A 140,738-nucleotide genomic window follows, 5' to 3' on the forward strand; every position below is an offset into this window, starting at 1 on the left:
CCACCTCCAGGGCCACCCAGGAGCCCAGCTAGGGTCACCTGGTTAGAACAAAAGATGCTCCTAGGGCTCTTACCTCTCGGGAAATGACAAGGGTTTTATTTAGGAGCCCTGTGTCAAACACAGGATCAGAGACTACATGTTAAGAGAAGCGATCCTCCCAGCACCCCCGTTTACAAGGGATTTAGGAGCCCCGTGTCAGGAACCGGAGCCAGAGACCTGTATGATAGAGAGAGAGAGACAGACAAGATATAGAGATACAGATGTAGAAGTACAGAAATCAGTATCTTATTAGGTCACAAGGAGCCTGGAGCATCTCAAAGTGCCAGAAAGTAGGGACACGGTAAAAATAAAATGAAAGCGAAACAAAGCCACTCTGTACCTCAAAGGGACCCGGAAGCTGAGTGAGATCCCTTCGGAAGACCAACGCTAGAACAGTGTGAGCGACCAAATCGAGCGAAACTGGGATGTGACCCAAACGATAGAATAAAACCTCCTCGAGTCCCTCGTGAGGAAAGACAGGATGGCCCGGTGAAGGGACAAGTGCGCGAGAGTGGACAAGCCTCCCGCAGGCGAGGCCCAAGCTACCAAAGTAGATACCGCTCCCCCAGAGAGGAGGAGCGCAGCCCGGCTCCCCAGAGGGCGGGGCTGGGCACAGTGACCTCCCCCAACAGCACCCCGCGAAACAGACAAATGAGAGGGTCCCTTTCCACTGGGGACCCCGACAGCCTCTACCTCAGCCGCATGCGGGGGTCCGCATCCACAGTGACGACCCGTACTCCTCGTCCGGAGACACTCTCCAGAGGATGGGGTGAGCATCTCTCTCCTCTGTGCTCTTCCTCTCAGAAAGCTGTAGCCGGCCCCCCGCCGGAGAAATCTATCCGACAGACCCCAGTTGATGGACGTCCCACAGTGCGTGTGACCAGGACCTCTCCTAAAGCTCACGGTCCTTCCCGACAGCAAAGTCTGGGAACTCCCAAAGCCAGGAGTCGTCCTCGGAAGACAGGACACCTCAGTGGGGGATGGGGCATCGTGGGAGGACAAGATCCCACTCGCGCGCGGATGGAGAAGGACCCACCGAAGGCTGCTCTGGGTTCGGGCCCGGCCGCTGCTCGGCCGCGCCCCTTCCCAGTCCTGTCCCCTTCCCTCCCAGCCGACGGGGCGGTCCAACGGTGTCCAGCGGGCTCACTCCCCTGGGCAGGCTACACATCAGACACGCAGCGGGCCGGCAGTTCAAAACCCCCTCCCACCGGGTCTACGGACTGTCACGGCCTGCCCAACGGTGAGTGTCCGGGGGACCCTCTGCACACATCCTCTGTCCGGAGCTCGGGAAATGCAGCATTGCCGTTCCCACTGTCTCCTGGCTGTCCCTTGGTCTCACACCCTGCCTCCCGCCACTTGCCCTTGCCCTGTGCTCAGCCCTAGCTCGGGCCCGGTACAGGCAGAGAGGCCCCAGGCTTGCTCGTGAAGGCGCCAGGACCGGGGACAGCGGTATTTGTCCGAGAGGACGGTCGGTCGGTGGGAGCCAGCCTGAAGGCCAGACCCCTGGCGAGGCGGCGGGGATTCAGGAAGGCATGGCTGGGCCCGGGCAACGGGGGCTTCTGAGAGGAGCAGGACCGTGCTTGAGACACCTCACACCAGCCCCTCCTGGGAACGGGTCAGGCCACCTAGAGACCGTCACGTCGTCTGGCCAACGGGTAAGGGGGCCGGCCCCTGCCCTGCCCAGCCCTGGCCACAGTTGCCGGGGAACCGGGTGACGAGTGTTACCGTCGACACGATTGAGAGAGCCTGGCACCCCTGAAATGTCTTCCAGAAGGATGCTCGTGGTGGTGCTGGGCGAGTCCGAAGTGGGACAGCAAAGCAGTCCAGGACAGTCTGGATCAAACACCATCCCACGACCTCCAAGTCCGTTCCCTCCGAGGACGGCACGCAGTATCCCTGCTTCCATCCTGGAGTGCCCCACGGGCTCCAGTCCTGGAACTTGGGCCGACAGCACCCAGTTCAAGAGGTCAAACAGGCTCCAGCTCACCACAGCCTCCTCTGGGTTCCCCTGACCCTCCCCTGCTCAGCCCAGGGCAGTCCAGACGGGATGACGAGGGGGTGCTCCTCCTCCCACCTCTCCTGGGGCGGCCAAACCTCTGTACAGCCTGCCGCCTGGGAACCCAAACCCCCTCCTCCAGGGCTGCTTTCTAAATCCTCATTTGAGACTGCGTTGAGTGGGGGAGCGTGCCGGTGGCCACGCCGTCACCTGCAAGTCTCTCCTCTGCCCCAACGGCCCGACTGCAGACACCAGGGTCCCAGCAGGCTCTGGGGATGGCTGACAGGGACACACGCCCACTCTGGCTCAGCCTCAGGAAGCAAAGCCTCAGCGTCACCTGCGCACGGCCACCTGCTTCATGAAGCAGTTGGGGTTACACAGGACATCTCCGAAAATAACACAGCGTTGTACACGGTCTCACGCAGTCACCGGGCGACGACTGTCACTCGCGGGCCCCGGGCACACGCGCCACCAGGGTGTAGAGTCCGCTCTAGTGGAGGCGCGGGCACGCTGAGCGGGATCCACGGCTGGGGCCTCCCAGGAAGGATGAGTGTGAGAAGACTGGGGGGTGAGGGCTTGGCAGCGGGGAGACAGGAGGACGAGACCGCAGACACTGCAGACCGAGGCCAGGGTCAGGACAGGCTGGGCAGTGCACGAGGCATGGGGGCTGCGGGCCAGGCCCCAGGAGGAGGACCCCCACCCCAGTTCCCACAAGGCCCACATGCAGCTGGCTGCCCGGCTCCCAAAAGAGACTCACGACTGCCCCGCGGGCACTGACGGGGTAGCTCAGGGACCTGGCGGTGCAGGGGGCAGGAAGCGTCCCTACAGCCCGTTTCCCGAGCAGGGACTCCTGTGGGGAAGGCCGCCCGCGCTGCGCGGAGCAGTAAGGCCCACACGTCGGGCATGACACACACGCATAAGCGTCCGTGGGTCTGACACCAGAGTCTGGGTGAGGACGCGGTGCGCTCTCTGTCCTGTGCTGCCATGGCAAAGAACAAATCCTGGGTCCCTGGGGCGCCTTCGATAGGAATGCCTGTGACAAACAGGATTCTGCCACGGGAGCCTTCCTAAGTGCGAGAGGACAGGCCACGCCATTCCCCTCTTAGCCTGGGGACAGGAGGAGCACAAGGGGGGGCCCCGGCACCGGACATCGCTCTGATTCACTCTTGCGGACTACGTTTTCAGCCCAAAGCCGCTTTGCTACTTCGCTGAGGCAAAACCCCCTCATTTCTGGGAGGGGTTCCTGAGAAAGTCCAATTTGCCTTGAAAGTCTCCGCCTTTGGATGTGCCCAAAGACCAAGGGACAGGGGCTTCAAGTGCGGGATCGCACCTAATGTTCCCGAGTTGGCACACGCACGGACGTGGCTATGGTTGTTCACGACATCTCAGCGGGGCTGATCGCCTTCCTCACTCCGGAGCCCCTTTCGGCACTTCCCAGGGTCATAACCTCCAAGATCTCAATGGGCTGACAATGTTCGCTGTCCTCGGATGCACAGTCCGAAACCTCTCTAACCCGTGCTTCTCTGCTCCTGTTCCCTTTAGAAGAGGCCGGAACACAGGCACGCTGGCGTCTGAGGGTCTGCGCTGCTTGGGACAGCTGTCCGGTGCTATTGTGACCCCCCCCCCCACGCTCACCCTCTACAAATCTTTCGTTGCCCTGACAGATCACAGACGCGGGGTTCGAGTGGAACGTCAGAGAAGCGAAGCACACCGAGCTCCCTGCCTGTGCACCTCCGGGAGGACAGATCGTGCCCAAATGGGTGAGGGTGGCGCAGGGGGTCCAGACCCGCTGCGAGCAAGGAACCCAAAGGTCCCCAGGACCAGAAAGAGACCACCTCGATGCCTCTTTTCAGCTTCTCTCCCATGCAGACCTCTGAGCTTCAAGCATTCCTTCCCACGAACACCAGCCACTCTTCAGGACTGGCCGAGGACCACTCCGGGGAGTCCCGATCATTTCTCCTGGCCGAGGAGCCAGCTAAGGCTCCGCCGGTCCGGGGGGAGCAGGGCTGTCCGGGACGTGCGCATTCCCCGCTGTCGTCCACAGAACGTTCGTGGAGAAGGTGGGAATAAAGCCCCTGAACCTTCACTGTGTTCAAATACCCTGTGACGGGGCCCGGCACGCTGTACCTTCAGGCCACAGACACTCGGCCTTCTCCATGGCCCAAGGCAAACTGCTCCCGGCGTTTATCCATTTAAGACATCTGTCCCGCCCCAAAAGCACCCGATGCCCAAAGACGGCCACTGTCACCACCCAGCTTCCCCGTGACCGGCAGCACAGAAGCGATCATGGGGCCCCTCTAGTCACAGCCCTGCCGCCCGGGCTGGGTCAGGGGCATTTCCAGGGCCGTCCTCGCCTCGGGAGCAACACCCCCTCACGGCTTCTGCTTCATCCGCAGCTCTCAGGGCACGCCTGCCCACCTTCGTGCCGCGACTGGGACTGCTACACACAGTCCCCTATGGCTGGACGTGTCCTGCTCCTAGCGTCCTCCGCATTCAGCCGCAGGGCCTTCCAGACGGTAGAACTCAGCCCACGTCGAGGAATCGAGGAGCCAGTGAGCCGAGCTCCCTGTGTGCTGAGCGAACGCTTCTCCTCCGTTCTTGAAGAACCAAGCCAGGGCAGGAGCCCCGTGTGTGTGCCTCTGCCACGGACACCATGACAGCCAGCGGGGCATCAGAGGCAAGAACCCACACGCTTATCGTCCCCGTTCCTGACCCCCTTCCCCTTCCTATTCCGTTCTTTCGCCTTCCCAACCCACCCCGAGGCCAAGCCCTGTGATTCTGGCCCAGAGCCCAAAACAGGAGGCAAGGTGTCTAGGCTGGTTTCTAGGACACGGCAAAAATCCTTTTTGCTGAAAGATATTTTATGTGTTTATTTATTCGAGAAACAGCACACAGAGAGGGAGAGGGAGAAACAGGCCGACTGAGCGGGGAGCCCGATGTGGGGTTATATCACAAGATCCTGAGATCCTGACCTGAGCTGAAGGCAGATGCGTAACCAACGGAGTCCCCCAGACGGCCCCGGGACATGACAAAACTCGTAACTCTTGAACTGGGTCAGGACAAACGCTGTGTTGGGGGATGTCACGCACACACTCAGCCACTGAAGCCAATGAAACCTCCTACGCCAAGGAACCCACTGGAGAGCTCACCAGGGACACCGAGCTCTGAACTTGGGAGGCATCGCAGGGAACCGCCCTCCACATCCCCAAAGGAGGCTCTTTGCCCTGCATTTTCCCCCAAACCTCCCTGGCCCTGCACTGCCTCGAAATCCCAGGGCTCTCTCTTCACACACACACACACACACACACACACCACAACAGGGAAGAACCAAGAAACAGCCTCACTTCGTGCCCGGAACCCGCAGGACAAACTGCCGACCCCGCCAGGGCCCGGACCGCACCACAGCCGCTCCTGGGGCTCAGGACCCCTCTTCCTCACGGCTCACAGCCTCTTCAGAGGGGGCCAGGGAGGGAACCGGCAGCCCGGGATAGACCCGCAGCAAATACTCCAGCACCTGCAACCTGCTGGTTTCCGCGTGGGCCCTGGGACCCCACAGGAACTCGTAGCGGGCAGGGTCACTGCCGGGCACCTGCCGGTACTCCAGGTACCCTTCCTGCACCCAGACGTTGGTCAGGAGCTCCCGGGGCTCCCCGAAGATGATGTGCTCCTCGCCGGCATACACCCCCATGACCCCCAGCGCTTCCCACACCACCTCCTCGGGGGCACGGTCGCCCTCCAGGAGGATCACCGCCAGGAGCACTACCAGGAGGCCGGTCTTGGGCGGGCCCTGCTCACCGCTCAGCATCGCATCGCAGGTGAGGCCCAGGACGGTGACCAGGACGTAGCAGTGCTCGCTGGGGTCCACTTCCTTCACCTCCACGCCGAACACCAGCCGCATGCACTCGGACGCCTGGCCCAGGATCCCGGGGAAGGCGGCCTGCTCATCCTCGCCGACGATCGCCAGCATCTCCGCCTGGCTGGCCGGCTCCTTGGTGAGATACTTGAGGAGCAGGAACCCCACCAGGTCAGCTGTCTTCTCCTGGAGTACGTCAGAGACCCGGGGCTCGGCTTCGTCGGACTCCTCCCCGGTGCTGGACCCCTCCTCATCTGAGCTGCTGGAGCCCTGGTCGGGCGGGCTCCAGGCAGTGGCTGCCATGGCCGCGGGCAAGGGGCAGGCCATCTGAGGGCTCTGGGGAGGACTCGGGGTCCCCGCAGCAGACCCCTCCTCCTGGGGGCCCAGAGACAGGGCCGAGCAAGAGAGGGAAGGGACGGTGGACTGGGAGGAGGCAGAGGCGGAGGAGGGAGGTAGGGTCTCCTCCCCTCCAGCCCCGCACTGCTGAGCCTCCCCCAGGCCCTGTCCCGGTCCTGGACCGGGGTCTTCCTCCAGCTTCCACAGCTCACTCCTCTGACCCAGGGGCATGGCGATGGTGTCGGGCTGAACCTGAAGACACATGTGGGTGGCTCCTCAGGGTGCAGCCCAGCCAGCAGAGGCCCGGATGTCCCAGAGCTGACAGTGGGCTGCGTCGCCCAGGGGTGCCCAGGGGTGCCCTCTGCGTTGGGACCCTGGCGCCAGGCTCACAGCAAGTACCTCACCTTTACCACTGGCACTCACCTGCACCGTGATCTCAGGGACTCCTGCCTCACACCGAGGGCTCAACAGCTGCTTCTCGATACCCCTAGGGGAGAAAAGGAGGAGGCACCTCAGGGGACACCCTTAGAGCACAGCCCCGGGGCCCAGGGCACACAGGACGGCTGGGTTGGACTCCTGAGTCTGCCACCCGTCCAGGCTGGGCCGTCCCCTCCTTGGCCTCTCAGGGGACTTCTTCCCCCTGCCAGGACCTAAGCCCCACGCCCCTTGGCCCAGAGGCCAAAGGGTCCCAGCAAGACCACGCGGCCCTGAGCCTCCACGGTAGGAAAGCGAGGGGGTCACATCTGGACCGGCCTGCATTAGGTCTACAGGGCTCGTCACGGGTCTCCAGGGATGGCCACATGTGGGGGTGCCATCTATGTGGGATGGGTCTGCTTCTTGGTCTATACCTTGACCCCAGGAAGGCCTGGGAAAACTCCCGGTGTTGACTGGAGGCCACCTTCCTAGTGTCAAGGCCTCATCTCATGGAGAAGCCGGAAGGAAAAGCGAGGAGAACTCAGTCTGCCCACCGAGGCCCCGTCTCCCCACTGTCTCCCCGGATCCTGCTGTGGAGACATCTCCTCGTTTCTCACTTCCACCCCTGCCTCCTCCACTGACCTGAGTACAGACCCTCAGGCACAGACCCTCCCCTCCCAGAGCCCAGGGAATTGGGGACGAAGAGGGGCTCAGACTGACAGACCCAGCCCGGGTTCTCAGGGCGGTCAGGTAGAGCTGGCCAGATTTCTTGGCCATCCCCTCCGCGTCCCAAGGGGGTCCTCGTTCCTGTCTCGGGGGTCCCCACATTGATTCTTGCTGTACCAGGGCCTCCTGTGTGTCTCCCAGGTGGGCTTCCTCAGATGACCCGACTCCGACCTCTCCCAGCATGGCCCGCGCCTCCCTGAGAGCTCCCAGAGGACGGTGAGGAGCCACCACGTCCATGTCCGAGGGTCCGTCCCCCACCGTCCGCTTCCAGCAAGATCCCAAAGGGCTGGCAGTGGGGACCGAACCCTCTGTCCTGGGATGGGGATGCCCTCGGGCTCCCGGGAGGCTAATCCTCCTTCTGGCCAGGGCCTGGTCTTCCACGCAGCCCCCAACCTGAGATAGAGGCCATGTGCCCCTCGGCCCGAGACCTCACTCCCCGAGGTCTCTCCACCTTCCAGCCCATGAGACAAGTGAGCATGCCTGCCACCTTGGGCTACTGCTGACCAGTCCTCCCTGGGCTGCCAACCGGGCAAGGCTGGACTCCGGGGCACTGGCTTCTTTGTTGAGAAGGGGGGACCGGGTACGGCCAGTCCTGCCCCAGGGTCCTCATCCTCTCTCCCAGAAGGACCTGAGACCCTCCTCCCCATCCCATGCTCCTCTCTCTCTCTCTTTCTCTCTCCCACACACACACCCACACACACAAACACACCCACAAGCCCTCCACACCCCAGGCCGTGTTCCTTCTCACCACATCCCACAGTCTCTCACACCCAGATGTGGACATCAGGACAGGCATGGGCTCCTCCTACACTGGGGCCTCCTCTCCGAATTGAACATGCTGGGGACCAGGATCCTCAGTCCTCCCTCTGGTCCTCACCTTCCACCACAGCAGGCCCACGGTCCGCCCGGGAGGTCTTGAAGCCCGATGCTTCCACCCAGACCCGCGTCTCTGGGAGACTTGGCGGGAATGCAGGGCTCGCCCGATGTGATCATCTGTCCCTGGGGCCTCCTGGGACCAAATGTGGTCTCTGTCCCCAATCCTGCAGTCCTCCTTGCGGTCCTCGCCTTTCCCCCCAGCCACACACGGTCCATCTCCCCCCTTACGCGTTCTTGAGGCGGTGCTCCATCCTTGTGACCACCGGTCCTCAGAGGCCCTGAGTCTGAAGTGGCCACCCACGGCGTGGGATCGCCCGCCCCAGGAGCCTCCTGTGGCTGAACCAAGCCGCGGTCCAGCGGGCTCCCTGGGGACTCCCTCGGGTCTTCTCGCCTCGAGCCCTAGCGGGTTCCGGGCCTCTCCTGTCTGCTGTCCCGGGGCCGGGGCTCCCACACCAAGGCTATCACTCCCCTGAGCCCACTGGCTCAAGCCTGTGACCACGATGTGCAGCGGCAAAGCCCAAGACTTCCCAGGGCTGACCGCGGGGGCTGAGATGGGGCGTCCAGGTGTCTCGGGCCTTCTTCCCCTTTCCAACGGGGCTCCCTGGTGCCTATGCCTTTGTGTGCTCTACTGCCCGTGGATCGCCTCCTGGACCCCAGCGCATCCAGCATCCGGGAGACCCAGCTGGGCAAGTGAGGTACACAAACACGCACATACCAACACAAATGAGGAGTCCGTGTCCGACACTAAGACGTCTAGGGGCTGCCTCTGGTTTGGGGTCCAGGGTCCCTCAGACCTCCCTCTGCATCCTCGCCGTGAAACCCAGCACGGCCTGGGCTGCCCCCTGCCCCTCTGAGCATCAGCGCCTTCTGCCAAGGTCCCCAGTGTCTGTGAGACCCGGATGCGGACGTCCGGACTCCCCACGTGCTCCCATCCCCCTTCCGGAAATTCCCTGTCTCTGGGCTCGGGTCCAGGGTCCCTCAGTCCTCCCTCTGCATCCTCCCCGTGAAGCCCAGCAGCACCTGCCCCCACGTGTTTGCCCACGCGAGGGAGGCCCTCTTCCTTCGGCAGAGGTCCCCGGTCACTAGAGAAAGCCTGAGGCGCGAGTCCCACCCTAGGGGATAGGAGACCCCATCCCGCCCAGATGCCTTTCTAAACTGACCCTGGGAACCCAATGCTGTGAGGTCCCCCTGTCCTGCCTCAGGGTTCATACCTTGAATCACATTCGCACCTGAGCCCTCCCTCTGACGACCTGAGATCGGCTCCTTACACCAGGCGCTTTATCCCCAAGAGACCCGGATGCGGAAGTCCGGACTCGCAACGTGCTCCCATCCCCCACCACGGACCTTCCCTGCCTGACTCTGGGCTAGGGTCCTGGATCCCTCAGTCCTCCCTCTGCACCCTCACCACGAAGCCCAGTATGACCTGGGCCCGCCCCTCTGCCCGCCTGAGGGAGGCCCCGCTCCTTCCACCAAGGCTCCCAGTCTCTCCGGGGGCCCCGAAGCCCCAGTCAGGCCACCAGATCTCTTGTCCCATCCCCCCCGGGCGGACTTCACGGAATGGCCTAGGGAGCCGACGTGGGAGAGGTCCCCTCTGGCCTCCCTCGGGGTTCATACCTTGAATCACATTCGCGCCTGAGCCCTCCCGCTGACGACATGATATCAAATCCTTACACCAGGCCCTTCGTTACTCAGAGACCCGGATGCGGAAGTCTGGAATCGCCACGTGCTCCCATCCCCCTCCACGGACCTTCCCTGCCTGACTCTGGGTTGGGGCCAGCGTCCCTCAGTCCTCCCTCCGCATGCTCACCGTGAAGCCCAGCAGGACCTGTGCCCGCCCCTCTGCCCACCCGAGGGAGGCCCTTTTCCTTCTGCCAAGGTCCCCGGTCACTAGAGAAAGCCTGAGGCGCGAGTTCCACCCTAGGGCATAGGAGACCCCATCCTGCCAGATGCCTTTCTAAACTGACCCTGGGGCCCAAATGCTCTGATGTCCCCCTGTCCTGCCTCAGGGTTCATACCGTGGCTCGCAATCGCCCCTGAGATCTCCCCTTTGAAGACCTGAGATCGGCTCCTTACACCAGGCGCTTTATCCCCGAGAGACCCGGATGCGGAAGTCCGGACTCGCCACCTGCTCCCATCCCCCACCACGGACCTTCCCTGCCTGTCTGGGCTGGGGTCCAGGCTCCCTGGGTCATCCCTCTGCATCCTCAGCACGAAGCCCAGCAGGGCCTGTGCCCGCCCCACTACCCACTGAGGGAGGCCCCGCTCCTTCTGCCAAGCCCCCCAGTGTCTCTGAGACCCGGATGCACCAGTCCCACCCCAGGGGCTACGAGTCCCCATCCCGCTCAGGTGCCTTTCCAGACTGACACTAGGGCCTGAATGCTGTGAGATCCCCTCTGTCCTGCCTCACGGTTCATACCTTGAATCCCATTCGCGCCTGAGCCCTCCCCTCTGACGCCCTGAGGTCGGCTCCTTACACCAGGCGCTTTATCCCCGAGAGACCCGGATGCGGAAGTCCAGACTCACCACGTGCTCCCATCCCCCACCACGAACCTGCCCTGACTGACTCTGGGCTGGGGTCCAGGGTCCCTCAATCCTCTTACATCCTCACCATGAAACAAAGCACGACCTGCGCCCGCCCCTCTACCCCACTGAGGGAGGCCCCGCTCCTTCTGCCAAGGCCCCCAGTGTCTCCGAGACCCGGACGCGCCAGTCCCCACACACTGGCCATGTGTCCCCATCCCGCCCGGGGCCTGTCCGGACTGGTCCTGGGGCCGACCTCAGTTTCGACCCCTCTGTCCTGGGCTCCCAAGTCCCTCGGTCCTGCCCCCGCTCGGGCACGACCCCATCCCCCCTGACCCCCCAGGGCCTCCCTGGGCCGCGGCCTTCCTGACCCGGCATCCTCGCCCTCCGACCAAGGTCCTCAGCCCCCTCGGACCCCCGAGGCACCTTTCAGCCGACGCCCCCTGTGGCCACCCTCCCCAGGGGCCCCAGGGTCGGTCCGCGGCGGGGCCCGAGGGGCTGCACCCGCTCGGGGCAGGCTGGGCCCCACCGATCTCCCTCAGGTGCCCACACTCGCTCCAGGGAGGGCCTGGGCCCGTCCCTCTGGGGACCCGTGTCCCCTGCCCTGGCCCCGGCGGGAAGGGCTCAGCCGGACGGCGCTGCCCCGGCCCGGGGTCTCTCGGGGCTGCCGCCATGGCCCCCTGGATCCCGGGGGCCCCCCCACGACCCCCACTCGGGGCACCCTCAGGGCAGGGTCTACCTGCACGCCTGGCTGCCGGGCCTGGGCTCCTTCCCTCAGCCAAGCTGAATCCGGCTTCCCGCACACAGGGCCTCGCCTCTCTCAGGCCTCGGAGGCGGAAGTCGGCGCTCGTCACATCCGGACCCCAGAGGAAGGGGTCCCCTAGGGCTGACAGCACCTCCGCGGCGATGGGTCCCGGGTGCGATTCGTGGGGGAGGGGAGGGTTCGTGGGCTGGGAGTGGGTGGCGGGGTCCTGGGTGTTTCCTAACCACCTCCCTTGGACTCTAGCGGGCAGGGTTGGGGGCCCCGTCCCAGCCCCCCGCTGATCCTGTGCTCGTGCACCTCCCTTTCTAGACTCCCCCGGCCTCCCCCCACCGTTCCCTGATATGGAGGCAGAGTGTGGAGTCTGGGCACTGTCACCACCCCGCTTCCCGAGGACCAGAAGCACTGAAGTAATCACGGAGCCCCTCTGCTTACCCTCCTGGGCCTGGCCGGGGGCGTTTCCAGGGCAGTGCTCCTCCCAGGACCCGCACCCCTTCTTCCTTCTTCCTTCTTCTGCTTCTTCTGCACCTCTCAGGGCACCCACTACCCACCTTCCCAACAGGACTGGGGCTGCTAGACACAGTCTTCAGTGGCTGGGACAGGTCCTGCTTCTCTTAGTGTCCTCTCGGCTCACCCACAGGGCCTTCCAGAGAGCAGAGCTCAGCGTGTGTCTGGGTATCAAGGAAGCAGTGAGCAGGGCTTTGTCGGTGCAGAGAGGAAGTTTCCCCTCCTTTATGGAAGAATCAAGCCAAGGTGGGGGCACCCGTGTGTGTGCCTCTGGCATTTGCACAATGATGGCCAGTGAAGCATCGGAAACAAGAGCCCACACACTTTTCTTTCTCCAGTTCCAGACCCCTGTCCCTGCCTGCTCTCTTCTTTAACCTTTCCAACCCACCTTGAGGCCAGTGCCCTGTGATTTCGGTCCAGAGCCCAAACAAGGAGGCAAGGTGCCCAGCTTGTATAGTGTTTGTCTTATACAGGTATATACATGGAGATTGGGTTGGGTGTGCGTGTGTGTGGGTGTGTGTGCACAGGTATGAGGAGATTATCCTTTTTTGTATTCTCGTGCTTTAACTAGCTCACTTGTACATATACTCTCCCACTGTTGCCCTTCAGCAACAGTCACTTCTCTTGTGACAGACCAAATGCTGGGGGTGATGTGGAGCAGCAGAAATTCTCATCCTTACTTACTGGTATGAAAATTGTTCGACCAGGTTTAAGACACTGATGTTGTTTCTTACACATATAGACGTATTCTGTGGTATCATCCAGCAGCCATATGAGTATTTCCCCAAAGAAGTTGGAAACTATGTCCACACAAGAACCTACGCATCAATGTTTATAACTGCCTTTCTCACAATTTCCTAAATACAGATGCAACAAAGATGTCTTTTAGTAGGTTGATGGATACACTCCTGGACATCCAGATGATGGAATATTAGGGACCACGCAAAAGAAATGAGTTATCAAGCCGTGAAAAGATACGGAGAAAACTGAGATGCCTATTGCCAAGTGAAATGGTCGATGTGGAAAGGCTCCATTTTGTATGTTTCCAACTCAATGACATTCTACAAAGGGACATTTATGGAGACAGGAAAGCGATCGCTGGTTGCCTGGGGCTGTGTGGGGAGGAATGAATCGGCAGAGTCGTGAATGTGCTCTGTATGGTACTGTCCTGATGGGTACATGTCATCCCACTTCAGTGCAAACCCACGGAAAACGAAAACCAGATGTGAACATTAGTGGTACTTTGGCTATGGGGATACTTTGGTACTTTGGATGGTGGGCTTTGGATGACTATGATGAGTCATGGACCTTCCTCAGGGATGACCACTCTTTCACTCTGGTGGGGGATGTTGATATTATGGGAGTCTCTGTAGGTGTGCGGCAGTGGATCAGTGGGAAATCTGTGTACTTTCCTCTCTGTCTCTGTGCACCTAAATGTGTTCTACAAAATGTAAACCCCTTTATTTTTTTAAAAATTTTTAAAAAGATCTTATTTATTTATTTGATAGAGAGAGGGAGAGAGACCACAAGTAGGCAGAGAGGCAGGCAGAGAGAGGAGAGAAGCGGGCTCCCTGCTCAGCAGAGAGCCCGAGGCGGGGCTGGATCCCAGGACCCTGAGATCATGACCTACGCTGAAGGCAGAGGCTTAACCCACTGGGCCACACAGGCGCCCCACAAAATGTAAGTCCTTTAAAAGACATACAATGTGAACAGCAATACCTGAACAAGAGAATCGGAGAAAGCTTTAAGGTGACCCTTCGGAGTGCTGTCGGGCCGGGGACGTGGGGAGTAGCAGGGATGTCAGGAGGGAAGATAGACTGCATGGATGCCAATGAAAGCATGGGTAGTGGGAACGATTTTCAACTTCTGCCCCTGCTTCCTTCACCAATCTGATGCAGGACCGCAGAGGATAAGTGCCAGTAGCTCTGGGCAAGTATCAGGACAGCAGAGAAAACGGCATTGACAGAGGCAGATGCGTCTGGATTCTGGGCTTCAGCTTAGGAGGTGAGGACAGCCTTTTCAAAAAAGTGCTGGAGGAGGATATCAAGACTAGACCAGAAACAGATGTGAGTATCAAAACAAATGACATATAGGATGAGAAGATAGTCTTTCATAAAAGACATATACACACAGTCTACACGAATATACATACATACCTATAAAAATGCATCTATAGCAAGAATATAGGTGCATACATGTCCGTCGATGTCCAGACATATGTGATATATACATGCATGTAGACCTAAACACATACAACGTACACCCAGCCTATATACACATATGTAGTACACACACCGGGTAGAGGCGGACAGTGTATTTCTTAGGATGAACGAACACAACAAAGGAAAACTCACTGCAGCGGAACCCGAAACAGTGGATAACCCTAAAATCCCTGGAACCGAACCCCAAACCTCTGCAGCTGCTCAGCCTCGTCAGTAGATTCAATGTTTTTATAAAATCTTCAGACTGTTCCAGAAGTCTGGCGGCTGGCGAAGGGGCCCCTTGGAAGGAGCGCTTCTCCTCCGACCCTGCCCCCCGGTCACGGGCACTGCGGGTCCACAGCAGGCATCTGTCCCGTGACTGCGTGTGTCCCACAGGGTAGAGGAGGGCCTCCTGGGTGAGGGCCGAGGGGTGCCATGTCCCAGCGCACTGTGTCCCTGCCCGCAGCCCTGAGACACCCCGGGCCCGGTGAGCAGGTGCGGCACGAGCCCCGCAAACCATCCGGCTGGGGCTCAGGTCTGCGGTCAGCGGCGGCCCAGTGTTGCCACAGGGCAGGCGAGGCGCCCAGGGAGGACCGAGGGACCCTCCGCCCCGCTCCCCTGCTCCCGCCTTGCCCACCCGGGACCCATCGCCGCGGAGGTGCTGTCAGCCCTAGGGGACCCCTTCCTCTGGGGTCCGGATGTGACGAGCGCCGACTTCCGCCTCCGAGGCCTGAGAGAGGCGAGGCCCTGTGTGCGGGAAGCCGGATTCAGCTTGGCTGAGGGAAGGAGCCCAGGCCCGGCAGCCAGGCGTGCAGGTAGACCCTGCCCTGAGGGTGCCCCGAGTGGGGGTCGTGGGGGGACCCCCGGGATCCAGGGGGCCATGGCGGCAGCCCCGAGAGACCCCGGGCCGGGGCAGCGCCGTCCGGCTGAGCCCTTCCCGCCGGGGCCAGGGCAGGGGACACGGGTCCCCAGAGGGACGGGCCCAGGCCCTCCCTGGAGCGAGTGTGGGCACCTGAGGGAGATCGGTGGGGCCCAGCCTGCCCCGAGCGGGTGCAGCCCCTCGGGCCCCGCCGCGGACCGACCCTGGGGCCCCTGGGGAGGGTGGCCACAGGGGGCGTCGGCTGAAAGGTGCCTCGGGGGTCCGAGGGGGCTGAGGACCTTGGTCGGAGGGCGAGGATGCCGGGTCAGGAAGGCCGCGGCCCAGGGAGGCCCTGGGGGGTCAGGGGGGATGGGGTCGTGCCCGAGCGGGGGCAGGACCGAGGGACTTGGGAGCCCAGGACAGAGGGGTCGAAACTGAGGTCGGCCCCAGGACCAGTCCGGACAGGCCCCGGGCGGGATGGGGACACATGGCCAGTGTGTGGGGACTGGCGCGTCCGGGTCTCGGAGACACTGGGGGCCTTGGCAGAAGGAGCGGGGCCTCCCTCAGTGGGGTAGAGGGGCAGGCGCAGGTCCTGCTTTGTTTCCTGGTGAGGATGTAGGAGGATTGAGGGACCCTGGACCCCAGCCCAGAGTCAGTCAGGGCAGGTCCGTGGTGGGGGATGGGAGCACGTGGCGAGTCCGGACTTCCGCATCCGGGTCTCTCGGGGATAAAGCGCCTGGTGTAAGGAGCCGACCTCAGGGCGTCGGCGGGAGGGCTCAGGCGCGAATGTGATTCAAGGTATGAACCGTGAGGGAGGCCAGAGGGGACCTCTCCGACGTGGGCTCCCAAAGCCATTCCGGGAAGTCCCCCGGCCGGGATGGGGACAAGTGGTCCCGTGGCCTGACTGGAACCTCCAGTCCTCCGGGGAGTCTGAGAGCCTTGGTGGAAGGAGCAGGGCCCCCCTTGGGCGGGCAGAGGGGCTGGCGCCGGTAGTGCCGGGCTTCATGGTGAGGATTCAGAGGGAGGACTGAGGGAGCCTGGACCCCAGCCCAGAGTCAGTCAGGGAAGGTCCTTGGAGGGGGATGGGAGCACGTGGCGAGTCCGGACTTCCGCATCCGGGTCTCTCAGGGATAAAGCGCCTGGTGTAAGGAGCCGACCTCAGGGCGTCGGCGGGAGGGCTCAGGCGCGAATGTGATTCAAGGTATGAACCATGAGGCAGGACAGAGGGGATCTCACAGCATTCAGGCCCTAGTGTCAGTCTGGAAAGGCACATGAGCGGGATGGGGACTCGTAGCCCCTGGGGTGGAACTGGTGCATCCGGGTCTCAGAGACACTGGGGGCCTTGGCAGAAGGATCGGGGCCTCCCTCAGTGGGGTAGAGGGGCGGGCGCAGGTCCTGCTTTGTTTCCTGGTGAGGGTGCAGAGGGAGGACTGAGGGACCCTGGACCCCAGCTCAGAGTCAGTCAGGGAAGGTCCGTGGTGGGGGATGGGAGCCCGTGGCTAGTCTGGACTTCCACATCCGGGTCTCTCAGGGATAAAGCGCCTGGTGTAAGGAGCCGACCTCAGGTCTTCAAAGGGGAGATCTCAGGGGCGATTGCGAGCCACGGTATGAACCCTGAGGCAGGACAGGGGGGACCTCAGAGCATTTGGGCCCCAGGGTCAGTTTAGAAAGGCATCTGGCAGGATGCCGTCTCCTATGCCCTAGGGTGGGACTCGCGCCTCAGGCTTTCTCTAGTGACCGGGGACCTTGGCAGAAGGAAAAGGGCCTCCCTCGGGTGGGCAGAGGGGAGGGCACAGGTCCTGCTGGGCTTCACGGTGAGGATGCAGAGGGAGGACTGAGGGACGCTGGCGCCAACCCAGAGTCAGGCAGGGAAGGTCCGTGGTGGGGGATGGGAGCACGTGGCAAGTCCGGACTTCCGCATCCGGGTCTCTCGGGGATAAAGCGCCTGGTGTAAGGAGCCGACCTCAGGGCGTCAGAGGGGAGGGCTCAGGCGGGAATGGGATTCAAGGTATGAACCCCGAGGGAGGACAGAAGGGACCACTCCCACGTCGGCTTCCAAGGCCATTCCGGGAAGTCCCCCCGGGAGGGATGGGACAAGCGGTCCGATGGCCTGACTGGGGCTTCGTGGCCTCCGGAGATACTCGGAGCCTTGGTGGAAGGAGCGGGGCCTCCCTCAGGCGGGCAGAGGGGCAGGCCCAGGTCATACTGGGCTTCGTGGTGAGGGTGCAGAGGGAGGACTGAGGGACCCAGGACCCCCGCTCAGAGTCAGGCAGGGAAGGTCCATGGTGGGGGATGGGAGCACGTGGCGATTCCAGACTTCCGCATCCGGGTCTCTTGGGGATAAAGCGCCTGGTGTAAGGAGCCGATCTCAGGTCGTCAGAGGGGACGGCTCAGATGCGATTGGGATTCAAGGTATGAACCGTGAGGCAGGACAGGGCGGACCTCACAGAATTTGGTCCGCAGGGTCAGTTCAGAAAGGCATCTGGCAGGATAAGGACTCCTATGCCCTAGTCTGGGATAGGTGCATCCGGGTTTCTCTAGTGACTGGGGACCTTGGCAGAAGGAACAGGGCCTCGCTCGGCGGGCAGGGGGGCTGGCGCCGGTAGTGCGGGGCTTCACGGTGAGGGTGCAGAGGGAGGACTGAGGGAGCCTGGACCCCAGCCCAGAGTCAGTCAGGGCAGGTCCGTGGTGGGGGATGGGAGCACATGGCGAGTCCGGACTTCCGCATCCGGGTCTCTCGGGGATAAAGCGCCTGGTGTAAGGAGCCGACAGCACGAGGCCTCAGGCGCGAATGGGATTCAAGGTATGAACCCTGAAGTCGGTTCCCAAGGCTAGGCCGGGAGTCCCCTGGGTAGAGATGGGGACACGTGTTCGTGTGACCGCACTGGCACATGCGGGTCTGCAGAGACACTGGGAGCCTTGGTGGAAGGAGCGGAGCCTCCTTCACTTGGGCAGAGGGGAGGGCACAGGCCCTGCTGGGCTTCATGGTGAGGGTGCAGAAGGAGGACTGGGGGATCCAGGACCCCAGCCCAGAGTCAGGCAGGGAAGGTCCGTGGTGGGGGATGGGAGCACGTGGCGAGTCCGGACTTCCGCATCCGGGTCTCTCGGGGATAAAGCGCCTGGTGTAAGGAGCCGAAGGGGAGTCGTCAAAGGGGAGATCTCAGGTCTTCAAAGGGGAGATCTCAGGGGCGATTGCGAGCCACGGTATGAACCCTGAGGCAGGACAGGGGGACCTCAGAGCATTTGGGCCCCAGGGTCAGTTTAGAAAGGCATCTGGCAGGATGGAGTCTCCTATGCCCTAGGGTGGGACTCGCGCCTCAGGCTTTCTCTAGTGACTGGGGACCTTGGCAGTAGGAAAAGGGCCTCCTTCGGGTGGGCAGAGGGGAGGGCACAGGTCCTGCTGGGCTTCATGGTGAGCATGCAGAGGGAGGACTGAGGGACGCTGGCCCCAACCCAGAGTCAGGCAGGGAAGGTCCGTGGAGGGGGATGGGAGCACGTGGCGATTCCAGACTTCCGCATCCGGGTCTCTTGGGGATAAAGCGCCTGGTGTAAGGAGCCGATCTCAGGTCGTCAGAGGGAGGGCTCAGATGCGAATGGGATTCAAGGTATGAACCGTGAGGCAGGACAGGGCGGACCTCACAGAATTTGGTCCGCAGGGTCAGTTTAGAAAGGCATCTGGCAGGATAAGGACTCCTATGCCCTAGTCTGGGATAGGTGCATCCGGGTTTCTCTAGTGACTGGGGACCTTGGCAGAAGGAACAGGGCCTCGCTCGGCGGGCAGGGGGGCTGGCGCCGGTAGTGCGGGGCTTCACGGTGAGGGTGCAGAGGGAGGACTGAGGGAGCCTGGACCCCAGCCCAGAGTCAGTCAGGGCAGGTCCGTGGTGGGGGATGGGAGCACATGGCGAGTCCGGACTTCCGCATCCGGGTCTCTCGGGGATAAAGCGCCTGGTGTAAGGAGCCGACAGCACGAGGCCTCAGGCACGAATGGGATTCAAGGTATGAACCCTGAAGTCGGTTCCCAAGGCCAGGCCGGGAGTCCCCTGGGTAGAGATGGGGACACGTGTTCGTGTGACCGCACTGGCACATCCTGGTCTGCAGAGACACTGGGAGCCTTGGTGGAAGGAGCGGGGCCTCCTTCACTTGGGCAGAGGGGAGGGCACAGGCCCTGCTGGGCTTCATGGTGAGGGTGCAGAAGGAGGACTGGGGGATCCAGGACCCCAGCCCAGAGTCAGGCAGGGAAGGTCCGTGGAGGGGGATGGGAGCACATGGAGAGTCCAGACTTCCGCATTCGGGTCTCTGAGTGACGAAGGGCCTGGTGTAAGGAGTCGATCTCCGGTCGTCAGCGGGAGGGCTCAGGCGTGAATGTGATTCAAGGTATGAACTCTGAGGGAGGCCAGAGGGGACCTCTCCGACGTGGGCTCCCAAGGCCATTCCTGGAAGTCCCCCGGGGGGGATGGGACAAGTGGTCTGGTGGCCTGACTGGGGCCTCGGGGCCTCCGGAGAGACTCGGAGCCTTGGTGGAAGGAGCAGGGCCTCCCTCAGGCGGGCAGAGGGGCGGGCCCAGGTCATACTGGGCTTTGTGGTGAGGGTGCAGAGGGAGGACTGAGGGACCCAGGACCCCAGCTCAGAGTCAGGCAGGGAAGGTCCGTGGTGGGGGATGGGAGCACGTGGCGAGTCCGGACATCAGCATCCGGGTCTCTCGGGGATAAAGCGCCTGGTGTAAGGAGCCGACCTCAGGACCTCAGAGGGAGGGCTCAGCCATGAATGGGATTCAAGGTATGAACCGTGAAGCAGGACAGAGGGGATCTCACAGCATTCAGGCCCTAGTGTCAGTCTGGAAAGGCACCTGAGCGGGATGGGGACTAGTAGCCCCTGGGAAGGGACTGGTGCAACCGAGTCTCAGAGACACTGGGGGCCTTGGCAGAAGGAGCGGGGCCTCCCTCAGTGGGGTAGAGGCGCGGGTACAGGCCCTGCTGGGCTTCGTGGTGAGGATGCAGGAGGAGGACTGGGGGATCCAGGACCCCAGCCCAGAGTCAGGCAGGGAAGGTCCGTGGTGGGGGATGGGAGCACGTGGCGAGTCCGGACTTCCGCATCCGGGTCTCTCGGGGATTAAGCGCCTGGTGTAAGGAGCCGATCTCAGGTCGTCAAAGGGGAGATCTCAGGGACGATTGCGAGCCACGGTATGAACCCTGAGGCAGGACAGGGGGACCTCAGAGCGTTTGGGCCCCAGGGTCAGTTTAGAAAGGCATCTGGCAGGATGGGGTCTCCTATGCCCTAGGGTGTAACTCGCGCCTCAGGCTTTCTCTAGTGACTGGGGACCTTGGCAGAAGGAAAAGGGCCTCCCTCGGGTGGGCAGAGGGGAGGGCACAGGTCCTGCTGGGCTTCACGGTGAGCATGCAGAGGGAGGACTGAGGGACGCTGGCCCCAACACAGAGTCAGGCAGGGAAGGTCCGTGGTGGGGGATGGGAGCACGTGGCGAGTCTGGACTTCCGCATCCGGGTCTCTCGGGGATAAAGGCCCGGGTATAAGGAGCCCTACTCAGGGCGTCAGAGGGAGGGCTCAGGCGCGAATGTGATTCAAGGTATGAACTCTGAGGGAGGCCAGAGGGGACCTCTCCGACGTGGGCTCCCAAAGCCATTCCGGTAAGTCCCCCGGGCGGGATGGGGACAAGTGTTCCGGTGGCCTGAGTGGAGCCTCCAGTCCTCCGTTGAGTCTGAGAGCCTTGGTGGAAGGAGCGGGGCCTCCCTCAGGCGGGCAGAGGGGCGGGCGCCGGTAGTGCTGGGCTTTTTGGTGAGGGCGCAGAGGGAGGACTGAGGGACCCTGGACCCCAGCCCAGAGTCAGTCATGTGAGGTCCGTGGTGGGGGATGGGAGCACGTGGCGACTCCGGACTTCCGCATCCGGGTCTCTCGGGGATAAAGCGCCTCGTGTAAGGAGCCGACCTCAGGGCGTCAGAGGGAGGGCTCAGGTGCGAATGTGTTTCAAGGTATGAACCCTGAGGCAGGACAGGGCGGACCTCACAGCATTCGGGCCCCAGGGTCAGTTTAGAAAGGCATCTGGGCGGGATGGGGCCTCGTATCCCCTAGGGTGGGACTCGCCTGTCCGGGTTTCTCTAGTGACCGGGGACCTTGGCAGAAGGAAAAGGGCCTCCCTCGGGTGGGCAGAGGGGCGGGCACAGGTCATACTGGGCTTCATGCTGGGCTTCACGTTGGACTCTGGACCCCAGCCCAGAGTCAGTCCGGGAAGATCCGTGAAGGGGGATGGGAAGACATGGCGAATCGGGAATTCTGCCTCCGGGTCTCTGAGAGACTGAGGGCCTGATGGACGGAGCAGGGCCACCCTCAGGTGGGCAGAGGGCTTGGTCCCGGCGAGTCTGGGAGGAAAGAGCAGGCATGAAACATGAGGCATGACAGAGGAGACTCTGGCAGAAGCCCCCACTCTGATGTCAGTCTAGGGAGGCCCCCCTGGGCGGGGCGGGGACTCAAGCCCAGTGGGGTCGGATTCCCCCATCCTGGTCACTGGAAAGATTGGGGGCCTTGGTGGAAGGAGAAGGGCCTCGGTCAGGTGGGCAGAGAGGGCCCAGGCAGTAACCCGAGTCACGGTATGAACTCTGAGGAGGACAGAGGACGCCTCACAGGGGTTGGGCCATAGTGTCAGTCCAGGAGGATCCCTGGAGGGCATGGGACTGCATAGCGAGACCAGACTTCAGATTCCGGGTCTCAGAGGGTCAGGAGGCCTAGTGTAAGGAGCAGGGATTCAGTTCAGCAGGGGGAGGGCCCGGGTTCTGTCAGGATTCAAGGTGAGCACTCTAGAGAGGACCGAGGGTCCCCAGACCCAGTAGGGAATCAGTCCTGGGAGGCCCCTAAGCAGGAGGAGGTAAGTGGCATGTCCAGAATTCCACATCCGGGTCTCAGAGAGGCTTGGGGTTGGGGTGAGAGGCACAGCCTGGGGTCAGCAGCAGGGAAGGCTCAGACCCTGCTGGAGTCACGGTGAGGACCCTCAGGGAGAAGTGAGGGGACCCTGGACCCCAGAACAGAGTCATTGAGGGAGGCCCTTGAGCCAGCTGTCTGCCCGAGTCGCACCCCCACATTTGGCCGTGGATCTCAGGGGTGTGCGGGGAGGTCAGAGAGGAAAGGACTGCGGACAGCGGAGGGCATGGCCCCAGGTCCTGCTGGAGTCCAGAAGGGAGGCAGGCTGAGAGTTGAGGTCCTTAGAGCCTAAAACAGAAGGTGATTTTGTTGCCCTTGGGCCTTCTTAGATGTCCCCCAAAGTGGGGGGAATAGCTAAAGTGTTTCCTGACTTTTAAAGTGTTTCACCCAGGGTCTGGGGGACGGGAGAGCCGTGGTCTGAGGAGTGTGGCCCAGATCAGCAGGGTGGGGAGCCCCAAGACCCCGAGGGAGGACTGAGCAGAACCCTACCCAGACATAGGGGTTCCAAATGAATGGGTGCCCGGAGGGTCAGTCCTGCGAGGCCAGGCGGGGTGTCGAGAAAAATGAGGATCCTGGTTTCCCCTCTGGGTCTCAGTGGGATGGGGAACTGGGCCTGCAAGGTGCCTCCTGAGGTTAGGAGAAGGGATACTTCCACATCCTGCTGAAAGGAAACATGAGCACTTTCAGGACAGAGAGGAGACTCCCGCCCCAGGACAGAGGGGCCAGCCCCCAATCTCAGCTCTATATGAATGGGGTGCGGTACAGGGGGTGGGCGTGGAGTGCTGCCTCCTCACTCTCCTCTGGGAGCTCAAAGGGAGGCGAGGGCCATGCTGGGAGAGGTCGGAGTCGGGTCATCTGAGGAAGCCCACCTGGGAGACACACAGGAGGCCCTGGTCCTGGCAAGAGTCAATGTGGGGGCCCCGAGGCAGGAGTGAGGGCTCCCAATCCACCCCTTGGGACGCGGAGGGGATGGCCCAGAAATCTGGCCAGCTCTACCTGACCGCCCTGAGAACCCGGGCTGGGTCTGTCGGGCCGAGCCCCTCTTTGTCCCCAGATCCCTGGGCTCTGGGAGGGGAGGGTCTGTGCCTGAGGGTCTGTACTCAGGTCAGTGGAGGAGGCAGGGGTGGAGGTGAGAAACGAGGAGCTGCCTCAACAGCACGAACCCCAGGGCCCAGGCCTGCCCTCACACTTCTGTCAGCCATGGGGAGACGGGGAGACAGTGGGGAGACGGGGCCTCGGTGGGCAGACTGAGTTCTCCTCGCTTTTCCTTTTGGCTTCTCCATGAGATGAGGCCTTGACACCAGGAGGGTGGCCTCCAGTCAACACCGGGAGTTTTCCCAGGCCTTCCTGGGGTCAAGGTATTGACCAAGAAGCAGACCCATCCCACATAGATGGCACCCCCACATGTGGCCATCCCTGGAGACCCGTGACGAGCCCTGTAGACCTAATGCAGGCCGGTCCAGATGTGACCCCCTCGCTTTCCTACCGTGGAGGCTCAGGGCCGCGTGGTCTTGCTGGGACCCTTTGGCCTCTGGGCCAAGGGGCGTGGGGCTTAGGTCCTGGCAGGGGGAAGAAGTCCCCTGAGAGGCCAAGGAGGGGACGGCCCAGCCTGGACGGGTGGCAGACTCAGGAGTCCAACCCAGCCGTCCTGTGTGCCCTGGGCCCCAGGGCTGTGCTCTAAGGGTGTCCCCTGAGGTGCCTCCTCCTTTTCTCCTCCAGGGGCTTCTAGAACGGGGCGTGGAGGTCTGGGTCTGAGGCGGGATTCCGTGAGGTCACAGCGCAGGTGAGTGCCAGTGGTCAAGGTGTGGTACTTGCTCCGAACCTGGAGCCAGGGCCTTGCCCATCCCACACCTGAGGGGACCCTGGATACCCACAGCCCTTTGTCAGCTCTGGGATGTCCGGCCTCTGCTGGCTGGGCTGAGCCCCATGAGCCGACCACATGTGTCTGCAGGTCCCGAGGGCTGGGCTCTGCTCTGCAGGGCGTGTCCTCTGGGTGAGAAGAGAAGGAGGCAGCCCTAGTGGAATCAGTAGGTGCTCCTTGAGGACGCTGAGGGGGTTCCCCGCCCAGGCCGAGTGCGCCCTACTGTCCCGACCTGTGCGGCCTCAGAGAGCACAGGCAGGAGAGGCTGCACGTGGAGCACCCCTCGTCCTGCTCGGGGCCGAGAGATTCTGTTCAGGGTGCTGACTTTGGGGCCACAGAGGGAGCCCTACCTGGTCAGCAGAGAAGGGGGTTCAAAGAATGGCCAGGACTCAAAAGGAGCCTTTGGGAGGCCGGAGGGTATGAAGGTTACCCCACATGAAAAGAGAAGGGGCCTTAGAGAGTGCAGCTTCCCTGTTCTCAGCAGGGCCCTCTGCCAGGGAGCACGTAGCAGGGACCGCTGGATGTGGCACGGCCCCACCTGTGTCCCACGGTTGGGCCTGGGGGATGTCAGGGACGTGAGGCCCTTGGTCTGTGGGAAACTTCAGGGCAGCGGAGGGAGGATCCCAGGAACACCCAGGCAGTAATGTGAGGACCCCGAAGGAGGACGGCCCTTACCCCCACCCCCATTTCAGGGAAGAAAGGACAGCACAGAGTCCAGCTCGGCCTTGCTGTCGGTCCTGGAAGGAGCAGTGAGCGGTGGCGCTGAGCGGCATGCTCACGTGTCCCATGGGCAGGAAGGTGGGGAGTCCTCCGGGAGGTGAGGTCCTGGGCTGAGAGGCACAAGGCCGCTAACTCAGGATGGGGCTGGGAGGAAGGGCAGGTCCCGGCAGGAGGAAAGAGTAACCTCCTCGGAGATTGAGGGAATCCCCACCGCGGGACAGGGCACCGGGCCCCCCTTTAGCCCCGGGCAGTGGCCTGTGGGTGGTATACGTGCATTTTGGAACCAGCGGTTGCACGGAGGGGGCTCCCTGTGACAGCGAACCTCGTACACCCACAAAGAGTCCAGGAATTCAGCACAGCTGCGACACTGTCCATCTGGAGACAGCTTCAGAGTCCACAGAGCAGGAGCTCAGGCCTACAAGAGTGTCCCACCCTTCAGGGGTCACTGGGCAAACCCCGGGTTGCTCTGGGCGCTTGGGACCAAGGGGCTCTAAGGCACAGGCTCCGGGAGCCCGTCCTCCACTTCCCTACATGGGCTGGAGCAGCTCCAGGCGCTCAGGCACACAAGCCCCTCACTGGACCCGTGGCTGACCGTACAAGGCCGTAGCTCAGGAACACCAGACCCGAGAGCCGCGGAGGTCGCAGGCGGTGGGCAGGGGTGCGTGCACAGTGTCCATCCCTCTGGGTGCGCCTCTCCCCCTGCGTCTCCATGTCCCCATCTGAAATCTCTCTAGCCTGTTCCTCTGGGGTTTCATGGAGGCTCCCACACTCAGTCTCCAGCCCCCTTAGCCGTCGCCCACGGTCAGGGGTTCCGGGGACCGAAAGCTGCCACCCTCCAGTCACCTGGCGGGTTCTCCTGGCAACCAGGCCCCCGCCTCGGTGCTGCCCAGAGTCACCTGGTGGACCTAACAAAAGTCACCTTCCTCACTCCCGACACTTAGGAATTATGAGGGTTTGAGAGTAGAGAGCCAGGAAGTGCGGACAAAGAGCAAATCTTCGTCTGCTTGTATATCCCAATGTCCAAGGTGCCTTTTCCGGCTCTCTGGGGCTCTCACGGAGGTGAGGACCATGCTCTGAGAGGACACCATCTGGTCATCTGGGGAAGCCCAACTGGGTGTCAGGAGTCCCAGGTGAGGACCCTGAGGCAAGAGAGAGTGGACCCCGATTGCCAGAACAAGGAGGGAACCCCAGAGAACCCTGGGCTGCCCCTACTGTCAGCTCTGGGAACTCTGGGCATGGCTGGTCCGGCCGAGCCCCTTCTTACTCTCGGATCCCTGCTCTCAGGGAGTCACGGGCCTTGGTCTGATGGTCTGGACTCAGGTCAGCTGAGGCAGGATCCCGGGCCCTGGCAGGAGTCAAGGACCCAGCAGCCTCCCCTTCCCAGGGAGCTAGGAGGCCCCGGGTGGGTGCGGTCAGATGTGGACACGCTCACTTGCTTCTGTTTGGTCTCGGGGCTCTGTGGTCTTGTTCTGAGACTGGGGCTTCAGGCCAGCAGAGGGCTGGGCCCAGGCCCTGCCAGCGCAAAGGTAAGTCCCCTGAGGGAGCAGGGACCGCCACCCTCTGGAAGTGGGGACCTCGCAGCATCAGACCCGCTCTCCTGTCTGCCCTGGGGGCCCTGGGCGCCCTGTGCTGTAGTCTCAGTCTGCACCCTGAGGGGCCTCCCCCTTCCCCCCAACAGGGGACTCGGGAGCTGGGAGGTGAAGCCCTGGGTCTGAGGAGCAGAGGGGAGAGAGAGAGAGAGAGAGGAAGGAGAGGAGACCGTGGACTTCCCTCCTTCCGTTTAGAAGGGGACGGGCTGCCCAGGAGGAGAGACCTGTGCGAGGCCCGAGAGGGCCAGTACGGGGAAGACCCGGAGTCCCCTTTGTCAAGGCTGCTGAGGGCACCTTCCTGAGCTGAGGCCCTTCACACCTCCCCTCTCTCCCAGGCCCTTGGGTCGCTTCGCCCACTCCTGCCCACACCGGGGGCTGCTGCCAGACACAAGTCATCATGCCTGTGGGCGGGAGGAATGAGCTCCGGAAATTGGAGGAGGCTCCTCAGGACCCCAGAGAGGCCCAGCGCCTGGTGGATGCGGAGCTGTATGAGGCTTCGGGGTTCGAGGAGGCCCTGTCTCTCTCCTCCTCCCCCTCCTCCACCTCCTCCTCCCCCTCCTCCTCCTCCAGTTTCTCCTCCTTCTTCTCCTCTTGTTCCTCCCACTTATCGGTCTCTTCCTCTTCCTCTTCCTCCTCTTACTTTGTCCTGTTCCCTAATACCCCGGAGGAGGAGTCCGCTGCTGGAGGCTCGAGTCCTCCCCAGAGCCCTCAGAGGGCCTTCGCCGCCCCCAGTGCCATGGCGGCCTCTCCCTGGAGCCTGTCTGAAGATAGCTCCAGCTCCGCGATGGAGGAGGGGTCTGGCACTGGGGGGGAGCCGGGGGTGGCCGAGCCCGTGCTCCACGCTGCACTCCACGTGAGGGCGGTCAGCCTGGTGGGGTTCCTGCTCCAAAAGTTTCGCACCAAGCAGCCGACCAGCCAGGCGGAGATGCTGGCGATCGTCGGCGAGGATGAGCAGGCCGCCTTCCCCGGGATCCTGGGCCAGGCGTCCGAGTGCATGCGGCTGGTGTTCGGCGTGGAGGTGAAGGAAGTGGACCCCAGCGAGCACTCCTACGTCCTGGTCACCGTCCTGGGCCTCACCTGCGATGCGATGCTGAGCGGTGAGCAGGGCCTGCCCAAGACCGGCCTCCTGGTGGTGCTCCTGGGGGTGATCCTCCTGGAGGGCGACCGTGCCCCCGAGGAGGTGGTGTGGGAAGCGCTGGGGGTCATGGGGGTGTATGCCGGCGAGGAGCACATCATCTTCGGGGAGCCCCGGGAGCTCCTGACCAACGTCTGGGTGCAGGAAGGGTACCTGGAGTACCAGCAGGTGCCCGGCTGTGACCCTGCCCGCTACGAGTTCCTGTGGGGTCCCAGGGCCCACATGGAAACCAGCAGGATGCAGGTGCTGGAGTATTTGCTGCGGGTCTATCCCGGGCTGCCGGTTCCCTCCCTGGCCCCCTCTGAAGAGGCTATGAGCCACGAGGAAGAGGGGTCCTGAGCCCCAGGAGCGGCTGTGGTGCGGTCCGGGCCCTGGCGGGGTCGGCAGTTTGTCCTGCAGGGTGCCGGGCACGAAGTGAGGCTGTTTCTTGGTTCTTCCCTGTTTCTGTGTTTGTGTGTGTGTGTGTGTGTGTGTGTGTGTGTGTGTGTGTGCGCGTGTGTGCCTGCGGGTGTAGAGAGATCCCTGGCATTCTAAGTGCAGGGTCAGAGAGGGTTGGGGGGAATATGCAGGGCAAAGAGCCTCCTTTGGGGGGTGCGGGGCGGGGCGGTTCCCTGTGATGCCTCCCAAGTTCAGAGCTTGGTGTCCCTGGCGAAGCTCTCCAGTAGGGTTCCTTGCTGTAGGAGGGTTCATCTGATTCAGCGGCTGAGTGTGTGAGTGACATCCCCCCACAGCGTTTGTCCTTACCCAGTTCAAGAGTTATGAATTTGTCAGTTTTGTCATTTCCTGGAAACCGGCGGACCCGCTGTCTCCTTGTTTGGGCTCCTGTTCAAAATCACAACACGTTTGGAGGGATGGAATGAAAAGTCGAAAGAAAGGAGGAGCGAATTGATGGGGCCAGGAAATAGAGAAATAAAAGGAAAGTTTGTTTTTGCTTCTGATGCCTTTCTGTCTATCATTGTGTAAATGCCAGAGGCACACACGCGCGGGCTCCTGCCCTGGCTTGCTTCTTCCAGAATGGAGGAGAAATGTTCTCTCTGCACAGAAGGAGCCCTGCTGGCTGGCTCCTTGATTGCCAGACATGCACTGAGCTCTGCTTTCTGGAAGGCCCTGTGGTTGAGCAGGGAGGACACTAGGAGAAGCAGGACACTTCGCAGCCACAGAAGTCTGTGTCGAGCAGCCCCAGTCCTAGTGGGAAGCTGGGGAGGGCTGCCCCGAGAGCTGCAGAAGAAGTGGAGAAAGGAAGGCGGGGTGCAGCTCTCGCCGTGAGCACCGCAGGAGAAATGCCATGAGCCCAGGTGGCTGGGGCGTCTGGTCCCCAGGATTACTTCTGGTCCCAGGTGATCGCCAGTTAGCTGTGCTGTGACCGTGCTCCTGCATGGAGAAGGGGTGCCTTCGGTGTGGGGGCAAGTCTGGAATGGAGGATTGCTCTGAGAATACACACTGGATCCTGGAGAAGCCCGAGCACTCTCTTGTGACAGGAAGGAAGAGTGTTTGCTGCCTTCCACCTGCATCAGAAATTTTGAGCACAAGAAAGAGTTTTGTGGCCTTTCCGACGTTGGATCTGTGGAGAAATCAGAACCCTTGTACACTCTTATGGGAATGGAACCTGGTAACAGCTGCTGTGGGAAAGCATGGGGCAGGGCCACAAAAAAGCAGAGATGGAAATTTCTGTATGGGCCAGCAATCCCAATTCTGAGTGTGCAGTCAAGGACTTGAAGGCTGGGACTCAAAAGTCCTTTGTGGGCCCATGGTCACAGTAGCGGGATTCAGAGAGTGTGGAACGGAGGTGTGATACCGTGATTCATGAGGAAGATATAGGGTTGGTCACTCAATGACCACAGTACATGTCTCGTTTCTAGTTGGTCTTGGTCCTGAGCCCTGACTCTGAGTTCCTCAAACCCTCATAATTCCAAAGTGTGCGGAGTGAAGAAGGTGACTTTTGTTAGGTCCAGAGGTAACTCTGGGCAACACCTACGTGGGGGCCTGGTTGCCAGGAGAACGGGCCAGGTGACTGGAGGGTGGCAGCTTTCGGTCCCCGGACCCCCTGACCGCGGGGGAGGGCTGAGGGGGCTGGAGACTGAGTGAGGAGGGAGCGTCCATGAAACCCCAGAGGGACAGGCTCGAGAGATTCCAGGTGGGACATGAGACATGGGACATGGGACATAAGACATGAAGATGCAGGGGGAGAGGCGCACCCAGAGGGATGGACACTGTGCGCGCACCCCTGCCCACCACCTGTGGCCTCTGCAGCTCTCGGGTCGGGTGTTCCTGGGCGATGGCCTTGTACGGTCAGCCGGGGGTCCAGTGAGGGGCTTGTGTGCCTGAGCGCCTGGAGCTGCTCCAGCCCGTGTGGGGAAGCGGAGGACGGGCTCCGGGAGCCTGTGCCTTAGAGCCCCTTGGTCCCAAGCGCCCAGAGCAACCCAGGGCTTGGGACTGGTAGCAGTGGGGCTGGACCCCCTGGTGGGCAGGAGCCTTGACCCTGTGGGATGTGTTGTGGTCTCCGGGTGGAGAATGGTAGAAGTGAGGTGACTTGTGGTTGTGCTGCTGGAGGTTCCCCTCTCCCGCTTGCCTCCTCCCACGCAGCCCCTCCCCCCCACCCTGGCCCTGTCACGCTGCTGTCTGTCTGCTCCCAGGCTCCGAGGTGGGTTTGAACTGTGCGCCCTGTGGCAGCTCTGGGGGCAGCACAGGAGCATCTCTCGGGAGGGGACAAGGCTTCCAGGAGCACTTCTGGAACCCCAGGATCACAGAGCCCTACCGCCGCCCCACATGTCCTGGGTGTGGGGCTTGCCTTTCTTCCAGATATGCAAATCAGTGTGTCGTCCAGCGATCAAACTGCCTTGTTTCCCTCACCCCCTCTTCTCTCCCAGGCCTTTTTGTCCGGAGGCTCCTATGTGGCGGGCACGAAAGCATTTTCACAGACCAGCACCGTCATAGAAGGGAACCAGAAAGACTCGTCACTGTCGAGGGGTGGTGGGGATGACGTGCTGAATTTCCGACGGCTTTGGCGATGGGTGTACATCGCTTCTCCCGTGAGGGGGAGAGGAAAGAGCAAAGCCTTCCCGGGAAGGCTGACCGAACACCCTCACGGCCTGGTGGGTACAGCTGGGGAAGCGGGAGGGACTCAGGCAAGCAGTGTTTGTCGCAGACTGCAACCAGCCCGGCTAGGCCTGCCGATGAGGCCAAGGCGGAGCGGGCTGTGTTGGATCAGGGCAGGGCGTGTGGAGGCCTCCCGAGTTAGGAGGGCACTCACTGGTCTGTGTCCGGGATGCCGCGCCCACAGGCAGCAATGCCTCGGTTGCAGGAGAGAACCAGCCTCTATCCTGAACATCTGGGAGGGACCCTCACGGTCTGCGACCGCACGCAAGATACTTGGACAGATCTGGGCCTCGCAGAGGGCTGTCCCACATGTGCAAGGATCCCAGCGCTCAAGATCTGTCCCTGGCGCTTAGCTTGCTGTCCTCTCAGCACAGCTGACGCTGAGGCTGCACAGGGCCGCCCCCAGTGCGCGCGTTCAGGTTTGGCTCGGCGTTCGAGCCAGCCCGCGAGGCTTTGTGAGTCCCGGGTCTGACAGAGTCAGTGGCTTTCCTGTGCCAAGTCAAGGCATGGCTCCAGCAGAGGCCTTTTTTGCTTCGCCATCCTTAGAGACCCCCTAGCTGACAGCTAGAAACCCTGCACCTCATCTTGGATCCACAGCGGCCGCTAAGGTTGAGACCTGGGATCTCCCAGGAGCTCAGGCGCAAATTGCAGGGGCCTCCAGGGACTGGAGGAAGAGGACAAGGCCAGGGGAAGCAGCAGCACACAGCAGGCTGTCCCGGGTGGCGTGGGCCCGGAGTCCTATTACGGGGGAGCCGTGACACTGCCCAGGCCCTTACGGTCAGGGGGTTCACGATGCACGGTGGAGTGCTACACGCTCGGCGAGTCCCCCCCCCCCAAATACATCTGTGGAAATCCTGAGCACCAAAGATGATGGCTTTGGAGGTGGGGCCTGGGGGAGGTGTTTAGGTCCTGAAGGTGGAAGCCTCGTGGATGGGAATACAACCTGGTAAAAGAGGCCCCAGAAGGTTCCCTAGCCCTTTCCACCATGGTAGGATGCGGCGAGAAGGTGGGCGCTGCGAACCAGGAGGAGGGTGCTCACTCCTCCTTGCTGGCCCCTTGTTGGCACCTCCCGCTTCCAGCCTCCAGCGCCGGGAGAGCGAGCGATGTCCCGCATTCCTGGGCCACTCTGGCCATGGCGTTTTGCCGCCGTGGCCCGGTGGGTTAATGGACAAAGGCCAGGGAAGGGACTGCTTGGGCAGGGGGCTCAGCTCAGCAGCTCGGGGACTGGCTTGGGGTGTGAGAACCACAAAGCTCTATCTCCTGTCATCTTAGCAGTCGGGGTGAGGTTTGCCGGAATGTGGCCGACAGGCGGGCTCCAAAAGGCCAACCGCTCCTCTAAGCTACACTTGGAAGAGCTGCCCATGTGAAAGAAAATCGGAGCTGGGCGCTGGGGGCTGTTTGAGCCGACGGGGGCAGTCCGCTCTGGTGAAATCCACCGCCTAGGGGCCCGTGCACCAAAGGACCTGTTTGGCTCATTTCGGGAACACAGCCTGAACCCTGCTTTTCCAGTGTCTACAAGTCTGTCTCTCTGCAGGCTGCCTCTCCCTCCCACACGGGCCTCCCTGTCCAGAGGCTCCAGTAGGCAGGAAGCATTGGGAGATGGGTTTTGTTTCCAGGCATCAGAGTTCACAGCAGAGGGAGACCAGTGGAGTGACTTTAACACCACGAGTCCCAGTGGGAGAAGGTCCCTGAGGGAGAGGAGTCTGATACTGCAGAAAAGGAAGCCAGTGGAAATCGGGAGAGTTCGGGCCCCCGTGTATACAGCAAGGGAGGACGGCTGGGAACCAAGCTTGGACGTGGGTCCTTTTTTTTTTTTTTTTAAACATTTTATTTATTTATTTGACACAGAGAGAGATCACAAGTAGGCAGAGAGGCAGGCAGAGAGACAGGGGTAAGCAGACTCCTTGCTGAGCAGAGAGCCCGATGCGGGGCTCGATCCTGGAACCCCGAGATCATGACCTGAGCCGAAGGCAGAGGCTTAACCCACTGAGCCACCCAGGCGCCCCAACGTGTGGGTCCTTTAGAAAGGCATGTTTTACACCATGGCCCCGTGGATATGCTTCCCAGTGTCCCCTGAGCCTTGGACGAGGACAGAAATGTGACAGCACCAGAGCAGACAGCTTCCTTTGCTGCTTGTCCCCACCGGGGACCGGTGGCTTCGTGGCTTCAGGGCAGGCAGAAGGGACCGGCTCCTCTTCCTCAGGTGAAAGCTGGGCTTGACTCCACCTTCCACGGCCTCGGCTGGGCCTTTCCCGACACCTTCCCGAGGGACTGTGGTCCAGAGTAAACGGCCCGGACACCAGGCAGTGATGGGCACGGCCACTGTGAGGCAGGTGTCCTCCCCGAGGGCTCCTCCTGCCCTCTTCAAAGGCACAGCTTTTTTCCAGCTGCTGCTGGGGGAACACAGAACTTTTGGGAACCAGGTTCACATGATGGTCACTGCTGTCTTCCAGGACCTCCTTCCTTGTCTGGATGGGGAGACAGGAGCTCCTCAACTGGGACTGTGTGGGAGCTGGCCTGGCCATGGGCGCCCCAGGAGAGGGGCCCTAAGGGCGCCCAGGCCCCAGAGGAAGGCCTTCTGGAGGCCGCCGCCCTGGAGCAGGAACAAAGGAGGGGGCAGCATGGCACCAGAGTGAAGACTAAGAACAGAGCTGTCCCGGGGTCTAGAGAACACAAATGCCCCGAGCTACCGTCCCATCCTGTCGTCTGTGGTGAAGAGGACTTTCCATTTAGGTTTTGTCCCACCCCACACCCAGACTCTCCTCTATTTTCAGATAGTGTGTATTGGCTTCCTCTGGTCACGCCTAGCTAAACAAGTCGAAATTTTCCTTGGGAGGGAGGCTGTTTAGAGCAGGCCCTTTGACAAGCAACCCCAGCGCCAACAGCATCACTCGGTGGCTCGGTCGTCCGGGTAACGACGAGGTAGGAGAGGAACGCCGGGGTCGGGTGGGGGCGGGCTCGGGGCAAGGGGAGCAGGCCTGGCATGGGTGTGGGCCCGTGAAATGCTTTGTTTCAACTGAACAGAATGTACGCTGAACCCCAAAGTCAAGTCCTCAAAAGGGGAAGTGCCAAAGGAGATCTAGCTGGGAAGCGGGAGGCCAGAAATCCGGGAGAGCTGGAGCCACAGCACTCTGCTGAGGAAAAGCGATCGGGCCTTCGAGGCGGCCTCCAGGGAGGCTGCGTCCACCTGTCTGTGCTAGGAGCTCTGCCACGGGCGAACACAAGTGTCCCCAACGTGGGAGTGTTTCTACAGGGAACAAATGGGAACAAGGGACAATCCCATCATGATCTGGAGAGGGACGAGGTCTGGGGACAAGCAGAGCTCGACAAGAGTCCCTCAAGCAGGGTGGAGGCAGTGGCCGTTCACAGACGGCACTGGTGCTGTGGGTAACAGTGTGTCTGAGGCGCTGCGCGTGACGCCGAGCTTGAGGAACAAGAGGGACGCGCTCGCCCTGCCGAGCTCAGCCCTACTCTGGCAACACTGGATCCAGGGGTGAGAAAAAAGGACTCTTTGCTCAGGCCCATCTGAGCAGGACCAACTAACCAACAGAAGCAGATGGAAGAGACCAAAGCAGGAATTGCGGGGGGGGGGGGCGGACAGGTAGAAGAGGTGGGCTACCAACTGAGACCAGGCCAGCTAGACCGCTAGGGACTGCCGTCTTCTGAGAGATACAGTCCCCCAAGGGCCCATCTGACTGGGACGGATTTGGTGGTAGTCAAGCCAGGACTAACCGGGGCCTGGCCCTTGAGCTAAGCCGAGAGGCCAACAACAGGTCTCCCCCGTCCTCGGGGAGTGGGAGTGGACCTGGAATCATGGCTTCTCTACCCATCCAGCGCCTGGCCCCGGGAAACAGTGTGCCTGGCTGTAGCCAGGAGCCTTTCTGGAGAACTCAAACCATGCTTCTGTATACTCGTAGAAAAGAGAGAAGCTGGGGGCCTGTACCCCGTCCCGCCCCCACACTTGGCCAGGGTTCCCTCTCCAGACCAGCTCGGAGCCACCTTTGTGACATCACATGACAGATAAAGAGGGCGATGACCCGGGCACCCGGTTGCCCCACTACGCAATTCTAGAATTTCGTGAACAGTATATATTGGGCATCCTGTCTTGGCTGGAGGCATTTCTGACTCAAGAGTCTAGCAAGACGGCCTCAGGGTGAAAATGCTCTTGATCTAGACTAGCTCCATGGCTAGTCAGAGTAACGACAACATATACCAAGTCATGCTGGCTCCTCCCGGTGATGGGGAGTCGGCAGGAGAGGTCCCGTCCAGTTCCTCCCTGCACCTCAATTTGGATTCCCGGAATTTGGAGAGGCGCGAGGAGGGTCCAGCCGTGAGCCGAGATCCAGGCCCCCAAGACAACCCACCGCCACCGGCCCCAAACCGCGGTGCCTACAACGTGGGAGAAAACATTTTCGGGCTCTCCTTCCCAAGAAGGCTCTGGAGGATCGTGGAGGACACCACCTTCACGTCCGTGTGCTGGAATGACGACGGCGACACTGTGATCATCGATGAAGACCTTTTCCAGAGGGAGATTCTCCACCGCAGGGGCCCAGAGAGAATCTTTGAAACTGACAGCTTGAAGGGGTTCATCCGCCTAATGAACCTGTACGGGTTCAGCAAAATACGCCCAAACAACCCTTCGGTTCATGCCCCAGGGAACAGGAAGATGATGGTAAAGTAGAAAGTTCTTGGTTTCCCATGTTTTCTGTCCTGACGCTTTCCTAGTAGACCCAGATGAACAATCTCATGAAAGGGTTTCATTTCTTATTAATATTTCAATTAATGTATTTCTCTATGCCTAAACAGAGGCCAGGGAACGTCACACAGGTATGTGAACACGTTAACCTATGCATTCTGGGTCGTTTGTGAGCTCAGGGTCTAGGGCATAGTGAAGCTCACAGGCAGCTGCTTTTCTCCCTAGTAGAACTGGACCATTAAGACTGCCCTGGGCGGGGTGAGGGCAGGGAGTAGCTGTGGTGGTCGTGGGGGGGGGGGTTAGATGGAGCGCGAGTGGGGGTGGCAGTAGCGGCAGCGATGGTGGTGGTGGTGGGGACAGTGGTGGTGGTGGGGGTAGAAGGGGCGAGAGTGGTGGTGGCAGTGGTGGGGGCGGTGGTTGCGGCGATGCTCGCGGTGGTCGGGCTGGGGGCAGTGATGGCAGTAGGGACAGCCGTGGCCGTGGTGGTGGTGGCGACGGCGGGGGCAGCAGGGGACACGGCTCTTTCCTTCCAGAATGTCTAAAATGATGAATCTCCATTTCAGCTCTACCGCAACTCCAGCTTTCAGCGAGACAGGCCAGGGCTGCTGGAGAATATTCAGAGAAAAAGTGATCTGAGAACTGTCGCCGGGTGGCCAGGGAGCGGCGCAACACCGTCAAAGAGAAAGAAGCCCGTGGTACCTACAAGACGGTCCCCACGAATCCATCACAAGGAATCCACCAAGGAGGACAAGGCAGCCCCCAAAGAAGGCCCAAATGTTCCGGGACCCAGTGGCACCGGGTCCTTTACCTTCTCTGGTATCTGGTCCCTGAGCAGTGCGGCGGGGTATGACACGGAGAATCCTGCCTCCGGGGAGCAGGGCGGCCCGTGTGGGGAGGGCACCTCCAGGAATGACACAGTTGCGCCCCCCGCTACCACCGGAAGGGAGGGCGCGGGCGAGCTGCCCACCGCCCCCGCACCCTACCCAGATTACGGGTCAGTGATGTCGCTGTACAACGCCTGCTATTCCATCCTGCTGGCTGCCCTTTCGGTCATGTCCCCAGACGAGGTCCCCAGTGAGAACGAGAACGACGAGGAGGAGGGCTCCTCAGATTACAGGTGCGCCCTCTGTGAACATTTCAAGGACAATCCAGGTCCCTAAGCTCACAGGCCACTGGTGACAAGTAAAAATCACTACTGTATAACCGTGAATCTGTTTTTGGCTTTAATAAAGAAAAGCAAAACTCGGCAGGAGTAAATAAACAATCAAACGACAACAGCGAGTCTGTGTTCTTTTCAACTTGTGACACTACACACGCCTCATCGGATCGCCCTGGGGAGGCTAGGAATCCTGGCCCGGGACAGGTTTTGGTGCCGGTGGGTCCCCTTTTCTCTGAAGCAGCAGCACTATCACACACACAGCCCAGGAGCTGGCCACGAGTGTTGAGGAAGGCCCAGGAAGATCTGGCCCAGAGCCTTGCAGGCCGGTCCGGAGAAGACAGCAGGCCTCACCCCTGACCTTGGTGGTGTCCCCTTACAGCATTCATGTAGTTTGAAACAGGAGGGCCTTTCCTCATGGGTCCCCTGTGATGCCGGCAAGTTTCTGATCAGCAGCCGAGTGCGAGGGCCAGAGGCCTTCCAAAGAGGCCCACCTCAGAGCAGGGACAAGGGATGCCGTTAGGCTAGCTCAGAAGAGACAGACCTTTCCAGTCAATGGCCGGAGGGGGGCGAGGGTGGCCCGGCATCCCCAGAGAGAACACCTACTAGAAACTCTGCAGGGAACACAGAAAAAGCAACAACAAAAGGTTCGCCACAAAAGAACCACCACCAATCACTTTCCCATCAGGGCTGTATTTAGGGTCCGCTTGCACACGACGTAGCCGTGCCATGTGTGGAACACGCATACTTCCTGGGCCAAGGGTCGCTTTTACAGCAGAGCAACAGTCATCTGAGAGGACAGGCGGGTGCTTTGTTTCTCAGTCCGATGTCCTCGTCACCGTGAAGGGGGCCGACGTGGCTGGCCACTCCTGGGCCTGCCTTCCACAACAGTCCCTGGATGCTGTTCAAGCCCTCGCTGACTTTTGACCAGAAACGAGAAGGGGGGGAGCCACTAACTAGTTCTCTTAAAACCCGATTTCTTTGTACAATCCAAATTAGTTGAGGTGCAAAGGCCTTTCTGGCAGCTTGCCCTTTCTCCTGAAGGTCAGGGTCCTTGAGGCTGTCGAGGAGCCCAGAGGGGCAGCTCCCAAGGAAAGTCCGGCTGAGCTGTCCCCGCACGGGAGTGCGGAAATCGGGGTCCACGAACAGCACGCAGCCATAGCGGCCTCCGCAGCGGGGCCAAGCCGGACCACGCTGCTGTGGCCGACGGACGCTCAGCTCCCGGGGCAGGACGCAGCGCTCCTCCCTAAGCCTGCCCTCTCCTCAGGCCGCCCGTCCCGAGGGGATCAGGTGCTCTGGGATGTCTACCTGGAAGATGTCCTTTCCGCCTTTCCTGGGGATGGGCTCCAGCAACCACCTGGGGTTCGAAAGCACAGTGAGGTACTTCTGCTTCAGGCTGCTCAGGACAGCTTGCTTTTCCAGTTCCACGACCTCCTCCGGAGCTAAGTCTTCTGGGCACAGCAAAGTTTCCCCAACGTCAATAAGCCCTATGCGCAAAGAGAAGCACACGGTGGTTTTTCCTCCCGAAACCGAGGCCCACCTGTTGCAGAACACAGCCATCGATCGCTCCAAGCACCAGAGACTAAGGGAGTCTCACCGAGGGGACACGGGATATGCGGGGCCCCTCTGATGGAGCATTTGCAACATGGCCAAACTCTGTTCAGGGAATTCTGGGTGAGGCCGAGGGAGGGAGAGAAAGGAAGTGGAGGGCCTTGTCCTCAATGACCACACCCAACTATCGGGCAGGTCCCTGCCCAACTTGCTTAGGGCAGCAGGCAGAGATCAGAAGGGCTCCCGACGCCAGGAGGAAGAGTCCGTCAGGTCCCCAAGCACTTCCGGCAGGTGGCAGGTGCAGCCGTGGGACCCGACCCCTCCAGGGAACTTATCCAGGATGCAGGGACCATGGGGGTGGGGCATCGCCCGCAAAGCCAGGCAACAGCCCGAGCCTGGAGGCTACCCCAAACCGCCTCCCAGGGTCTCTGCCACGTGTACGTGTACGTGCGTGCACACACAGACACACGTGCTCGAGCACAAATACAGGGGTGTACACATATACGCCCGCAGGCAAATGCCATGTGGAGTCTGGGAACCTGTCCCTGCCTCCAAGATCAAGAACGGAACCGAGGCCCAGAGTGGATGCAGGCTTCCCCCGAGGTGGTGGGTCCCCGGCGACCCCCAGCCCCCGAGCCCAGGGTCCCCGGCTGCCCCTCTGAAGGGTGTGTTGCTTAAAGAAACCACGGCCCAGGCACCCAGCAGTTCTAAAGAAAACAAGCCACCCAACCCGGAGCCAGACGCTGGGGGGCAGCCCTCGGAGATGTCCCAGCAGCCTCTGGACTCCGGTCACTTGCCTGCTATCACTCCGCGGCCATACTTCTCCCCTTCCCGAAGCAAGGCCTGAATCTGAGCGGGGCTCATGCCAAGCCTCTCGGCCAGCAGCTTCCTCCAAGCCCCGTCTTCCCAGTCCCTGTGGGCAATGTGGATGGCGATGGTGCAGTTCCGGTGGCCGCTCAGCAGAGGCCGCCAACGCGTCTCCACGGTCTTGACCCCATTTAAGACAAAACCCGCATAAGGCTGCCGGAAGGAGAGGCAGCCGAACTTCATCTCCCTACAGCTCCGGGGCCTCACCTGGCCTGCGGAAACACGGAACCACGCACGTCAACGAGCATCACGCCCGGCGCTCCCCGCTCATGACGCGGGCAAGACCTCTCCCCAGCGTCCCACGGGTCACCCTGAGACCCCACCCACCTGGTGGGGGAGCAGAGAGCCTTGGCTCCTTCCTTCTACCACTACACGGTCAGCTGACGGGCCCAAAGGAAGGGGCCGGTGCTCACGACGACCTGTCCATCAGACGGAGTCCCTGGCGAGCTCGCGCAGGAGGGCGGAGACGGCTAGACACAGGCAGGGCCAGGACAGCATGTGGTCAGTGCCACCACAGAGGCCACTGCGCCCCAGGAGAGCACACATGGGGAGGCCCCTGGGTTTGCCACACCTGTGTAGCCCTCACCACAAGGACAAAGACTCCCCCCCCAACCCGCCCCCTCCTCAGCCCACACAGGCCTCCGCCTCCTGAGGCCTTCGAATCTCCACACGGCAGAGGTCCCCAGGACGCTAGTCTACACTCGCAGCCTCTGCCCCTTCGCCGTGTGCCACCCCCCACGTTCCAGGAACACACGGGCCACCCCAGGCACCAGGGACCCGCCCCGTGCCTGTTCTGTCCTCATCTAAGTCGCGGCCCGACAGCCCGGTGCCCTTAACCACCCCTCCCTCCCTTCTTCTCAGACTGGCACACTGCAGGCTCGCCTGCTCCGTCCCCCTCCACACGGGCCACTCCCGCTTCGTCTCCACCTTCCAGAGCCAGCAGCCTCAGGTCCCCAACCACCGCCACCCTCAAATCCACTTCCGTTCACCATCAATGCGTCGTTCCAGTCCCCGACCCAGCAGCTGCCCGGGCTCCCCTTCCTGCCCCGGGCCCTCACATCACCCGGGCGCCGCTCCCCCAACCTCCTCAGAGCCTGACCCCTCTCCATCGTCGCCACGGCCACCATCCTAGTCCAAGTCTCCCCAGGTCCCGCTGCCCTCTCGGGCGGTCTCCCGGTCATCCTCGGACTCGCCGTGGGCGCGCAGCACGCTAGCGTCTGCACCGTGGACAGAGCGGTTCTGGCACAGGAGTGATCCATCGTGTCACTCCCCTGACAGAACCTCCGAGGGGCCGCCTGTCCCATCCAGAACAGATCCACACTTGTCACCCGGGCCTCAAGGCCCCACGTGATCTTCACCCCCACCCCCTGCTATCTGCTCCCTTCTCCCCTCTACTCACCACCCTGCAGCCACCAAGGCCTTCCTTCCATCCGGGGCGCAGGCCCAGAGCATCCCTCCCTCAGGGCCTTTATCCGTCCTTATCGGTTGCATCACGTCCCCGCCCAATTCGCAGGTCCGAGGAGGCCTCAATCCCCAGTCCCTCAGAACGTAACCTTCCGTAGAAAGAAAAGGTCTTTACAGACCCTTTGAGTTCAAATGAGCGCAGCTCGGCAGACCCTCACCCAGGATGACTGGTGTCCTTGTAAAGGGGTGAAGTTCAGGGACAGGCATGTGAAGAGGCCGGCAGCGATCCACCAGCTAGGGGAGGCCACAGATGGCCAGGAAAGCAACAGAAGCTGCGGGGGAGGGACGGCACATGTGCTCCCCCGGCTCTCGGAAGAGGTGAATATAGCTGACGCCTAGAGCTCAGACTTCCAGCTCCCAGAAACGGGAGACCATTCCTTTCTGCTCTTTAAGCCACCCAGTCTGTGGGAGTCTGCTCCCACCACCGTGGCAAACTAATTCAGAGGTAGGCGTAAGCTCCGTCCCGGACATCTCCGCAGGGCGCACAGTGCTTTCTCCACCCGGGGCACGTCCGGCATGTTCCTCCATGCCTGGACATCGTCATCTGTCATCTTTTGCACTGCCTGTGGGGCCTCCCGTTGTGGGCTGTCCCTCCATCTGCTGACTCTTCCCTTACTGATGGAGACTCCCAGGCTGCGGCGTACTTTCTGCCACTACAGAGGACGTCACAACAGACACTCGCGGGCAGAGGACCTGTTTAGAAGGCGGCCAGGGTCACGGCATGCGCACCTGAGATGCTGATGTACAGGCCGGCAGATCACCTTCCCCAAAGGCTGCCCTGTGCACGCCCCGCCAACCACGGGCAAGGGTTCCACGTCCTCCCTCCTCCACTGCCGGCCCTGAGCATCGTTACCCTGTTCCAGTCCGGCCAACCCGACGGGTGACAGAGGGTCGCCCTGTTCATTGGGTCCGGATTATTCACGAGGGAGGCTGGATGTCCCCCTGTGGCCTGGCCCTTTCTCTTTCTTCTACGAGGGTCGATAACCGGACTGCGGGTTTGCGTCGTGTCTGCCATTCAGTTTCTTGGCCAACCCTTTTGTCATCGGGGCCACAAAACCACAAGGAGGACGGAACAGTGTGGACGGAGCCCCTCGAGGGATGGAACTGTAAGGGTGCCCTCCTGCCCCACCCCGCAGAGTACCTGCTTTGTGGTCTGAGCAGGAAACGCTGTTCCACTCGTCTGGGCTTCGTCACCTGCACAAGGACTGGGGTGGGTGGCGGGGAGAAGACAAAGTCAGTAGGTAGAAAAGGACAACAACGTTGGCGGATGTGCCAGAACAGGTTTCCTGCTCAGCAGGGTTGGGGGACCCCGGGGACTCAGGAGGGCCCCCGGCATGGGAAACACCTCCCTCAAGGTTTGGTTCTGCTCATCACGTTGACGCCCCAGCCAGCAGCAGCAGAGAAGATCCTCTCCTGGAAGCGGACCGTGTCCTTCCAGCCTAGCAGACCCCTTATCCGACAGGAGACAGATGACCCCCCCACCTCCCACGGTCTCAGGGGAAAGATCTGGGGACCCCACAATCCCGTTCCCCTCAATAAAATCCTGAGTCGGCCCCTGCGGGAGGAGTGCCACAGGCAACCAGCTGAACACCGCACAGCTGCACAGCCGGGGGAACCTCACGTAGGTCACAGCCCAGGGCCCAGGGGACGCAGGGAGGGACACAGTGAGGGAGGGCACGCTCCTGCTTCTACGCGCACAGGCCCGTCGCTGGTCCGGGCACTTCGAAGGATGGCGGGCGTTGTGACAGTGGCGGGAGGAGGGGACAGGGAAGGGTGGCCTGGGCAGCTCTGTGCATGCTCCCAGACCCGCCCGCCCCGGCCCGGGAAACCCCAGCCCAGAGGTACCGTCCCGTGGAGGGCCGAGCAGGCCTCAGCGGCACCGGCTTCCCGGCCCCCTTGCCGGCGGGCGGGTCCGGGCACGGAGGCGCGGGCACCCTCGGCTGGCCCGGCTGCGACCACTGGGCGGGATCGGCCGCTTCCGAGGGACCCACCGACGCCACCAGCGCCAGGACCACCGGCTCCCACGCGCCGGCGAGACGACGCTGGCCGCGGAGGGAGGACAGAGTGCTCCGCCCGCATCGTGGCTCTTGGGCCATCGCCGCGGCCCCCCTGAGGCCATCGGAGCGGCCCGGCCCCGGGCACCGCTGACAGGCTCGCTCAGGCGCCGGCGGCCCCTCACCTGACAGGCTCGCTCAGGCGCCGGCGCCCCTTCTCTGCGGCGTGTGCGCAGGCTCGAACCCACGTACGCACACGGAGGGGCCGAACAGGCCCGTGCGCAAGCGCGGAGGCCCGCAGCCAAGCCGTTACGTACACACGCACCCACGTGCGCACGCACAGAGCCGCGCCAGCCCCGGCCGCTAGGAGACGTGTTTGGACTCAGCGCGCCGGGACTCGCGGGGCACGCTCCCGCTCGGTGGGGAGGTAGGCACCGACGGCTGGAGCGGAACCGGAAGTGAGAAAAGAAATGGGGGCGCGGCGAGAAGGGGCGGGGTGGGCGCTCTGGGGACGGGCCAGCGGGGCGGGGCTACGGGAGGCGGGGCAGGGGGAGGGTTTCGGGCGGGCGGCCTGTGGGAAGGAGTTGGGGGAGGAGCTGTGAGGCAGGTTTCGGGGAGTAGCTGGGGCTCCCCTGCAAGAAGCGTGGGCTCCGGCTGTGAGAAAGAGCTGGGGGGGAGCTAGAACTGAGCTTGGGGGGGATTTGGCGGAGGAGGAGCTGTGCGAAGAGTAGGGTGGGCCTGAGGAGGGGTAGCCCGCGGAGGTGCCGGGGGGATCTGGGGAGCGCTGGGGAAGCGGAGCGTGGGGAGGCGGCAGAGGAGAAGCTGGGGGACCACCGGGGATGGAGACCTGGGGAGTAGCGGGGCGGAGCTGAGTGGAGGAGCTGGAGAGGGGCGGGTGGAGCTGAGGAAAGTGGGAAGGCTGAGCTGGGGTGCAGCGGGCTTACGTTGGGGAGGTGGAATTGGACGTGGAGCCTTGGGAGGAGTTGGGGGACCACTGTGGGTGAGGACCTGCGGAGTTGTAGGGCAGGGAGGGGGACCCCGGAAAGGCGAAAGGGGGGAGGAGTGGGGCGTGGCTGGTGGCCCGCGCGGAGGAAGAGCTGCGGTCGAGCGGGTGGAGCTGGGAAGGGGCAGGGAGGGACTGGCGGACAGGTTTGTGAAGGAGCGGCCAAAGGGGTGTGGGGATGAGCGAAACCTGCGAGGAGGAGCTGTGGAGGGGCCAGGCGGGGTTCCGGCGGAGCAGAGCGGTGTCGGAGAAAGCTGGGAGGAGGAGTTGGGGACGAGCGGGGCAGGGCTGGTGGGTAGCTTCGAGGAGCAGGCTGGGGCTGGGGAGGGGTAGCGCCAGTTGCGGGATCGCTGGGAGGAGGAGCTGGGGCAGGGCTAGGGTGGAGTGTGGCGGGCCTGGGGACCCCTGACCGCAGATAGTGGGGGAGGAGCTGGGCGAGCTGGGGAGGAGCTGGGTGGACTGGTGGTATAGCTGGGAGGAGGAGCTGCAGGGGAGCGAGGCGGGGTTGGGGAAATGCTGGGTGGACAGGTGGAAGGCGGAGCCGGGGCGGGCTGGGCGGGACTGGTGGGGTGTTTGGGAGGTAGGGGCGGGGCGGAGCGGGCTGGACTGGTGGAGCGGTTGGGAGGCGTGGCCGGGGCAGAGCAGGTCAGGTCTGGTGCGGTGGTTGGGAGGCGTAGCCGGGGCGGTGCTGGGGCAGGACTGGTGGAGCGGTTGGGAGGCGTGGCCGGGACGGAGCTGGGCGGGACTGGTGGGGTCGTTGGGGGCCGAGCCGGGTCTGCGCAGATCGGGACTGGTGGGCTGGTTAGGAGGTGGGGCCGGGGCGGGACGGAGCGGGGCGAGACTGGTGGAGCGGTTCAGAGGCGTGGCCGGGGCGGAGCAGATCAGGACTGGTTGGGTGGGTGGGAGGCGTGGCCGGGGCGGAGCGGGTCAGGACTGGTGGGTGTGACTGGTGGGCGTGGCCAGGGCGGAGGCGGGGGTGGGGGGGCTGATGGGCTGGTTGGGAAGAGAAGCCGGGGGGGGGGGCGGTGGAGGGGGGTGCTGGGGCCGGACTGGAGGAGCGGTTGGGAGGCGGAGCCGGGGCGGAGCTGGGCGGGACTGTTTGGGTGGTTGGGGGGCGTAGCCGTGGCGTGCTGGGGAAGGACTGGCGGAGCGGTTGGGAGGCGGAGCCGGGGTGGTGCTAGCCGGGGCGGAGCTGGCAGAGGGGGGGGGGAACCCAGGGAAGGGCTCGGGGGCGGGGCAAGGGCGTCTCAGTGGTGGAGGCCAGGCAGTTCCCTTCTGCCTCAGGGGCCTTAGGCGTCTGGGTGGCAGCGCATGGGTAGGCAACAGAGTGGCAGCCGCAGGTTCCTCAGCGACCTCCGGTGACCCTCAGAATGGACCCCGGAGAACACGGAGGCGGGAGAGGACGGCGCCTGCAGGTTGAGTCCTGCACCTGGACTCTGAAGGCCCTGGGCGGGCTCTCCTTCCAAGCCCCCCTGGGGTGGTCAGCGGGGTCCTGAGGGACGGTCTTTAGATGAACGTTTTTTGCAGGTGAGAAGAGAAATGCCTCCTCTGTTTCCTGCTGCCCGTCAGACCTGACGTGTGCCAGACAAAGCCAACTTCTGTTTCCTGTCCTTTACCTCTCAGTCAGGGGCTGGACATACTTCAGAGTCAGTGAGCTTTGCTCCTGGGGTCCCCTTACCCTCACCCTGCTTCCGCATTTGTTTGGTGACCAAGTTCCTGTCCCTGCCTCCCACATGTCTGATCAGGATAAATTCTCTTCCTGCCCCCACTGCTACCTCCTGAATTCAGGCCTGTGGTCTGGGTCTGGTGGCTTTTTCCCGAGTTTCCCCACTGGCCTGGATGCCTCCTGTCTTTCCTTCGCCAGTGGGTCCTCCACTTGCCAGCAGCTGAGATCACATTTTTAGCTGCATATCTGTCCTCATCAACTCCGTACTGAAAACACTGGTGAGACCTCTCCTATTTACACCCCATGACCTCAGGGCCCCGGGAGGGCCTTCCAGTGGCACCAGCTCTTGGTCTTTATAGGCCCAACACTCTGGGTCATTGTGCTGTGGGGTCCCTGTGTCCTGAGCGCACATACTCTACCAAGATTCCCTGCCCCCTGGAATGTCCAACTCCTCTTCCCCTTGGCAACTCCTATCCTCCTTCCAGACATAACTTTAGCATCCCCTATCCAATGGCACATAAGCATCAGGCACTCTTCTCTGCCAGTTCTGGGAGCATCTGGTATCTTTCTTCCTACCTCCCTGCACTGGCTCTCACCTCGCAGTGCTCTAACTGCTCTCAAGGAGTCTGTGGCCCCCTGAGGGGCACCAAGCTCCTCACAGGCAAGGACTGTGTCTTCCTTATTTCTGTAACTCAGGTGCCCGAGACGTGGTAGTCACACACAGAAGACTGCTTTGTCTTCCAGTGAGCTGCACCTTCTCTGTGGAGTCTGGAAGAAACAGGAGTGCTCACCCTGAGATGAGGGCCCGAGGGGGTCTTCATGGACTTTAGGCCTCAGGGCTGCAGAAACTGTCTTCTCCAGGCCATGATTCTCTCCCCATAATACATTGTGTGTTCCCTTTAGAAAGTCCTTGCCATTTTCACCCTTGCTTTTTGCAGCACCCATGTCCCCAGGACATTGTCTCTTCTGAGCCCATGGCACCTGCTCAGGGCAGTGCTCCCTGTCCCTGCGCAGATCTGAGCACTCGCCTTTGTAGTTTCTCATCCTTTTCTCCAGGGCCCTCTGTCCACCAGGTCCCTGGCTGCAGCTGGCCCTTAGGAACTGGCTGCCACTGTTCCTCTCGGTGCTCCTCACTCTCACTCTGCCATCCTCCTTGGCCCAGATGTCCCCCTGCCTAGCCAATCCTCTCTGCTCAGTGCAATCCCTATGGACTGCCTCCCCTTCTCTCCTTCCCTGAATGTGTTGCCCGTTCTTTCACTTGCCAGCAGGTGCAGATTGTGTGGTAGAGAATGCTACCACCTCCCCACCCCATGTGTTTCTTTGACTTTGAAGCCCAGAGAGGCTCCAGTTTGTTCCTGCCAGGAGTTTTGCAGCACCACTGGTCTGGGACCAGCTTGACCCAAATCCCTGGTTTCCCTCACTTCTTGGCAGGTCTGGTTCCTCCTCTCTGAAGTACGTTTTGTCCATCTTTCTATTGGGTTGCTTGCGGTTTTTGTCCTGAGATGTGGGAGCTCCTTTTTTTTTTAAATTTTTTAAGCCAGCTCTACACCCAACATGAGGCTGAAACTCATGACCCAGAGTGAAAGTGGGAGCTCTTTTTGAAGTGTGGATCCTAATTCTACCTTAGTTGTTTGTGTCTCAGATTCTTTCTCCTACCTCTGGGACTGGTGTCCTCCTCTCTTTGCAGGCCTGCTTTCAACTCCTTATTTGCACAGACTGAATTGTAAGTGACAGCAAAGATCAAGGGGTGCCCTCGGGCCCCTCCCACTGGAGGCTGCCGTCCACCCCCAGCCCTGCCCTGAGGAGCAGTCCTCAAGAGGAGGTGCCCTGGCATCCAGCACACTGCCCATGAGAAAGGGCTGTTTCTTGTCTCTGGAATGCACTCTGTTACTGCTTAACTTTAGTTCTGCACCCTGGATTCACACAGGAGAAGCCCTAGGGCAGCTGTGTGGCTGGGGAAGGACAGCAAGCCTCGTTTCTCTGGCTCCAGCACTCCTATTTTACCTCCAGATCTTCATCTGGCCCGTTTCCAAGATGCACACTCCCCTAGCCCTGCCTTCCTCTGTCCCCTGGGCAGCTCTGGTTGGTTCTGTCCCTCTCTCAACAAGGCCCAGATCAAGTGGTCCAACCTGAGAACTACACTCATTTCTGGTTTTGTTTAAGCGACACTCCTAGTGCATGGGGAGAAGCTGCACCACAGGGAGCCTGCAGACACAGGTGGGCTACTCGGCTGGCACTTGTAGGCCTGGTGCCTAACAGAATGTGACAGAACAGAGTTGGGACCTTGGGAGCCCTGTAGGCTCTTGGCATCCCCCACCCTTGCATTTCCATTACAACTTACTATATCAACTTTAATTGGGGGAGAGAGATAATCCCTTCCATGTTTCCATTGCTTCTGAGTTCTTTGGCATTACCTGGAGGCAAGAAGTTTCTACATTTGGGCGTGCTTCCCTAGTTTTTTCCCTGTGTGTTTTTTCTTTTCTCAGTTGAGTTCATGCTATATTACCATTTTGTAGTATAGTTTTTCATGTATCATCAAGTATTCTTCGATGTTCTGGAAGATTCCTCAGAAGACATTTCATTAAGCTCTGTACCTCATCCTGGAGGATATTGGATTCTAGACTCTCCCTGCTCAAGACCAATTGACAAATGCTCAGGGATAGTCTAGCATACCTTGGACCCAGTGACATCCTCTGCTCAGAAACTCTGGCACAGGGGGTCCTCCTGAAGCTGTCTGATTTGGAGACAGAGTTTATTGAATCTCTCATATCCATATCATCTTGGACACTGTGCCCAACACCATTAAACTGTGGTTATCCTGTTTCCCAGCATTCATTCACCCAGTGCGTGATGTCCCTTTGGGAAGAGCCGGGGGTCATCCCAGTGTCTACCTGCCATGGTGCTGTGGTGTCTTTCCACCTGGGGACCTAGCCACTTCCCTAGTCCATGGTTCCGATGCCACCAGGCAATGTCTGAGGACCCAGAGGGTTCCTGCAGGACCAGCCAGGAGGGTCCTCTGGCTGCATGCAGAATAGAAATCAAATGCCAGCCAGCAGGAGGTGAAAGCAAAGTTTATTGAAGACCTAGAGAAAGGGCAGGAACAGCACGTCTGGGAGACACTGAAAGGAAAGGTGGGAGCCTTGTCTTTATTTGGGGTCTGGGGTTTTTATTGAGGATGGTGGTCTGGCGTACATGTCCCCTCAGGCATCCAGGAATGGTTAGAACAAAGGCGAGGGTCCAGGTGTTATTCCTCAGAGCCTGGGGCTTGGCGTCAAGATATCTAGCACTGGTGGTCTGGAATTGGCCTGTGATGGCTTTGACTGGTCATTCTTACCTGGGCTTTCCTTAGATGTTACCGATTTGGAACAATCCTTAATTCCTTTTCCTTTACATGGAGGACATACACTATTTGCATTATGAGATGTGTGAAGGGGGGACGCAGGTCATAGAACAGAAGCAGGAAAAGGAGCAAAAAGCAAATTTGCATGGAGTCCTTCAGTTTCCCTAGCTCAGTTCCAGGTCTCAAAACTGGCTCAGGGGCATCAGCTGGACTAAGGGATCATGACTTGTTTATTGGGGTGGCTGATCTCAGCTTCTTGCCATCTGTTCTTGCTCTTATGCATCTCCATTTTAGGCAGTATCTTGGTGAGTTGTCTATGCCCCCAGGAAGGCCTCCACCTCCACCAGTTCATGGATCATGAGACCCTGGGTTCTGGCCACTCAGCGCCATCCCAGGACCTCTACTGCAGTTCTGGTGGGGGGAAGGGGGATGGGTAGTCCCTTTCTGCCCTGCCTGGGAAGGTGACTTCACTCTGGTTGGGGGCCTGGCAGTAGGCTGCCTATCTCTTCCTGGTTTTCCTGGAACTCTCCTGGTTGTAACACTGCAAGTTCTAGAGCAGATCAAGGTGGCTGGTCACCCTGCCTTGGATGGAGGGCACCTGTGGGGAAAGATTTGTGTAGTTTTTTGCCTCCTCAGTGGTGTGGTAGATATACTAGCTCGTTAGGGGAAGGGGTAGGCCACTATCACAGACTCAGAAGCTTGAGACATCTGTGGAGTCTGGCTCTTCTGGGGTCTTCCCATAGCTGTCCCTGTTCTTTGTGTCAGGGATGCAGGTTTTCCCAGGTGGGCTTTGAGATTGACATGACAGACCTGTCTCAGTTGAATGTTCAACCATCTTTGAAGTTCAGCCATTCCTAGCAAACCCTGAGTTTGACCTTTGCCCCCTGTGTGAGGTAGGGGCTACTTTGTAAGCTACCAATGAGCTTCTGGGGCTGTCTCTTCTTCTTCAGCTTGTTCATCACCCTAAGCTTCTCGTCTCCTTGTGAGCCATCCATGCAGGGAAGTCCCCTCCATCCATTCCCATCGTCCTCAGAGCTGCCATCTTCACACGTTCCACATACCTGGGTCTTCTCATCTGCCAGGAAATTACTCTCCACCTGCCAGCCCAGTGAAAACTCCGAGTGTGAAGGTCCCAGCAACTGGACTCTATCCTTGTGCCAGGGGCTGCCTGCACGCCACTTGTCCTCCAGGATGGGTCCTCATTACCAGAGGGGCAGGTGAAGAGTAATCCCCTATCTAGAACCCCATCTTGCCACCTGCTTTATGGACCACGATGGAACCAAGAGTCTCAGGTCAAGTCCTTCAGGAAGCTGACCCTAAGAGAGAGTTAGGAATGCCAAAGACCCACTGGGGTCTAATACCCACTAGGAGAGCAGGGGTGAAGCAGGGCTGGGCAGGGTGTTCCTTCCAACCAGATGCTGACCTGGTGGTCTCTATGAGCCCACCAGGGAGCTGCAGAGCAATGATCATCATTCCAGGGCCTGCATCTGGCCTGCTTGGTGAGGCTCTTGCCATGCCTGAGGCCATGCAATCCCTATTGACTGAACGGACGACTTAACACCCAGGGGGAGTGCCTGAGGAATGGGTGTGGGCTATGCGGCTACATAGGGCAGCAGTTGCCTTCACCTGGGCAGAGCTGCACTGTACCCTGCGGCGGGCTTGGCGGGAGGTGCTTTGACCCCTTGTACCTCAGATAACTGCTGGGTCAGGGAGGGCGTTTGCCAGCCAGGTATGTGCTAGCATTGGTGCCAACGTTGCCTGATGAGCGAGGGCAGATCTGGGTACACAACTGGTAAGGCAAAGGACACTGAAGTCCACGGCCACCCGTCCGTGGTGAGGCCAAGAGGCTCTTTGATGGTGTGCACTCGCCTCTGTGGCTGATTGGAGGCAACACCTAGGCCAACCTGTAGGCTGCTGACCCTGGCATGAGGCAGAATGAGGTTAGGTAAATGTGAGCAAGCAGGAAATGCTGATGTAGGGAAAGGGGCTGCAGAAAGCTTCGCAGAGGAAGAGCGGGGCCGCAAAGGTACACAAAGGCTTCTTCGGCGGGGACGGCGGAAGCTGCCCCAAAGGGCCAGATGCACGCAGGGAACTGAAGGAGGGCTCCTGGCTGGAGCAGACACACTTGCGGAGCGCCCGCAGCCTGGCACCATCCATTCAGGTCTGATGTACAATTTTTGGCATCGGAGCTTGGGAGATTTTGATACGCTGTGAAGCTGCATTCATTTCCCCCCAGAAGTAAGTGCGTGCGTGCATGCGAAGCCACCTAGATGTGGCGGGTCAGGCTCCTGTCATGCAGGAGCCCGGCAGGTAGCCCGGCAGGAAGCACAGTGTTTGTTCTATAGCTAAGAACCTGGGATTGACCTGTGGCATCCCTGCTACGACGGTGTGAGTCCAAGCAACTCAGTTTACCTCTCTGTGCCTCAATTTCCTTCATCTGAAAGATGCGCGTAACACAAAAATCTCTCCCTAAGGAGTAATAACATTTTCCACTTTACCTCATAGGGATGAGGATGCCACGAGATAGCTCCTGTGACAGTGGTCTGTAAACCATAAAGCATTCTACTAATAGTGCTTGAAGGGGCATCTATTCCCAAGAAGGCTTTGCTAAGTAAGAAGGAGTGTGGGGGGTGCTGGCCTGTGCCGTGAAGCCTGCTGATGAGAGATGAGCAGACACTGAAAAGAATCTCGTTGGTAATCAGTGCCGGGAATGCACAAAGCTTGGAGCCTCTCTCCAGATCTGTGTGAGAGTCGATGTCAGCCTGTTGCCTTGGGTAACACAGGTCCAGGATCTGCTATCCACAATTCCGTCATTGATAAAGCTTTGGTAACCAAAAGTGTTTTCATAAGCTTGACCTAAACTCTTCTGGGGGTAAAACCAGAAATGGACGACGTGAAGCTATTGAGAGAATCCTGAATTTTCTTTATTTGTCTTATTAACACCAGTGTTAATAGTCACATTTCTGTACAGTGCTGTCCCTGTGTTTTCTAGACCCTGCAAGGGTGTCACTGATTTATGGTCTGTCCTCATTACCCTTCTGAATTCTGAAATTCACCTGGCCCTGAGGTTCTGGATGAAATGGTACGCACGCATGATGCTAACAGCAGTGAGAGCCAACATTTGATGAGGATTTATGGAGGGCCACATTCCTGGATGTATGTCCCTTCCTCCAGCCTTCAGGCAGCAGGAACGCCCTTCCTGGGCCACGCAGGACAGGGGCCCTCCCTGGGTCCACCTGGATGGCCGGATACCTTGCCTGCCGCTGACCTGTGCCATGATGGGAAATCTCATTTGGTACCAGTCGCAGTTCTCCGTGGTGGATGAACACAGAGCTCCAAATGGGAAGGCCCCTTGGCCAGTGTGTGCGTACACTAGTCATCTGTATTACCAGTGGTCTGCCCACAGCCTTGCTTCAGGCCGTCCTGAGCCCCGTGCCATCTCCTAGGGCAGTCCCACTGAGCCTGGGCCCGCTCCCATGATTTTGGGGTACTGTATGATTTGGAGTCTGATTTTGAGATGAAGGTGATGACATAGGCCACTGGGAGGCCCCAGGTGCCTGGCTGCTGTTTTCACAGTATGCTGTGGGCCAGCATTGACAGGGAGGCATGGCCGGAGGAGAGGGGCAGAGAGGGGCACTGCTCAGCCTTCCCTGGTGACTCTCACATGGGCCTCTGCCCGAGGAGCCTGTGGATCATCTCTGGACAGGACAATAAGATGCCAGAAAGCAGTTGGCCCTACCAGGTCTTCAGGGGTCCCGTTTTTGTTCGTTGTGTCCATTTGTTTACTTGATGGTTTTTTTTTTGTCCCTTCACCTTGAGATATCTTGACTGGAGAGCTCATGTCTTGCAGCCAACACAGGGGAACGTTCAGGAGGCAGGGTGGTGAGGCAAGGCGAGGCCGGGCAGCCTGGAGGCCAATGCAGGTGGCGTGAGGCCTGGCGCATGGTGAGTGCCCACTGCAGGGTAGTGCGTGAGGCCTGGCGCATGGTGAGTGCCCGCTGCAGGGTAGTGCGTGAGGCCTGGCGCATGGTGAGTGCCCGCTGCAGGGTAGTGCGTGAGGCCTGGCGCATGGTGAGTGCCCGCTGCAGGGTAGTGCGTGAGGCCTGGCGCATGGTGAGTGCCCACTGCAGGGTAGTGCGTGAGGCCTGGCGCATGGTGAGTGCCCACTGCAGGGTAGTGGGCCACAGTTGCGCATGTCTTTGTTTGTGGTCTCCCTCTTCAGCGAAGTAGTACTGAGCACAGAGGCCAAGTGAGGGAGTCCTAGCTTGGTCAGTCTTGGTCACTGGCAAGCTGCAAGACCTTAGCTTGACTTCCTTTTCTCCTGATGCAAAAGGAGGCCAGTAGGACTTACAGCCAGTGCTGTTGGGACATAAATCTCAGGCCACAGCATCTAGCTCTCACTCACCACATCCTTGGTGGCTAATAGTATTCTCGTTAGAATTAATATGGACCCTAAATTGCCAAGTGCATGGTTTTCTGCCAGCCTAAGTTCTGGAAGCTCTCTCTTTCCTGTCTACCCTGCTTCTGTGCCTCAGTGACTCTCCATGTCCCCTGGCTGCCTGTGAAGACACACAGTGATGACCCTCATGGCAAAAGGCTGAGCTGCCCAGACAGGGCCCTGGCCTGGATCTATCTGCGGCAGCGTGAGTGACGTCGTGGCTAGGAGGCCAGGGTTTAGGTTCCAGCTCTGTTGGCTATGCAACCCTGAGCAAGGGACATCCCTTCTCCAAGCCTCATTCTGAACATCTGTGTGCTGGGAGCCCAGAGCAGCGCCTGGTCCCTGGGGTGGCCGTGGAGACACACTGAGCTGAAAAGGCCGGGATGGATTTGGCGCACAAAGATGTTACAGGGAAGAGAAGCAAGACCGTGGTGTTGGGGTCTTTTGTCTCACTTGTCCCCCGCACCAGCACCAGCTGACAGTGGCACCAGAAGAGCTGATACCATCCCACCAGCAGCCCGCCAGCCTGTGCCTCTGGGGACTTAGTCTTCCAGCAGCTTGTTGTTGATGGAGAAGACAAGTTACACAGGAAATGGAAAACCAGAATCCCCCTGATCTCAGTACTGGGAAAGAGGTGCCCGGAACATGCCACCCACTCTCCCTAGAGCCTGTTTGGCGTCTGGGCTGGCATCCACCTGAGTGAAGGCTGAGCAGTGCCACCCCCGCCCCAGCCATGCCACAGACTATGGCTTTATAAATGCTCACGTCTTGCTGGCCCAGCTCACATCTCTCTGGAGCTCACAGGCCATGGTGGGGAGCTTGGGTGAACCAGCAGTCACTGCAGCTGCCCCCCCCCGGGGGGGGCTGGAGCTGGGGTGGGCGAGGTAGGCTGGGATCTGGGACTCTGTGGGCCAGCGTCTAGCCAGGCACATGTAGCCTGCGACACACGGTTCCTGTTTGTTAAGAGCCTGCCAGAGGCTGGGAAGGGGCCCTTTGGTGGTCTCTGTGTGGGATTCACCTTTCCAGTTGAGGCCCAGAGAAGTTTAGCCATGGACGAAGTCCACACTGTGGACCTGGTGCTGAAATCAGCTCTGTCTGACAGCAGGGCCCATGTTCTTTCAACTGGCCCATTGTGGGTCCCCTCAGCGTCCTGTCACTCGAGGCTAGGACTGGGAGTCACAAGGCTTTGCTCCTGCCCAGGATCCAAAGGCAGCACTTGGGCCCCAAGATTCAATGGAGAGAAATCCCCACTTGGTGGACTTTTGAAAACTTTAAATGTAAACAACATACGCCCTTTAACAAGAACCCCTTTTGGTACGCCTGCCACCCCTGAGTGTTCTCATGGGTCCCATAGAGACCCTTCAAGAAGTCTCTCATATTGACAGACTTTGAATGATGTTAAAGAAAAATCACATCCCACCAGTTCCACACAGGGTAACACCCACTGCTTCCCTAATGCCACACTTCCTCAAGTAAAAAGCAGGTGACTGCGTGTGGTATATCGAGATGTCATGTCTTGGTAAAGAGACAGAATTGAAATTCTTGGCAAAACTTGCCCTCCCTTTCAGTAATTAACCTCATATCATAGCAAAGGAGGGCTGATTTTCGTCACTGAGCAGGCAAAGTTGCTCTCCTACTATCCTTCCTGCTGTAAACTATTAACATCACAAAGGCGTCTGTCGCACAAGGCACGTGGTCATTTGGTGCACCTCTGAAGATTTCTTATGTGCTTCTGGTTTTTATCCCTTGGTAGCATCATAGCTCAGGCCGTCTTTAACTGTCCCTTCTGTCAACGCATAGATTCATGCCTGAGGTGTGTCTCATAGGACACCAGGAGAAAGGCCCCCGAGGAACATCATCAAAGCCTTGCAGTGTTTCCCAGTCTGACTTGTCCTCTGGTTCTTACTTCAGAAGTGCAGGAGGCAGTGGGTTTGCTTTGGCCATCCAGCTGTGGGGTCCCCTTTGCAAGAGGCATCTGCCTGGGGACCCAGGGACAAGAAGCCCCACCCCTTGCACAGAAAGCTTTCCGCCACGAGAATCCTTTTTTATTCCCAAAGAGCTGTCATTGTTTTCCTTCCCTGACGTTCTTTGTAAAGCTGGAGCTAGGGGAATACACAGAAGTTCTCCCTGAATCCAAGAGGAATGGGAAGTCAGGAGGAGAGGGAGTGACCAAACGTAAACTCTTCATCCAAATAAATGAAACGCAAATGGGAAAACAAATAGTCATGCCTCACTCAGTGACAGAGCGATGCCTACAAATATCTGATTAGGCAGTTCCGTTTTACTCATTTTGTTTTCAGCTTAACCTTTACACAGAATACCTGTTTTCAGGAAGTGAATCGCCTAGGAAGCGGTGCTAGCAAACACCGGCACTTGGGCGACCCCCGGTGGACGGTCCTTAGAAATGCTCTGCTTCCGGGCTCCAACTCCGGGGCGGTTGCCCGTTTGTCCACCCAATCTGGGCCCCAGACGGAATCCACACAGAGCAAGATGGGAAAGTCTGGCCTTGAAAAGAAAAAGGGAGAGTAGGGGCGGGAAGGGAAAGATTGCTTACAGGATAATGCAAGATGTCCAGAGGCAAATGGGACTGAGACTAACCCCTTGCATGTGAGAGAATCATGGCCTTATAAAGCTCTTGGCTCAGTGTGTGAGCCACAGAAGGAGATCAGCAACCGTTAAGGCTGCAGCGATGCCCAGGCCCTCCTCGACCCCTCATGCTCCATGGGGCGTGCTCCACGGGGCTTCTACTTCAACAGAATCAGATGCTGGTTGTGATCTCATTTACTTTCACCCTCTTGGGCCCCCAGCCAGGAGCAGCCCAGCCTCAGCCCTGTCCGTATGGCCCTCCTCAGGCTGCTGGAGAACAGACTCCCAGAACTGCCTCGCACACCTTGAGACAGCCACTTCCAGGACAGGGCCCTTGGTGGTGGCATATTTGATGGCAGTCACAGCCCACCTCAGGGTCCTCAGAGCCATTACACACATCCACAGAGACCAGGGCCCTGCCTGCCTCTCTGCACAGGGTGAGAGAGCCCTTCTTGGCAGCAGGCCGACTGCTCTGCCTTCTCATCCAGGTCATTCTGATCATGCTTCTTATTCCAGGAATCCTTTGGAACCCAGTAAGCAGGGCTAGCCCCGGGGCTATGGCAGTGAGTCAAAGGCACAGAGCCTGGCCTCAAGGAGGGCCCACCTGAGGACCCTGGATGGGGGATGAGAGGGAAGCCTTGAACTCTCCCCTGAATCCTCACCCTTCTGCTGCGGCAAGGTGTTGTGTGGTATTTACCAACGTATTGATGGGTACTGCCCTCAGCCCCTGGAGTCAGAGTCAGAGGAGTGCAGTAGAAGTCCAAGGGCAAGGCACTTGTGCTCCCTTGCTGGACCATCCCCTGGAAAGTGCAGAGTTCTAGGTTTCCTTTTTATTTTTTTAGTGTGTAATTAGCTATCTTTAATGTATCATGTCAGCTACTCAAGTGCAACTTGACCCTTAGAGTTATGCACAAAATTATATTAGAAGGTGGGATATGGACACATTTTAATTTTTTTTTAATTTTTTAACTTTTTCTCACCATAGCACATACCCTCCCCAATGTCCATAACTCAGCCACTTCATCCCTCCCATCCTCCTGCCCTCCAGCAGCCCTCAGTTTGTTTCCTAAGAGTTAGTCTCTTATGATCTGTCTCCCTCTCTCGTTTTGTCTTATTTCATTTTTCCCTCCCTTCCCCTATGATCCTCTGTCTTGTTTCTCAAATTGCTCATACCAGTGAGATCATATGATAATTGTCTTTCTCTGATTGACTTATTTCACTCAGCGTAATACCCTCTTGTTCCTTCCACGTCGTTGCAAATGGCAAGATTTCATTTCTTTTGATGGCTGCATAGTATTCCATTGTGTGTATATGTATATACATATACACACACATACATACACCCTATACAAATGCCACATCTTCTTTATCTGTTCATCTGTTGATGGACATCTAGGCTCTTTCCGTAGTTTGGCTATTGTGGACATTGCTGCTATAAAATTGGGGTGCACATGCCCCTTCGGATCACTACATTTGTATCTTTGGGGTAAATACCTAGTAGTGCGATTGCTAGGTCATAGGGTAACTCTATTTTCAACTTTTTGAGGAACCTCCATGCTGTTTTCCAGAGTGGCTGCACCAGCTTGCATTCCCACCAATAGTGTAGGAGGGTTCCCCTTTCTCTGCATCCTTGCCAACACCTGTCATTCCCTGACTGGTTAGTTTTAGCCATTCTGACTGGTATGAGGTGGTATCTTACTGTGGTTTGAATTTGTAGTTCCCTGATGCCGAGTGATGCAGAGCACTTTTTCATGTGTCTGTTGGCTGTTTGTATATCTTCCCTGGAGAAATATCTGTTCATGTCCTCTGCCCATTTCTTGATTAGATTATTTGTTGTTTAGGTGTTGAGTTTGAGAAGTTCTTTATAGATTTTGGATACTAGCCCTTTATCTGATATGTCATTTGCAAATAAGTTCTCCCATTCTGTCAGTTGTCTTTTGGTTTTGTTGACTATTTCCTTTGGTGTGCAAAAGCTTTTGATCTTTATGAAGTCCCAATAGTTCATTTTTGCCCTTGCTTCCCTTGCCTTTGGTGATGTTTCTAGGAAGAAGTTGCTGAGGCTGAGGTCAAAGAGGTTTCTGCCTGTGCTGTCCTCAAGGATTTTGATGGATTCCTGTCTCCATTGAGGTCTTTCATCCATTTGGAGTCTGTTTTTGTGTGTGGTGTAAGGAAATGGTCCATTTTCATTCTTCTGCATGTGGCTGTCCAATTTTTCCAATACCATTTGTTGAAGAGACTTTTTTCCATTGGACATTCTTTCCTGCTTTGTTGAAGGTAAGTTGGCTATAGAGTTGAGTGTCCATTTCTGGGCTCTCTACTCTGTTCCATTGATCTATGTGTCTGTTCTTGTGTCAATACCACACTGTCTTGATGATTACAACTTTGTAACAGAGCTTGAAGTCTGGAATTGTGATGCCACCAACTTTGTTTTATTTAGAATTCTCCTCATACCAGATCAGCAGCTGCAGACGTGCCTGAGACAACCTCCCCTCTGCCCCCCCCCCCGAATTTCCTGTGGCACTAAAGTGGCACAGGAAAGCAGCTAGATTTACCTGTTCCCCAAAAAGGGCTTGGAGATTGTGTGTGTGCGTGTGAGAGAGAGAGAGGGAGAGAGAAAGTGAGTCACCCTCCAAAGAATGTCACAGAGGAAGGTGGTGTGGACTACATACTAGGTTAGGATGACCCCTCATTGGAAGCTAGCATGAAGGGGCGCTACCTCGGGGCGGGGTGGGATTGCATGCTGCGGGAAAGGCTGGCAAAGACCGTTACCAAGGACAAGGATCGTATGTGCTGGCTTGCTCGTTCTCCAAATGCCATGAAACTCTGCCTCACAGAATCTAGGTGATAGCCTGGTGCCAAGGAAAAGGAAATCCTGAATGATAATGATAATTGGTAATTAGTAGGAAAACCCTGAAGTACTGGAAAAATATGGAATGGACTAGATTAAATTATCTGTTTTCTGATGGAACTTAGGCTCAAGACAGGGCTCTTCTGTGGTAGGCAGAAGTCCATATAGACCTCCTACTCCCACAGTGTACATGCCCTTGTATAATGCCCTCCCTCATTGCTTAGAAGGAACAGAACATAGCAAAGGTGAAGGGATTTTGCAGATATAATTAAAGCCTCCAATCAGTTGACTGTGAGTTAATCAGAAGGGAGATGACCTGGGGTGGGTCTGACCTAATCAGATGAGCCTTTCAAAAGAGGCTAAAGTTAGGGGCACCTGGGTGGCTCAGTGGGTTAAAGCCTCTGCATTCAGCTCTGGTCATGATCCCAGGGTCCTGGGATCGAGCCCTGCATCAGGCTCCCTGCTCAGCAGGGAGCTTGCTTCCTCCTCTCTCTCTGCCTGCCTCTCTGCCTACTTGTGATCTCTCTGTCAAATAAATAAATAAAAATCTTAAAAAAAAAAAAAGAGGCTAAAGTTAGAGCAACGACCAGGCTGGCCTTGAAGAAGTAAATCCCCCGGGTTGTGAGAGCAGCAATGGGAGGGTCATCTGGGAAGGAACTGGGACAAATCTCTAGGACCTGAGAGTGGCCTCGGTCTGATGGCCAGCTGGCAAAGGGGACCTCCACCCTCCATCCACAAGGAACTGAATTCTGCTGACAGCATGAGCCTGGAAGAGAACCCAGAGCCCATCCATTTCACTATGTTCAAAATGCTTTTAAGTTGTATTAGGAAAACAAACGAAGTGGTTTAGAACAACAAAAATACATTGTCTTACAGTTCTAGAGGCAAGAAGTCTGCCATGAAGGTGTTGGCTGAGCCATGCTTCCTCTGAGACTGCCAGGTGAAGGATCCTTTCTTGCCTTTTCTAGCTTCTGGAGGTTTACTGCCAGGTTTCACCATTCCTTGGCTTGGAGATGCATCACTCCAGTCCTCCACATTCACGTGAACATTTGCCTTTGGTGTGTGCTTGTGTTTGGGTCCAAAGTTCCTCCTTTTAGTAAGGATTGTAGTAAGATTACGTCCTACCTTGATGACCTCATTTTAACTTGATTACCTCATCAAGATCCTATTTCCAAATAGGATCAGATGCTGAGAGTTAGGGGGTTAGGACTCAAATCTTTTTTTGTGTGTGTGTAGGAGGTGGGAGTAGGGGTACACAATTCAACCCATAGCAGAAGTCAAAGAGAACAAAAAGCGTATAATACAAAGCAAAGGGCCTGTGCCATACTCCTTAGCATCTCTATTCTCATTTTGAGTATTTTTAGTTTTCGTTCTGGTAGTTTGCCTCTGTCTGGGTAAAACTGTGCTTATTGTATCAACTTTTTATGTTAACTTCAGACATTCTCAGCTGACTTCCTGTTGTGACAGAGATTATACTTCTCTGCTTCCTCTTATGTTTTAAAATTTTGATTGCAGTAATAGATCTAACATATACAAAAGCACATAAAATAGTATACTAAAAGCCAGTGCTCGTCACTGAAATTTATCAGTTATTGACTCATGGCCAATTTCATCTCTCCCTACAATTCTCCCTTCTCTTAATTTATAGATAGATCACTATTTCCAGGTTTTCTCTTGGCTCCTTTGTGTCTTTAAATAATCTCCCTATACTTTGATTTTTCATCCCATCAACTGGGGCAATAACTATTGGTTTTCTGCTTTGCAATGATATTAATGTGCGAGCTCTTCCCTACGCTTCTCCCCTTCCTCCTCCCAACCCTCTGATGATTGTGGCAGGTCAGGTTTCCAGGGGTTCTGGTTCTAAGATGGAGAAGAATATGCAGGGGTTTCGTAAGCAGTTGTCTCAGGATCAATACTTGTTGAAGGAAGGGAAGAGTTTGGACGGGTGGAGAAGGTGGGCTGTGATGCGGTCTCAGAACATGCTCTGGCCCATCCCCTGGGGCAGGATGTGGGCTTCCTGAGGACCAGTGTGACTTAGTCGAGGTGGCTGTTTTTCCAGCACAATTCCTGAGGAGGGCTGACAACGGCTGACAGCACTCAAGCCAGCCAGGGAAATAAGAATTTCGGTCTTAAGGGAGTTCTGAGCCGGGCATCGTGCAGCACCGCCACAGATGTGTTTGTACTTTTCCATTGTTCATTGCTCTTTAACTGTAATTAAGTCTTCTGGGCTTTGTTGCAGATCGATTCTCAAAGTTGAAAGGCAAACAGCTGTGCAGTATTGTGACTGTGGTCATATTATTCATTACAGTTCAGTGTAGGGTTAGGATACTATTCCCATTTCTCTTTTTAATTGAAGGACAGTTAACATACAATGTTATCTTAGTTTCAGGTATATAACGTAGGGATTGGACATTTCTACACATCACTCAGTGCTCACCACGAGAAGTGTAGTCCTCATCTGTCACCATTCAAGGTTATTACAATATCATTAGCTATATTCCCTATGCTGTATTTTCATCTCCATGACTTCTTTATTTTATAACCAGAAGTTTGTACCTCTTCATCCCCTTCACCTGTGTTGCCCATCCCCCATCCCTCTAGTGACCACCAGATTGTTCTCTGTATTTATTAGTCTGCCTCTGTTTTTATTTTGTTCGTTTGTTCATTGGTTTTGTTTCTGATTTCATTTCTATAGTAATGACCCCATTGCTGCTCAAATGACAAGTATTCAAATGGAGTTCCTTTTTTGTACCTTTTACTTTTTGTCCCAAATCTTACCACATTCTCCTTTGTGTTATATTAAACTGTGACTTTCTTTTATGGTTTTGGTTTTTCCTGGAATTGCTGGCTGAATTTTTATGTGTAGGTGGGAGAAAGAACAAAAGCCTTCTTCTAGCTATAACCCTAAACCTTTTAGCTTCTTTATCTATGCATGTCCTGAAATCTCTCCAATTCTTCTTCTTGAATGTCACTGACTTCTCTTTCAATCTGAACTGGTTGCTTAATATTTGGACAGAGACTTTTAGAGACTTCTGGTGTTTTGCTTTAGGCACTCTGTGTTTTTATTTTTATTTTTTTAAAAGATCTTATTTTTATTTATTTGACAGAGAGATCACAGACAGGCAGAGAGAGAGGGGGAAGCAGGCCCCCTGCCAAGCAGAGAGCCCAATGCAGGGCTCGATCCCAGGACCCTGAGATCACAACCCGAGCCGAAGGCAGAAGCTCAACCCAGTGAGCCACCCAGGTACCCTGTGGCACTCTGTGCTTTTAGCATATATTTTTCTTCCAATGCCTCAGTTATATTATCTATTGCATGCAATTCCTTTATATCCTAGAGATCTTCCTCCCAGAGTCTCTAACCTTCTGTTTCACTCTGGACTGGTTACCCTCTAGGTCTGCTGCACAGTAGACATACTGGAGGATTTCCTAAACAAATATGTATGATTAATAACTTAACATAATTATATTTAATGTAATCAATTTCTATAATTTCTTAATTATATATATATATATATATATATATATATATATATATATATATGTATTAGCTATGGTGATGGCAGTAATGATGGTGTTCTTTCATACTTCCTTCAGTTGCTAGAGTGCATCTTCAAGAAGCCTTGTAAGAAAGGATCAAGTAGGGCTAAGTTTTTGAATTCTTGCATGTCTGGCAAACTCTTCATTCTCTACCCTGTTTGACAGTTTGGCTGTGTATAAAACCTCACACTGAAATTTTATGTAATTTTTTTAATCTCTGAAAGCTTGTAGAATCTTTTCTTATCCTTGGTGCTCTGAAATTTCACTTTCATTCATTGTGCTAGGAACTTACTCAAAGAAGTCATTACAGTCTGAATTCAGTTGTTTCTTTAGCTCTGAAGTTGTTTTTTTCAATATGTCTTTAATAATTTTCCTCCTGTCCACTTTTTTTCTTTTCTATTTCTATAACTTAAGATGTTGGTCTTCCTAATTGACTCATATTTTCTTTCGTATTTCCTAGACTGCATTTTACCTTATTATGTTGAGACATAACATACAGTAAAGTGTACTAATCTTAGTTGTAGAGATATTTTTTTCATAGATACTCAGTCATGTAATCACTAATCAGGTAAAATATTAGAACATTTCCAGCACCTGTATGGATGTCCTCATGCCCCACTCTTGGTCAGTGCGTTTCCCAAAGGCAACCCCTATTCTGACCTTATCACCATAGATCAATTTTGTTGTTCTAGAACTTCGTATATATGTAGTTGCATACTAGGTACTTCTTTTTTTTTTTAAATGTGTGGCTACTTTCAGTCCACGTATTTGTGGAATTCAACTATATGGTTCCATGTATAGATAGATTGTTCTGTTTTTATTGCTGCATCGTATTCCATTTTGTAATTTTAGCACAGTTGGTCTATCCAAATTATTGGACACCACTGGGGGACATTTGAGTTGCTTCCAGTTTGGGGCTACTATGAATAATGCTACTCTGAATTGTGTGTGTCTTTTTGTGGCCATAGGTACTCATGTGTTTTGGGCATATTCATTGGAGTAGCATTGCTGGTTCATAGGGCATGCACATGTTCAGCTCTGGGTTTAGTAAATACCGCCCCCACATTTTCCAGAGTGGTTGTATCTATTCACGCTGCTGCAAACAAGTAGGAGAGTTTGAAGTGCTCCGCATTCTTGTCAGCACTCAGTGGTGGTGTCCTTTCCTGGATTTCTGTTCTATGTTTTTGAAATTCCTCTCAACTTAATTTGTCAGTTCTTTTATCAAATTCTTAATTTTGTAATTATAGTTTTAATTTAAAAGGATCTTTCACGTTCTCTGATATTTCTTCCACAGCAATCTTTTAAAAAAATTTTCTTAGATTTATTTATTTGAGAGAGAGAGAGAGAGAGCACACAGAGGGAGGGGGTAGAAGCAGGCTCCCCACTGAGTGGAGAGGCTGATGCGGGATTCAATCCCAGGATGTTGGGATCATGACCTGGGCCAAATGAAGATGCTTAACCCACTGAGCCACCCAGGCACCCAGCAATCTGCTTTTGTTTTTTATATTCCCTATCTTCTCAAATATTTTTGAGGCTATTAATAAAAGTATTTTATAAAATATTTTATTTAAATTCAAGTTGGTTAACATACAGTGTATTATTAGTTTCAGGGTAGAGTTCAGTGATTCATTAGTTGCGTGTAACACCTGCTGCTCATTACATCACCCGCCCTCCTAAATGCTCTTCACCCAGTTACCCCATCCCCTCACCCACATCCCCTCCAGCAACCCTCAGTTTGTTCCCTAGAGTTAAGAGTCTCTTATGGTTTGCCTCCCTCTCTGTTTTTTATCTCATTGTATTTTCCTTCACTGTTTTGTTTCTTAAATTCCACATATTAATGAAATCATATGATATTTGACTTATTTCACTTAGCGTGATATACTCTAGTTCCATCCACATCATTGTAAATGGCAAGATTTCATTTTTTTGATGGCTGAGCAATATTCCATTGTATATCTATACAACATCTTCTTGATCCATTCATCTGTTGATGGACATCTAGGTTCTTTCCATAGTTTGGCTATTGTGGACATTGCTGCTGTAAACATTCGCATGCACGTGCCCCTTCGGATCACTACGTTTGTATCTTCAGGATAAATACCCAGTAGTGTGATTGCTGGGTCATAGGATAGTTCTGTTTTTACTTTTCGAAGGACCTCCATGCTGTTTTCCAGAGTGGCTGCACCAGCTTGCATTCCCACCAACAGTGAGAGAGTTCCCCTTTTTTTGGATCCTTGCCAACATCTCTTGTTTCCTGAGTTGTTAATTCTAGCCATTCTGACCATGTGAGGTGGTATCTCATTGTGGTTTTGACTTGTATTTCCCTGATAATGAGTGATGTTGAGCAATTTTTCATGTGTCTGTGGGCCATTTGTATATCTTCCCTGGAGAAATGTCTGTTCTTGTCTTCTGCCCATTTCTTGACTGGATTATTTCCTTTTTGGGTGTTGAGTTTGAGAAGTTCTTTATAGATTTTGGATACTGAGCCTGCCAGATGCCTGAATAAAAGGTATTTTTATTTGTCTTTTTAAAATTGTTCTTTTCTTTCCCTTAATCATCTCTTTCCTCTAGGGCCAGCTTTGCTATTTCTGTTTCTTGGTATTTCTCTGTCATCTTGTACATAATCGTTAAATATTTAGACTTCTTTTTGTCTGATTATGCTTATGAATGAGACTGGCTGGCAGCTCTGTGGCCATGGAACTCACTGATTTGCAGGCTTTGTTGTAAGATGAAGTGGCAGTAAGCCGACAGTTTTGTGGGGTGCCACTTCCCGACGGCACATGGGAGAAGAATGAGGCACAAAGGAGTCAACTGTAAGAGAAAGAAAGCAGGGGTCAACAGTAGAAAAGACTGTCACCCCAAACAACCCGTCCCTCTCATATTTATTGGAAAGTAGGTAACAAACAACAAAGAAGCCAAAGTAGGTTACACATTGACCATGAGTCTTATAGATAAGTAAGAAGAAAGGCAAAATATGTCTGGTGACATAGTCCATGACCTATAGTGAGCAAGCCCAAACAAAAAGGATTGTCTGACTGACTGCAGGTGCTCCCCGGGGAAGGGGAGATATCAAAAAATGAAGCAGGCGGCATTCCGCCCTGAGTGGGCCAGGCATTCCCAACTGTTCGGCTTCAAGGATGTGTATCATCCTCTCCCCAAAAGGCCTGTTGCTAGTACATGTTTTTCTTAAGGCTATCTTTAAGCATGCTTGGTAACTAGTATAATTTGTCATGGGCTATATTTTAAGTAATGCATTGTTCTGAAGGACAGTTACAGTGGGGACCCACCAAAATGTCATAATCTGGAGGGAGTGGTTTCTGGTGGTTTCAATACCCACTCCAGATTTCCTAGTCTTCCCCAGACACTTTATTACATTTATTCGGAGAAGAACCTTTTTTTTTTCCATTCTTGGGTTAAACACTGGCTTTTGGGTCTTCTGGGGGGAGGCTAACATCCACATAGGAACCTCCAATTAGGGGCACCTGGCTGGCTCAGTCAGTTAAGTGTCTGCCTTCTGCTCAGGTCATGATCCCAGGGTCCTGGGATCTAGCCCTGTGTCAGGCTCCCTGCTCAGTGGGGAGCTGCTTCTCCCTCTCCCTTTGTCCCCCAGCTCTCTCTTACTCTATTTCAAATAAAATCTTAAAAAAAAAAAAAAAAGAATCCTTCAATGAATCTCTCTGGTTTAAATCCCATTCCTTACTTTGGCCTCCGATACCTGCTCTCTGTGAGTTGAGGGACTGGCTAGGGTAAGTCTGCTCCCTCCTTAGCTGAATTCTCTTTGCAGGTGTTCTAGGCTGTGGCTTCATTTGTCTCCACTATGGCAGCTTCAAGAAATTTGGTGGAATTCTTAAGCCATGGCTAGGCTCCCTCCCATCTTTTCCCTTCTTTAAATTGAGATAAAATTCATTTAAGACAAAATTACCCATTTTAAAGTGAATAATTCAGTGGCATTCAGTGCAGTTACAATGTTGTATAATCAGGGCTTCTATCTAGTTCCAGAACATTTCCATCAGCCCCAAAGGAGACCCCATACATGTTCAGCAGTTGTTCTCCAGCCCCTTTTCCAACACCTGGCAAACATTAACTCGTGTTCTCTCTATAGATTTACGGACTCAGAATAGTGTATGTAAATGGAATTACACAATATGTGACCTTTCGTGTCTGGCTTCTTCCCATTAGCATGATGCCTTCCTGAGTCCTCCATACTGCAGCATGCCCTAGGGCTCCAGGGCTTCTTCATGGCCACATCATATTCCACTGTGTGGCTAGACCACTCTCCATTTATCTGGGGATGGACATTTTGGCCGGTTCTAGCTTTGGCTTTTGCGAATAGCGCCCTTACAAACATGCATGTACCCGGAAGTGTTGAAATACCCGTTTTCCAACTTTTTGGGTATGTATCTACGAGCAGAACTGCCGAGTCGTATGAGAATTCTACGTTTAACTTCTCGTGGAACTGCCAAACTGTTGCCACCACAGCTGAGTCATTTTACATTCCCACCAGCAATGTGTAAGGGTGCCGGTTTTTCTCCACACCCTCACCAGCCCTTGTTATTATGAAAGTTTTTGATAACAGTCATCCTAGCTGGTGTGAAATGCTACTTCTTTGTGCTTTTGATTTACATTTCCCTAAGAACTGATGAACTTGAGCATCTTTTCCCATTCTTTCTTGCTGTTGGGTTATGCTGTTTGGTGCCTTGTGATGATTTCAAAGGGAGGAAGGGGTGAGGTGAGCAGAGGGAGGTGCCAAGTAAACCCCCTCTGGTGAAGGCCTTCTTGCCCCAGTTGCTGAGAGGGCACCTCCTTCAGGGCTGTCCCCTCCCTTCAGGGCTTCCCACAGCCGCAGAGAGCCGACCAAGCTTGGACGCCTCCCAGGGTAGCTGCGTTCAGTGGCTTGTGAAGGGGGCGTATAACCATCAGGCCATATTGGCCTAACTTGAGACGACCCTGAAGGGCTGTTCTTGTTCTAGACTGGCCCGTGGGGTTAGCCAGGGCCCGTATCACAGCTCAACTGCCGCTTCTTCCCACTCTTGCTCCCTTCTCATCATTTTGACATGTATTCTCCCAAAAGCCCTCGCCTACAGACATCCTACCCAGTTGACTTTGTCTTAGAGGCAGCTTTCTGAGGAATGCAACCCACATAAGACAATAAACGCCTGTGTCTAGTTCACTAACTCGAACTGGAGGTGGAACCAATAATTATTATTATTTTTTTTACTATTCCAGAAACATATTTAATACTCATTTATCCATATTCTATGTAGAAAGACTGGGGCTATTTTCTTTGGATGCCCCTATTAAGTCTGATGTGGGCACTGAGCTACAAAAGTGGTGCCAACCTGGAGACGTGGGAGGCCTGATTTTATGATGGTCTCAGCTAAAAATTTTCATTTCTGGGGAAACCAGCCTACTCCCTTAAGAACTTCTCAGTGAGTTGAAGCTACTGTGTGAATGGCTTTGATATTTAGGAAGATGCTTCACATTTTGGTCTGTTGGGATATGTAAGTACTTGAGGAAAAAAATTTGCTTTTTTTTTTTTTCCTCAAATGGGACTTCGTAGCCAAGAGAGTGAGTCTTCAGCTTTTGCTTTCATGTCTTCTGCATCATATCTCCCTCTACTTTGGCATTTCCTCCTCCCAGCCTCTCAAGTTGCCCCGCAAGTTCAACCTCAGCTGTGTCTGTGGTCTCCTGGGCTTTGTTACATGGAAGAAATTCCCCTTTCCCTCAGTCTTTTCTTTGATTATGGCCATGGCTATATTAAGGACAGAGATGCCATCCTTTCTGCTCAGAATTGTGTAGCCATCACATACCCTGGCTTCATTCCCTTCTGGAGTTCAGAGTCCTCTGTTAAGCTCATGTGGTTGTTGGCCAAGTCTATTTCTTGGTGGTTCCAGGACCAAGTTCTCAGCTTCGTACTGGCTGTGGGCCGGAGGCCACCCTCAAGTCATAAAGGCCTTCCAAATCTCCCTGCCGTGTGGCCCTCTCGAGGGGAGGTTACAATATGGCTTTTCCAAGATCAGCAGGAGAAGTCTCTTGTGTGTGCTAGCAAGATGGACTCTACGTCCACCAAAATGTAGTCACAGATGTGACTGGTTCACCCGGGCTCACCTTCATCATATTCTGTTGGCTAGAAGCTCAGGTTCTACCCACACCCAAAGGGAGGGGATTATACAAGGGCGTGACTCCTTCTGGTGTGTCCACCACAGCTGTTCCCCCTTATTCAAGTCTAAACTCTTCCAGAAGGATGCAGATGAGCCTCCATCTCAAGTGCATCACACACCCCCATATCTGGCTCCTTATATCTGCGACTAGAGGCCCAGCTGTTCAACAGAACAGTCTCTCCAGCTGCGCCTTCCTGATGCACTCCAACACCTTGGCAGTATGTCAGAGGGGCTTAAGTTGGTGTTGGGGCACGTGAACCCCCAGCTGCTTCCTCTGTAGAAACTGTTCTTTCTGACAAGTCAGAAGTCCATCTGTGTGACAGTGAGTTGGTTGCGCCGCTGTCCTCCTCCCCACAGACTGTGTCTTCCTTGGGGTGGAGCATGGGGAGGAGACAAGGACTAGTCTGCCTCCTTATTCCTCATATATCCCTGCCCCACGCCCCCAGGGCCTGGATGTGGTTGGCTCTGGAAATGCTTCCCAACTTGAAAGGAGTCCACGAAAGAATAGACATTTTTGGAGGCAGGAACTGTGTGTGACTTGCTTCATTCCCTTCTTTGGTTAATCCTGGGGTTTATTGAATAATTTTTTTAATCAGTGGCTTTTTGATAAAGATAAGTATGCTATAACGAGGTCCTCAGTTCACAAGCTCGAGCACAGGAGACATCTGTTGCTATGAGAAAGTATTACAGATGCCAAGGAAAGAGGAAGTAAGAGAAAATTTCTAAACAGCCACTGGAGTCTTTGGGGACACCAGGCTCAGAGTGTCCAGAAATATGAGGGCCATACTTTTGAGAGGGAAAGGTTAAGACCCTGAGCGGCCACCAATACAGGGGAAGTGTCAGGATGAAGACAGACAGCTGAGGGGCCCTCTGAGGCGTGACAGCTTGGGTCCTTGGCTGGAGCCGGCCCACCCTGAGGGACTTGGCATGCTCCGGTCTGAGGAGTGCAGGCAGAAGCCGCAGCACAGCTCTGCAGGCTCCCGTGTGAACAGCCACGCAGGCTGGCGCGCCAGAGGAAACAGCAATGCAGTGAGGCAGCATCTGGGAGCAGGCTGCATGCGGTGACCAGGCTCTGGCTCCCTCCTGAGGAAGCAGGCCTCACCTGGAGACCCACCCTGCTCCTCCACTTCCTGGGTGTGTGTCCTCTGTTAAGTGATGGAGCCTCTTTGTGTTTTAATTTCTGGCTCTACATGGTGCTGCTGTGAGGAGAAAGTTAGCATGTCACCCAGAGGGTGAGTCAGAGGCTCCAGGAGAGAGGGACAGTGATGTCCTTCTTGACCTACAGTCCCAGGCAGACAGTGAATGATTCTTGCCTTGGAAGGCCTTAGGACTCTCACTCCTCCCGTCTCCGATGCCTTCCCGATCCATCTCCAGTTCTCTGCCACCAGACCAGTCTCTGTGCTGTCCCTAACACCGTCACACAGGCTCTCCACAATGGCTGCTCACTCTGCGGGAGCACCCTCTTGCAGTCATCCCTGTGGCTTGCTCCCTCACCTCCTTCAAGTTTCTGTTCAAATGTCACTTTCCTAGTGAGGCTTTGCCTGGCCACCCTACAGACAATGACAAGCAACTCCACCTTGCCTTATTTTTGTCCAGACCGGGCATGCCCACTGCCATTCTTTGTTTTTTGTTTTTGTTTTTGTTTTGCTTATTTATTGTATGCAATTTCCACCAGGGCAGGGGCTTAGAATACCTGAGCCACCAACAGGGCTTCGTATACATATCTGCGGTACTTAATAAGTACTTGTTGAACAAATGCGTAAAAAGGGGGATCCTTTTAGGGGCGCCTGGGTGACTCAGTCCTTAAATGTCTGCCCTTGGGTCAGGTCATGGTCCCCGGGTCGTGGGATGGAGCCCCATGGGATCCATCCCCGCATTAGGCTCCCTGCTCAGAGGGGAGCCTGCTTCTCCCTCTCCCATTCCCCCTGCTTGTGTTCCCTCTCTCGTTCTCTGTCTCTGTCAAATAAAGGAGTAAAATCTTTTTTTTTTAAAGGGGGGTCCTTTTAGATGGAGGAAGGGTTGCATTGGAGAACTGCAGCATTTGGGCTGGTCTGCGAGTGAGTGTGACTTTCACGGTGAAGGGAAGGGCTTCTAGGTGGAAGGCAAAACAGGAACAAAGGCAATGAGGCAGAAAACTGCTGGTTAAGGACAGTGGTTGCATCGCAAATCTTTAGAAACACCCGGAAAGATTCTCCAGGGAGCTCCCCAGCAAGGTAGCTGCCCGCAGCCAGGCGGTTCAGCATGCGGCGCCGGCTCCGCAGGACCCGCGCTCCAACCCCGGCCCCGCCCTCTGAGGCTGGGATCACGCGTAAGGGCCTCGGGAGCAGCCAGGCCCCGCCCCTCTTAGGGGCGGGGCGGGGACGAGGCACGCAGGCGCACTAGCTTCCGGGCCTCTGTGCCCCGGCCTGTGGGCCGGCCGCGGCCGCTTGGTGCAGAGGGCGTTGGCGACGCGGGGCCCGCGGCCGGCCCGTCCGCCGCAACCTGTCACCGTCGCCCCAGAGTGGCCTCGTCGGGGCAGAGATGCCGCCAGCCGGCTGGTGTCTGCTTTGGCTTGGCTTGGTCTTGGCCTCAGTCTGCACCTCCCTTGAGTCTGCGACGTCCAGCAACTCGACCACAGGTGCAGTCCTGGCCCTCGCTCAGATTGCGGGCTCCCTACCTCCTTTTCTGGCTGTATCCATCCTTACCTTCCCGTCTCTGTCCCATCCACTGTTCCTTCTGACATTCATCCTTCCTTTCCTCCCACCCACGATCCTTTCTTCCCCCCACCCCCATCCATTTTTCTTTTCTTCCCTAAATTCTTTCCTCCCCTCTGTCCTTCCCTCCCTCTCTCTCCCCCTCATCCGGGCTTGAGGCCATGCTCAGAGCCTAATTCTGCCACCCAGAATTGGGGTTTCTTCTGTGCACCCACTCCCAGCCTCCCAGCCCTAGTCTCCCCCTCCCTAGCTTGGTTGGCTGGGCTGTCCAGGGTGTAGGGACCAGCCTGGGGCCACTCAGTACTGGAGCAGCAACCATGGGTGGGGGTTCATTGTCAGTGCAGGCGATCGCACTGAGGTCCCTCCCTTCCATACAGCTCCTCTGAATGTCCTTCTGATCATCGTGGATGACCTGCGCCCTTCCCTGGGCTGTTACGGGGACAAGCTGGTAAGGTCCCCAAACATCGATCAACTGGCATCCCACAGCCTCCTCTTCCAGAATGCCTTCGCCCAGGTATGTCTGGGGACCTATAGGTGTGGTTGCGTTCTTTGTGCAGTGGGCTGGGGGATGAAGTCCTTTCAGCATATGGTTAGATGGCCCTGATGGTGCCTGGCAAATCCTTATTAGAGGGAAGCATAGTCTGGAAAATGGCAGTAGAGAAAACCTGGTTGTGTACTGGCAAGGAAGCTTGTGCCTCCAAGCTTGGGCAGAGGTTGTCCCTTGACCCTAAGATGCCTAAGGATGGCCCTGGCCAGCTTTCTTCCACAGAAGGATTTGCCTGGTGCTGAGGATGAAGAGGATGTTGCCGAATGCCCCTCTCAGGTCTGCTAACCGACCTTGGGCAAGCGCCATGCTCCTTGCCATGGTGACACTCATGGGGCTGCCTTTAAGCTTCTTGCCTCTGTGCACCTGTGAGACGCCATCACATAGGACCCAAACATCTGCTTGGTGGGTGGGGGGGCTGAGTCCTTTCCTGCCTCTTTGTGGGGATACTTACTCCTGGTGTGTGAACGAGACCCTTATGCCACTGGCTGGCTTTGATCTGCATGACTCAGCTGCCAGGCTGTTTTGCTAAGGACTCTTCAGGTTGCCTGGTTACCTTTTAGCATCCAGACTCTGTTTGCCTCTGAGGATATTTCCCTCTGCTTCTTCTCCCTGACAGCAAGCAGTGTGCGCCCCAAGCCGTGTGTCCTTCCTCACTGGGAGGAGACCAGACACCACCCGCCTGTATGACTTCAATTCCTACTGGAGGGTACATGCTGGAAACTTCTCTACCATCCCCCAGCACTTCAAGGAGAATGGCTACGTGACCATGTCGGTTGGAAAAGTCTTTCATCCTGGTACTGTTTGGTGTCCAAAATCTGGATTCCTCTGTGTTTTGTGCCCATGGGCTGGAATCCCCCTCTGGAGGTAGAGCTGGCTTTACAGAGGCCTGCTGGGGCTGAGGGGACACCTCCTTAGTCACTGGTGTCTTGGTAAAAAATCCTACTTCTCACTTTAGCTTCATGTTCTTACCAAAATGAAGAAGTGTAGTAGGCCACTGGTCACAGTGCCGTTTGGTTCCTTCGGCTTCTCAGGCAGAAGGAAGGATGCTGGCTGGGGAGGCAGCAGTGTTGGGTGTGAGTCTAGCTCTGCACCTGACTGATTCTCTGTGCCCCAGGAACCCCGTCAGTAAAGGGAGACCGGGGTGGTTTTGAGGATTTGCCAGTGAAGAGGCAGCACTTGGGCGGGGCTGCCCATCAGCTGTGAGTCAGATTAGCAAGAGCGGTGCAAGCTGACGCCCAAGGCCTGAATGGTGCTGGGGGGGGCCACCAGGCTGACTTGCAGCACGGCCTGATAAACTGGCTCTTTAATGCCAAAATGAGAATGCTGAAACACTTTAAAGACTTTAAAAGTTTTTTAAACTTTAAAAAAGACTTTAAAACTTTTTAAAATACTTATTTGAAGTAATGCATGATTATTTGACAAAAAGGGGGGGGTATAAACTGAAGGGTATGAATTGCTTGTAATTGCACCACACCAAAGGGGGTTGAAGTTTGATGATCCCTTATTCCAGGCATATTCTTTTTCCGATTTGAGATTTTCCTTTATATACAGTTTTATGCTGTGAATGTTTTTTTTTTTTTAAGATTTTATTTATTTGACAGAGAGAGGGAGCTCACAAGTAGGCAAAGAGGGCAGGCAGAGAAGAGAGGGGGAAGCAGGTTCCCCGATGAGCAGAGAGCCCGATGCGGGGCTCGATCCCAGGACCCTGAGATCATGACCTGAGCCGAAGGCAGAGGCTTAGCCCACTGAGCCACCCAGGTGCCCCTGTGTTGTGAATGTTTTAAACAAACTTTTTCCCCTTTGGCTGCCCTTCATACAATCATTTTTTATTTTATTTTATTTTTTAAAACTAATTTATTTATTTGACAGAGATCACAAGGAGGCAGAGAGGCAGGCAGAGAGAGAGAGAGAGAGGGAGAGAGAGGAGGAAGCAGGCTCTCCACTCAGCAGAGAGCCTGATTGGGGACTCAATCCCAGGACCCTGAGATCATGACCTGAGCTGAAGGCAGAGGCTTAACCCACTGAGCCACCCAGGTGCCCCTTGGCATATCATTTTTAACAACAGCACAGTCATCTCACATACAAGCCACTGTACTTGAGTGTCATGTTGATTTCAGGTCTCCATTGTCACACGTACTGCTGGAATGAATGCCTCTGCACAGGGAACCGGTGGGCAGTGACCCCAGGGATCCAGGCTCCCGAGTTCCAGTCCCAGCTCTGCCACGTCGTAGTTGTGCACTTGACCTTGAGCAGATTGTTCTTCCTCTCCGCTTCAGATTAGTTCTCTGGCAAATGAGTCATAGCTGCTTGGATTACTCCCAGGGTAGCGTCCTAGTTCCGGTGGTTCAGGGGTGTGAGAATGGGTTGAAAGCCCACTTCATATGATGGTTGTGCTTATTGCTAAGGGCGATGACTTGAACATTTTCAGTAGCTTTCCTTTTGCTCGCTGGTGACACAGGCAGGCTCAGCAGCCTTCCAGAACCCAGCTGGCCGGTCCCGGTTGAGGATAACACTTGGCTGGGCTAAGTAAGGCCAGATTTTGGAAAGAGAATCGGTCAGGAATCCTGTCATGTCACCAAAAGCCCACCGTCCGAACTTTCCGCAGTTGGCGCTTACATCCTGGACAGCCCCTGCCTGAGCACAGCAGGAGGGGAGAGACAAGTTCGGGAGAAGAGGAAGTAGGGCCGAGGGAAGGCCATGTTTCAGGAAGGGAGGCTAAGGAAGGCCCGAGTGGCGTTGATTCGTAGGTTGTGAAGTCAGGCTGTCAGCCGTGTGTCTTGGCCAGAGAACGAGCGCGTTGCCTGTAGTCCTTGTGGAAACGTGTTTTTCGTCTGGGAGGTCTCTGTTCTCATGGCCTTGTCTGTGAGGCAGGGACCCATTCGAGGAAAGCGGCAGCCCCCGTCCACCCACTGCCAATTCCCTGCCAGTTCCGGTGCTGGCCGCTCGCGCAGTCCCCTCCTCAGCAGCAGGCGGGGTGGGTTTTTATCATTTTTATCATCATCCTCATTTCCCGAGGAGGAACTCGAGGCTTGCAGAAGTCAAGTAGCTTGCCCAAGGTTACGTGGGTAATAAGGGGCAGTGCTGAGATTTGAACCTGGGTCTGTGGGCCTCCTGTGCTCTTTCCACTATACTTGCTGTGTTGGTCAGCCCGCCGCCCACTGCCCCCTTCCCTCTGGTCTCGCTTTGCCTGGTGCTCCCTGGTGGAGTCCCAACGGTCACTGTGCTGGTGATGCTCTTTCCCCTGTGGTTCTACCGACACTGCGCTCCCTGCTCCTCCTGTCTCACCCCGCGAGGCGGCCCTTCCCCTCCGCTCCCACACAAGCCTCACTGCGTCTTCATGGGCCTCACTGCCCATGCTACCTCGGCCCACCACCTCTGTGGCTTCCGCACTCACACAGCACTTCTGTTCTCTAGACAGATGGCCATCCTTCTGTAGCTCACCGCTCTTTTCTCCTCCCGAATAGACGACAGACTGCTGAGCTTGGCAGTGGGTTTCTGCTTCATGAATGAGCACTGAACCTGGGGTCCTAAGGCCTGGATTTGAGTCCCAGCTCACTCACCATTCCGTGGTTGGTGTCAGTCAAGGCACTGGCCTTCTCTGAGCCTCCCCTTCTGCACCTGGCCGTCGGTGGTGCTGCGTCTGTTCTGGGGGAGAGGCTCCATCCTGTGAGGGCTCTGTGGGGCCGCAGCGTTGGAGCCCGCTGGCTGAGCCTGCCCTTCTGGGTTTCTTCCGTACAGCTTTGCATGAATCGCCAGGGCTCAAGGGACCAGGAGGTCACATGCTCAGGACTCAACTAGAAACCTAGAGAGTTGGCTTTCGTGGGGACTTCTCATCATCTGCCTGAGCTCTTGATTTTATAGATGAGGAAATAAGTCCCCAAGAAAGGGGTGATACTTCTGTAGTTGCTCACAGAGTTTAAATTTGGGGCGGGGAAGGCATTGAAGGACGCTTCAGTTTTATTTAATGACTTTCTTTTCTCCCCCTTCAGGAATATCTTCCAATTACAGTGATGATTCCCCATTTAGTTGGTCTGTTCCACCTTATCATCCCTCCTCTGAAAAGTATGAAAACACCAAGGTAAGGATGTGAAAAGGGCACTGTTCTGTAGAGGAACTGTTGTTTCCTGTCTGGGAGGATTCAGGTTAACTGCTGCGTATACGCCACTTCTTTCAAGCTGGTTTTATAGTGAAGTTTGTAGTTTTTGTCTGTGAACATGACTTGGCAGAGACAGATGTTGGGATCTTTTTTTCTAAAAAAGATTTATTTATCTGATAGAGAGAGAGTACAAGCAGGAGGAGCCACAGGTAGAGGGAGAGGGAGAAGCAGGCTCCCTGATGTGGGGCTCGATCCCAGGACCCCAGGATCATGACCTGAGCCGAAGGCAGGCGCTTAACTGACTGAGCTACTCAGGATCCCCAGAACTTCATTGCTTTCTTTTTTTTAATACCTTTGTTTTTTTTAAATTTCCTTTCAGCATAACAGTATTCTTTGTTTTTTGCACCACACCCAGTGCTCCATGCAATCCGTGCCCTCTCTAATGCCCACCACCTGGTTCCCCCAACCTCCCACCCCCCGCCCCTTCAAAACCCTCAGATTGTTTTTCAGAGTCCATAGTCCATTGCTTTCTTTTTATAGATTTTATTAAGTAATCTCTACATCCAGCGTGTGGCTCTAACCCACAGCCTTGGGATCCAGAGTTGCATGTTCTGCCGACCAAGCCAGCCAGGTGTTGCAAAGCCCTGTTACTTTTTATAGTGAAATGGTATTCCGTTGTATGGGTAGAATGCATTTTTTTTTTTATCCATTCATGAGTTGTCAGACACTTGGGTTATTTCCACTCTGTGGCTACTATTGACGGTACTGCTGTAAACATTCGTGGACGTGTTTTTATGTGGCCTAGGTTTTCTGTTCTCTTGGGTAGAATTGCTAGGTCAAGTATTTGTGTAGATTTAGGTTTTCATTTTTCTTGCTGTCCCCTCAGGTGTGGAATTGCTGGGTTACATAATGACGCCCTGCTTAACTGCTTGAGGAACCATCAGAGTGTTTTCCACAGCGCCCCATTTCACACCCCCAGTGGCCCTGTGTGAGGGAGGGGTCCAGGCTCTTGCCATCCTCACCAACACTTGTCATTGTCCAGTTCTAAAAATTCTAGCCATCGTGGCATGTGTGGGACAGTATCTCATTGTGGTTTTGCTTGGTATATCTGTGATGAATAATGACACAAAGCATCTTCACATGTGCTTGTTGGCCATTTATCTATCTTGTCTGGAGAGAGATCTATTCAAGTCCTTTGCCCATTTTTAAATTGGCTTTATTTAAAATTATTGAGCCAGAGACAGATTTGTTTTGATCATTAGTTTCCATGGGTTTCCTTTAATTAATTGTGACCTGGAGACAGAAGATTAACAGCAAGAAGCTAAGCGCTGGTGGGTTTCTGGCCTCTGCCTAGGAAAGAGGAGATGCTTCTCTGTCTTAGCTCTCCATCGTGCATGCCTGGCCAGCACTCGGGAGGTGGGCTTCGAGGGCTGCTGCTGTGAATGCGAAATCCATTGTGTATGCCCCTTCGTGACTTCCCTTCTTGGCATTTAAAGAGCTGACTTGCACTGTTTTGTCTTGAAAGACATGCAGGGGGCCAGATGGAGAACTCCATGCCAACCTGCTTTGCCCCGTGGACGTGGCGGATGTGCCAGAGGGCACCTTGCCTGACAAGCAGAGCACCGAGCAAGCGATACGCTTGTTGGAAAAGATGAAAACATCGGCCCGCCCTTTCTTCCTGGCTGTTGGGTATCATAAGCCGCACATCCCCTTCAGATACCCCAAGGTGAAGAGCTGCCCGAGGGCTGACCCCACACCTCTGTGACAGCTCTGTCATTTGTTACAGGAGGGGTTGGTTTAGTGGGGGCATGTCCTGCCATCCCTGGTCACCGGGGCTGCCTGATGGCACCACTGTACTTAGTGGCATGAAGATGGGATCAGAGGTTGAGGCTAAAAAGTAGACTTAAGGCACGTAAGAATCCTGTTGGAAATGCTTGGCTTCCTCCCTCCCCAATGAAAGGTTTTATTCTTTTCCTTGAACTCGGGAGCACATATTGGGTTGGATGGGAATATCAACGTAGAGAAGTCAGCCAGAGCTGGCCACCAATGGCTGCAGTTAAGGGACAGTCCTTGGGGCACAGTTCCAGGGAAGGGCATCTCAGACCCTTCCCACACAGGGCACTGCATTGCTCGGTGCAACTCTGAATGCTGTGCTCTCCTGTCCATCATTTAGAATGTATGGTCCCTTCTTTTTAAAAATCTTTTTCAGATTCTCCCTGTTGTGTCTTCCCTGGGCCTGAGCAGCCCACTCTTTTCAATTTTTAAAGGATGTCCTTCATTCGTGGTGGGAGTAGGGAGCCGAAGGCGTGCTCTTTGATGCTTTGATAGATTTGCGCAGGGCCAATCTCGCCTTCCTAGCTGGATCTGTTCCCCTTTGATGGAGGGAGACTCATTTCTGCCTCTCATGCAGACAGGAGCTCCCCTAGTGGGCCGAACTCCTCTCCGTAGCAAGGCCTGCTTGCAAGGTTGGCCTTTGGCTGACTTCTGGGAATGTGGATCCTGGAAGAGTTCGCACCACTCCCCACGCGAGGAGTGGCTCTCTGTGCCTGCACTGTTTACGAATGGCCCTACTCTTCTGCATGGAGTCTCTGGCGTCGATCTGTGCCGGCAGAGGGGGCCTGGGCGGGCAGCTCCAGTAAATAACCCGTGTGCTGAGGCTCTAATGAGCTTCCATGGCAACAGCCTCTCACGCATGTTGCCACACCACTCATCACCGGGAGAATTAAGCGCATCCTGTGTGACTTCACCGGCAGAGGATTCTGGAAGCTTGTGCCTGGTTTTCCCTGGACTTTGCCCATGTGGCTTTGCCCTTTGCTGATTGTGTGTGGTAGCTGCAGGTAGGACTGTGTCAAGTTCTGTGAGCACTCTCGGGGAGTTGCCAAAGCTGAGGGGGTTTTGGGAATTGAACACACCCCATCCACCCCTTTCCAGCTGGATGGGAGGGAGGCAGTGGGGGTATTGATTTGTATGAAAAAAGAGAGGTGTGGCTGCTCGGTTTATAGGACACAAGTGGCATGATTTCATTACCATTGGCGTCTTGTGAAGTGACCTTAGGCCTGACCTTCAGGTAGGGGGAAGTACCTGGGGAGTGTCAGTGAGCTACCATGTAAACGCATCCCCGGCTTGGAGAAAAGGCAATAGAGAGACTGGGAGAGTCCCAGCTTTGTGCCTTTGCCGGAAGAATGACAACCTGGTGTCTTTGTGCGCTATTCCCCCCAAGGAGTTTCAGAAGCTGTATCCCTTGGAGAACATCACCCTGGCTCCTGATCCCCAGGTCCCTGCTGGCCTCCCTCCTGTGGCCTACAACCCCTGGATGGACATCAGGCAGCGGGAGGATGTCCAGGCCTTGAACCTCAGTGTGCCCTATGGCCCAATTCCTGTGGATTTTCAGGTACCAAGGGCATATTTAGGGGAATTGCTGGGTACTTAATGGCATGGCATCATTGTGACACCACTTTGCTCAGTAGACACCGCCCCACCCGTGGTGTCTTACTGAGACTCTTCTCTGTGCCAGGTGTCTCATGAGGCTCTGGGGCTGGGGGTGGTCTGGAGGAATTTAGGGTTTGGGAAGTGCTGGGTGGATATCGTCGCCCAGGCCATGTCTCTTGCAAAGCAGGGGAGCATCTGGAGGTTTGGTGATTGGCTGGGTGTGAGCCCTGGGAGAAGGAGGAGGCTGGGACACCCCGTCACTAAATCATGGGAGATGCTCTTTAATCCACGTGACTGTTCATCAGCTGTAGAGTGGTGGGCGGCTCCCCTGCAGCCCAGAATGTTCAGTTGCACGGCCCCTCTGGGGGAAAGCCTACGCAGGCACCCATCCCGTTCGAGGGGTGGTGCGGGGAGTAGGGCTTTGACACAGAGGGGGCAGGGGCACCGAAGTGGCCAGTGCTATCTGGATGTTGCAGTTGGAGTAGCCGCAGAGTTCAACTCCTCAGCGGACTCGTTAGTCACCCTCTCCCTGGAGTGCGGAAAACACGCCGACCAGCACTCTTTCTGGAATATTCCACATGCAGCTCTGCCCTTCGGTCACTGTGTGAAGACTCCATAGGCAGCCTGCAGTGAAAGGTAGAGGGCAGTGGTCTCAGAGGGTGCTTCCTGGACCCCCTGCATCGTAATCCCCATGAGGGCTTGTCGGAAGTGCAGACTTAGGGGACTGGGAGCTGGAAGTGAGGCCTGAGGACTGGCATTTGCAAGGGCGGCCCAGCAGTTCTGCTGGCGCGCAGAAGCCTGTGAGCACTGCCATAGGGTATGGTTCACCAGATGAAACATCCAGGCGTCTCTTGCCACTCAGAGCTGTTTGGATAGTGAGGGCTTAGGGGCTAGGGACTGTGCGCCCCTCGTGTCCGTGGGCCTCCTTAGGTTCGCCTGGCGGTGGTGAGACTTGGCAAAGGAGCGGATTCCTCCTGTGGCTCCATCCCTGACTTCCCATTACGGGGTTTCTGAGAGCAGGCTTGTCTGAGTGGCATCTCCGAGGCTGCACCCGGAGGCCTTGTTAGTGACGGTCACTTCAAATGTCCCTTTCAAATGGACTGTGTCCCAGGAAGGGTGCTCCATGTTTTCTGTGTGCCCTCTCCTCCAGTCCCCATGGAGGCTGAGTGAGGTTTGTGACCATCAGGTCGTCCAGGTGGGGAGACAGCAGGGAGGTGTGATAACTTGCCCCAGAGCATGCGGATGCGGCCTTGGGGAGTCTGAATTCCCTCCCGGACACATGGAATGCCAGGGCCTTGTGCTTTGTCTTACCGGCTCAGAACAGCCTGGGTTCGAATTCCCGTTCTCCCCCACACCAGCCGCACAGCCCCCGGGAAGGTCCCTTGAGCTCTCTGAGCCTGTTTCCTTATCTGTGAAACAGAAATGAGGTGGTGACAGATTTCCAGCAGGGAGCTCAGCGAACGTGCAAAAGCGTCCAGGACAGATGCCTTCCTCCCTGCCACGCCCCTGCCCACTGCTGCTATCGCTGCCCAGAGGACCTCCCTGGTGTGCTCGTGCCCTGCTCCCTGCCCCACATGCACCTGGAGCTTGGGCCCTGCCCATGGCTGTTTCTGCCCAGGCCGCATCTCCCCGCACTCTTGAGCCTCTCGGTTCTGCCCGCACTCCGGCTCTGCTCCACAGGAGCCAGTGACCTCAGGGCCCAACCTCGGGCCTCCCAGGCTGGCTCCTCCCTGGTTGCAGTCACCACCCTGACCACAGTCTCTTCTCACAGCTGCCTCACGCCACATGCTCGTTCCCCACCTGCCTCCTGGGGATCATGGTCGGGGACTTCCCTCCCCCGGGTCTCGGTCCCCTCCGGGCCTCACTCCTGCGCAAGTGGCATTCTGTTCTCACCAGCCCCCTGCTGCACTTGTGCCCCGATGACAGGATGGTCCGGCCACCATGCCGCTCTCAAGCCCTGAGTCCGTGTGGTGCTGAGGTGGACACACACGGGCCCAGCCTCCAGCCCTGACGGCCCATCCGCGAGGGCTTTCCGCTCAGGACTTTCGGCCCGTTCGGCTGCTCTGAACTCTGCACTCTGAGCCGCTCACCTCCTGTCCTTTATGCCCCTCTTCTCCATCTTTCAGCAGATGATGACACTGTGCCCTCACCTGCCCTTCAGGGCAGAAGGAGTGAAATGTGGCCTTAGCATCCGCCCGTTCTTCATTCGCTTCTGCCCAGCCTCCTGCCTCCCCAGCCCACTCAGTGCTCTCACCGAGGTCAGCACTGACCCCCGTGGCAAATGAAATTCCTCCTTGTGGGTCCTACCTTCCCAGAGTCCCTGCCGCTTTCTCAGTGTTGGCCGGCGCCACTCCTCCTGGACATGTCTTCCGCCTGGACCCCCTCCGCCCCCCTCCACACAGCAGACCCCTCTTTCTGTGTCTGCTGCTTAGGAGCCTCTGTCCAGTGGGTCAGCCCCAGGGCCTCCACTGGAAGCTTTCTTCCCCTTCTCCCCTCCTGTCCCAGTCTGGCTCCTGATTTCAGACACGTCTGTCCACTTGCCCCTGAGGGTCATTGCCGCACCAGTGCCCATGGAGACCTCTGCCTCACTGGCTCCTGGGGCCGTGCCGCCACCGCTGCTGCTGCTCCTCTTCTCCTTGTGCTCTCCCAGCCGCTGAATGGTGCCGCCAGCCGAACCAGAAACCTGAAGTCCGCCCGGGAGTCCTTATCTCCTTCCCGGCCGGCTCTCCCCGCGCCCCTGCCCCCCGCCCCCCGCACTTGGGCTGGTTGTCCCCGCCTTCCTCCCAGGTCCGTGTTGCCCTCTGGCTCCATCTGCAAGTCTTTCATGACCACCCGAGTGGGTCTGGGTTCGATTTGTTCATGCAACGAGCGTCCGTGGAGCTGCTCCCGTGTGCCCAGCGTGGATTTAGTGCTGTTCATCTCAGGCCCACGGCAGGTGCTCTGGGCTGCGGTCAGACTCACTCACGTGCAGCCCAGGCTGCAACATCTTGCCTTGAATCACCTCAGAGCCTCCCTTGGCCTCCAGCCTGGGTCCCTCCCTGGCTCTTCTCCTGCCTGCTGGGAGGTCATTAGACATGAGCCTCACATGACCGCCACCGTCTTTGAGGACAAGCAGTTGCTGTCCTGCTGGGTTAAAAAGTAGTTAAAGGAAAGTGGATGTTGTTATGGGCTCAGTTGTGTTCCTCAGAAACTGGAAGTCCTGACCGTCTGCACCTCAGAATGGGGCCTCGTGTGAAACTAGGGTCATTGCAGATTCATTAGTTACGGTGAGGTCATACTGGAGTCATAGGATGGGTGTCCCTCTAAGAAGAGGAGAGAGTCACATGCGGGACGAAAGCCATGTGGGGACAGAGGCAGAGATTGGGGTGATTCGGCCACATCCCAGAGCATTTCTCTTGTTCTGAGCCCCCTGGTTTCTGGTCCTTAAGGAAGGAGTACAGCTTCATGGGGTCCTTGGCGCCCCCCCCAGCAGAGTTTGGAATGATGGGGGATGTGTTTCAGTTTACATGGTCATCTCCTGGGACCCATAAGAACAGGTGAAGGAGACACAAAGGGACAGTAAGTGGCGCATCTGTCTGCTGTGACCTGTGCCCTACAGTGAAATCTGATTTGCTTAAAAAAGAATCCTCCTTTTGGATCTGCCACGGATCCCGGATTTCACCAGGAGCATGGGGGCCCAGCGACTCAGATGGTGGGGAAATGTGCTTTACGTTTCAGCGGAGAGTCACGGGCGTCAGTGGAGGCGCACTCAGGTGACACCGCTCTGTGCGTGCTACTGCGGTTCAAGTCACACTCACTCTCCTCCTCCTTTACCGTGCAGCGGAAAATCCGTCAGAGCTACTTTGCCTCCGTTTCATATTTGGATACACAGGTTGGCCACCTTCTGAGTGCTTTGGATGATCTTCAGCTGGCCAATAGCACCATCATCGCATTTGTCTCCGATCACGGTAAGCATTTTCCTGTGCCCTGGGGAGTCGATCAGGGCAGCTGGACTTCTCTGGGAAATGTGCTTTTCTAGATTGCCTTAAACAGAAGCGTGTTCTCTTTCAGGAATCAGCAGTACCCCAAGTCTGGGGTCTTGGGGTGCTTTTATGCTCTTATGATGGCCTGTTTTCTGATGGCCTGGGACCTTTCTCCATAGAGGCCCAAGGACCATGTTGGATGCTTGGGTGGGGACCTCGTAGCAACCTTTTTTATCCTTGATGAACGCAGCACAAACCCTCAATTTGTGTGGGGAGCCCTTTTAAGCCATGCTTCCAATCTAGAGGCTTGGAGGGCATTTAATTTTTCTTAGGAGGAACCAGAACAGTCCTGGCATGGCCCAGCAAGGCCCTCAGACCTGACTTCACTCCTCCACCCCCAGTCCCAGTGTTCTCTCTGTCAAGAGCCTGGTGCTGGCAAGGCTTTCTCTCTTTTCAGGCAGTTTCCCACTTTTTCCAAAAATGGAAACAATTTACTTAAGATTCTTCTTAATTTGAAAATTTTTAACATGTCCAAGAATAGAGAATAAACAACAACCTCCAGTCCTCATCATCCTGCTCCCCAGTTACCCACTCCCAGGGGTCTTGTTTTTCTCATCCCCCCCCAAGCTCTTTTGAAGCAAATCCCGGGTTGTTCAGGTTTCTGAATAGTATCTCTAAAAAATTCAGCTCTTTTAAAGTATAACCATACTACCATTATCATACTCAGGGGACAACAGTTCTTGAGGATCGTCAACTGTGCAGTGGGATGGGATCAACCTAGAGTCATTGTAAAAAGGAAAAGGCATAGAGCATATAATATAGGGCGAGAGCACCCTGCTCTCTTATCCCACCTGCGCGGAGCGAGCTTGTGCTGGCAGACCTGGGGGCTGTCTTTTAGCCTTTGGTTGTGGATATACACATGGCTGTGGTGCATGTCCGTGTGAGTGTGTATGGAATATGTAGTCACGGAACAAGGCGGGATTGATTGTGCTTATCAGCCCTTTGGTCCCCTCGTTTGCTGGTTGCACTTAATGTCATAGACAGTCCTCCGTGTGATTTCTCACGGGCCTACCTTAAGCCTTGTCAAGACCCACATTACTTTGTTATGTACATAAGTGTCATAATGTTTCGCTGTCTCCCTAATGGTTCGCCATCCACTTCTGGCCTCTCTTGTCAGTGCTCAGTTTCCTCCAGTGTGGACAGAGGCCGCTGCGCCTGTGAAGGAGGCAAGGCCACTCAGAAGCTCTCTTTGCATGGAGGAGCTGCATTGATTCCAAATGGCCCTTCTCGAACGGCCCTCCTGAGACTCCCTGCCCCCTCACCACAGAAGCCTCTCCAGTCCATACATGGCGGCTTTATGTGGCTTTGGTTATTTTGTAACATGAAATACTCAGCGTGCAATCTCTTTTTTTTTTTTAAATATCAAAAAGGGCACTCAGATAGAACATTAGACGTTTCCAGGGGGAGCATTCAAGCTGTCTTGCGCAAGGAGAGTTTTCAGTCCAGGTAAAGAGGGTTGTATTTTTCATGAAGGTTAAGGGCCTGGAATCAAGTTCTATTTTTTTTTTTTTTTTTGGTCTGTGGTCTATTTTTTAAAATGGAACAAGTTATCCTTGCCTTATAAAATGGGAGTGAGTGCAGTAGCGTCACTGCTCATGGTTTGGGGGCACGCACCCTTGGGTGGAAAACAGCCCCGGTGGGACTTGTGTCCAGAGAAGGCAGGACAGGACAGTAGCCCTGCCCTGGCCCCCACCCTGTCAGGAGAAGCCCCTCTCGGGAGGGGAGGCCTGGCCTGTGTGTGGGCTGGGGGGTAGGGGCTGGGCCATGGGAGCCCGAGCTGGCCGCAAACGTCAGTTGCTTTTAAAGAAGATAGTTTTGTTTTGGGAATTTAGTATGGGTTTTTTTTCCCCCTTTTAGAGGTTTCCTCATTCAAGAAAGATGTCTAACTTCAAAGAAAGCAGTATTTAGAGAAATCACCTTTTTTGTGATAATCACAGAGGAATTCCTTCTCTGTGATGAACTTTGCTTCCTCTGGTTTCTACAACAGGGAATGAAATGGCATTGAAAATGAACGAGCAGTGATGTCATTATTTGTCTTCTGTTATTTTGTGCTTTTATGAACCAGGGTGGGCTCTCGGTGAACACGGAGAGTGGGCCAAATACAGCAATTTTGACGTCGCCACTCGCGTGCCCTTGATGTTCTATGTTCCTGGGAGGACAGCTCCGCTTCTGGAGGCAGGCGAGAAGCTTTTCCCTTACATCGACCCTTTCGATTCCATCGTGGAGTTGATGGAGCCAGGTATAAAGCATGCTGAAGTGATATTGCTTGATAGGAGACTCCCTGATGCACAGCCAGGGGCTTCCTCGGTCCATCTTCCTGTCCAGGGTTGGCACTCCTGAGTACCTATGGGTCTGGGCCTAGAGGAGCCTGGAAGAGGGAGGGACAAAGGAGTAGGTGGCATCCCCAGGATGAGGAGGACTGTCGTGCCAGAGACCACCGTGTGCTCCGAAGCTCAGAGGAAGGGGTTGGCCGACGGCTGAGCAGCTCAGTGAAAGGCGAGTTTGCTTTGACTTCGATGTGCCCGTCCATCCCAGCCTTGAAGGCGACCCTGATGCCTTTCTTCTCTAGGCGGAAACCCCCAGGCCTGCAGTTCCTTCACAGTAGTGGTGGTAGACCCACAGTTATCCTGGTCTCTGCCTTCCCCAAAGCGCCAGCTTGAGAAAGCATTTCCAGAAATGCCCCTGCAATGAGATACCCCTTGCGGCTGCATGGGTGACCTGTGTGGGTTCTTTGTTCTCTCCTGAGGTGATCTGCTTAGCACAGAGACAAGTTGTGTATGAGTTAGAGTACTTTTTCTATGAACTCTGTGAAACTAGGTTGCCCGCTTTTTGGGCTTCTGCATTTAATCCATCTAAATCCATTTAACATCTAAATCATGCCCTTTATGTCAATTTCTGTTGATATTTTTTCTTTTTTTTGGTTCTGGCCCATCATTCTGGTCTTTATGGATCTTTCCAGATTTGCTTTACATGGCCCAGTTTTATTTTCTCTACATTTGAGTTTTGTGTGCTTCATGCTCTGTCTTCTTTCAAGTCATCTATAAAAAGCTCGAACCATAGGCATGATTATAGGCCTCTGCTTGCTTGGAGGAATCTGACAGGTTGAGATGGTTTTTTGAAAGTTTTCTGGGGACATGTTCAGCAAGTCATAAATTCATGTAGCTGTACTGTTCCTAGTGTATTTCCCAGTTTTATCTCTAGCCTCTGTCTCTTCCCTGAACTTTGGACTGGGACTTCCAGCAACCTGTTTCACTTGGCCAGTCGAGCGTGGGCATGCCCCAGGCTGAGCCTTTCTTTTCGATCCTCTTTGCCCTCTCAGGGAATGGCTGTGCTCACTGTGGACGCCTCCCGGCCTCTGCCTGTCTCCCTCCCGGCCGGCCCCTGCCCCTGCCTGTCTCCCATCCTCCATATGTGAAACGTAGTCTGTCTGCAAGCCTCTCGCTCTCCATTCACTCTGGCTATACTGCTTCTCGCCACCTCACGCTGCCACCGTGGGTCATACCACCCCGTGTCCTGCTGGATTCCTGCAACAGCTTCCCGAAGTCTTCCTACTTGTGCCCTTGGTCCCCCAGAGTTCTTCCTCCTCACAGTAGCCAAAGTGATCCTGTTAAAACTTGAGTAAGGTGGTGTCAGAGCCCTGCTCTGGAGCCTTCTATGCTCCTGTCTCTGAGTGAAAGCCCTTATAGTGGCTGACAAGGCCTGACGTGATCTGGGCCTCCATTTCTCCTCGACCTCATCTTTTTACTAGCATTCCAGGTAACTGTGTGGGGCAGCAGCCCACAGTCTGGATTTGTCTCATCGCTTCCTCATGACTAGATTCAGGGTAAACATTTTAGACACGTGCACTACACGTGAGCTCACGTGCTCCCAGTGTGTCACAGTGAGGGAACTTCACGGTGGCCTTCGCCATTGTCACTGGTGCCAGATTTGATCACCTGATGAAGGTGGTCAGGTCAACCAAGTCTTGCCATTGTAGAAAGTATCTTTTTAAGCTTCTTTACCTTTTTTTTTTCTTTTTATTTTACTTATCAGATGTGTCAGAAATAAAATTGGGCCGTGTAAAGCAAACTCTTAAAGATCCAAGAAGGCCAGAGTGTTGGCTCAAAGCCCATGATTTTAACGGTGATAGAAAGCGTAGGATTAAGACTTTAAAGATGGATCAACCACAGTGAGGTGTCATTTCATTCCCATTCACAAAATAAATAGGAATCTACAGCACTGGCATGGTGTGGAGAAAGGGGAGCCCTCCCGTTGCTGGTGGGGAGGTAAAATGGTGCAGCCACTATGGAAAGTGGCTTCATGGGTCCCCACAAAGTTACATGTAGGGTTACGGTGTGACTCCGCAATTCCACTACTAGGTAGATATCCCATAGAATTAGATATAGGTATTCAAGCAAAAACTTGTACATGAATGTTCAGTAGCCACAAGGTGGAAGCAACCAGCATCTGTTGCTGGGTGAGTGGAGAAGCCACATGTAGTCTCTCTGTGTAGTGGTGTGTTACTCAACCTTAAGAAAGGCAGGGCATTCTGACATGTGCTACAGCGTGGGGGAACCTTGAGGACATTGTGCTCAGAGAAGGAAGCAGTCCTACAGGGACAAAGACCGTGTGATTGCCCTTACAAGAGATCCTGCAAGGAGCCCCCAAAAGTAGGATAGCGGTTGCCAGGGGCGGGGGGCAGGGAGGAGGCGATGGGAAGGGAGTGTTCACTGAGGACAGATCACAGGTGAAGAAGATGAGAAGCATTCTGGACACGGCCAGTGGGCACGGCTGCATGGCACCGTGGATGTTTGTGGTGCTACTGAACAGGACGCTACGGGATGGTTAAGACGGTGAATGTGCTGTTGTTTGCAACCTCCCATGGTCTCAAGGGGATATGCTGACATCCAGAAGGGAGTCCCTGCAGGGTGGGACCGCTGAGACTCCCAATATCCTGTCCCCCCAACCGAGTTTTACCCAAAAGATAGGGCTTCTGTTGGTGATCCTTGCCAGAATCAGTGATTACACGGGTGGTTCCCAAATTACACGTAGTTTTTACAAGTGCCAACTGGCTGCAGGCATCTTCATTTTGCATACTCCTGTGGGGGGAGGTGCCGAGTTGGCGTTGTTCCTGAACTCATGGGCCCAAAATAAACGCAGAAGGAGAAAAGAACCAGTGGAGCCCAGATGCGCTCCCTTCCTTAGTCTGTGAGCTGTGCAGGCTTCTGTACAGTAGTGCATTCAGCTGGATCGGTTCCCGTTTCAGGCCGGCAAGTCACGGACCTCGTGGAACTTCTGTCTCTCTTCCCCACGCTCGCGGGACTTGCAGGACTGCACGTGCCGCCTCGCTGTCCTGTTCCCTCATTTCGTGTGGCGCAGTGCCGAGAAGGCCAGAGCCTTGTGAAGTATTTCCGATTCCAGGACCTGGACGAGGACCAGTACCTTCCTGGTAATCCCCGTGAGTCTATTGCCTATAGCCAGTACCCCCGGCCTGCAGACTCTCCCCAGTGGAATTCTGACAAGCCGAGCTTAAAAGATATAAAGGTCATGGGCTATTCCATACGCACAATAGACTATCGGTACACTGTGTGGGTTGGTTTCAATCCCCGTGAGTTTCTGGCTAACTTTTCCGACGTCCACGCAGGGGAACTGTATTTTGTTGATTCTGACCCTTTGCAGGACCACAACATGTATAATGACTCCCGGGGCAGAGACCTCCTCCAATCACTGATGCCATGACCCCGGCCAGCCGGGGAGGAGGGCAGCTGTCACATGCTCCCTTGCAGCTGGGGAGAGGAGGCATTAGAGCTGGTCACTTGGTGATCATCCATACTATTAGGAGCAACCCAAGGGGTAGGCACGCAAAGCATATGCCCCCAGCTTGACCCAAGAATATGTGATCGCCTAACGTTTTGATTCTTTATTAATTTGAGTCTTTATTAATATCCACTTGATAATTGGACTGGGGCTAGGCTGAACCGTTCTTTCCTTTTTGGGGCAATCACGGCCTGTTTATTGAGTGGATAAGTGTAAAGGGAACAACCGAAATCTGTCATGCTTTTATCCATTGAGCCCATAATAACCAAACACAACACTGTACTCAAGAAATACTGTTAATTACCTCTGGAATCTAGTGCATTTCAAAAAGTAACCATATGTCACATTAGGTTTCACACAAAGTCCCTGGTTCTTTTGTTTATAATTTAATAATATATTTAACCAAATATATTCAAAGTATTATATCAGTATTTCAGGTTTCAGGTTTGTAAAATGTGAAGTTAAATAATAATGCTAGGCGCTAAGGCCTGAAAGTCTTATCTTCAACTTTTGTTAATAAGATTGTGAGTTTTCCAAAATCCAAAGATAAAATATGCATGAAGCGACTAATGTAGAATTTCTGCATCAAATAAATGATGCTAAGTCAACTAGAGGCATGAGATATTTGGGAAATTTAGTTAGAAATGTTCAGGAACTTCTGGCCCAAACAGTAATTTGTTAGCAAGTAATATGACCATTAAACTCCAAGATCACCTCTTGAAAGGCCCTGTTATTCACGGTGGAAAACATTTAAAGGTGTAACTGTATCCACGAATCAAGTAATTCAAAACTGTTGTGTTCTCCTTTTTCAGGAATGGTTGGTTGCAGGTATACATTTATCCAGGAGGCAGGAAATAATCTACTTTGAATAGCTGGTTAAAGACAACATTAATTTTACTAAATTCTGAATTATTTTGAGAATTGTGAAAACTTCACTTAATATATTAGGTAATTTCTAATCCCCCAGAACATAGTTCTGTATTCCCTAAATATGAAAGTAACCAGAAAGGCAGGTGGTAATTATAATAAGCTTAGCCTACATCATCTTTAAAAAGGATGGGATAATCACAACTCATATTTGTAACACGTGGAAGTTGATCAGTTATCAGCCCTCATCAGCGGAGTCAGCCACATTCTAAATAAACATCTTACACTGTCCTGTATCAAAGTGAGTAATTTCTAGTAATTCTCTTTACAAGTGCTTCAGTGTTTAAAGGTAAATGTTTGTGAAAGAATACTTATGTGTATTGTAACAAAAAAGGCAAGATATTATTGTAAAAGAAGACTTCAAATCAGTCATTTTGATCAGTGCTTTTTTTTTAATTAATTAGTTCACAACAGAGGCATATATGGTAGCACAACGATCTCCTAAGTGATTAAGTGACTTAGTGTCTTGGCCACAGCAGTTTCTAGTTGAAGAGTGAAGGGCCCTATTCATCTCTCCTGATCCTGAGGCTCATCTTTCTTCTGGAAGTCTTGGCTTATACTAGTAGATGGGGTCCCTGGGCCTTTTATTTCTCCTTTTCATCCTCTTTATCGGTCTCATCACTTCCACTAAGACTTTTATAATCTGGTCTGGAAATTCCTCATGCCATCTTTTCAGCGTGTTGAGCTTTATCTCCTACTCCCTGGTTAAGATGAGAAGTTTTAACACGGGCTTTTCTTTCACGTGCGTCTGTTGGCCGCAGTGCGTACACTTTGTCCTGGTTCACTTCCTGAAGCACAGTTTTATCAAAAATGTCCCAGTTCTGCTCTTGCTGAAGTTGAAAACTGACCTGCGTCAGAGTAGAGGGAAGTGACAGCTACGTTGGGGGTGCGGCTGCCGTTTTGGCAGTAATTTGTCTGCCCGTGTGACCAGAGCCGCATCTGGAGCTTTTGTGTGTCCCTCTGTCTCTGCTGGAAGTCCTTCTGTCTCCTCTTTTCTGTGCGAGGACCCAGTGTCCGAGCTGATTCTGCTGCGGCGGCTGCTCTCAGCCTCCCTTCAGTCTCTCTCCCGTTAGAAGCAAAGGCTGAGTTGCCCGCGGGGTGGCTGCTTTCCCCATCGGCTCACAGGTTATGCGTGTTCACTGTTTTTGACCCTGAACGCAATGTAGAGCCACATTGTCTTCCCTTCTGCCCGTCTCCCACACATGTTGGAATGCACAGCCACTTTCTGGTTTTCAGGCGTCAAAGCTGACCACGCTCCTTCTCTGGCCTCAGCCTGGAGTGAGCACATCTCTATGGTTCCACACAGCCTTTCTTGGCCCGCCGAGCTGGACGTGTGTTCCTCATGGTCCCCTGGGCACTCCCTTGTTATAAAGCCCATTTCACTCCGGCAGTGGTTCTTGCATACAGTTCAGAGGAAACCAGAACTCGCGAGCGCAGAAATTTTGTGTGTCCCTGTTTCAGTGGCCCCCAAGCAGGAGGATGAGCCAGAGCCGTGCAGGGCCCCCGCCCGCAGACTTGCCGCATCCTCGCGGCTGGGGTGGGGCCTGAGAATGTGCATTTCCTGCAGATCACGCTGCTCTCCTGAGACCACACTTTGAGAATCACTGCCCCTGGGTACGTGCTGTCCAGTGGCCACTGGGCACATGCAACCATTTAAATGAATTCAAATGAAATAAGCGGTTCCAAAGCAGAATCTCAGTGAGGCTTGTCATATTTCAAGTGCTCATCAGCCTGACATGGTTAGCAGCCGCCATCCTGGAGAGCACAGATCTAGAACCTTCCCATTGTGGTAGAAAGTGGAACGGAGCTGCCCTACACTCACTCTGAATGGAAGCCGGGTCTACCCAGCGATGGGCAGGTTCCTCCTGGGGGCTAATTGTCCACCCTGGGTGTGCATGCAAAGGCTGTTGGTTTGAGGCACACCACAGGGAATGCCCTCTGGCCCTCGGCGCTCCCCCTCCAGTGCCATAGCCATCACCAGCCCTCTCACCACCTTCCTGCCTAGCTTGCCCCCCCTCCTCTTTCCTCCCTCGCTCCTGAAGAATCCACGTGTCTTCCTGAACTCCCTCTTAGACCCCGCCCTCTGCGAACACCGCCAGTGCCTACTACGGGGTCCACACCGACCTTCGCTGAGCAGTCAGAGTCTTCCCTGGCTCCACAAAGCCCCTTTCCTCGGCAGACCAGTGTGCACACTGGTCCCTGACTCTTCCTTGCCGATCCCTGCCTCCCTGCACCCCACCCCCAGCTTCTCCCCTTCCCCCTCTGTTCATGACCATTCTTCACGCCCACTCCCCCGCCCCTGCCATCTCCAAGAGGCTGCGCTCTGTGACTCTAGGCCGTGGCGTGGCATGGCGTGGCGTGAACTGACCAGGAACATCGCTGAAGAGTCTTGTGACCACTTTGAAAAAAGGTATCCCCTTCTGAGCACAAAAGTAAAGTGTTAATCATAGAAAAACCAGAAAACAGAAATGTACTAAAAGGCAAGAAAATGCACCAGTACTTTGCCCCAAGATGGTCACTTAATATCTTGCCTTCTTTGGGCTATGAATTTTTTTACATTGCTGTGATCATCCTATGTGTTTTATCTTCCAGTTTTATATTCTTTTTATCACTAAATATTATATGTGGTTACTAAAATTTCTGCAACGATGCTTTATACTGGTGGTGATGTATTTTCTTGTGTAACTTTTTTCATAACTAACCTAACCTTCTTTCATTGAAAATTCAGCTTATTTCCAAAATTTCGGTATTGTAAATAATGCTGTGATGAACAACTTTGCAAATGAAATGTTTTTATGTATTTCAAATTACTCCCTTGGGCTTGTCTCTTGGTGCCAAATTGTTAAAAGCTTCTTTATTTGGCCCTTCTCCCCACTCTCCTGCAGCTTAGGGTGGTAAAACTAGAAATAAAGCAAACAAATATATAAAACAGGTGAAAGTGGTATCCTGTTTGAGCTTGTAACTCTCTGCTTATCCGTGACCTTGATCATTGTTCTCTTTGTAAAACTGTTGGGTGTTTGTATTTCCAGTCCTGTGAATTTGCCTTTAAATTTTGGTTATTGGTTTCACTTTTTAAAATAAACAAATTTCTCTTTTCCTGTCTGATTTTTTTTTTTTCCCGTTAAACATAGAGACCCTTCCCCATCTGGAGATTGAACAATATTAATTTTCTTTTGCTGTTTTTGTGGTTCGGTTTTATACTTCATCGGCCCCGTCTCTTCAGCCATTAGCAGAGTACTGTATGCTCATATAAAATGTGGAAGATGGGGAAAATGGTGAGGGTGAAAAGCAGAGCACCTTCCAGAATACAGCCATTGTGACAGTCTTGCATTTCTCTCTGCTGTTTTTCCTGCCCACATACATATGTAGCCATAAGGACATTTGTGTCTTTACATAGATGAAATCTATCACATCCAATCCTGTATCCTGCTTCTGTGATCTAAAATAACATTACCGAGGTGCCTGGGGGGCCCACTCGGTGGAGCGTCTGACTCTTAATTTTGGCTCAGGTCGTAATCTTGGGATCGGGCTCCGTGCTCAGCCCAGAGTCTGCCTGTCCCTCTCCTCTGCTCTTCCCCCCTCCCTGCTGCGTGGGAGGCATAAGGGAGGTCGGCTTTTTGCCACCATTCAGAGAAATCTCGCCCTCTGTAGCCAGGGTGAGTCTTCTCAAGCCACCTTGCTCATCTCAACACACACTCCAACATTTTTAAGTGATTAAGGCTGAGCATATACTCCAAAATAATTAGAAGCAGAGATTGGGATGGGGAACTGTGTGCCCATGTTCACAGCAGCATTATTCACAATAGCCAAAAGGTAGAAGCAACCCAGGTGTCTGTTGCAGGGGGCGGGGGGTGAATGGAGAGACCACATGTGGTCTGTACAATGGAGCATTCCTCAGTCTTCAAAAGGAAGGAAACTGACGTGTGCTACAACATGGATGGCCCTTGAAGATACTGCTCTAGGTAAAGGCAAGCAGACAGAAACTGATGAGTACTGCGTGACTCCACTTCGATGAGTTTCCTACAGTGGTCTAATTCATGGGAACAGAAAGTAGAATGGTGGTTAGCAGGGGCTGGGGAGTTAGTGTTTAATGGGACAGTGTGTGAGGGGCTTTGAGCGTCAACTCCCGAATGAAGCTCAGCCCCTTCTTGCCCAAGTCCAGCCTGCAGACTACAGCTTCTTTGAGGAATCTCTTCAATTCTGGCCGGGGGTCCGGCAGGCATTGAACTAGAACCCAGCTGGCCTCTTTGGCTCCACCCAGTATCTCTTTTGGCTGGAGGTACCCTGCCGTCAGCCCGGCACTCTCCCTCCCCGGGGCACTCAGCATCCCCTTACCTCTCCTGGACAGTCTCTCCCCTACACACGAGAGCTTGAAGCCAAGAAAGTTGTCACTAGTCGGTGCCCTTGGATCGCCTACGGCGTTGCTGTGATGGGGAAGAGCTGCTCTTGGCACTTGCCTCCCATGTGCTCCGGAAGCTCCACTTAGCTACCCAGTGGGGCAGATGCTGCTTTCCTCTCGGGTGTCTGCTGAAATCTAGGTGGTCTGATGTGGTGGAGAGCCCATCCTCAAGGGCTTTGCTCGGGGGCTGTTACTCCGTGTCCCATCCAGCATTGCCGGCAGCCACTGCAGGTGAGCTCTGGATTCTGGACAAAGGTCCTAGGCCTCTGAAGGGGGTGATTCCAGACTGGAGAAGACAAATGTGGCTTGGGGTGTCTCTGGGGGAGGTGTCAGGGAGGCCACCTACAACGGCACTCAGAGGGCGGGGCGCCGCAGCCCAGGCAGAAGGAGCGGAATCCCGCGGGCGGTGGGGAACAAAGGCTTGATGGCCAGTGTTTTTGGCACTTGCGAGGAAGCCAGACTTAGGACGTGGGCACAGAGAGGAGCAAAGGCCAGGGGTTAACGGCTTTTGTGTTTTCCTGCCTGTAAAAGTCAGGGACTGTGATTTATGTGGGTAAGACGGTTCAGAGCGGGACCAAGGCTGACATTTACAAAACCCTCGCCCTAATTTATTGTCATTTCGGGTGTGCTTTGGAAAGAACCTTTGCAGGTGATTTATATTCAAAACTCATTATTTACTTAACAGGTTTTATGAATTCATCTCTTCCACACTATTGAAAAAGGTATCCTTGTATTTGTGTTAAGTGCAGCATGAGTTATTGTATGAATAAATCATATTAAATTTGCCATTATCATCGTGTGTGCAATTCTTGCTGCCGTTTTGGGACTGCATGATGCTGCCTGAAAAGAAGCCAGTCAACAGACCTTCCTCCCGACATGCCAGTTTCGCCCCTTGCAGTACCCGACCTACTCCCACCTGTGTGACCCCACTTCCTCCTCTCTTTCTACTTGAGTGTCGAAGCGCCTTTCTGGATAGTGCTACCTCTTTCAGCTTTTCCTGCAGTTAGAGACTCCCCAGGGAGAAGGAAGAAGTGGGGTCACCAATCAGTGGGCCCCTATTTAGAGAGACCACTTAAAGGAGGGCTGACTTGCCTTCTTGAGGGAAATGGGCGGGCTCGTGGGGTGGCAACTGGAAAAACACCCACTCAGTGCCATGACTTAAAATTGCCTTAACAGACCCTGGCTTGTCCTTTCCACCTTGCCTTGGGGATGGCTCTGAGTGGGGGTTTGGAAGGCATGTGTGTCGTATTTGGGGAGGAAAGTGAGACATCATAAATTTCTAAGTGGATCAGGACAGGCGGGGCAGACTGGGTGAATCTAAGCACGTGAAGTGGGCCCCGTGGATTTGTGTGCCCACCCATGGACTGTGATGAGGCAACACACCAAGTTTATGGGTGCGGAGCTGAGCCAGTGCACAGGTGCGCAAGGACAAGTCATTTGCCGTTCCATCCCCTCCCCAGCCGGCTCTCTGTCCTCAGAGGCAAGCGTGGGTACGCAGTTCTTGGGAACTGGTGAAGTTTGAGAAGGAAAAACATAGGCCTAACCACAGGGCCCCAGGACCAAGGTGCTAAGCTGGGGTGACCCAAGGGAGCAGGGTCACGTGTGAGAATGAATCTTCAACATTTTTGGTAAGCAGCCCAGTGTGGGACTTTGGATGACGTAGGTCTGGGAGCAAAAGCCATGTCTGGCTCCATGCGAGAATCACGGGGGAGGGAGGTCGTCGGCTGCTCGGCCTCTGCTCTACCAGCACCCAGAGAACCATGTTTAGCTGAGGCCCGGGAGCGGTCATGGAAATGTGCCCCCACAGGAGACCCGATGTGTCAGGTGAGGAACAGTTGAAGGAAGAGTGTTCAACTTGGAGGAGAGAAGACTTGGGAGTAGGGTGGGGGGTGGGGGGTGAGGCATGAGGGCAGAGCATGGCACTGTCTTGAAATCTCTGCAGAACCTTCTGAGGCCAGAGAGATTGGACAAACTCTCGCGGCCCCCAGGGAAGAACCAGCACAAATGTTTGGGGAGAGGCCAGGAATGACAGCAGGCGCGCATACGGCAGCCCCCACGACAGAGAGCCGTTTGGCACCCCCATGGCCAGAGTCCCAAGGTTCAGAAAGCCTGATCCTGACACAGGCAATCATTTGCCAGATCCGAACTAACTACTCAGACCCCTTCTGTCTCTGAGACTTTTATGATTTGGAGAGTACACACTCAATTATTAAAATAACTTGCTGACTACACAAGGTGAGTGGCTCTTTGCATGTAAACTTGAAAATCTTTTTTAAAAGGATTTTATTTATTCATTTATTCTGCTGCTATGCCCAGCCTTGGCCTTCACAGCACCATGGGGCGTAGATATCCACCCGTAGACTGTGTGGATTTTACCCCTGTGAGAATATCCTGAACCCGTCCAGATCTCTATCTCTACCAGTACCATTCTGTGCCCCCATCCCCTATCACTGGGATACACGACCACTTCCTGAGTGGTCTCCACTCGCACTGTGCTACAGTGAAGTTCACGTGGTTCTTTGAAAAGGTGATCTCCGAAAAACACGAATCTGATGGCGTTACTGCCCACAGCTTGCATTTCCCCTGGCCTCAGACATTTCAGTGGCTTCCCCCTGAAATGAGAACAAGCAGAAAACACTCTCTCCTGGCCTTTGTGTATGTAGTCCCTCCGGGGTCTGGTCCCTGCTGGCCAGCCACAACTCCTTGTCTCAGCTCCTCCCCTGTCTTCCCGAAGGCGCCCGCAACAAATGTTCATGGAATGAATGAGTACAATCTTTCTAATGGCAGCCTTGTTGTCCAGAACTCACCTAAGCCCCTACTGCTGACTCTTCAGGTGTTTCAGACTTCGTTTCTCTGCAGAGAACACCACTGAGCAGTCATCTGTGTGCCCTTGTGTAAAGCATTAACGTTTCTCTGCAGACATGGAGATTGTAGAACTGGAATTTCTGGGTCGAGGGTGTGTGTAGAGGACACTTGTCACGATTTTGGCCACTGGCATTATAAATGTCTTTGCATGTGAAATTGCCTGAGCTGTTACTCTGGGTGGGAGGCAGAATCCACTTGTTGCTGTGGAGGAAACAGATGCTGGGTGCCTGCTTTCCCTGTGGCTCCCTTGTGGCTCAAATGTGGGCATGTGACCTTGACCCAGCTAAGCAGACACCTTCTTCCCTGAGTGTGTAAAGCAGGAACTGTGGTGACTCCAGCTTTGTGGTAGGATGGTGGCAGGGCAAAGAGCGTAGGCTCTGCCATAATGGTAGGCGAGTGGTGGTCGCAGGCGTCCAGCAATGGTAATAGCACGGGTGTCACTAGTTTTTACGGTGTGATTCCAACTGTGGTCATGGCGACTGCCTGGTCACCTGTGTCCCTTCCTGGGGCTAAGACTGTAGCCTTCATCCTTCCCTTGGGTTCCCTGGGACTCAACAGCTTAATTATTTTTTTCTGCTTAAGATAACTAGAGTTAGTCAGGCAACTGGGGCTCCTGACTCATGTGGTGTGTGCATTTGGCAATCTGGGAGTGGGGGTCAAACTGGCCTCCAGAGAGTGTGCACAAATTTTCATTGCCATCAGTGGGCATCCAGGCCCTGGCTTTGTACTTCTCTGATACCTCTGTCTCTTTGCAGTGACCTCATCCTAGAAGGAGGCATTCCTTATTAATTTCTCTATGCTGAGCCTCTAACACAGTGTGTGGCACATTTTAGTCACTCATGTTTGCTGAACAGATGAATGAATGAATGAAAATAATTCTTTTTAAGAGTTTGACCAGAGGCCTCATAGCTAGAATCACAGGTTCAGACTGCGCAAATCCTCATTCCAGGAGGGGAGATGAAGCCCAGAGGAGGGAAGCCACTCAGCCCAGTGGAGCAGACCTCAGATCCAACCTACCAAGTCTATTCTGTGGCTGCCTCCCTGTTCAGGTCTCCATGGCCCCCTGCAAGGGCTGCTTCCCCAGGCAACATTCCTCTCTGTGGGTGTCCCCACCGAGGAGGGAGATTTCAGCTGAAATGATGTGCAAAGGAGCCAACTAAAAACTGCGAAGCCACCAACTTGTGAAGACCAACTTGTGAAAGGGGAAAGGCACCAAGGTGTGTGTGTGTGTGTGTGTACGGATCAAGAGCCCGCCTCTCTGTGACCATATTTTTCATTTCCCTTTATTCTTTTATTCCTTTCAAATCAAAGGCAGAGGACCTCTTGCTCCGAGCTACGTATATGAAAATGAACAAGGTTATGGGAGTTGTGTGTTTTTTCAGTAACCGATCGGTAGTGCCTCCCTTTCTCAGAAATGAAGCGAGACTGTTGTTAGCTGGAGGTAAGAAGCAATGGGTGCGAATGGGGGGGGTGTGTCTTAATTCCTGTCCTTTTAACTTGCCCACATCCCCCAGCTAACCATTTAAGTATAACCAACTGACAGGAGAAGAATCAATTCTGAGCCCAACTGCCTCTCATGTATTTAAAGGATTTTTTTTTTGACGGTTCCATCACCGCAGCTTGATAGTTAAAACTATTCACAAGGCACAGTCCGGTTTCAAGAGAACATCTGTGAAATTGGGTCAGCAATGGTACACTGGCATGCAAGATGAAATACAACACTGTTCTGGTCAGAGCTTCACAGCAGCAGGACAGGGCTTTGTCTCCACGTGGCGCACTTGAATTTGTGTCTTTGGGCGGAGATCCTTCCACCCAGCCCAGGCCCCTGGGCAGCCAAAGAAGCGGCCCTGTCTTCACCAGCCCAGGGGCTGGGCTCTGGTCCAGCTGGGCGGTGCAGACAGCATGCGGTTCCCCGCGTGACCACTGGAGTCCGCTGTGGCACCAAGAACGTGCGGAGGGCGCCCAGCTACAGGAGGGGGCTTTTCCTAGGAGTAATGACTGTCACACTCACAAGCTGACTGTTCTCGAATTCTAGTCCAGGATTTAAAAGACACTGTTATGAATTAACGAGAATAAAAGACTCCGCAGATGAAGCGCGGGTCTCGGATCCCCTGGGGTTGTTTTTTAACTGCTTTCTAACTCAATTTTTCCCCCTCTGGGACTGGGCCTCATTTGCATCCCGCAAGAGGCTGGCTTTCTATGTGGCGAAAACGTCCTCCAAAAATGACATAAGAGGAAGAAATGTGGCGGCAGCCTGTAGTATTTCTCCCTCAAATACTTTTGCAAAACGGGATATTACACTGTTTTCTCCATCAACCAGTATTGGCAGCAGGTGCCAGCCACCGAGAGGGACTGCAAGAATAGGGCTGTTGGTAAAATCCAGGACCCGTGGGTAAATATGAATTTCAGATGAACAAGGAATAATTGCTTTCTGTAAGTCTATCCCAGATATCACATGGGTCATACTTAAAGATTTGTTGTTTATCGGAAAACCCAACTTAACCGGAGGTCTTGGATGACTCGGGTTGGGGAGGGACGGAATGCCCTGAGGGTGCTTGGGGACTCATGGTGGCCAGGGCTGAAGCTGGGCACAGAGAGTCCTAATGCAAGGTGGGTGGTAACAAATGCCATTGGGATTCTCTGACTCCTCACAAGGCTCTCTCCCATCTGATTGGAGGTCTCCAGGACTCAGTGGAGATAGGCAGTCTCCCCCTGCCCCAGAATTTCTATTTTCTGGTTTGGCAAATAAACCAGATTTCCTGAGGAGCCCCCAATCTCTGGTCCTCTGGTCTCCTCTTTTGGGTCTGCTTGGAATGTTTGGTTTCCCCTGAGCCTGGCTTGATCCCATTCTGCCACCCGAGAGCTGGATGACCTTGCACAAGTCACTTACCCTCTCTGGACTTCTTTCCTCCAAGGGAGGGTGGTGGGGAGGGGAGAGGCAGAGCTGCTCATGCTGGGTGCTGGGGGTGCTCGGTAAACTGAGACCATACCACACCTGGGCTGCATCTGGCATCTTCTCCTCTTTTCCCAAAAGTGGGACCCCCTTGAAAGTGATGACTGCCCATTGCAGACCACTGTAGGCAGAATAGAAACAATTGAGAGGGAAGCAGGTCTCTGGCTAAGGGGGGCTTCTGAAAAAAAAAAAAAAAGCAGCTAGTGAATGGAATTATTACTTGTCAAGTGTCAAGGTCTTGGGCAATTATTTGGGACATTTCTTCATTGTTTGCCGAAGCCATAAGGACCTGGAGGTTAGGAATTGTGTTTCAGTCTCTGCCCTCCCGGTACTAAAATTTGAGCCCTGACCCTGACCCTGACAGTGACCCATGGGGTGAGCTGGGACAGATCTCCTTCCTGGATCTGGGTGTCCCCTACCAGGGGCTATCCTTTCCAGCTGTCATACTCTAGAGTCCTGGGAAAGGCCAATTCTTCTCTTCATGGGAGCCGCGTCCACTGTGAGCAGTAATGCGCTTCTCTCGGATGTCTTTGCCTTTCTTCTGTATAAACTAGACTTGGTTGAGTTTTGTCTCAAGCCAGATTCTCATTCTCTCTCTCTCTCTCTCTCTCACACACACACACACACACACACACACGTGAGTGTGCCAAGACTTGCATGCTCCTGGCCCAGTCTGTAGCTTGCGGGCCACTTCCATGGTGGAGAATCAGGACTGCGGGAGGCTTGCTGGTGGAGGGGGTGGGGACATGGGGTGACCCTGCAGGTCATCACAGCCAGAGGCCAGACCTCATCTGGACAGTTAGCCCGGTGCAGGCGCAGGCTGGGGGAGCCTGAATTCCTCTAGATGCATGGGGTCATTGAAAACGTCATCTCCTCCTACCCCTGTTTCCCTGACCACCCACTCTCTAGACTAGTCACATCTTTCTCGCGTTTCTTGGCTTTATTTTTTCTTCACAGCACCCGCCATTCTGTGCCCTTGAGTTGTGTTCTTGTTCTTGGGTCGTTGTCCATTTCCCCCACTATTGTATGGGATCCAGAGACCACAGACTTTGCGGTATCGTATTTACCACTACTTTTCCAGCACTCAGCACAGGGTCACACAAACCTCTGGAAAGTATGTGTTGCTTCGCTTTGTGATCACTGTTTGAGAGTTTGGGAGAGAAACCATTGCAGGTGTGAATGGGCCCTGATTTGGGAGTATGAACTTTGACTATACCCCTGACTGGCTGTGTGGCCATAGATAAGTGCATTAACCTCTCAGAGCCTTCATCAGTCTCCTTGTGGATAAAAGGGGGTGATACATCCCGCCTATATCACTGGATTGTTTTTGTGATTTGATCAGACCACATGGAGCTACTGCAATGTGATCTTGCATGTGGATAGCCCTTGACCTTGGGTGTGTCATCTTGGGGGCTGGTGGTGATGCCCATACTAGTGCCCTGGTTTCTTACTCCCTTGTGTAGGTCATACGGCATTTGGTTCACTGTGGATGACCTCATCAGAGTGACCTTGGAGAGTGATGTACTGGTTTCTCACTGGGAGTCGAGGGTTTTGGAGTTCCTAGCACCCTGGCCTGCCCAGCTGGCCCATGCTGATCTGACAGGATGGCTGCTTGAAGGTGGGGTGAGGGCACAGAGGCCTGACCTTAGTTGCTGCATTTCCTTGTGGAAGGCTTTGACTGTGTCTGTCCTGGTCGCTGTCACCGTGTCCATTTGCCTGCAGCCTCCAGTGCTTCCATTCTGTCCGTTCTCTTGCCTGGGCTGCAGCTGAGTGTGCTCCGGTCCCCGGGGTTGGGCGGGAGGGGGGGGGTCCCACCTTGCTGCAACCATGAGCTAAGTTTGTGGGGGCCCTGTCTTCCACGGGCTGCCCTGCCCAGTGTCGTCTGAGCATGGTCTCTGGAGCTGGTGGGTTCTGTAAGCACTCTGGCCAGCAGGGGAAATGAGCCCTGGGTTGGCATGCGGAGCTTCGAGAATCACAGGATGGAGCTTTGTGACTCTTTTTGTGACTCGCTAGACTCAGCCGTGGGCAGCCCTGTAGCTTTGGGCTCCAGGATCGATGCTTCTTTTCCAGCTCCGGGGTCCCCCAGTGGGAGGTTTTGTGGGGGAGGGAGTGGTCTCTGCACCACAGGAAATGGAGCAGGCTGGCGTCAGCACCTGAGTGGTGGTAGGGGAGTGATGAGCACAGTTGGCTTCAGCTTCAAGGGGCTGGTAAGACACCAGAGGTGGGAATAAGAGGCAGACACTGTCAGCTGCTGCCAAATTCAGAGAGCACAGTGATGCGTTTCAGAAAGGGACGGCCACTGGGTGCCTTCTGGTCTGCCAAGCCCTATTGACCAGGGAAGTTTCTGAGGAGAAGGGGGATCAACTCATGATGTCTGCCACGAACACAGGAATGAATGAGGCTCTCCCCTATATGGAGGATCATCTGCTTTATAAGCCACTTTCCTCAAAGTCTACTGATTCGAATGTTAATCACATTAAAAGAAATACCCTCATAAAACATGTAGACCAGTGTTTGAGCAAACAGCTGGGCACCCTGCCTGAGTCAGGTTGAGATACAAAATTAACCATCACAGAGGTGTGCTCTCAGGAAACACCTGCAGAGGAACGAAAGAATGACCCAGGAAAGTAGCCAATAAAGGGTGTGTTACCGTCCAGCCACCGCAGAGGGCAAGAGGGACATAATCCTGGAGATCTCTAAGTACCAGAGTAGAACACGTGCCTCTGAATTGTCCTGCTCAAGGGCTGAAGGCACTTGGTTACTCATATACTAACCTCCAACAGCCATTTGCTCAGAGCCGTGGCTAATCCCTCACCTTTTGCAGTTGCCACATGGGCAGGGAGATCAGACACTAGTGGTCAGACATAGGGCTCAGGTAGAGGGACTCAGGGGCTGGCAGCTGGAGGTTGGGCCAGTATGCATGGAAAGAGTCAGGGCTGAGGGATATGGGTAGGGCACAGAAAATGTCTACAAAACCAGAGAGAATAGTATGTTCTTAACTCCCCATCTCACTGAGAGTTTGTAACAATCAGATGAGAAGACAGCTATGAGAGTACTGAAACTTTCCTCTTTATAAAGGAGGTATAATTAATTATTTAATTTAAAAGTTAGGACTTTAAATGAACCTAAACACCCTATTTCTTGAATATTCCATTCGATCAAGATTGTACTGACAGGTGCCATCTCGGGCTAATTCCTGATTGTTCATCTTTCCAGTTTCTTTTCCAGGAGGACTTCTCTGTTTCCTGTGGCCAGGTAGGTCTCCAAGCGCCCTATTCTTTTCCTTTAGAACATTTCCCCACTCCCTGAAGGAAGGAAATATGTCTTTCTTATTTACTCTTGATACCCCAATATCTAGAACAAGTACCTGAAACATAGTAGGTGTTCAGTAAGCATTCAGCCAAAAAGATGAAGATGTGGCAGAAAGTCTTTACCAGAATTCATTACCAATTGTGGAATGCTGTAAAATAAATTCACATAACTCAACTTGGGATCAGATAGGATCTTTGGGAACTTGCTTAATGAGGAGGCAATAATGACTTTTATCAACATGTTAATTAAAAGGGCACTCTTCAAGTACTGGAGGGAAGTTACATCCTTACATAGATTATTTGGCCCCTGAAATTGTTTGCACTACTAATTTCCTTAGAAAACTCTTTCATCAAAGACAGTCTGTATTGGTCCATATGGGCTGGGTTATGCTGTGGTAACAAACAACCCCACACATTTCATTCAGTAACACAACTAAATTCAGTTTCTCATCCCCATGAATTTTCCAATGCAGATCAGCAGGGGACTTTGCTCTTCAGTTGCTGGGATGCAGGCTGGTGGAGGCTCCCTTGTCCACCTCTGTTTTCATCACACCATGGTGGGGGCCAGGAACATTGGGAATTATGCACAGGCTCTTCCGGCACCCACCAAAAAATGATGTAGTTATATATCTGATAAGGGGTTAATATCTAAAAGACATAAAAAATTCATACAGCTACACGGGAAAGAAGCAAATGACCAATGAAGAATAGGCAAAGGACCTCAAAGACATTTTACCAAAGACATACTAATGGCCAGTAGGTATATGAAAAGGAGCTCAAGAATGCTAATCATCAGGGAATGCACATCAAAACCTCCATGAGCTATCACCTCACACCTGTTAGAATGGCCATTCCCAAAAAGTCAAAAATAATGAGTGTCAGTGAGGATGTGGCACCAAAGGGATCCCTTTTAAACTGTTGGTGGGCATGTAAATTGGTAGAGCCATTATGGAAAGCAGTATGGAGATTCCTCAAGAAACTAAAAATAGACGTAGCTTATGATTCAGCAATCCTGCTTCTGAGTATATATCTGAAGGAGGTGAAATCACTATTTTAAAGGGGTATCTGCACCCCCATATTCATTGCAGTGTTATTCATGATAGCCAAGATGCAGAAACAACCTAAATGTTTATCAGTGAATGAATGGATAAAGAAAACGAATGAATGGATAAAGAACACACACACACACACACACACACACACACACACACACACACACAGAATATTATTTAGCCTTACAAAAGAAGGAAATCCTTCCTTTTACACCAGCATGGATGGACCTATAGGACATCAAGCTGAGTGAAGTAGACCAGACACAGAAAGACAAATATTGCATGATATCACTGAAATGTGGAATTGAAAAAAAAAAAAGAGTCAAACTTACAGTAACAGAGAGTAGGATAGTGGTTACCAGAAGTTAGGGCAAGGGCGAAAAGAGGAGATTAAAAAATAGAAAAAGAAAGTAACATGGTCTTTTACAGGAGCTGATGGGGAGTGAGTTAGTTAAGGAGTATTGGCTTTCAGTTTTACAGGATGAAAGAGTTCTGGAGATACAGGGTGCTGAAAATTGTACAACAGTATGACTGTACTGAGTATCACTGAATGGTCAAGATAACAACTCAACACCCCCAAAACAAATAATCCAACTAAGTGGGCAGAAGACATGAGCAGACATTGCTTCAAAGAAGACACTCAGATGGCCAACAGATGCATGAAGAGATGCTCAACATCATTCATCATCAGGGAAAAGCAAATCAAAACTATGATGTGATATCTCCTCACACCTGTCAGAATGGCTAGGATCAAAAACACAAAAAACAAGTGTTGGTGAAGATGTGGAGAATAAAGGAACCCTCTTGCATTGTTGGTGGGAATGCAAACTGGTGCAACCACTGTGGAAAACAGTATGGACGTTCCTCAAAAATTTAAAAACAGAACTACTGCACAATCCAGTAATCCCACTACTGGGTATTTACTCCAAAATGTGAAGACACTGATTCAAAGGGATATATGCACCCTGATGTTTATAGCAACCTTATCTACAATAGCCAGATTATGGAAGTAGTCCATCAATAGACGAATGGTTGAAGAAGTTGTGGTCTATATATACAACAGAATACTACTCAGCCATCACAAAGAATTTTGCCATTTGCAATTATGCAGATGGAGCTAGAGTGCCTTATGCTAAGCAAAATGTCAGTCAGAGAAAGACAAATCCCACATGATTGCACTCATGTGGAATTTAAGAAACAAGACAAACGAGTAAAGGAAAGAGAGAGAGAGAGAGAGAGAGAGAGAGAGAGAAGCCAAGAATTAAACTATTAAACTGTAGAAAGCATGACGGTTACCAGAGCAGAGGTTAGGGGGATGGATGAAATGGGTGATGGGGATTAAGGAGCGCACTTGTTACAAGCACTGGGAGATGTATGGAATATTCTACACCTGAGATTAACATAATACTGTATGTTAACTGTACTGAAATTAAAATAAAAATAAATTTAAAAATTTAACAATGTTCAAGATAGTTTTATCTTATATGTATGTTAGCACAATAAAACATCAGAAAATTAAATAAATTGGAAGATTTCCCAGGGAAAACATTTATTTTAAAATTGAAAAAAAGATGATATTATACTCCTTTTAAGATTGGAAACACAAGATGAGTTGCAAAGTATATATGTATCCATATTTGAAAAAACTCAGTTCCAATTAGAATAGATACTGTGTTAGGTTACCTTTTGCATATCATATTAAAATGTTAGAAAACAAAAATAAATTAAATCCTCTTGTTCTTATAAGTTAAGGTCTAAAGAAGTTAAGGTCTCAAATAGAAATCCCTTCTCCTTGTAAGTGAAGTCCGCAGCTCAGATTTCTTAACTCCAAAGAAATCAAAAGCCAAACTGATCTCTCAAATTTCTTCCTCTACTCAGCTTCAGCCACAGGTGTCTTCAGTATCTGGGTAGAGTATCTGCCACTCCTGCCTGGGCTGCCCTCCCCAGGTGTGGGTATTGTTTCTCTTTTCTTTTTTTTTTTTTTTTTAGATTTTATTTATTTATTTGACACAGAGATCACAAGTAGGCAGAGAGGCAGGCAGAGAGAGAGAGGGGGGAGCAGGCTCCCTGCCAAGCATAGAGCCCGATGCAGGGCTCGGTCCCAGAACCCTGAGATCATGACCTGAGCCGAAGGCAGAGGCTTAACCCACTGAGCCACCCAGGTGCCCCAGGTGTGGGTATTCTTACCCGGAAGTTGAATCCGTCTTCCTTGTTCCCTGCTCATAAGTCCCGTGACTGTGGCCACGCAGATCTCTCCAAGAGCTTAGCCTACATCTGCCACCACATGGTAGGTAGTTCGCTCTTTATCCCAAGTGCAAAGGATCCTTGTAATGTTTTAAGAAGGGGGGTGGCACAATGATTAGTTATGAATTTTAAACCAATCCCGGTGACTGCAGAGTGGAGCATAGTTTGGGAAGGAAATTAAGATTCGGGGAGGAGAGACCCGCTAGGAGGCCTGTGAGGAGGCCAGGCTGAATGGGCGACAAGGTCAGGGCAGTGATGAGAGGAGGGAGGGGATGACTTTAAGGATGTTAGGAGGTAAGATCAACAGTGTTGATTTGACGTGGAGGATGAGAGAAAGTTCTTTCTTTCCCCTGCCCTATGTCATGTTTTTCCTTTCCTTTATTCACTCATTCTTTCTCTTCTTTTATTCATCTACTCATTGAAAAACATTTGCTGAACCCTACCTGCACTGACACTCTCTTCCAGGAACTATGCAGGAGATCCCAAGAGGAGCCTGTCCCCAGGGAATTCAGTCCAGGGATGGAACTTGTTCAGAATTCTGATCATGTGATAATCACAATCAATATCTATGATGTGTTGACCCCTCTCAGCTGTCCCAGACACTTTACATGTTCAGTATATATAAAATAGGTATTTGGCCTTTGCACATGTGTTTATTCTGTGTATACTGTTCCACAACACGCAGCCATTTGTAACTCTGATGGAGGCCCTAGGGGGTTGGTGTGTGGGAAGGAGTCTAACTCAGTCCCCAGCGTCTGCCCACAGAAAAGCTCTAATTGAGGGTCCCCAAGTGCCCATGAAATTCCCTGGTGATACTTCTTCTTGTGTGGGATCTCTTTGTAAGCGTTGTCTCTGAACCCTATGTCTCTGGTTGCAAGTATTCTGGAAGCCACAGGCATCCATCATCATCTCCAACATTCCCTCTTCCTTAGGCCAAAGACCCTGGCCCAGAGGAGGTGCGGGGCTCGATTGTGATTCATTGGGCAGGAGGAAGTGACTTCTTCCCCCTCTGTGCTCTGGTAAGAGCACCCCACGGCTATTTCACCACTTGAGAAAAGCACGAGGAGTGTTCATTCCCACAAGCTCCTTGTGGATTTGAGACCATTGCTCTAGGCCTTCCAGCACCACCTTCTTTGGGGTCTGGACCTCAGTCAACCCAGCTGCTGAGAGTTCTTTCTTTCTTTCTTTCTTTCTTTCTTTTTTTTAAGATTTTATTTATTTGACACAGAGAGAAAGATCACAAGTAGGCGGAGAGGCAGACAGAGAGAGGAGGAAGCAGGCTCCCCTCTGAGTAGAGAGCCCAATGTGGGGCTCGAACCCAGTACCCTGAGATCATGACCTGAGCCGAAGGCAGAGGCGTCCACCCAGGCTCCCCCTGAGAATTCTTTCTGATCATCCCGTCTTTCTCCCAGCCTCTTCTGGGTACCCCTTACCCTCCCTTCTCTCAGTATGCAAAAACTTGGATATTTAGAAAGGAAGTCTTCGTCACTAAGTTTGGTAACACCCAGCCCAAGGTGAAATCAACCCAGTGACCTCAAAGGGAAAGATTTTTTTCCAAATGGCTTTTATCTTTTCAGTTTTCAAAGGACCTGGGACTGTACTTTTCATTTTACACATCACAAATTTACCTCTTCAAAAGCTGCAAAACGTCAACACCTGAGGAAAAGAGAGTGTAAACTAATGTGGACATCTGTGTAGGGGAGCGGCACTGACAGCACTGATCTTAGAATCTCCTGGACGAGGCCATCAGCAGGCTTGAGTGCCCATGACCTGACCCAGGGCCATCTTCTACCTTCAGAGCTTTCTAGAACAGAAAAGCCCAGTCGACTCTTTCCCCCGAATGAGGCTGCTAGCAGAACTTCAAACTCCTTGCAATAGAGAGTCAACAATGATGCCATTGTGTTCCACCGGAGTGAGCTGGGCCTGGAGGAGCCAGGCTTCCCACTGCGGCCTAACACCTTGTCTGGGCCTTCCTCCATGGCACGGCCCACTGAGGGCCGCGGCCTCCCGCAGGCATTTCCTGAGCACCTCTCAGTTCCTTCTCAACGCGTGCATTCACGGCCAGGCCATTTATCCTGCCTGCCACCTCGGGCTGATGAAAATGTTCCTTTGAGTTATGGCTTGAGCACTTCCTCAGAAAGTTGGGGACCCCAAGTGAGTTCCACTCCGAACTTTCTTCATGGAAAGGCTTTCATTGTTTATAGTCTGTGAATTTTGGATGGCAGCCAATGCCGAAGCCGAAAGGAAGGCTTTCTCTGTGGGATTTGCCTATATCCACCACCATGATAAATACACGAGGTTATTATCAGTATATTTGCCTTTATATCAATGCTTTCTTTGTCTCAGAGGATCGCCTGTGGTTTGCAGGTTGATGCATTGTCCCTGCCATTAATTGGCAATCATGTTTTCCTTTAATTATTATGAGATTAATGTAACCTCTTTTGGAGCCCTAGCACCTCACATGGGAAAGAAAATGCAGACATTTCTGGCATCGAGAAAAACTAGACTTCTATTGGCCCTCTCTTCTAATTCTTGGAAGATGAGCCAACTGTACTGACTTAGCAGGACAGAAAAGAGAAACCGATCTGTGGGGCAAGTAATTGGTTGGCAAATAATGTAAGAGTTATTTTACTTTGAGGACAGTCGTGTGGGTTATAACTGAGAGAGGCGGCAAAAGCTTTTCTGATCATCTGTAGGAAGAGTAGAAATGGCACACCTGCTGTGGTTGTTAACTTAGGGGGATTTGATGGTGCCCTCTAGGTACCTAGATGCCATCTCAGGTGGGTGATTAGTTGTGGGGAGGGTTTCTCAAGAGTGACTTCTTGGCTGGGTCACCACATTCTAGAGAAGGAGCAGGCAGATGGAAGAGAGGTACAGGGCAAGGTATTACAGGGATGGGGGCAAGACAGAGCTCCCTGGCCTGCTCTAGGTATGCCACCCTCCCAGCACCACCATGTGTTTACCAATGAGTTCACCGAACTACTAAAGCTCTATTCCAAAAGATCATGGACCCCAGGATAAGAACTCCAGTTCTAGGGTCTGGTTCTCGGTCCTGAACTGTGTTGGGGTATCAGAAATGAGCATACGCTCACGGTAACTGTAACACCAGCCAGTGATGTACAAAGCAAAAAATGAAATTGTTTATAACTAGCCTTCTTTCTTTCCAGTGGCCACAGTGCTTTTGTGTCTCCTTCTCCGTATCCACAGATCTGGGAAGCAGAATCATGGAGCCAAATATTGCTGGGAGAGGTAGGCGGCCTGGGGGGTAGGCTTTTTTACACCAGCTCTGAGGGAGCTCAGTGATCTGTCTCTACCTCCCAGCAGAGGTTGTCTCTTTAAAGATCCCAGATTTAGGATTTCTCTCCCTTAGATAGTGCTGGGTACATGTGATGACTTCTATTTCTTTGAACTTGGTTTCCTATGCTAGTCAGTCCCCTTGGTGGACACATACTTTCTTTAGATTTTTCCTGTTCCCTGGAGCCCAGGAGCCATGCCAGTCTCTTCCAATTGTAGGGTGCCCATAGTCTTAGTTAATGCTTCATAGGTATGGAAGGTCTCCAATCCTTGGGTTTCACTGCATCCAGCAGGCCTAAGAGTTCACAAGAAAATGGGAAGGAGGGGCGCCTGGGTGGCTCAGTGGGTTAAAGCCTCTGCCTTCGGCTCAGGTCATGATCCCAGGGTTCCGGGATCGAGCCCCACATCGGGCTCTCTGCTAGGCAGGGAGCCTGCTTCCCTTCCTCTCTCTGCCTCTCTCTACCTACTTGTGATCTCTCTCTCTGTCAAATAAATAAATAAAATCTTAAAAAAAAAAAAAAAGAAAATGGGAAGGAGTTCCTGAAAATTTGATGTGGTTTTTGGAAGTCATGTTTCCAACACTACACTATAGCTGCACTTGAGACAGGAGAAGACAGCAGTGGTCAAGACTGAACGATCCCCAGGTTTGACCGTTTGAGGACCCTGTGTAGTCAGGGAGACTGTGATTTACCATTCCCCCCAGCTGACTGATTCAGAGAATATATATGCATATTTTAATATTGTGTGTTCATGCTACAGACCGTATTTCCAGGTACTCTGCCAAAACCCCATCTGTACCATGTGTCCCACTGGCTTCCATATTTGAAGATCCACAGTGTCCTGAAGAATGGCATAGCTGAGTACCAACTTTAGGGCTGGGGTCCATGGCCTCTTGAAACATTGATATTTGGGGATTCTCTGATATCTAAAGATATACACATTGATTCCTGTAACCTATGATAGCAGAAGGATATCTTCCTAAGCTAATATAAAGACTCCATTGGCTTTTCCTGAACCTTCATGGGAGAGGGTTGTTTTGGAAGGCAAAGGCACCGGGGAGAATTTGGATAGTAGTGATGCCTGGGCATCAAGAAAGATGATAAGTTTCCTGGAATAGTTATTACCTCTCTGTCAAAAGTTTGACAGTTGAGCCGAGGCCCAATATTTCTAAAAATAAGAGCAAAATGTTGCAAACTAATGACTGGTCCTAGAGAGAAAGGAGTGTCCGTGGCACAGAGCGTTTGTCCCTGGGGCACTGCCTTGTATTTTCATTCTTTAGACTGGCCTTACACCTCATAAATCTGTCAGTCATTTCAAATAAAATTTCTGTTTGTGTTGGGCAAACCACTTCCCGCATTTTATATGAACTATCTGGCAAGCTGGTGAGACAATGGGAACTGTATTCCACATTGAAATGTGGAGAGAAAATGAGTTTTTATCTTAACCGATCATTTCTTTGCTACCTTTAATGCTGCACACCTATTAAAAAGCTAGTGTCACATTTCCTTCAGTTTGGAGAATTTAAGTTGAATCTTCTCATTTGGGTTGCCATCTGGTGTGCTACTAACAGTCTCAGAGAGTAAGAGGCCATCTGTTAATACTTTTTCCAGGAAGCTTTTTATAGAGCAGTGAAGTGGCAACTCTCAAAAACACATTGTAATGACTTACAAGATCTTGGGTATATGTGCAAGTTGAGGCTGATATTTTATTTCTACCAACAGTACTTTCTTCCATTGAGCAGAGACAGAGGAATCAATAAATATGGCGTATTTGCCTGCAAAAAAATGCTTATTTCAGGTTATGTGGGGAGCCAGAAGGTTCACAAGCTACTGGTCTAATGGTATTTCAAAAGGAAGATTGTGAATACATACAGAGCAGTAATCATGATGCCGCTGCTGCTGCTAGTCGTTTACTGAACTTGCTGTCTTCTGGCCACAGTGCCAGATGCTTAACATCCATTGTCCTTTTTTCTCCTTACAGTAACCCTGAGAAATAGTTACTGTGTGATTTCCAGATTAAGAAGAATTGGTGCTCTGGGGCACCTGGGTAGCTCAGTTGGTTGGGCATCCATCTGACTCTTGGGATTGACTTTGGTCATGATTTCAGGGTCCTGAGATTGAGCCCCACTTTGGGCTCTGTGCTCAGCTGGGAGTCTGCTTGAGATTCTCCTACTCTGCCCCTCCCCCCAGTTTGAGTGTGCATGCACGCTCACTCTCTTTCAAGTAAATAAATAAATCTGAAAAAGAAAATGGTGTTCAGCGAGGTCAATGACTGGCCTATGGCATATAGCTCATAGTAGTGAGAACTTGAACATGCTGTTCTTATTCTTTTCAGAATCCAAATCATGTGTAATAGCTACTTATGAGCTATTCTCTCTCTGTCCTATGAAAGTTAGACCAATATCCTTTATTTATTTATTTATTTATTTATTTGCCAGCTGTATATCAGCAACTAAACTTTCTATTACTAGAAATAAAAGTTCAGATAAATTTGATCCAGGACAGCTGATGGTCTGGATTAATAACAGTATGGGTCAGCATGGGTTAAGTTTTGATAGAGTTACAAAACACCCTCAAATCTCAGTGACTTAGCAGGAAGCATGTTTACTGTCCATGATACATGCCTGACAGATGACAGGAGTTCTGCTCGTTATGATCACTTACATCACTGGAGCCTCCAGCCCCATACAGGCTTTGATGACCATGAAGGCACTGGCCCTGCCTTACTTCCTTGCATATTTCATTGGCTCAGGCAAGAACTTGGCCAACCCATATGGGAAGAAACAAGTTATATTCTCCAAATAGGTTGAGGAATTTCAATCTGACTACATGTGCCCAGAAGGAGATATGCCAAAATGTTTGTAACTAGCTCTAGGTAACCCCTGAAGCACTTACAGTAGTTGATTGAAAGCCTCCTGATTTCTGGAACTTTGCCCAGTGAGCATTGCTCAATTTGGGATCACAAGAAATGGCCCTAAAACATACATTTGCCTTGAGTGCGCTACAATATATTCCCATTGCTTTATTGTTTTTGTTGTTCTGTTGTCATTAATTGTTCTTTAGAATCACACTTTGTCTGAACCAGACTCTTTTCTAGTCACTATCAGATTTCTCTTCCACATCAATATCCTATAATTGTTGGAGGATACTGCTATACACAAATCATCCCAGTATCTTTTTCGTATAATTGGGGTCTACACCAATGATTATTTTGAATCACATACAAATGACCCTTAAATAATGCAAGTATTAAGGGTGCCAACAACACCCCCCGCCCCTGTACAGTCAAAAATCCATGTATAACTTTTGACCCCTGCAACACTTTACTAAAAGCCTAGTGTTGACTGGAAGCCTTACCAATAACATAAACAGTTGATTAACATATATTTTGTATGTTACATGTGTTATATATTATATTCTTAAAATAAAGTAAGCTGGAGAAAAGAATATGTTATTAAGAAAATCATATGGAAGAGAAAATACATTTACAGTACTGTACTCATAAAAAAATCCACATATAAGTGAATGGCATAGTTCAAGTTCAAACCCGTATTGTACAAGGGTCAACTGTAATTTGAATTTTCTTTTTCTTTTGTTAGTGTCACAGCATTTCAATTTCAAGTATGTTAAAATTTTTGTTCTTAGTATGCTTCAAGTATATTCAAAATAGGCTTTCTTTTTGTATTTGTGGTAAGCTTACAGTAGGTTTATTTACATCATGACAAAGTTTGAAAGACGGCTTGAGAGGCAGTTTGGACAAGGCTATGTGTTCATCAGGACAAAAGGATGAGGCACATACAGGGACTCTTGTCAGACAAGTCTGCTTACCTTTGTTAGTATGATTTTTGGAGGACTGCAAGCTAAGGAGTAATATTTAAACAATTTTATTCTACTTTTGGTATGTTTTTCTTTTATACTTACTGTTTACTTCTTTAAAAAAACGCTTTATTGAGGTCTAATTGACATACATAAAGCTGTGCACATTTAGTGTAAAAAGCTTGATGAGTTTGGAGACAAATATACATGGTGAAACCATCACCACCATCTATGCCATGAACATATTTTTATGATACAAATACTTAACATAAGACCTATCCCCTTCACAAATTTTTTTTTAAGATTTTATTTATTTGCCAGAGAGAGAGAGAGCAAGCGAGTACACACAAGTAGGCAGAGAGGCATGCAGAGGCAGAGAGAGAAGCAGGTTCCCTGCCAAGCAAGGAGCCCGATGTGGGACTTGATCCCATGACCCCGGGATCATGACCTGAGCTGAAGGCAGCGGCTTAACCCACTGACCCACCCAGGTGTCCCCCCACTTCACAAATTTTTAAGTATGAAATCCTGTATTTTTAACTACAGGCCTTATGCTGTACAGTGGATCTCTAGGACCTATTCAGCTTGCAGAACTGAAGTTTTATACCTGTTGACTAGTAAGTCCCTGGGTCCCCTTCCACCAGACCCTGGCAATCATCATCTACCCTTGGCTCCTATGAGTTTGACTATTTTGGATTCCTCATTACAAGTGGTATCACATAGTATTTGTCCTTTTGTGCCTGACTTCTTTCACTTAACATAATGTCCTATGTTATTACAAATGGTGGGATTTTCTTCTTGTTAAGGGCTGACTAATATCACTGTATGTATATATCAATGTTATGAACTGAAAGTCTGTGTCTCTCCCCCCCCCCAAATTCATATTCATAAACCTGAACTCCTTATGTGATAGTATTAGAAGGTGAGATCTTAGGAAGTTAAGGAGGTCATGAGGGAAGAGCCCTCATCAGTGGGGTCTGTGCCCTTTGAAAAAGGACCTCAGGGAGTTCTCTCATTCTCTTCCTGAGTGACATGTGAGGATAGGAGTTGACTGTGACCTGGGAGAGGGTCCTCAGTATAATTCAACCATGCTGACAACCTGAGCTCAGACTTCCAGCCCCCAGAATGGTGAGAAATAAATTGTTGCTTAAGCTGTGGTACTTTGTGAGAGCATCCCCAGTTGATAAAGACAATCACGTTTTCTTTATCCATTCATCCGATGATGGACATTTAGGTTGTTTCCATTCTTTGGATATTGAGAACAATGCTGCAATGAACATGGGAATACAGATATCTCTTTGAGATCCTGATTTCAATTCCTTCACGGTATATACCTAGAAATGGGATAGCTAGATCATAGGGTAATTCTATTTAATTTACTGAGGAACCTTCATATTGTTTTCCAGAGTGGCTGGTCCAACTTGCATTCCCACGAACACTGTACAATGGTTCCCTTTTCTCCACATCCTCAAAAGACTTGCTATCCTTTATTATCTTTAATAATAGCTGTCCTAAGGGGTCTGAGGTAACATATCTCAACTGTGATTTAGATTTGGATTTCTCTATGATCAGTGACATTGAGTACCTGTTCGTGTACCTGTTGACCACTTGTATGTCTTTGTTGGAAAAATGTCTATTTAAGTCCTTTGCCCAGTTTTTAATTATTTGTTTTTTTTTCTATTGAGTTTTAAGTGTTCCTTATATATTTTGGGTATTAACTCTTTATCAAGTATATGGATTACAAATAGTTTCTCCTATTCTGTGGGTTTAAAATGTCTTTTTGTTGATTGTTTCCTTTGTGTGCAGAAGCTTTTTTTTTTTTTTTAATGTGCTTCCACTTGTTTAGTTTTGCTTTTGTTGCCTGTGCATTTGGTTATTGTATCCAAGAAATCAGGGCTGAAATCAATGTCAAGAAGCTCTTGCCTTCAGTTTTCTTCTATGGGTTTTATAGTTTCAGGTCTTACGTTTTAAGTCTTTAAAGCATTTTGAGTTTACTTCTGTGTGTGGTGTAAGAGAAGGACCTACTTTCACTCTTTTGCACATGGATCTCCAGTTTTCCCAACACCACTTATCAAAGGCACTATCTGTTCCCCATTGCATATTCTTGGCACCCTGTGGAACATCAGTTGGCTATGTGCGTGGGTTTATTTCTGTGATCTCTATTCTGTTCCATTGGTTTATGTGTTGTTTTTATGCCAGTATCATACTGTTTTGATTATTGTAGCTTATAATATTATGAAATCAGGAAGTGTGATATCTCCAGCTTTGTTCTTGTTCAAAGTTGTTTTGGCTATGTGGAGTCTTTTGTAGTTCCAAATAAATTTAAGATTTTTTTTTCTATTTCTGTTAAAGATGTCATTGGGATCTTGATACGGATTACACTGAATCTGTAGATTACTTTGGGTAGTATGGCCATTATAACAATATTAATTCTTCCATTCAATGAACAGGAGATATCTTTCCATTTATTTGTGTCTGTTTTAATTTTTGTCATCAGTGTCTTACAGGTTTTAGTGTACAAGACTTTTACCTCCTTGGCTAAGTGTGTTGCTAAGTATTTTACTATTTTTTGACTATAAAAGTAATACATGTGTGTTGCTGAATTGGGAAAATATAGCAAAAGTGATAAAAAGGAAAAATCACTAATAATTGCTAACGATCCCATCAAAATAAGAATCCACTTTGGCATTATGGAAAACAATTTTTAGTTCTTTTGGCATGCTCTGCACATAATGCTCACTCGCCTAAAAAATCAGTCCCCTTTATGTGTGATAGTAGGAACTTATAATATTTCTTCAAGGCACTTATTGAAATCAGTAGTTATGTATTTATTTGTGTATTTATATGTTGAATACAACTGCTACACCAGAATGTAAATGCCAAGAGCACAAGTCTGTATTCTTGTTCACGATCGTGTCCCCAGAGCCTACTAGCGTGCTTGCCACATAATCGGTGCCTGATAAATATTTATCAAAGATATGAATTTTATATATATAGATGCATGTAGATGATTTCAAATCATATAATTGAATTTTCTTCTATTAAAATATCACAACATTTCAATTTCAACTATGTCTTAAAATTTTTTGCTTGTAGAAGTTTCCCAATATATTCAAAACAGACTTTGTTGTTACATTTGAAATAAGCCAAATGGTGGAGGTGTTTATATAGTTTAAACATATATACATTTAAATTGAGATTATATTTTAGTACTATTTTGTAGCATGCTTTTTCTCACTTCACCCCATATTATATCTTACTTATCAATGTATTTCATATTTTTCTTAAAATTTTCACATTTTTCTGGTAATTTTTGGATGGCTACATGGTATTTTTTTAATAGAGAAATGGACCAAGATTTCTTTACCATGTCCTTAGTGTTGCCTGTTTATACAGTTTTCAATATTTTTCTCATATAAATACTGCTGTATATTATGCATACTTTCTTTGGAACAGTTCTGATATATCCACTGAATAACTGGATGTTCTAGATCAAAGTGAATGAACTTTCTTTAAGGCTCCTGTTATATTGCCAAAGTGCACTTCAGAAAAGTTGCACTAATTTATATCCTATTCACACTCCATTATGGGAGTGTACTTATCTCTGTATCCTCACTAACCTCACATAATTCTTTGTACTTTTTGCCAATTTCAAAGACAAGAACGTATTTTGTTTGCATTTCCTCATTTACTCATGAAGTCACACATCCTTTCTTCCCCTCTGCTCTTTCCTTCGTCCTTTCCTCACATTCTATCTCTCCCCCACCACTCGCTCTCTCTCCCTCTCTTTCTTTTGCCATTTGTAGTTTTTCTGTCCATGTCTCTTGCCAATTTTTTTTCTTTTGTTGGGGCCTTTTTTCCTGCTTATTTATAAGAGCTCTTTACATATTAAGGTTATTGACATTTGTCTGTCACATATATTAATTTCCTCCTCAAATTTTTCATTTCACTTTTATTCTTACTTATGGTCATGTTGAAATAAATAACTTTAAAATGTCAGTGTAGACAAAAGTGGGAGTCTTTTTCTTTACAGCGTCTACCTACTTATTCTCAAAGAATTGTTCCTTCCCCTAAGATTAAGTATTTACCTTAATGATGCCCAGCTTATTTTACCCCAGTGGTTAAACATCTCACATTTAACAGTTTAATTCATAGTTATAGGGTATTTATAATGTTGTAGAAGAAGAAAAACAATTTTCCCTCTACCCTTCTAGTTTATTGGTGGAGAACCCCTTATACTAAAAGACAGATTCACAGAAGAAAATAAACTATTTTAATTACATGCAGGCATGTATGGGAGCCCCACAAAGATATGAGACCCAGAAGGTGACCAAACTATTGAGATTAATATTCTATCCTGAGCTGTGGAAAGGGGTAGGGGCCTGCTGCTTCAAAAGGGTGGGGCAGAGGCAACTCCTAAGAAGGTGAGATGAGAAAATGTTTAGTAAACAAAATTTATCCTGTCTCCTGCAGATAAGTGTCTAAGATGAGAAAGGGATCTCTAGTAATAGCTCTCTTCTTAGTACAGGCCACCTTCTAATGTAAATTTCCTTTACAAAGGGGTCACTTCTCCTCTGTTTTCAAAGCCCCTCCTGTGTCTGCAGTTTCTTAAAGTAATTAGCTCAAAATAATCCTTATGCCAAATTGATATATTTGGTGGTGGTATATTCTGTTACCCTCAGTAACATAGAATGCAAGATACAGATTCACTCTTTTGTCTCCCCTCATATTTATCCAATTCTACCAGCTCTTCTTACTTACTTGGATTTCATATCCTTCTGACTAAAGTGGAAGTTTCTTCCCAGTATTCTAAAGGTTTTATTGTGAATAGGATTTTATTTAAACATTTTATTTTCTAACTTGTTATTGCTTGCATACAGAATACCATAAATTCTATACATTTATTTCATAACCACCTAACTGAATTATCCTAAGTTCTTAGAGTTTATCTCTTGCATTCCTAAGTAAAAGGAGAATGTGATGATATATTTCCTTTATTTTTCTTGCTCTGCTATCATATAACTATGTATAATTATACACAATTGGGATCATATACAATAGAAAATTTTCATGTATATCTCCATTTAAAATAGTGTGAGCATTTCCTCATTGGCATTCTATTACTTTAAGAGAACCCTAAGTTTAATATTTGCATAAAATTCCACTGTATGAGATACACTATAATTTAAAAAGTTTTGTTTCTTTAAATTTATTTCTTAATTTAACTCTTGATTTTCATATGATTCCAGATTTGCAAAAAATTGCAAAATAGTCCAAAGAATTCTTACCTAGCCTTCATCCAGCTTCCTTAAATGTTAGCATCTTATGTAATCATAGTACAAGTATCAAAACCAGAAAATTAACATGATACAATATCATTAAACCAAGGCCTATATATTGATAAAAAACAAATTGATAAAAATAATTTTATCAATTGTTTTACTAATATCTATTTTCTTTTTTTGCTCCAGCATCCAATCTGGAACACATATGGCATGTAGTTGTCATGTCTCCTTTGTCTTTTATGAATTGGGAGGACAGTTCCTTAGGCTTTATTTTTATTGATTCTGAAAATTCAGAAGAGAACTGGCCAATTATTTTGTAACATTGCTCAAATTTGCCGCCTGAGGTTTCCTTAATGAAATTCAGATTTTGCGGTTTTAGCAAGAATGCAACGGAAGTGGTGATGGGCCCTTCTTAGGGCACCATGTCAAGGGGTGCATGAAGTTATGCCCCAACACTAATGATGGTAATGATGATCATCATTGTTTGTCAGGTTTCTTCACTGTGGAGTTACTATTTTTCCCTTGGTAATTATAAATATCTTATGGTAATATATTTTGAGACTATGTAAATATCCTGTTTCTCATCATACTTTTACCCACTAATTTTAGCATTTGCTGATGATTTTTCTAGAAGTAATTATTACTGTGGTGTTTGCCAAATGGTAATTTTCTATGTCCATCATTCCTTCTAGTTATGAATTGAAAGAGTTTTCCTTTCCCTCTCATTTATTTATTCAATCATGTATTTAGCTCAGTGTGGACTCATGGATATTTATTTTACACTTTGGGTTATACTCCAATACAACTTTACTTTGTTGCTTAAGTCATTTCAACTTGAGCCATTGAGTACTCTTTCAGGTTGCCCCCTGAATCCCATTGACATGTTTTTATTCTTTGAGCATTTCCTACTTTCTGTGAGTACACGATGCTTCAGGCTCATCTTGTACGTTTGCTGCCCCAGCCCATTTCTCCAAAACAATGGTATTTAGAAATCAAGATCTGGGCACTAAGTGTGGCCCAGCTTGTGTTGGGGCCATTGCTTTTAGGTCCTTCCAATGGCTAGACCTAGGAAGTATATGTATGTATACACAGATACACACATATATGCATCCAGATGTATATTGTATGGCCCACTAAGCAACTATCTTTATAATTGCACTTTATTAAGAATAGTTATTAGGGGAGGTGCCTGGCTGGCTCAGTTAGTAGAGTGTGCCAACTCTTGATGTTGGGGTCATGAGTTTGAGCCCCACATTGGGTGAGGGGATTACTTAAAAAAATAAAATCTTTAAAAGAAAAAAAAAGTTATTAGGCACTCATTTATGTGGATTTTAAAAGTTGCCTTCCTGACACTGATCAAGATGGTCATAGAGCTTTGATTCTGATGTGATGGATATTTTTCAAAGGTTTTTCTAGTAATCAAACATCTATATATGCCTACAAAAAAATGTGCCCAGTCATAGTAAACTAGTATGTATTATTCTTCAGGAATTTCTTTGCTAATATTCTATTTAGAATTTAAGCCTCTATATTCACAAATTAGATAGGTTTTTTTATTTCTTGGTTTTGGTACTTTGGCACCTTTAGATATCAGAGTTAAGGTGGCTCTATTAGTTTCCTGTGGCTGCTGTATCAAGTAATCCTGAAATGGGTGCTTGAAACAACAGAAATGCATTATTTCACAGTTCAGAAGGTCAGAAGTCTGAAATGAAGGCATAGGTATGGTTGGTTCCTTCTGGTGGCTCTGAGGGAGAATTTGTTCCCTGTCTCTCCCCTGCCTTCTCGTGCTTATCAACAATCTTTGGTGTTTCTTGACTTGTAGCTGCATCACTCCACGCTCTGCCCCTGTCTTCACATGGCCTTCTCCTATATGCTATCCATGTCTTCTCCTCTTCTCATAAGGACACCAGTTATTGGATTTAGGACTCACCCTAAATCCAGAATGATTCCATCTTGAGATCCTTAACTAATGACAATGCAAAGACTCTACTTCCAAATAAGATCACAGTCTGACACAGCAACTTCTTTCAAGATATGTCTCCAAAGGCAAAGGAAACAAAAGCAAAGATGAACTTTTGGGACTTCATCAAGATCAAAAGCTTCTGCACAGCAAAGGAAACAGTCAACAAAACAAAGAGGCAACCCATGGAATGGGAGAAGATATTTGCAAATGACAGTACAGACAAAAGGTTGATATCCAGGATCTATAAGGAACTCCTCAAACTCAACACACGTGGAGATTCCTCAAGAAATTAAAAATAGAACTTCCCTATGACCCTGCAATTGCACTCCTGGGTATTTACCCCAAAGATACAGATGTAGTGAAAAGAAGGGCCATGTGTACCCCAATGTTTATAGCAGCAATGGCCACGGTCGCCAAACTGTGAAAAGAACCAAGATGCCCTTCAACGGACGAAATGGATAAGGAAGATGTGGTCCATATACACTATGGAGTATTATGCCTCCATCAGAAAGGATGAATACCCAACTTTTGTAGCAACATGGACGGGACTGGAAGAGACTATGCTGAGTGAAGTAAGTAAGCAGAGAGAGTCAATTATCATATGGTTTCACTTATTTGTAGAGCATAACAAATATCATGGAGGACAAGGGGAGTTAGAGAGGAGAAGGGAGTTGGGGGAAATTGGAAGGGGAGGTGAACCATGAGAGACTATGGACTCTGAAAAACAATCTGAGGGTTTGAAGGGGTGGGGGGTGGGAGATTGGGGGAACCAGGTGGTGGGTATTAGAGAGGGCATGGATTGCATGGAGCACTGGGTGTGGTGCAAAAAACAATGAATACTGTTACGCTGAAAAAAATAAATAAATTTAAAAAATGTAAAAAAAAAATCACAGTCTGAGCTTTCAGAAGGACATGGGGGGGTACTATTCACCCACTAGATTGGCTTAGTCAAATTAAGTGGATAAAAATTCTCTTCTATTCTATTCTTTACAGTTTATAACCAGAGTTTCCTTTCAGTATGGTAACCTCAAACCTGAGTGTTTGGTCTTTACATACTAAATTTCTGTCTTTAAATCATTGCTGCTTAGGTATCATCTTCTAGTTTTTGGCATTCCTTTATTGTTTAGGCTATTGAGTATGACAATCATCTTTATAGTTTTTCCCTTGGCTAATTGTGTTTTGTCATATATAAATCTACAAATCACATGTAATCTTATAATACAAAAGTGTTTATATGTTAATCTATTTGGCAGGGTATTTTGTGATATAGATAGATATGGTTATAAATATTGGCATCTGGCAATAAGCTGACATCTGGTGTGTCATACTAACTTTTTATTAATTGATTTATGTTCATAATTGGTTTATGCATACTACATAAATATCACTCTCATTTTTGTTTAAAAAATTAACCTTACATTTGTGATGGCTTTAATAGGGATTAACTGCTCTAATCAGGTCTCATCATTTTAAAGAGCTGCTATTTTCACTGTATGCCACAGATAGGCACCTCAAATTTTAGTCCTAATACTGTCCCCAGAGGGGCCATTTGAACTTGTAAGATGAGTTGAATTTCAATAGGCATAAAAGTCTTCCCCTAGACCTAGGGAATAACCTGATGAATGCTGAGAAGATGGAAGAGGGGGAGTTTGGCAAGCTTTGCAAGGAGCATGTGTGACAGAAGCGGAAATGGGAAGGTTAGTCAGTGGACCAAGGCCTACCTGGGGGGTGGCCTTTCTGTGCAGGATTTGCAGGATTGGTGTGCAAGCCCCTGCCCTCTCTTGCAGAGACCACTTGAATGTTCTAAATCTTTTCTGCCTTTGGTGTGGTCTACATCCAGCCTTGTTAGCAATGCTGGTGATGCTTCCCCCTCACCCCGAAAGGTTATGTCCTAGTTTATAGCCTTGAGCTCAGGAGACGATAGGAGACAACAAAGAAATATAGGAGAGAAACCTTAGACTCCTAGAGGCTCATCTGGCTGGGAAGGGAATTTAATTCAACCTACCTTAAATCCTTCCAAACAGAAGAGAACTAGTCAAGATGGAGAAACTTGAGTCAAGTACCTTCTCTGACCATGCCTGCTTCACGTTTTAAAAGAAATCCATGGTATGTGCTCAAATATATGTTTGGTGAATAGATAGTTCTTGATTTCCTCTGCAGTACCTAGCACAAAGCTGCATGCAGTAATCGCTGGCCACCATTTTCCTTGGCAACCCACCGGGTGCCTACCTGAGTTATCTTGCATAACCCTCACAACAAAAGCAGATGACACCAACTTCAGCAGCTACTGTGCAGCTCCAGGGATACCTATGTGAAGCACCTACAATAGTGAATAGCTATTGTGAGGTTAATTTTATAGATGAGGAAGTGGAGGCCCAGAAATGTTAACAAACAAGTCGCCCAAAATCATATGGTTAGGAAATCCCAGTGCTGGGATTCCAGCCTGACTTCATCAGGCTCAAAGCCCATGCATTCCCTGGCGTCCAATGCTAGAGGGAGGTGGCTTAGCCAGCATGGAATAAAGAGACTCTTTAAAGGCTGTCTACCTCGGGAGCACATTAAGCTACTTATTTGGTGGCACTATTTTGCTAATTAATTTGGTACTCACTTAAAACCAATACAAAATGATTGCGGTAAAATTTTAGAGTTTCCAGAGGAGAGACTGTTTATATTTGGCTCAGTGGTGCCGGTGAGGGAGAGGAAAAGAGATGGAGGAGAAAGGAGGCAGAGGCCTTTGCTGTTGTGCCACATGCCTGGTTTTCAAATTAGACATTCCAAAGTCTTCCATCAGGGTGGTTTGGTGTGTCCATCTAGGCAGTTTTCCACTGCTTGGAAAAGACACAAAAGGTTTTGTTCATCATGAAAGAATTTTCTTGTTCCCACCTATAGTAATTGCCAAGAAAGAAATCTGTTACAGTCATTCCAGAGAAGAATGGTTGCCTTTCTTTGCCTAATGCCACGTAGTAGATTCAGTGCCCGCTTGAGCCAGCTTCCCATGGGGGGCAGTGCTGCTGGATAGCTCCATTCCCTTTGAGCTCCATTCTCTCTGGGGAAGGGCCAGGGTGCTCCAGCCACCATAAAGAACTGCATGCTTTTGAACAGGGCCACACCCTCCCTTGCTTTTCAGATGTGAAATCTGAAACCCACGTAGAAAGGATTTGCTCTGTGTAGGCCACAGGGCCAGTTAGTGGTAGAGCTGGACTTGAACCCGGACCTCCTCAATTTGGTGGGAAAACTGAATGGAATCTGACCTCACTGAGGTGTGTTGAAGGATTCAGCTAATCATATGTGCTAGATAAATTGTCAGGGGAAACTGGAGCATGACCCAAGAAAGAACTGGGGAGAACAAAATGTCGAAGTAAGCCTGATCGTTATGAAAAAGAGTAGGTCAGAGTAACTACGGTCAAGGTCACTACTAAAGTAAATTAAATATCTGCTGTTTACTGAACATTGGATGATGTAACACAACTGTGGCTTTAATTCCATATAAATAGAGCTGAAAATCCACTGCAGCTTTTGGAGCCACTTCCTAGCTCCAAAGTGTATGCATTCAGGTTATTTGCTCTGCCCAGTAGTACAATCAGCTCATTCCATACCTAGGAACCCATGTGTTTCTTTGGGTCTCAATTTTTTTTTCTTTTCCTCTGACATGTCCAGGCCAGCTCATTGTCCTGAAGATGGTCTTTTTTTTTTTTTTTAAAGATTTTATTTATTTATTTGTCAGAGAGAGAGTGAGCGAGAGCGAGCACAGGCAGACAGAGTGGCAGGCAGAGTCAGAGGGAGAAGCAGGCTCCCTGCGGAGCAAGGAGCCCGATGTGGGACTCGATCCCATGACGCTGGGATGATGACCTGTGCTGAAGGCAGCTGCTTAACCAACTGAGCCACCCAGGCGTCCCTGCAGATGGTCTTTTCACTAAGTGCCCATTTTCTGTTAAGGACCCATGTGATCTTCCAGGTAACAAGGGAGGAGTCCCATGGAAAGAAAACCTAACCAAACACATCTTGCCCCCACTTTCCTAGCCTCTAGTATTCCCTCAGGCCTGCCATCTGTGTGTTGGGAATAATGTTTCTGCTTTTTCTGCTGCCTACCATCCCTTGCTGGGTACTGGGAAGTCCTTCCTCATGCAAGAATTTTTGGACATTGGGACAAATGACACATAGGAACCCACATGTGTGGTGGTAGGCTGAAAAAAGAGCTCCTCAAGACATCGGAGCCTCCCTAACCCCTGGAACCTATGTAGCCTTATTGGAAGTAAAGGTCTTTGGAGATACAGGAAGTGAAGGATCATGAGATGAGGACATTATTCTGGGTTATCTGGGTGTGTTCTCAATGCAGCCACATGTACCCTTATAAGAGGGACACAGACAGAAGGTGATATGAAGATGGACCAGAGAGAGACTTGAAGGTATTAGTTTGGAGGATTGGAGAGATGTGGCCACCAGCCAAGAAATGCCAGCAACTGCTAAAGATGGAAAGGGACTAAGAACAGATTATTCCCTGGAGGCTCCAGAGGGAGTGTGCTCCTACTGACACCTTAATTTCAAACAATTCCCAGCTGAACCAACAAAGCCAAAGGGTGTGGCTCCTCATTGTACTGGTAAGGGGCATTTTACAATCTGTTTAGGAGTTCTGGAGACTACCAGGCAGCTTCAATATGGAAGCCAGAGAAAGCTAGCACAGTTATGGAACAACCAACCCTAGGCACAAAACAATTAATCTTGAGCACAAAAAGAAAGAAGAGGAAGGACTACTGTCGACCCAGATCCATGGGTAGTGGCAAGGTGAGACCATCTCACTCAAGTTCCTCCTCTTCTTTCCCATTCATTCCCCTCCCCCAAGACTCCCACCCTTTTCTAGTCTGGCATCAAACCCCTCATTAGATTTTGCCCCTTCTCATGAATCCTTCCTTTCCATTCAATCCACCATCTTTTTCTTCCAACCTCTCACCCTTTTTGCCCTTCCAGGTGAGGAAGATGCAGAGTAGAATGAAAATACTGCTTCACAGAAGTTCAAGAAAAGAATCCTCTCATTCTAGAGGATTCCAACAATTCCAAGAATGGTGAAGAGAGTGAAAAAGGCCAAGTAATTTTGGCCTTTAGCAAAGATATAATAGTAGCCTAAGTCCAAAGCACTAAGGCTAGGCCTGTAAGACCCTACAATGACAATCCTACAAGATATGACACCATCCTGGAACAGAGATGGTGGTGATTAAAATGAAACCAACAACTTTTGAGAAGCCCCTTATTCCAGGAGGGATGTATGTGTGTGCACACACACACATGCACGTGTTCTCTGATCACAAAGAATAAGGGAAAAATGGGAAGAGACAGGTTGTGAGAAGGGAGAAGGTGAGGTTCTGGACAGATGGGGGCTGTAGTGAGAGGTCCATAATTAGCCAGACATTATGAATAAAGACTAGTTGAGGACTGAACATTGAAGACGTACTTCCCTTCTTAAGATTTAGCCCATAGGCTAGGAGGAAAAAGAGCTTGGTGTGTGTGTGTGTGTGTGTGTGTGTATCTGAGAGTGAGAGAGAGACATTAGACATCAGTGCTTATATTCCCAGAACCTGAATGGGGAAAGGCGCAATGTGTGTTGGGTGAAAGCATTACCCCCTAATAAAAGGTAGACAAAGAAACTACCTTTAGGCCACCTACTTCATAGCAGTGTTTGCTTTCCTCCACACTATGCAGGAAACAACTAAATGTCCTCAGAAGAACCTAAATGCGTCCTAATAAAGTTATTTACAGCACTCCCAAGGACTAAAATAAAGGTGTTTAAATGTCACAAACCCAATACAAATGAGGTCCCTTTCTTGCTAAGAAAATTTGGGATGGAGCAGTGTCCTATCAGGTTAAGGAAAGCTTTGTCCAATTATTTAGCTGACCCTTAAGCTAAAAGAAGAGATACTTTAGTGGCTACAACAAAAAATGCAAACTTAATGGATTAGGAAAGTCACCAAACTGCCAAATAACTTATCTCGATAAGTGGATATCCACACGTGATGAAGTAAATTCAATCCCTCCTTCATACCATACATAAAAAAATAAACCAAAGACCTAAATATAAGTGCTAAAACTATTTAACTCTTAGAAGAAAACAAAGTTGTAGATCTTCATGACCTTGGACTAGGCAATGGTTTCTTATATATGACACCAAAAGCACAAGTAACCAAAGAAAAAAAATAAATTACATGTCATCATGATTAAAATCTCTGGTGCATTGTAATTAAAATCTTTGGAGAAAATATTTGCAAGTCATATATCTGATAAGGATCTAGTATTTAGGATATATAAATAACTCTTTAAACTCAGTTTAAAATAAGCCAGAGAAGTCAATTAAGAAATGGGTAAAGAGGGACACCTGGGTGGCTCAGTCAATTAAGTGTCTGCCTTCAGTTCAGGTCATGATCACAGGGTCCTGGGATTGAGTCCGACATCTGGCTCCTGGCTCAGCAAGGAGGATGCTTCTCCCTCTGTCACTGCTTCCCCAACGTGTGCTTTCTCTGACAAATAAATAAATGAAATTAAAAAAAAAAAAACATTTGAGGGGTGCCTGGGTGCCTCAGTGGGTTAAGCCTCTGCCTTCTGCTCAGGTCATGATCTCAGGGTCCTGGGATCCAGCCCTGCATTGAGCTCTTTGCTCAGTGGCGAGCCTGCTTCTCCCTCTCTCTCTGCCTGCCTCTCTACTTGTGATCTCTCTCTCTCTCTGTCAAATAAATAAATAAATAAATAAATAAATAAAATCTTAAAAAAAAAAAACTCCAAACATTTGAGGAGCACCTGAGAGGCTCAGTTGCTTAAGCATCTGCCTTCGGCTCAGGTCATGATCCCAGGTCCTGGGATCGAGCCCTGCATTGGGTTCCCTGTTCAGTAGAGAGCCTGCTTCTCCCTCTCCCTCTGCTGTTCCCCCTGTTTGTGTTCTCTCTCTGTCAAATAAATAAATAGAACCTTTAAAAAAGAGAAATTGGTAAAGGATTTGAATAGATATTTTTCCAAAGAGATGCAAAAAGGACAGTGAACTCATGAGAAGATGCTCAATACCACTAAGCATCAGAGAAATGAAAACCAAAACTGCAGTTAGGTTTCACTTCTAGACATTTATAAACACAATTAGACACCACTAGAATGGCTGTAACTTTTATTTTAATGGAAAATAACAACTGCAGGTGAGGATATAGAGAATCGGAACCCTCACACATTGCTCTTTGTAATGTAAATTGGTGGAGCCAAGGTGAAAACTAGTTTGGCATTTCCTCAAAATGTTACACATAGAGTAGCTATATGTCCTAGCAAATCCAGTCCTACATATCCAACTGAGAGAATGGAAAACATATGGCCACACAAAGAGTTGTACACAAGTGTTCATAGTAGCATTACTCATAAGAGTCAAAAAGCAAAACAATCCCAAAATCCATCAATTGAAGAACAAATAAACAGAATGTGATTTAACCTTATAATGGAATATTATTCAGCCATTAAAAGCAGCGATGTACTCATACACGGGACAACATGGATGACCCTTGAAGATATGATGCTAACTGAAAGAAGCCAGACACAAAAGACCACATACTGTATGAATTCATTCATATTATATGTCTGGAAAAGGGACTTCTACAGAGGCAAAAGGCGGATTAGTGTTGCTTAGAACTGGAGTGGGGAGGGATGAAAGAGGGTGGAGGAGATGACAGCTAAAGGGTACAGGGTTTATTTCTGAGGTGATGAAAATGTTTTAAAACCAACTGGGATGATGGTTGCCTGGATCTGAATATGTTAAAAACCATTGAATTGTCCACTTGAAATAGGTGAATTTTACGGTCTGTGAATCATATGTCAAGAAAGCTGTTAAAAAATCAGCAGGATGTTCCTAGGAAGAAGTTGCTGTGGCTGAGGTCGAAGAGGTTGCTGCCTATGCTCTCCTCAAGGAATTTTATGGATTCCTTTCTCACATTGAGGTCATCACCAAAGGCAAGGGAAGTAAGGGCAAAAATGAACTATTGGGATTTCATCAAGATTAAAAGCTTTTGCACAGCAAAAGAAACAGTTAACAAAACCAAAAGACAACTGACAGAATGGAAGAAGATATTTGCAAACAACGTATCAGATAAAGGGTTAATATCCAAAATCTATAAAGAGCTTAGCAAACTCAACACCCAAAGAACAAATAATCCGATCAAGAAATGGGCAGAGGACATGAACAGACATTTCTGCAAAGAAGACATCCAGATGGCCAAGAGACACATGAAAAAGTGCTCCACATCACTTGGCATCAGGGAAATACAAATCAAAACCACAATGAGATACCACCTCACACCAGTCAGAATGGTTAAAATTAACAAGTCAGGAAATGACAGATGCTGGTGAGGATGAGGAGAAAGGGGAACCCTCCTACACTGTTGGTGGGAATGCAAGCTGGTGTAACCACTCTGGAAAACAGCATGGAGGTTCCTCAAAAAGTTGAAAATAGAGCTACGCTATGACCCAGCAATTGCACTACTGGATATTTACCCTAAATATACAAATGTAGTGATCCAAAGGGGCAAGTGCACCTGAATGTTTATAGCAGCAATGTCCACAATAGCTCAACTATGGAAAGAACCTAGATGTCCATCAACAGATGAATGGATAAAGAAGAAGTGGTATATATACACAATGGAATACTATGCAGCCATCAAAAGAAATAAAATCTTGCCATTTGCGATGATGTGGATGAAACTAGAGGGTATTATGCTTAGCGAAATAAGCCAATCGGAGAAAGACAAGTATCATATGATCTCTCTGATATGAGGAAGTGGAGATGCAATGTGGGGGGTTTGGGGGTAGGAAAAGAATAAAGGAAACAAGATGGGATTGGGAGGGAGACAAACCATAAGAGACTCTTAATCTCACAAAACAAACTGAGGGTTGCTGGGAGGCGGGGGTTTGGGAGAGGGTGGTGGGGTTATGGACACTGGGGAGGGTATGTGCTATGGTGAGTGCTGTTAAGTGTGTAAATATGGTGATTCACAGACCTGTACCCCTGGAGCTAATAATACATTATATGTTTATAAAAAAATAAAAAATATATTAAAAAATTAGTAGGAACCCTCAGTTTGTTTCCTATAGTGTTGCTGGAGGGGAGGTGGGTGGAGGGATGGGCTAACGGGGTGATGAGCATTAAGGAGGGCATGTGATGTAATGAGCACTGGGTGTTACATGCTATTGATGAATCACTAAACTCGACCTCTGAAACTAGTAATACACTTTTTGTTAATTAATTGAATTTAAGTAAATTAAATTAAATTAAATTAGATATCAACAGGAAAAAATCTCTGGCAAGAGTGTACTCTACTGATTTAGAGTATCGTACCAAGGTTCTGGTACATCTAGACCTCAGTCCCACTGGACTATTTCCAGTGGGGAAAGAAGGCATTTCCAACAAGGAAATTGGGGTGTTATTACCAAAAATGGGGGCATGGATGCTTCAACCCCTCCCAAGAATTATAATTTTACTTGGAATAAAATCCTAATATATTACCATGGACTGCCAGGCCCTAGATGACTGATTACCACCTGCCTCTCCAATGTCATCTTCTACTACTCTTTCTTTTCCTCCTTGGTGTTCCTCAAACAACCTAAGCTTATTTCTGCTTCAGGGTTTTTATCAGTTGTTTCTTCTGCCTACAATGCCTTCCCCCCCGGTCTTTGCATGGCGTCCTCATTCTCATCATCCAGTTATCAGCTCAAATGTTATTTTGAGATATGCTTTCTCTGACTACCATCCCTCCAGTTGCTGCTTTGTCTTCATAGTCATCTGTCATTATTCGATGACATTTCTATTACGTTTCTGCGTTTACTTCTGTCTATCCTCTCCCCTGATAGAAAGTAAATCTCATGAGATCAGGGACTTTGTTTGTTCCATCCATCATGATAGTCCCATCATCCAGCAGGGAGTTGAGCACATGGTAGAATCTCAGGAAGTGTTTGTTAAATGTACAAGTAATTTAAAAATCCCAAATTTACTAAAATGAACTTTCTACACCATATGCCATCCCCTTTTTTGGATGTGGGCAATGGAAAGGAAGATGGGTGGTGAATAGAACCCTGAGGAGAGGAAAAATTAGGACATTCAGAGCTTGATCATAATTGTTGTATGTAGTGATAGTACCAGGATTTCCTGAAATCCATAAAGAATAGAAATCAGTGCTCTGAATGGGACCTAAACAGCCATTCTCTGGGATGCTGTATCTCACCACCTTCTCTCCCTGCTTATTTTCATGCTATTAGGTACCATCTTCTGTCTCTGTCTCATTGAGATCCTGGCAACTATATGTTTCTCTGTTCCTGAAAGCGCCCATCCACATCACTGTGCATGGGTCAACTCCAGTTCCTCTCCCTCTTCAAAATCTTTCTAGTTCATGTTGCCAGTTATCAGTATGCCCCCAAACTTAATTGCCATCCTTCTGTTGGAAGCATCTGTCTTCTGTAAGCTTCTACCACAACAGAGTCCTAGTGTCTAGGACAGTCTTTTAAACAGTTACTTGTGCATGGCTCAGAGGATCCAGCCAAGTTGAGAAAGGCAATACAAGAAGGTGTGTGACAGATGACAGATTGCTGCTGCTGAGTTGGTCCTGAGTCCCTGGTCAGCCCTTGGTGCTGAGTGAATGAGTATCATATGTCCCACCTGCTCTGAGGGAATTGTAACACAGAAGCACGCAAATTCATGGCCAGTCCAGGGCTGGATGTCTCCCTGCATTGCACTGCTTTGCTCTCAGCAGCTTGCTCATGTGTGAGCAGGCACAAGTGCTGGCTTTGCTCAAACCAGGCATCTCATTGTGAAGGTGGGAATGTGCTGGGGCTGTCTGTCTATCCTGGGATGGGCTCCAGGCTGTCCACACAACTAGAGAATGGCTACTAAGCAATGGTCTTGGTGTTTATAACCATTTAAAGAGACAGTGTCTTTTCTCATTCTTTGCTTTATTACATTTACAACTTTTATCCACACACTGTTTTATTGCAGAATTGTGGCCTTGCTATGAATATTTATTTTTATTCTGCTTTTTAAAAATCTTTTTTTTTTTTTTTTTTTTTAAATCTTGTTACATAGGCATTTTCTATGACATGTAGTTTGTAAGCCTGTCATTGTCAAGGTTGTGTAATATTCCATCTTCTATAGTGGTTTTCAATCAGGATCAATGTGGTCCCCCAGGGGATATTTAACAATGTTCAGAGACATTTTTTATGGAGATATAATTTACATATAACATTATATTAGTTTCCGGCATACAATGTAATGATCAATATTTGTTTGTATTGCGAAACGATCGCCATAGTAAGTCTCATTACCATCCGTCAGCACACAGAATTACCAAAAAATTATTTTCCATTTGATGAAGATTTTTGAGTTTTATTCGCTTAGCAACTTTCAAATATGCAATACAGTTTTATTAACTATAGTCACCATACTGTACATTATATACCCAGGACTCAAATTTATTTTATAACTGGATGTTTGTATGTTTTGAAGTGGGTGAAAGGGGTCAAAAGGTACAAACTTTTACAAGCATTTCTAAAATAAAGGGGCATTACTTTTAGTTGCAACCAGTGAGGAGAGCCTGGAGCCAGGACGTACTTAGCCCAGAATAGTCTTCCCTCTGTGCCAGCCACCAGGCCTTGGAGACCCATAGATAGCCCTGTTAAAAACCATAGGAGTACCAGTGAGATTGTGGGAATGCAGGTTGAAATCTGATCTGAGGAGACAAGACAAGAAAGCTGAGATAAATAGTAGCCCAAGTTTGCAAGGTCCAAGATTGAATCATTCCCTCTGAAGTTGTTTCTTCTCCCCTTTGCCTTGATGGAAGTGAGTTAATTTGGTCATACTGTTCTGGCTGCCCATTTCTGTCTTCAGTGTAGGAGAGGAGTCCACAGAGGAGCAAAGCTTCCTCTGGGCAAGTCCTAGGGGCCACTAGATGTTAGTTCTCCTCTATCTTTCTCCCCCTGAGGATTTACCAGGCTCAGTACCACACTTAGACCTGTGCAAGAAGAGCCCTACTCTGGTCCCTGTGTGTTAGAAGGCCTCACTTTGAGGAGGAGACAGTGGAATCAGAGATGTGCCTTCACAGGGCCCCTAGACCCCTTCTAGACCACATAGTAGATACCTAGGAAGCCAAAATTCCCTGCCTGAATAGCCACAAGCCCATTTCCAGAGCCTGACTTCCCAGGGACACACCCACAGTTAACGTGGGCATCTGTGTGCCTGACGGGTGGCCAGGAGGCAACTGTTGGTCATTTGGGGCATGTGGGGATAGAACTTAGAAGCATGGGCTAATAAGTCCACATAAGCATGTCTGAGGCCCATCTCAGTGAGGGACGAGCCCAGATTGAGGAGAGAAGTGGGATAGTTGGCAGGTCACTTTCTGGAGGCTGGTATTCTTCATGTCACTACATTTTTTTTTATGATATTATTTATTTATTTGAGAGATAAAGAGAGAAAGAACATGAGCAGGGGTGAAGGGCAGAGAAGAGGGAGAAGCAGACTCCCCACTGAGCAGGGAGTCAGATGCTGGGTTTGGTTCCAGGACTCTGAGATCATGACCTGAGCTGAAGGCAGATACTTAACTAAGTCACCCAGGTGCCCCTCCATGTCACTACCTTTAGGTGTAGAATTTTGAGTCCAAGAATTTTGAACCTGGGCTTCCAGGTCATATTCATTGAAGTAGAAGGCTAGGACAGTTTGTTAGCTGTAAAACTTTTAGAAAAAAAATAGGAGATAATCTTCCTCACCTTGGATTAGGCAAGAATTGCATAGATATGATTTTTTAAAAAGCATAATCCACAAAAGGAGAAAAGATCATAAGTTGGACTTCATCAAAATTAAACATTTATGGTCTTCCAAAAATGTTATTAAGAAAGTAAAAAGATAGGGGCGCCTGGGTGGCTCAGTGGATTAGGCTGCTGCCTTCGGCTCAGGTCATGATCTCAGTGTCCTGGGATCGAGCCCCGCATCGGGCTCCCTGCTCAGCAGGGAGCCTGCTTTCCTCTCTCTCTCTGCCTGCCTCTCTGCCTGCTTGTGTTCTCTCTCTCTGTCAAATAAAATAAATAAAATCTTAAAAAAAAAGAAAGTAAAAAGACAAACTACAGAATTGGAGACAATAATTGCAAATAGGCCTGATAAGGAACTTGGATCCACAATATAAATAAAACTCTTATATTTCAATAATAAAAAGATAACCCAATGAATTCCATTAAAAATTTCAACACAGAACATTTATGAATGGCTAGTAAGCTCATGAAAATCTTTTCATCACTTGATATTAGAGAAATGTAAATCCAAACATAAGGAGAAGCTACTTCACACCTCCTAGAATGGCTCTAAGTTTTAGAAATGGAAAATAACATGCTGGTGAGGATGTGGAGAAACTGAAACTCTCATACATTTCTGGTGGGGTTAAAAAATGGCACAGTCATTTTGGAAAATGGTTTGGCAGTGCCTCAAAAAGTTAAACCTAGAGCTACCCTATGATATAGCAAGTCCACTCCAAGGACATACCCAGAAAAATTTAAAATATTTGTCTGAATGAAAACTTGTACATTAACACAGCAGCATTAATCACAGTATATGAAACAACCTAAATGTCCATCAAATGATGAGTGGATGAACAAAATGTGGTCTAGCCATACAATTGGATATTATACTCCCATGAAAAGGAATGAAGTGCAGATAGATACAGGCTATGCCAGGGATGAACTTTGAAAACATTATGCCAGGTGAAAGAAGCCAAGCCCCAAATACTACATATCGCTGATTCCACTTACATGGAATGTCCAGAAAAGGCAAACCCATAGGGACAGGGAGCAGATCAGTGGTTGTCTAAGGTCTGGGGGAGATTGGGGATAATATATTGTGACCAAATGGGCATGAGAGATCCCCTCGTGGTGGGAGAAATGTTCTAAACCTTAAGAGTGTCCGGTGGGTACACCAATATACATTTCCAGAAAATTATTGACTCATGCATTGAAAATGGATGAGTTTTATAGTATTTAAATATGTCAATGAAGCTGCTAATAAGACAAATCCTGAAACCACAGCCTCTGAACGAAGTCCTGTGAATGTGGCATAATTGATCACCAGAGGTCTTGCTGACAAGCCTGTCACAATTAAGAATCTCTGCTTCTCATGCTCATTTCAGTTCTTTGTTTTCTGCTAATTGCTTGTGATAACCTAGATATCTTCCTGATCTGTGAAAAAAGCTGGGGACAGCGTCTGACTGCTGAAGCTGTTACTTTAAAGAAACTCCATCCTCCCCACCTCTTTGCATCATTAAAGCCACAAAAACCTTATGCCTATTAAAAAGCAAAGACCGCTGAACTTGCAGCATGACATGAAACAAGAAGCAGGGCCCCAGCTCGGCAGCAGTGTGTCAAAAGCCTTGGTTTTGGTTTTTGCTCAGGAGTTGGGATAGGGAGCTGACAGTTGGCAAGTTGTCCATGATAAAGCTCCATCCATACCACCCATCCAGAATGCTTATTTCTTCCTATTACTCAGCTAGCCTCGGCAATCTATAGTTGATGGGGTCCGTAATCAAAGGAGTGAGACTGATACAAAGCAAAGGTTAAGCAAAGCTTTATTTTATGCCAGCACCGAGAATCAAACCGACCGGCCAAGGCCGTCTCTTATAGAGAGAGCGACGACCCCCAGCTTCACAGATTAGCTTTTATAGAGCAAAGGCCATGTGGTTGAGCCTGACCAATGAGTTTGTCTCCACCTGGCCTGACTCATCCTTGCATTCTGGCCTCTGTTATCTCCATCTGTCCTGACCTGTCCTTGTATTTGGGCTCTGTTATCAGGGACTGGTTGACCATATTTTACTGTTTTCCCAGTCTTGCTTCTAAATAAGTTCCTGGGGGCGGGGTGTGGCAGGGTCAGTTTAAGTTTTACTGCACAAACAACAAAATGGCTGCTCAACTGAGATGGAGTCACTCTGGCTAAGTAAGCCCTTACATTCCCCTCTTTTCTTTGGAGATTAGTCAAGTCCTTGACTTTTTAGCCAGTTCTATGTCCTCTTTTGTACAAATGACATTAGGGTGTTTATAATGCAGTGGCCAAAAAGTAACATCTAACAATAGGAGCAACAATGAACTCAATGAACTCATTGTTTTTTGAGTCTTAGCTTTAGTCCATGATTGGCGGGGTCCATCGGCAGCGGCATCCATCTCTGGGGGGTGTCCTCATCCTTGGCTCATTTGATGTGGCCTGAGTGAATCCAGGCCCTGATGCCTTCTATTTTTATTGCTGTGGGGGTGGTCAGGATGACAGTAAACTGTCCCTTCCAGCGAGGCTCCAAGTTTCCCACTTAGTGGTGGCATATTCAAACCAAGTCCCTGGGTTGGTAAGGATGTGGTTCCACCTCCGTCTCCATCTCAGTGTGGGCATTTCGGATCCCTGCGTGGGCTCTTTCTAAGACAGACTGCAATGACTGCAGTGACTGGAGTACAAACTGATCAGTCATTTCTGCTAGAGCAACCTCTTGTAGCCAAGGGTGGGCAGGGTGGGTCTCCTGAACATTATTTCAAATGGGGTCACCTTGTTTAAGTAGGGTGTATGTCGCACCGTGAGGAGGGCAAAAGGAAGGAGATCCACCCATCCACCACCAGTCTCCAGAATTAGCTTTGTCAAGGTCTTTTTAAGAGTCCAGTTCATTCTCTCTACTTGCCCGGAGCTCTGGGGCCAGTAGGCACAATGTAGTTTCCAATTAGTGCCCACGGCCTTGGCCAATGCCTGTGAGACTGAACTCACAAATGCAGGGCCATTGTCTGACCCGATTGAGAGAGGCAAGCCAAACCTAGGAATTATTTCTTCTAGTAGCTTTTTGGCTACCACTCCTGCCATTTCATGTTCGGTGGGAAAAAACCTCTACCCAGCCTGGTGTCCATATAGATGTTGGCAGTCTTACCCTTGGCCATCTGCAGTGCCTTGGTGAGTGCAATCAGCTCCGCTTTTTGCACAGAGGTTCCATGTGGCAGGGCTGCCATCCAAGAGTTCCTGCTCAGGAGAAACCACCACAGCCCCACATACCTCTTTCCACCGACCATGTAGCTACTCCCATCTGTGAACTGAGTCATCTCCACATCTGGGAGGGGAATGTCTCTGAGATCCAGCCTTATTCCTGTGACCTGGGTTAGGACCTCCCTGCAGTTGTGTGGGTGGTCAGCCAGCTCCTCTGGCAGCAACGTGGCTGGATTTAGCACCACTGGGGGCCAGAAAGTCACTTTTGGTTCATTGAGGAGGAGGGCCTGATACTCCGTCACTCAGGTGTTTGTCATCCACTGGTCTGGTGGAGTTTGGAGAAGGCCCTCGATAGCATGAGTAGTGGTCAAGATGAGATTTTGCCCCAAAGTCAGTTTATTTGCATCCTTGACCAGGAGGGCCATGGCAGCAGTCATGCTGAGGCACGGGGGAAACCCAGCTGCTACTGGATCTAGTTTCTTGCTAAGATAGGCTACTGGCCTTTGCCAAGGCCCCAGAGTCTGAGTCAAGACTCCTTTGGCCACCCCTGCCTTTTCATTTACATACAAGTGGGAGGGCTTGGTAACATCTGGGATGGCCAATGCTGGGTCACTCAGTAAGGCTGTTTGTAATTCCCAAAATTCTCCTCTGCCTCAGCTGTCCACTCTACCATAGTGAGTCCTCCCTTAGTCAGTTCGTAGAGAGGATGGGCAATCTCTGTGATCGTGGTATCCACAGCCTACAGTAGCCCACCATCCCAAGAAATTCCCTCACTTGTTGGGGTGTGGTGGGTGGGGGTATCGGGTGATCACCTGTTTCCTGGACTTGGAGATCAAAACCTAAATAAGTAGCGTGGCTCTGACAAAGCTGTACCCAATACCCTTTTTCCTGCAGAGTCTGTAAGAGAGCTCTCATCCCCCACAAGCATGACTCATAATCCTCAGTGGCTATTATTAGCAAGTCATCAACATACTGTAACAGAGTGACTCCCTGGTTGGAGGTTCTGTACTCACAAAAGTCCTCATGTAGGGCTTCATTGAAGATAGTGGGTGAATTCTTGAATCCTTGGGGAAGTCTTGTCCAGGTGAGCTGGTCTTGGAACCCTTCCTGTGGGTTGGACCACTCAAAAGCAAAAAGGGGCTGAGACTCCCTTGCTAAAGGTATGCAGAAAAATGTATCCTTGAGATCTAAGATGGTATACACAGTTCTTTTGGGGCCCAGGAGGGAGAGTAGGGTATAGGGGTTAGGCACCATCTGGTGGATATCTTCGACCCATTTATTAACTTCCCACAAGTCTTGAACGGGTTGGTACTCCCCAGTCTTGGCCTTTTTGATAGGCAGCAAAGGTGTGTCATTAAAACATAATTTTCCTCTCTAAAATAACCCTCATTTCCAGAGATAGCCAAATTAGGACTAATTTACTTGAAAAACAAGTCTAGTTTTAACACACTTGGCCTAATTATTTACATAAGCTCAGCAAGAACAGTGAGTGATCATATAGGTCTTTTAGAATCTGCTTTGCTGGAACTTCTTATAAGGGATCTCTAGGTTGAACTTTTAGTAGCCTCTCCAGGCCAGAAGCCAAGCCACATACTTGCCATCAGACATGCCTGCAATACCTGTCGATTTGGGCAAATTCCTCTTCCTGAGTTCCCCAAAGTATCCTGAGGTTCCTACACCTGCCAGGGAGTAACATTCTTTACTCACCTGGTGAGGCTGCTGGGAACTCTGTAAGCAAGGTATCAAGTCAACAGTTCCAAAGGGCTTTACGGCTCCAGGTTTTATAAAGTCAACCTTAGTTCCTGTAAGCTGTCTGGTCATATCTGAGTCTTTTTCAAATATGACATTCCAGTCAAAGCCTTGGTAAAATAACCAGTGTTTCCAATGGTGTTCTGTTACAAGGAGAACAGATTCTTATTGAACTTATGCAAATGACTGATTGCCATGGAAGAAAGAATACTTGCTGAGACCCTTTTGAGTTTCAGAGGGTTCAGATAGAGAGAAAAGTTGAATGCCTTGATTTGTTTATAAGTGAATACTTTTACATTTTTGTAAGTTACAGATAACTTAAGGAAAGCTTCCCTAATCTAGAAGAGTAAACATTACAGAAATAGTAATGTTTAAAATAAGACAAAACATTAAGAGACACAACATTATAACCTTTCAGTTCATTTAGTCCCATGTTAATAATTCTGGTTTAGTTTGAATGCAGCCTTTACTTCTGGAAATTCTTACTCATTTCAGTTTCAGGATTTTTACATATCAAAGACCTGTATTTGTCCTGAAAGTCTTTTATATGAATTTTATTTAGGGCAGAATTCATTTTACAAGAGAATTAAAACAATTACAAATGACAAAATCTCAGAATGGATATGGTTAAATATCAAGTGATGACCCTATCAAAACTTTAAAACTTTAGAAAACGTATAGAATCTCTAGAGTAGTTACAGCATTTACCCAAATGTAACCCAAGGTTTATCATTGGTTTAGCAGTACTTCCTGAGTAATTTAGCATACCAAAGAAAAGCCTTATGAGTCAAAGAGATCTCTCTAGTGAAGACTAAATATTAACCAATTGTGAATTGTTACAACAGAATTCTTAGAAGGCAAATTTATGAATCAGTTAAGCACAAAACATGTTTACCAAGAGATTTCAAAAGCACAAACCTAGTTCCAGTAATCAATGTTTTAGCGTTTTATCCCATTTGGTTAAGACCTAGATGTCCAACAAATTTAATTTCATTTATCATCCAAGCAAAACTTTAAAGTTTTATGTTACCAAAGACTTTGAAAGCTACTTTAACAATTACCCATTAAACTTTTGAGACAGACGATTAACCATCAGTTTTAGTCATCTCTTTGCTAACAAATGTTAACAAGTAACATGAGCTTATTTGACCCTCAGTAAACTTTGATTGAAGTTTCATATTTACTGCAGTTAACTCAAAAGACATGGTCATCCTAATTAAACCAACAAACTTAACTTAGTTCAAATACTGATTTATGTTCCACTTGGGCCCACTCCACTTTGAAGGTTTACCTGAGACACAGGTGGGAAGATCTGGAGTGTGGGGGTGTGTTAGGTCTGGGGGGTGCTCTTCTTGTTTCCCAACAGTGAAGATAGAAGGAACCATGGTGCAGGAAGCACTGAGGATGGTCTAGAGGCCAGTTATGCAGGCTGCACCCAAGTTGGTGCAGAAACAGGAGGGGGAGACAGACGAACAAAGTGCCACCAGAAGGCAGAGAAACTGCTCCCAGCCTTAGAGCCCATCAGCCCCAACAGAGGAGCAGACGCCATGCCTTCCCACCAGCAAGGGGGGAAGGGCTAGGCAGTCCACGTTGGGCCAGAGAAGACAGGGAACTTCTCTGAAACAAAGGGAGTTTCGGCAGCTGCTCAGGAATATTCCTTAAAGTCTCTGTCTTGATTTAGACTAACCACAGTTGGCCCCAGTTATAGCCATTAACACAAGAAATGAGTGAGGGAGAAGCCCCACATCTATTAGGAGGACCGGAGAGATAAAAGTCAGAGTCCCCTTACTCTCTGCTTGTCCCATTCCTTCAAACATAACAAACAACACAACAGACAACAAAAAGACAAGACAAAGACAACCACAGACCCAACAGCCCTTACCCAGATCCTGCCACTGTTGGGGATTTTCTTGGTCCCCTGACCACCTAGAGGAACTCAACCCCCCGGGTGATCTACCAGTGGAGGGATGGGGCATCCCCACACCCACTCCAGCCCTGGGGAGTGATACTGCATCCAGTTTCTCCCCAGTGGGCCATACTCCTGGAGCTCCGAAAAGAGACAGACCAGATCTCACAGAATAAATTCTTGAGATCTTACCTCCGGAGGCTTTTCCCAGAAATTCTGGTGCTGGCTCAGTTCTTGTCGTTTGATCCTGGACCAGCCCCCAAATGATGGGGTCCATGATTAAAGGAGTGATACTGATACAAAGCGAAGGTCAAGCAAAGCTTTATTTCACACCAGCACCGAGAATCAAGCTGACCAACAGGGCCATCTCTTACAGAGAGAATGATGACCCCCCACTTCACAGACTAGCTTTTATAGAGCAAAGGCCATGTGGTTGAGCCTGACCAATGGGATTGTCTCTACCTGGCCTGACTTGTCCTTGCATTCTGGGCGCTGTCATCTCCACCTGACCTGACCTGTCCTTGTATTTGGGCTCTGTCATCAGGGACTGGTTGACCATATTTTACTGGTTTCCCAGACTTGCTTCTAAGTAAGTTCCTCGGGGTTGGGGGAGGGCAGGATCAGTTTAAGTTTTACTGCACAAACAACAAAATGGCTGTTCAACCGAGATGGAGTCGCTCTGGCTAAG

At 51.4% G+C, this 140,738-nt stretch overlaps 3 protein-coding genes and 2 pseudogenes across 15 annotated transcripts; 3 read left to right on the top strand and 2 right to left on the bottom strand.

Moving 5' to 3' along the window:
• Positions 1 to 4,884: 4,884 nt before the first annotated feature.
• LOC309856046 (melanoma-associated antigen 8 pseudogene) lies at positions 4,885 to 10,701 on the bottom strand (annotated as a pseudogene). Its single transcript, XR_014316622.1, has 3 exons — positions 10,657 to 10,701; positions 6,648 to 6,711; positions 4,885 to 6,476 (listed from the first exon to the last, which is right to left on the bottom strand). The product of XR_014316622.1 is annotated as a melanoma-associated antigen 8 pseudogene (transcript).
• A 15,880-nt stretch (positions 10,702 to 26,581) lies between these two features.
• Positions 26,582 to 27,658, top strand: LOC309856636 (melanoma-associated antigen 8 pseudogene; annotated as a pseudogene). The gene is made up of 2 exons: positions 26,582 to 26,670; positions 26,755 to 27,658. The product of its transcript is annotated as a melanoma-associated antigen 8 pseudogene (transcript).
• A 4,662-nt stretch (positions 27,659 to 32,320) lies between these two features.
• Positions 32,321 to 42,459, bottom strand: EOLA1 (endothelium and lymphocyte associated ASCH domain 1). Of its 9 annotated transcripts, none has more exons than XM_082716718.1 (6): positions 42,329 to 42,459; positions 41,291 to 41,354; positions 39,013 to 39,155; positions 38,616 to 38,897; positions 37,576 to 37,754; positions 32,326 to 32,808 (listed from the first exon to the last, which is right to left on the bottom strand). In XM_082716718.1, exons 4-6 carry the CDS (start codon positions 38,866 to 38,868, stop codon positions 32,368 to 32,370), a joined length of 873 nt encoding a protein of 290 aa, XP_082572844.1. In that variant the 5' UTR covers positions 38,869 to 38,897; positions 39,013 to 39,155; positions 41,291 to 41,354; positions 42,329 to 42,459; the 3' UTR covers positions 32,326 to 32,367. The 9 variants fall into 9 exon arrangements, with proteins under 9 accessions (XP_082572846.1, XP_082572844.1, XP_082572845.1 ...); XM_082716719.1 differs by having other exon boundaries at positions 42,141 to 42,333; XM_082716721.1 differs by having other exon boundaries at positions 32,327 to 32,805.
• LOC309856044 (heat shock transcription factor, X-linked member 3-like) lies at positions 34,522 to 36,271 on the top strand (the record flags this gene model as incomplete). Its single annotated transcript, XM_082716715.1, has 2 exons — positions 34,522 to 35,087; positions 35,675 to 36,271. Exons 1-2 carry the CDS (start codon positions 34,599 to 34,601, stop codon positions 36,269 to 36,271), a joined length of 1,086 nt encoding a protein of 361 aa, XP_082572841.1. The 5' UTR covers positions 34,522 to 34,598.
• A 31-nt stretch (positions 42,460 to 42,490) lies between the features above and the next one.
• Positions 42,491 to 92,327, top strand: IDS (iduronate 2-sulfatase). 3 transcript variants are annotated; one of them, XM_082716700.1, is made up of 10 exons: positions 70,080 to 70,339; positions 70,793 to 70,929; positions 71,579 to 71,756; positions 74,952 to 75,040; positions 76,584 to 76,784; positions 78,279 to 78,449; positions 82,308 to 82,434; positions 84,575 to 84,748; positions 87,755 to 87,937; positions 89,118 to 92,327. In XM_082716700.1, exons 1-10 carry the CDS (start codon positions 70,243 to 70,245, stop codon positions 89,171 to 89,173), a joined length of 1,413 nt encoding a protein of 470 aa, XP_082572826.1. In that variant the 5' UTR covers positions 70,080 to 70,242; the 3' UTR covers positions 89,174 to 92,327. The 3 variants fall into 3 exon arrangements, with proteins under 3 accessions (XP_082572827.1, XP_082572826.1, XP_082572825.1); XM_082716701.1 differs by lacking the exon at positions 70,080 to 70,339 and adding an exon at positions 42,491 to 42,601 and having other exon boundaries at positions 87,755 to 92,327; XM_082716699.1 differs by having other exon boundaries at positions 70,084 to 70,339; positions 87,755 to 92,327.
• The last annotated feature ends 48,411 nt before the right edge of the window (positions 92,328 to 140,738 follow it).

The sequence above is a fragment of the Mustela nivalis genome, assembly GCF_964662115.1.
Source record: "Mustela nivalis genome assembly, chromosome: X".
In the NCBI taxonomy this organism is placed as follows: domain Eukaryota; kingdom Metazoa; phylum Chordata; class Mammalia; order Carnivora; family Mustelidae; genus Mustela; species Mustela nivalis.

Bases quoted from the DNA above. Each gene is read 5' to 3' on its own strand.
- EOLA1 (XM_082716720.1), bottom strand. From the start codon at position 38,868: ATGAAGTTCGGCTGCCTCTCCTTCCGGCAGCCTTATGCGGGTTTTGTC. The intron at 37,755-38,615 runs GCAAGTGACCGG...CTTTGCGCATAG, and splicing joins TGGCCGCGGAGTGATAGCAG to GGCTTATTGACGTTGGGGAA. The intron at 32,809-37,575 runs GTAGACATCCCA...GTGTTCCCCCAG, and splicing joins GCGGAAAGGACATCTTCCAG to CAGCAGCTGGAAAAAAGCTG.
- IDS (XM_082716699.1), top strand. From the start codon at position 70,243: ATGCCGCCAGCCGGCTGGTGTCTGCTTTGGCTTGGCTTGGTCTTGGCC. The intron at 75,041-76,583 runs GTAAGGATGTGA...TTGTCTTGAAAG, and splicing joins AAAAGTATGAAAACACCAAG to ACATGCAGGGGGCCAGATGG. The intron at 76,785-78,278 runs GTGAAGAGCTGC...ATTCCCCCCAAG, and splicing joins TCCCCTTCAGATACCCCAAG to GAGTTTCAGAAGCTGTATCC.